Genomic DNA, 142,881 nt, shown 5'->3' with positions numbered 1-142,881 from the left:
TTTTCAATAGGTTTTATACGCATGCCGCCGTCGAAAGAAAATGGGAGCAAAATATACAAAAGAAGCCGGAAGGAAAGGGGGGAGGGGACTGGGAAGCGGAGAGTGGGCGCGCATTGAGGCACCCTAGGACTGGGTGGAATGCAGCGCTCGGAAAAATTAGGCGGTGTTTTGACACCGAACCCTATGCCCGAACTCGAACCCACCGAACCGAACCCTACTATGCCCTGAGTAGAACAGTGTCCGCGCCAGTAGCGCAACATAGAGCTATTGGGCAAATATTTAGGGGAATCCCCCAAGGTAAAGTAGATTTATAATATTTGTAATAAGGGAGTAATTACTCATTGACATCCACCCAAGCTCAGCCATACGGCTACAAAGGAAAGCTAAGCAGCTTGCTTAGAAACTTCGTAGTTAAAGAAAAATTCGTCCTGGTCCGAAGCACATTGTCTTTTACATTCTGTTGTTCAGCGAAGTTACTTCAAGCTGCACCCAGTCTTTCTGCTGTGTGTTACATGTTTTTTTTTTTTATAGACTTCTTTTTTTTTTTTGCTGGTCCTCTGCTTTTTATATTATTACTGCTATTAGGAATATATTAATGAGAATATATCAAGGAATATAATATACAAAAAGAACTCGTTAAGGAAAACATGCTGCTTCCGTCAGCCTATAGCTCATATAAGCCCTTGTGTTCGCGCCCGATATGCTAGCTTGCTTCCATCGGCATTTCTCGTAGATAGGGAGTTTTAGAATAGGGGAACCCAAGGCTTGGGGCCCCCAAGAACGTGGCGCAACGTTCGAGCCGACCGGCGAGTTTTAGAATAGGGTTTTACTATAGTGCCTAGAATATACCAGTATGTTCTAGGCACTATAGTTTTACCGACGCAGCGGAGCGAGGCTTGCGTTTGTCGATTGCAGCGCCCAGACGGTAAACAGTGAAAAGCATATAAATATATAAAACCCAACAATGCTATTTTATTACAAAGAAATTGCTGTCATTGTACAAAGCTATCTTAAAAATACCAGTTATATAAACTCTTTTCTTCAGACAAGACGAAATCGGCCAATCTTTACCAATCCAGGCTGAGCCGGGAAACCTCATTTGAATCTTCCGCGCTCTCCGACGCCTGGTCCCCATGGCAACCAAACGAGGCGAACTCGCTAAGCCTAGCGGCTCGGTAAATCCGGAATCAATCAGAAAATATGGGGCGTTTTATCGCTTAAATTTGGTGGTGCGGGCATCATGAGACATACCACAAGCTTCGTTGGCCTTTCGTTTGCATTGAACGCGTGACACCATGGAGCGGTAACGACGAATGTGTGTCGAGGCGAGCGGCCGCCGCTTGGGCGGACGCCGCCATGTTCCCCGACCCTATCCGGCGATAGGGTCCACGCTATTTCGCCGAGATAGGGTGACCGTCGTCCGCTGACCCAAACACCCAAGGCCCGCTTGGGTTCTGCGCATGCGCACTCGCGCCCCGCTATTACCCTATCCCCCTAACCGATAGGGTCCCCCTATTCTAAAACTCCCTGATATCTTTATTCTAGCTGGTCGGCTAAACGTGCAACCATCCGCTTCTGCATTTTTTTTTTTTTTCGGTTTAACGGGAAGCTCGGAATTATTGACACGATGGCACGAGCCGCAATACAAGGCACTCTTTCCGCTCGGGCTGCCTTATCGACACCAGCGCTAAAAGAACGAACGCCAATGTGCAATAGGAGCTGGTTAACGGCTGGCTTCCCGGTATAGTGTGTGACTCGGCGCACGTGACACCTGGTGAGAGAACAGCACCTTTACCAAGAACACCAATGTCTAAGCAGGTGCGAGCGAAAGAGCACATGTGCGGCTCGCCCTGTACCGATGATTCATGCTGGTGACGCAGAGTACGGGATAGCTTGTCAGCCATGGAGCGATATGGCCGTTGACCTTAGCGGGGGTTGCTCTGTGCCTATAAAAGGTAGCATCTGCTTTCCTGCATCGTTTTCTTGTCGCGGATCAGTTCCCATCGTAAATGACTCGCCGTGCGGCGATGGCGGTCCTCCTCCGGCTGTGGAAACTGCTGGCAACTGGCGTGAATGCTCCTCCCTATTGTGTTGGCACCTGTTATTCGTTAAGTGTTGTCCGCGTAGCTGCCCCTGTTGCACCCCGTACATGCAGGTGTGCCCCATCGGGACTGTCGAAAGATTCGCTTCAGTTCCGTACCAAAGCGTTTCTGATGTACTAATTGTAACGCGAATGAGTATATGCAGACTCGGGGAGGGGCGAGCCGTTAGCCTACATGGCGCCTCGACGCCAACAAACCAGGGCGCCTTGGTAGCGGAATTTCAGAGCGGGTGAATCTAATTTGCGTGCCGCCTTCGCGCCAAGGACTCTGGAATGAGTGCTTCCTCCGCTGTGACCTGCGAGGCGCTGCAAATGTAGGTCCCGAGCGAGTGATGCGCACTTCTTAAGTGATTCGTTGACACAGGACGCGGGACTCCGGCTTAACTTCGGCTGTACTTAATTCGAGGCTTTTTGAGTGTCATTCCGACGGAGCTTGGGATAATTTCGTTTTGTTCGCATATCTCTCGTTTCGCAATGTCGTGTGATTTTGTTTTTTTTTTTTTTGATGCATTGGTATAGGAAGCCCGACCATGAGTTGTATGCACACCGCCCGCCGGCCACGGTTAACGGGGGGCTAAGTGGAGATAAGTAAACACCCCCCTTTACTTGTAGGGGATAAGGGAGGATTGCAACTTAAGAAAATATGAATAAAAATGACAATCGGGACGAATGGCTCAGCATAAAGCATAAAAGAAAATGAGAGGTGGAGCTAAGAAGTATGAGAGAAGCAATCGAAAGCAACGAGATCCAGTGTTGACGCGTTGCCATCGCGTAATCATAATTAAGCTCCCCCGTGGTGACTTGCGGAGATCTTGCTTCTCTGTACTGTCAATTATAATAAACTCTTCACAGCACCGTGCTGTAAACGCTCACCGCTAATTTATGGTCTTCAATGCTATTTTTTTTTTTTTTATTTTTTTATGTGCGCCCACTCTCCTCCGCCAGAAATCGCGGGGGCATTTCAAAAGTAATTTTCTTTTTATGAAGACTTCTTATGCCGTTATTCCCATTCCCATCGCATCTCCGTGAAACAAATTTGTTGGCAGTTTCAGCGCTATGCATGGTGTGGCCGCTAAGTGCCACCGCACTCACTATTATCTGCGATATCGCGCTACAGCACGTGCGCTAATTGCGCCATCGCAATAACGCGACCTATACGCGGACGGACGCTCCTTCAATCGCTCGTGTCCGTTAATTACAGACTCCCTTCGTGGACTTCTTTCTCTGCACTGTCGCGATATCTTCGAGAACAATGAACCGTGTGCATCTTCACGTGCTGCTTGCCCAATGACGCGGAACGCATAGTGTGTGCTCGTAATCCCCCCCTCCCGCCCGGTTTATTAGTTGTTTTTTTGTTTTGTTTTTTCTCTGCCTTTCTCAAGTCATTCTCGCGCCGCATATCTTGCCGTTGTCACAACCTCAAGGAGCGCCGGCGACGGGCAGAGTTGAGGTTAGCGTGCCGTACTGGCTCATTAATGACATAATTTTTGCCTTCGCTGCAGCAAGTCTGGAACTAATGGTATCGTCATAATGATAAAGCCCACATAACTACATATTCCTCTTGAGAATAAAGCTCTCTTCAAAGCTCCTCAAACCTCCCATGAGGCAGTTTTCCTCCCAGTCCCGTGATGTCTTTAGCGAAAAAAAAAAAGAAAAAAAAAATTTAATACCGTCTCAACGCAGTGTCGAAATTAATTTGCGAATAAATTCGTTACTTTTAAGGTGGCTGTGGGTCACAAAATTAACCGTGACAGTAAGTGCTGTCAGTCGAACGTATTTCCGAAATGGCGCCCTTCGGATCTAAAATACTGCGAGCGAGCAAGTCCGAGAGAAATTTATAAATTAAGGTTCTTCAGATGGTATAGCTTTTTCAAACGAATTAAACATGCTGTTCTACCCACATAAGCAATGGGGGCGAGCATGCTGCTTCGCGAAGCCGTTAAAATCTCGAACGACATTGAGCGAACGAAATTAAATCTGTGCGGCCCTGAATTGTATTGTATTTGTCTCTTTGTATAATATCATTTAATATGGCACGGATCTCATTAAGTGTTTTTGAATGTCACTGGTCTGCGACGTATACACCACTGCCTTGGAACACGGGCAAAATTTGGAAGAGCCATCTCAGATTCCTTGTGTTGTTTCTTTTTTTTCTCTCTCTCCAGATCCTCTGCGCTTAATAGCGGGTGGGACGAAGTCGCGTAAGGCCCGGGGGAGGGAAAATGTGCTCGCGACACATTATCATGCCCGGCATATTCTGTCTCGAGGCTGAGACGAATGCCTATGAAATAACGGTGGAGGCAGGAGTGGGCCTCTGGAATCGTTTCCGACGATGCGAATGAAGAATGATGACAGCACAAGAGAACCGAAATTAATGCCTTTTCTTTCTTCCTAATTGCTTCCTGTGGTGCTGGATAAAAGAAGATAATAGAAAGGGAGGGGGAGATGGAGTGTGTAAAGCTCCTTCAGGTAATGGACTGGGAACCATAGAAAATTGAGTTTCTTTTTTCTTTTGTTGTTCCATTTCTTTGGCCCACACGCGCGTACTGCTTCGTATGGCGATGCGGTCATTACCCTTCCGTGCGGCGTGGCGTGTGCCGCATTTACCTCGTTATAGTGGGCATCGCTTCTCTCAGCGGAAACGGTTCCTGTACGTCTTGTGCGCTGCATTCGAAAGGAACGCCGAAGTAACCCTCTACGCACAGTCTGATTTCAGAGAATATAGGTGCTTGATTCTTAGTACAGTCTTACGTATACTGCTGAAGCGAGGTGCATGTTACTCTCTCTCTCCGCGCGTACGTAACAATTCAACCATCGCGTTCTTATAGAAAGAAATGGACGGTTCGGTTATTGCGATTATAAGTCGCTTATCTAAACTGGTCGCGCTCTCTTCATTCAGAGTATTTCATTTCTGCCCGCTGCTCGTCCGTTTTGCGCCATGTCTGGAGAGAAGTTCCTTCCGGTTTAATTTCCGCCCCTTCGCTCCGTTTCGTTTCCGAATTACCCTCACCACTCAGAGCTGCGTTGCGTGCCGGATAAAGCGTCGCTGACCTTCCTAGGAGGTTCTTATTTTATATATTTGTCTTTATTTGTACGTTCCTTCTTCGAGCATGCGGTCTCATGTGTGCCTCCCTTACAGCGCGTATTGGATTCAGTGTCGGGGTTGCTTTTCTTAAATGGAAATATGGTGGCTATACTGCAAATATGTCTTACACTGTGACATAAATGCCAGCAGCGGTTCCCTGTAGTCGCGGGTTTGGCGCTGTAGCCGGCGTTTGGGGAACTCGGTCTGTATGCGTACGCCGAGGGCGAATAAAGCTAGACACTGCGTTATGTTTCTGTATTCCGAGCGCCCATCTCTCGCGCCCATCTCTCGCAGTGCGCCGATTGTGATGGTTATACACATGAAAATATTACCCTACTAACTAGCGTAGAACGGACAAGTCATTGAAGCCTTCTACTGTGTAACAAGGCAACGCTAAGGATGGTATAATTTGCGCAGAGAATGCAAGGGAATGAGTAATCTTACGCAGAAGCCAGTTGTATAGTGGATTGTATTTGAAATGTACGCGCTATTTGGTATGCACAACACAATAAGGCTCGAGACTGTGCTTGTGTTGTGCGTCGTTCTGACCATTATTGTATTGCGTTGTGCATCTAATGTAGCGTGTACACGTCAAAGTTGTACAGGACGATGATTCGTATTATGAAGCGTGAATAGTATCGTTTACCATCCATAACTGCGGTGCATTTGACGGCGCAGCGAGCACACAACAGAGCACAGTGCTATTCACCTGATTACTAATCGGGTAAATAGCAAAGTGAATGTATGTACTCGAACAAGGATCCGCAAGGGGACTTGATAAACTGGATCGTCATTACCGCCGTCACGTCGTAATCTTTTAAGGGCTGAAGTATCAGTAGAATATTTTTTACCCTCCTGACTGGGTAATTTTGTCTCGATCTTCTGACAATGAAGTCTGGTGTGCCCGTTCGTCTTCAGGAAATTACGTCTTGGTGTCGGCCCGTGGTGGCAGTGCCGCGACGAGTGGGATTTCTCCGTTGCACAGCCGCACGGGTTCATTGACTCCGGACGCTGCCATTTCCGTCCTGTTAGTGCGGTGATCTACGTTGCATACGGTATAAAATATTATATATTGTTCTAGATGTGGCCGCCGCCCTGTTTTTCGATCAGGTGTTCGTTAACATTGCTATTATCGTTCTTCACGTGCTGTGCACGGGCTGCAATTTCTGAACTGTCATCGTTCGGTTCCTCTCGATGTGCGTGCGTGCGTGCGTGCGTGCGTGCGTGTGTGTGTGTGTGTGTGTGTGTGTGTGTGTGTGTGTGTGTGTGTGTGTGTGTGTGTGTGTGTGTGTGTGTGTGTGTGTGTGTGTGTGTGTGTGTGTGAGAGGGGGGGGGGTAGGCATAACCTTACCAGAGTCCGTTAAGCGATTCGACCGTCACGGAGTTTTATTAGGAATTTTCGATGGCATGACCTCTTAAAATAGCTAACCCGTGCCCGTGCTTCTGCATCGTTTCCCACGCTGGTGGTTTTGTTTGTTTGTTTTGCTGGTGCCGCCACAATGGCTTGTGCCCCCCCCCCCCCCCCCCCCCTCTCTGGGTGTGTACTCAGAGCGACAGCTGCGTTCACCTCTGCTCTTCGCGCACTGACTATTCACAATGTTTATCGTTACTGCGCACGCCTGTTTTGTCGAGCCAGCGTGCAAGTTCGTAAAGAGTTCCCGTTGTGCCTTTCGCGCGCAATAGTTCCTGGTGCAGCAGCAACCGGAAGGAACTGTTGTAGTAAATGGCCGTGTGGAGTGTGTAGATGAGTAGTCGGTTGTGGCTTAGTAGGTTCTGCTGCCTGCTTGCCTCTCTCTCTCCTAGGTCCTCTTCTCGCGTGTGCTGAGCGCGGAGGGGCTATTTTGTCTACGGCGTTGTGCAAGCCACCACCGAAAGAGCGCGCAGGTTGGCTGGCTTTTCTGCTGCGGTTCCTTGCGTCACACGTTCATCGCGCCGTGGTCGTTGGGCGGAAATCCTTCTTCTCGTATAGAATGCGGTTCACTGGCAAAAAACTTTCCCCTTTGACTTCCTGGGAATGTGCCGCACGCTCCTGCTTCGCGTGGTATTATTTTTTTTTCTTTTTTGTTATTTTCCTTCCTGTCCGCTGGAGCTTTGTCTTCGTCGGCGGCTCAAACGCGGGCGTCGTCTTGTCTGTGTCTGTGCTGCCTCGGCGGACGGGGCCTGGAAGGTGGAGTAGCCTGTGTTCTGGTCTCTTTGTGGTTGTGCGCGCGCGTCCGTTGTTTGACTTCGGCTATAGCATTCCGTGTTTCAAAGACTGCGTCGGTGTTTTTTTTTTTTTATTATTATTATCATTATTTACGCCTCGTTGGATTACACTTGCAACCTCACCGCGGAGAGAAGCTCTTCGTTGTTTGGTCACCGGATGCTTTCGGGTCAGTGCTTTATTGGCCCCCTTCTTGAAGTACGTACTACATTTGTGAACATGCTTGTGTGAGAGGCTGTTTTCTCGGAAATGGTCTTGCAGCTCTGTGTACTTGCGCGCTTTGCATATCGCCCTAAAGTTTCGTAATCACTGTCTTTCGCCTTGACCTAAGTTATTCTGGCCTTTGTTGGAGTCTTGGTTTGCCGAGTTGCCTTAGTACCGTTCTGAAAAATATTTGCTATTTCGGTTACCGGGGCGCTCTTCGTCTTTTCTTTCTTGCCAATACATTTGGAACGGCAATTGTTTTTTTCTTTACTTGTGCCTTTTAAGCTTTTAAGGGGCAATGATGACAAATATTTGAAATTATTTTTCCCGGTAAAAACATCATTCTCTGACTTTCCCAGTACGCACTCAAACTCCCTCGTGTGTTGTGGGGATGTCGCAAAAGTCCTCAGGACGTTTGCGGGATGTCGGCGCTTATTGAGTTTCTGGATGTGTCGGCAATGACCGGCAGTATAATGCGCATTTATGGTTGACAAAATGTATTTTTTCTGCCATCTGGTTCAAGCTTTAGACTTGTACGTCGAAAAGGACTGATTGTAGACGTTTTGAAATGAATTTGGGAGGGGGTTGGGGGGTTGGGGGGGGGGGGGGCACTTATACAAGCTCCAATTTCGGCGAACTTGGTGTCTTTGTCGTTAGAATGTCTTAGGTATAACGGAGCACGTCGACTTCAGTTTCTTCTCATGGTCTCTAATATTTCCTTTCGTGGTCTCTGATCGGAATATAATACTGCTCTATTGCACAGATTGCATTTTACAGCAGACGTTTTGAACTTATAATTACTCCTCTACGCTGTTACTACTTCCCTTCTCTCGCTTTATTCGTACAACTGCGTCAGGCGTGACCATGCCTCGCGACCATGCATAAAATGGCATGTGAGACGATTCATCGTATGATGCGCTGAACTTTTTTTTTTCTTGCCTGAACTTTCTTTTGCGTGCCGGGTACCTGGTTGCATATTTCCCGTTTCGCATGAACGCCATGGCGTCATCACATGGGCTCCGTTAATGCCCTCTAACGCCTATCAAACGATGCGGCATTCCATTGTGTGTTGTCTCGCTTGGTGCGGGTATGCTTCAAGGTCGCAAGTGAGAGGTTTTCGTTGTTTGTTTGTTTTTTCGTTTTTCCTGTAATGAGGCGCGTCTGCGCGTGAAGGCAGCTGACCGTTTCCTCCGTCCATCGTTTGCGCGAGCTCCCCGCATTGCTGGTGCTCAGGCATGCTTTCAGTACCGCGGCGTTAGTTGGAAGCCGACCCTTCTGTTCGCGCCCTTTCTGGTAGAAGCCTTACTATCTTTGATCTCTGCCCCAAACCATAGGTGTCTCCTCAGTGAATTGCCATGTTAATTTGGACTCTTTGCGACGTTATAACGGTGTCTGCTGTTCGCTTAAGTCCCTTCTCTACGAGCTTTTCGTTTACGGCGTCAGCATGCTCACGTGGTCTCGCACGTGGCGGTTAGGCCTAAAGTTTCGGTTTCACTGTTTGATGTTCCTGTCGCAAGATCGCGCGGTTAGGTTTCCTGTCGAGTCTCGATGCCATAGAACGCTGTGGTTAAACTTCCAGAAAACTTCTAGAAAAAAAAAATCTTTCGTATAGGGTATAAGGTTGCTATCATCATCGTCCAGTACACGCTAGATGTTCCTTGCTGCACTAGAAAGAAGTGCCGCTTTCATTAACTTTTTTTTTTCATAGGTTCTCTCATGGTAGAAATGATTGTAAAAACAAAATGTCGCAGCTGTTACAGTGGAGTGCAGATCTGAGCATGAGCGAAGCCGTACAATATACAGAGGTAATGGATTGCTTGAATGTCCCTTTCGAAACAGTATTCTGGGAGGTGCTCTCTAGTTTTTGTTTTTTTCTCTGGAATCTTGCTAATCTGTCTTCATGTTTCGAGTCAAGTGTCGCATAAACGTACACAGCATGCAAGCGTGAGCGCTCTGCACTGTGTTTCGACTGTAATTTTGCGCCGCTGATGCACCACTCACTCTTGTTCGTAGTTACACTATGAGCTTCCCTGATTACTTCCTTAACGGCTAAACTGTACTCTCACTCGCCTCCGCCAGATCTGCAATTCTCTTTTCCTTGTTTATGCTTCCTGGCAGTTGGCTACACGTTTCGTATTTTTTAAACCACGGAATCTCTGGAACACCTGTGAGGGCCTGTCCTGAGGTGTCTAGCGTTGAGAAAAAACCGTGCTTTCCTTTTCTTTCGCACAGGGAAGAGTAAGCAGTAAAGTCCCAGTGCCAGTGACTTTGATATGTACAGATGGATGGATGGAATATAGGAGCGTCCCCTTTGAAACGGGGTGGTTCATGCTCGTTCTTCCCTATGTCTTGAATATTGTTTTAGATCGGTTAACTATACCATCATTCCATTTATTGATTTTTTTATTTCTACATAACTAAGATTATGTCACTTTTCTGCTTTTAAACCATCAATCTTCCAATCGCTTTTTGCTAGCTTCCACAGCAGATTCATTCACCCGACCACTGGTAACTCTAAACCCCAGGGTAGCCACCCAACCCAGGGCCTCAGGAATGTGGCTGCGCTTGCATCGACATCCGGATGGATACCATCCCATCACATTCGACTATTAGAGCGCAGCACTTTGGTGCCTGTTTCGCGTCGTCGTCGCCGTTGTCCCTCGTAATCAGCTCCGCAGCCGGGGTAGCGCGCGTTCCTGCTGCCACCGTTCGCCGCTGCGTGTACCCCCCCCCCCCCCCCTTCATCTTCTTCCGTGGCGGTTACCGCGCGTGTTCTCCGATTGCTGCGCTCCTGCCGCCACCGTTCGCCGCTGCGTGCCCCCCCCCCCCCTTCATCTTCTTCCGTGGCGGTGACCACGCGTGTTCTCCAATTGCCGCGCTCCTGCCGCCACCGTTCGCCGCTGCGTGTACCCCCCCCCCCCCCCCTCATCTTCTTCCGTGGCGGTGACCGCGCGTGTTCTCCGATTGCTGCGCTCCTGCCGCCACCGTTCGCCGCTGCGTGTACCCCCCGCTTCGTGCGTGGGGCTCGGCATCAGTGGAGCACGGTGTGCGCATCCCAAGCCGAAACGCAGAGCCACATTGATTTGACTCGCTAGCGGCGTCAGTGGCATCAGTCAGTCGCTGCTGTCTCTTCGCCGCGCAACATTCCTATGGGCCGACGCGCTGCCTCCCGCGACCTCCCGATAACTTAATTTCTCTGTTAGCTCCTCCTCCAATGCTACCCCTGAGCTGCGACAGAGCGCCGGATCGGTGACGGCGGATCTCAGTATGTACACCGCCCGAGCCGAAACGCATTTCGCATTAGGAAGTAACGTAATCGTCGGTAATTTTTGTTATGGAAAAGCAGTGAAATGCAGCTTCGCGTAGGCGCGGCCACGCGCGGCAATCGCGTGTCGCCTGCCGCACACCTCGCGTGACGGCCCTGCGCAAGTTGATGGTGCTTGTGCTCTCCGGATAACGTTACGCGCAAGTGCGCGTTCGAATGCCCCCGGCGCGCTTCCCGGCAGAGCGGAACGGCGCGTCCTTGGCATAGTGGGCAGGGGAGAGGGCGATGCGTCGACCATTGTTGATGGCCCGGCCTTGATGGGGGGGAGGTGAGGGCACTGCTGGAAGAAGCGTCTGCGCCACACGAGTGCGCGACACCGCACCCTTGCCCGCTGCGACAGCGGCTCGCCCGCCAAGTGGACCACGGCGCGCGCCGCGTTCGCTAATTGGGAGCGGACCGGCTGGAGAAAATGAGCGCGAGGCGCCTTTATTGGCATGCAGGAATGCGCGCCCCCTCTTTGACGTCATCGCAGGTGCGAAAGAAAAATCTGCGCGCCGAGGAATGCGGCGCACGAGACAGCGCACGCTCCTTTGTTTTCCACCTGACCATAAAAACCGCGCGCGTCGATCAAAGCGATGGCTTCATCTATATCCAGTCCAGACGTGGCTGTACGCTTACATGGACGGCATATTTTCCGCGAGCAGATGGCCGTTGCCAGCGTCAGCTTCTAAGCAGTTGTACAGTGTGGGTTGTGCTTATACCTGTTGCATGTAAAATTTACTGCCTCACGTGTGTCAACTAAGCCCTTTGGATATGATAATCTCTATTGCAAAGTTTGATATAAAAAGTTAATTGTGTGCATTAATTCCGTTCATAATTAGAAAAGTGTGCAGGATGAACTTACCGTTATCGTCTATGATGCTTCGAGAGCTAGAGACTTAATTCCCCCCCCCCCCCCCCCACCTGTCTTTTGTACATTTTGCAGCCGACACGCAACAGCTATTGTGCTAGTGAGGAAGGCCAGTCTCAGTCTTCAGACTACGAGGACCAGGAGGAGGCTGAAAAGGTATACAAAAAAACGCTGAAGTTATGGAACTATGCACTGCAGTCCACCCAATTATATAACATTTGTCTTGCCACACGCTTGTTTGCATTTCCACTTCCATGAAATGGTACAGTTAATCCCTTTTCGTTGTGAAGCATCACATTTTAATTATTTGTGTCACCTTCATGCAGATTCTGGCATGTGGGTGTCTCTCAAATTCTTCTTTCCTACCTTTCCTTTTTTTTTTTTTTACCACATTTTAATGGAGGTAAGATGCAAATATGGACTCTGTACTGTGATCCTGGCATGTTTTCAAAAGAATATCTGCTGGTTGGAATAAGTATTAAAAGCCCTGCACTATAGTTTGAGTTGTGGTCTCACAGTATTGTTAGGGCACTTAGTCTTAATTTTTGGTTACCTTTTCCTTTTCTCAGCAGATGGGCGAAGCTCAGAAACCTCAGGATCAACAGCTCAGGAACTCACTGGTAGGACGGGTCAGGCATCTCCACAAGGATGTGAAGAAAAAGATATCTCGGTTCAGGAACAGTCGGAGCTCAGTCGACGGAACAGTAAGCACTCTTTTATATGCGTGGTTCAACATGTGGCACCTTTATGCATGCACAGGTAACATGCTTGTACGATGTTACTGAATTGGAGCCATGTTCTGGTCTGGAATATTTACATGCCCTGTAGCAACTTTGAAAAGCTGTATACTGTCCTTGATACTCTCCTGATGTGAATGGCAAAACCGATGCAATAGTCAGCAACACTCTACGACTCATAATTTGTTTTTGTAACCACATGCCACACTATAAAGCTCTGCCACTTTTTTTATAGCCACGTCATAACGAGATTCCCGTGGAGGCATTAAACACTTAATATTTGTCAACGCTTAGTGCTCTGTGTGGATGTGCATCAATTCACTATAAGTGGGAACCACACGTTGCCCACTAATGCATACATATGCACACAAACGTGTGTGTGTGTGTGTGTGTGTGTGTGTGTGTGTGTGTGTGTGTGTGTGTGTGTGTGTGCATTTTGCAAACTTATATCTGCTTTATCCTCCTGCTTCAGTATTTTTAGATCTAACCTCGGTAAGGTGTAATTTACCCCCAATATTCGGAGGGACCTTTTTTATTAACACATTTTTCATCAATGCACCTCCTACCTTTCCGTGGTAGAAAAATTAAATTACGCGAATTGAGAATAAATAACTTACAATATGGAGCCATCAAGCAATGCTTTTCATGGTAGCTGCAGTAACTTTTTTCACTAGGCTTGCGAGCCGCTAGGAGAAGCCAGCTTTTCAATGATTTTTTTTTTTAGTAAAGCAAGTACCAATGAAGTGCAAAGAAGGTGGTTGTGGAACAGAAGCAGTATGGAATATCGAGAAAGGGAAGAGGCTTAATTATTTGGCTAGATAAGGGAAAGTAAGGAAGGGAAAGCATGCCCAAAACAACACAACTCCAAACAATAGGTGGCACTGTGGTGACGATAACTGCTGCTGCGCGGAAAATTGCATGTCTTACCACTTTTTCATTCAGGTGTGGTGCATGTGTCTGAAGCTTTGCCTTTAAATGACATCACTTTATCCCATGGTTCTGTATTTCAGTGTACGTGCCATCTCTTTTTGAGGTTGGGCCCTACAGGTCTGTAACGACAGTAGTGTAAAATTTTTTATATGGCTGCTAATACACATTGGCACAAAAAAAAAAAAAAAGATTTTTCCACATTTTTTTGTGGAATACTTAAAACTATGGGCCTTGAGCACCAAGATGAACAGGGTTGTTATTGTTGATTGTTTAATTTGGAGCTAAAGTGGATTTGTGGACTTGACTAATTCATGCCTGCATTGGCGTCAGTGATGTGACATCATTTCAGTCTGTTTGCATGTATTGATGCTGACAGAGGCTTTTTTTTTTCACTTAGATGGAGGACAAGGACCTTCAAGATGAAGTGCTCCATCCTGGAAGCTCTATAGAGAGTATTCCCAGTGGATCAGTGGGTTCTCGATCAAGTATGTCTTTTGAATTACAGTTATATCTCACATAGTAAAATTCAGGTATTATTAGAACAGCATGTGCTAAGCTTTGGCTCAGTGCATTCATTTTAGCAGCTTGCATATGCTCCAGAGGTGTAGCTGTAGGCATCACACTGGCAGATTATCTGTGGCTTGCTGGCTGGCCGCAAAAATTAGTTTTACCAGCTCATCACTATCATAAGCCCCATTAATGTGGTGTCATAGTATTAGTCATTTCACCTGCATCTCTAGAAGTGCAAAGTGATATTTACCCATGTTTTCCCAATTAACCAAGACTAAGTCATGAGCCTCGCCGAGTTTATTCCCCCACTTGTGTTTTCAGGCATACACGCCCATACACCCACCAGTAGCAATAGGAGCTCTTCTTCAATTGGCGAAGAAGAGTGCAACCCACAATGCTTTGGTCCCTTTGTTGGTCGGGCAAGGGCTCTCGTGGACTGTGTGCCTTCTCCTTATGACAAGGATGGCCTTGCATTCAAGGTTGGTGTCCGCGTGCATTGTCTTCAGTCGCATCGCAAACCTACCTAGAATAGGGTGTGTCTGCGGCAATATTTTCATTATTACAATAATTTCAGAAATTCAATGTTTTCACAAAAACTATATCACTGTGAGGGTGCTGAATGAACTATGTCTTATCACCTCCCTACGTCAAAGCATAGTATGGTGAGAACAACAAAGCATCATCACACGTAACGATGCAGTATGGAGACTGCACAGTCTTAGAAGCTGCAAGGCATCGCATGGCAAGGGTGAGAGAGGAACATGGAGCCATAACCCCATAACAGTGCAGTAGTCATGTTATGCAGTGCGGCCTCTCTTGCTGTTGTTGGTTGCCGTGAAACGCACCGCGCGGCCAGAGTTGAAACCCAGAGCCACCCTTAATTCGACACTTTAGTTCTATTCGATGTGTAGCGACCTACGGTTCAAAAACTACAGCAGCTGCATTAAAAAATCTCATTACTGCACCACTGCGGTGGCTTAGTAGTTACAGCACTCAGTTGCTGAACCCAAGGACGGAGGATGAAATGCCAGGCATGGTGGCTGCTTTTTGGTGGAGGCAAAAACAAGGCATCCATGTACTATGCAGTGTCAGTGCACGTTCGAAATTTTCGGACTTGTCCACCACGGTGTCTCTCGTAGCCTGAGTTGCTTTGGGACATTAAACCCTAGAAGCCAAATCGAAACTTCCGAGACTACCAGAGTAATTGCGTTCAAAGTGAACTGTGTTACATTTTTAGCAAGATCTTGGAAACTGTCTCATTTTCCCTTCTGTGAAAACAACTCAACACATTGCGATGGACTTTTAACTTGACTGGGTTGCATGGTTTGTTTTATCTGCTGTTCTGCTACAGAAGGGAGATATCATTGACATCCTTTCTAAAAACACAACGGGCACGTGGGTTGGTGTTGCGAACAAGAAAGTGGGCCATTTTAAATTCATCAATGTCGAAGAAATACCGACGGAGACGAAGCCACGGAGACGACGGTTCCCAAGCGTGCCCAAGCTGGAGCAAAGGCCCAAGTCTCTGGAGGAGCTGCTTGGCATTTTCTCACTGCAGGTGAGGCATGCTGATGACTTCGTCTAACTTGAACAACGTGCACTGTTTTCGCAATGCGACATAGTAGGAGTAATGCCTCTTCGCAAAAGAGACCCATTGCGTTTTGAGGATGCCCCACTGCACAATTGCATGCAAAAAGCGGAGCGTATATATTCTGTCACTTTTCAACAGGAATGGCCCCCTCGTGTTAGTGCACTTTCACTATATTGAGATGCTTCACTGCTTCACATCTAGGCTCTGCAGAGAAGCCACCATGGCGGGTGATACGTCGTCAGGGTTGCGTGCTCCCAGTTTGTACCATTCGTATGTTTGCTCGTGTTGCGATCATACGACCAGAATTTTCTGAAATTTTGAGTGTAGTAGCTCGGAAATAGCATTATCTGGGAACATATTAAATGAAAGAAAAAATATGGGACATCATAATGCCTGCAATTTTCACGTTATGAACCGGGAACATATCAAATAAGCATTTACTTATTAAAGCCTTTCGCTTTGCAAGGAAAGGTTATGTGTCTTCTACTATACTGTCTTGCTTGACTTTTTGTATTTTCAACCGAGCAGTTTTCTGTGCCAGGTTGGCATAGTGTGAGGCTTTAGAATGCAGCCACGTTCCCTTTGACATGCTTCTTGAGGTCAGTCAGAGTCACAATCTCCTATTGTCAATTCTTTTCCAGAATTATGTGAATGTTTTAATGCTGCACGGTTACCAAGACCTAGATACCTTCAAGGAGGTCACAAAAGAGGACTTGGAGAGCCTCGGCATCACAAATGGAGACCACCAAATGCAGATTCTCAGGGCTGCAGAGGCACTCCTCGAGCATGATGGTAAGGCCAGGAAAATTATCTTGTTGGCTATGCGATCAAGTTAAGTGCGATGATTGTCTTGGGTTTAGCCAGGTAACCTTGGTTGACATCCTTGGTAAATTGGCAGCTTCAATTGCTTGGTACAATGGCTTTTGCTGATGTTTATATTTTGCAAAACTTGGTGGCAGTTTGCTAGGTAAGATATCGCTATGAAATGGTTGGCTTCATCGGAGCCCAGAAATAAATAAGATTTCTGTCATTGCAAATTAGCTCACACCTGTTGTCGCAATTTCTTTAAGTGACCTGTGGTTATCCTTACTCTAGTTCATGACACTTCTATTGTACGAAAAGTACATATCAAATACCACTTGAAGAATAGTATAATAATAATAAACAGATGCTGCAATAGCTCCTGATGGCCTGTCTTGCTTATGTTTCAGGTGAAATTCTGGGTGAATACATAGAGGAACCAGTCAGCCCTGAGCTACCACCGGTCAAGGAAGGAGGTTCTGATTTAGCATTGGACAGTGTGATCAACGATCTTGACAGTGTTCCCAGTAGCACCTTTCAGAACGACCGCAAACCATTTTCAGTGTCCAGTGATTGCGACTCATCTCTGAATGGAAATAATCTGCTGCGTTTTCAAATGAACATTCCTGTGCCCGAACCAGAGAGCCCGCACACATCTTCACTGAGGTGTGATGACACCAGAGAGAGGTCTTTCAATGGGACCAACACTCCCCCACTCCCTCCTCCCTCAATTGTGAGCGCAGCTGTCGAGCGGTTTGAGCTGCGCCGGGCGTCGGCGGACTGCATTCGAAACCACTTTCCCAAAAGCCTGCAGAACGTGTTTCGCAAGCTCAGCGGCAATGTAGGCGAGGACGACAACCGTTCTGCATCGTTTGACGATGAAGCACTGTCCGAGTCACCTGCCAAGACATCCTACGGCTCCAGCTTTGCTCGCAAAGTGAAAGCGTCAGCCTTCCTTCGGAGGGACTCCCACGACTCCCGCAAGGCCAGTGACAGAAAAGGGAGCCTTCAAAATGCAGAGGAGGCGGCAGCTGCGGCGGCGTTATCCCTGCACATGTGCATTGAGCACAAACTTGCTGCTGAAGGCATCGACCTGTGCCAGGAACCTTACACTGACAAGGCAAGCTTTTCAGTAACATCTCCAAGTGCAACATCTTAAAAGGAGGCGAATATTGTATTTCATCATATCCCAAGCTTACTGTGCCTTCAGAAAAAAAATTTATAGAAATGTATTGCTTCCTACAGCTTTGTTCTACCATGCCTTGCCATATTTAGCATTTTCATTAGGGCTAAGGAGGCCTAATTAACGTCTTTAGTGCCGCTGTGTCGTAGAAGGTGATTTCAATGACCTTCAAAGTGCAGCTTGAAAGACTGGCAGCTTAGCACGTGAAAAAAACTGGGTACCGAGAGTGGTCTAGCGCTGTGGCCAGCAAAGCTAGCCTTTTTCCCTGGGCCCATGTCTGCAACTTACTGGCGGCAAGTTTTTCTTGGAGTGATTGCTCGAAGGTGGTTTCAAAGCGTCACCAACGGAATTCCGCATAGAATGCAGTTTGTAGCTTTTCCGTTTAAAAAAGAGCATTGTACAGAATTATAAATTTACATCAGCATGACTTAGATAGTTGGCAAATAAAAAAAAAAATGCCATGTAAAAGTGAAAGTCACAGTAAGAGCAGAAAGTATGCATCAGATCTTGAAAGGATTTTTCAAGCGCAGCTGATTAACTACACGGGGAGCAGATGACATGCAGTGAGCGGACGTGTAAGCGGGCGTCAGCGCCCCCTGGATCTTCCCCTTCAGAGGGCTTCAGAGTCGGCAGCGCAGTCTGCACACTTTCCCTATTCTAGCCACTGTATCATAACCAACAATTCAGTTCAGAATCACAAGATGGCCCTGTATGCTTTTGCTTTATTGCAAGTAAGGAGCCTTTAAGACTTGAATTTTTCTGTCCTAATGATGCTCTGTTTCACAGCAAGCAAGGTCCTCGCTATCGTCATCCTTGCTTGGGGAACAAAAAATATTTTAGTCTTCACTATTGCCCAAGCCGGCCGCACCGCCGCTCACGCTCCACTACGTTCATTTGTGTGGAGAAATTTCTCCGTTCAGGTTAAACAAAGGCAATTAGCACTCCAGTGTTCATCCTGGCATTTCTTGGCAATCCAAAAAGCACTTTAGAGGATCCCTATCCGTCTTAACACGCAATCTTAGTGCCAGAAAGTGCACAACAAGCTGGAGTCATCATGAGTCAAAAATGACAGTCTTCTTATGACGAGTCTGGCTCGTCCAAGGTTGCCCCCCCCCCCCCCCCCCCCCTTCCTTTCCTTTGGGAGCTGACTAGAACTTCCAGTGCACTTTATGTCTTGTTTTCATTAACTGTAGTACTAGTACATGAGAAAGGCCTCTTGCAGAATTTCACATGAGGTCCAAGCCAGCTTCCAAATGTGACTGGTCTATGTGATAGAAACAGAACGAAGAAAACAAAGAGAACGACTTTGTACTGTTTGATATTTTCTCTATATTTGGATCATTTGTCCAGATAGTGTGTTTTGCTGTAGTGGTACTGTTTGGTTGCTGCATCATAGATCTTTTAGAAGAAATTCCTGAATATGGTTCTTGAATGCGATACGAATTTTGAGACTAAAAGTAAAATATCCAATTTGCATTCGAAACTTTGAATATTTGCTTCACCTTGCTATGTCTACTTAATCACATTCAGCAGTGTCATGGCATCTTGGCAGTTGATAGCGAGGCTAGCAATACCTGGCAATATACGGTTACCCTCCTGTCGCATATTGAAGGAACTACGGTGCCATACCAAAGCTGCTGAGCTTACATAGGTAGTTATACCCATTGAGAAGACATGGAATCCAAAAGTTTTTGTCAGTGCTCTCTTAAGCTGCTCAAAAGTGGTGTAGTGATGTACTAATTGGTTCTGTTTTTGCATGCAGACTGGCTTTTGTGGCATACCACCGGCTCTGGTACAGCGCTACTCTGAAGAACTGCAGAGGGACATAGCTGAGACAGCGGAGGCCCTGGATCAGATTCGCATCACAGAGTTGGACCGCATGGGGAAACAAGGGGTGAGTACTTCCGGTACGCTTTCAGGGTACTTTCGGAATGCTCTGTAGGACATTGCACTTTCATCGCTAGCCGAGTGCATATGCAAAACAGCGTGTCTAGAAAAACGGAAAAAGAAGCATTTATTCTGAGTATACTTAAAAGCATTTTTCTCTGCTTTGGAACAAGGCACACTGGAGGGGACAGAACAAGGAATATTTTTTTTTTAATTGGTTCACAGGCACTATGGACACCTGAACTGCACTATAGGGAAGGTAGGGAGGTTGGAGTGAAAGCGGAGAGAGAGAAAGGGGTGCCATAGTGGAAGGCTCCAGAGTAATTTTGACCACCTGGGGACCTTTCACTGAACAAGGATTAGTTCCAAAAATGCAATTACACTTCTGCTGCAGGCAGTATAATGAAGTACTGGTGTTCATTTGGTAGCAGATTAGGTAGAAATACTACCATTGCCATTGTGGCAGCTGTTTGAGATCCTAATGTCAGTGGACTTTCTCAGTATGTTGATGAGATCAGTTTGTTCAAGTTGTGTGTTTGTTACCATAACATAGAGATGTAAATATGTAAAAAGCGTGTCTCTCAGAAAACTACTTATCTGCCACAACTAACTCTGGTTTTTATTAAGACAGTGTGATAAAATTTTTAAAATAGGGACCATTTGGCTGGGACAAGAGTGAAGAAAAAAAAAAGTGGGATGCTTGAAGCTCTTATTTAGCTTATACAGTCGCCGAGACAGCGTCCAAAAAATCAGGGTGTCCAAAAAAACAAATTCACACAAAAAAAGTCACTTTATTTAGCGAGCGGCTTGAAAAAGTGGTCAATATGTCTCTGCGGGGCGCTACGTTGCTGTACAAGTAAGTCGGATTGCACGTCGGCAAGGGGGACGTTCTCGCTGTACATAGCCAAAAGCACCATCAATGGTCGGATTAGTTCACTGCTAGTTGGCAGCACAGCCTCTGGCTCCTCACTGTCGGAGCCCAAATCGTCACTTTCAAGCACCTGGCAAACAGTTTCATCGTCAGTGAGCTCAGCGCAGAGCTCGATCTCGCTGTCAGCATTAGCAAACTGCTCCAGCATCACTTCCATGGGAATGGCTCCTGCTGCGTGCAATGCTCGATGAGGTCAGCAGATAAAAACTGCTAATTTCCTCACTTCAATTGTTTTGTTGAGGAGACAGATGAGGACGGCGATGTCGGTGCCATCAGTACCTGCCTGTAGTTGACGCAGCGATGGAAACAACACAGCACACCACACGTGAATGGCGGCCGCGGCAACTGACGACTGTGCATGACGGCAGCACGTAAAGCTGGCACTGGCCGAACGGTGCAACAAGCGGCACCTGCTATCGAGGCTATACCGGGTATGCGAGGCTACATGATATGACACGCAGGTTCGAGGTTGCAGAAAACTAAAATGGCAGCGGCCAGAAAAGCAAAATAGCACCAGCGTTTGCGTTTTCGATAGCTCTTGAGTCGCAAATCGAAATAAAAAGTCCAGGAAATCGAACGAGAAGGATTTACAATGTCAGAAATTTTGGTCGGTGTTATACATTGACTATGAAGTGCGTGACTGTGCGATTAAAAGGTCCAGATTTTTAGGCAAGCCTGGAAAATTTGGTGTCAGAAATATCGGTCGGTGTCTGTACTTAGATTGCAGTGAGGGCTGTACCTTATGGTTTAGTTTTTGTAGATCTCTATAGTTATGCTGTAGTAGCCAGACAAATCGCCTCGCATCTCCTGCTCAAACTCATCTGTCACTTCACCAAGTGGCAAAGTGGTTTAGGAGTGGTGGGCCAGTTGGTGGTTGCTACTAGGGCTTGTGCCGCTCACCACTGGTATTTACCATGTCCTCATCATTGGCCAGTTTTATCTGGCGTGAGCTGCATCTGTTAATACTTTTGGGTGGTTTACGTCAGGCGGGTCGGCATTAATGGTTGAGAGGTTTGGGGTGCTATAGTTGCGCCTCGACACTAACGTCATGCACACCTACCCACAGTAGTCAAACACTGCCCTCTATGGGCCAGTTTCACTAAAGCTTTGTGCTAGTTGACCCCTAGCTAATAAATTGTAAAATATGGTGTTCTCACCATAAACCACCAGTATGTGTGGCTGTTGAAGCTGGAATGGTGCCCCAGCGCGAGAAATTGTGCTGCTACAGCTGTTACCGCCCAAGGAAGGAAATGCTTGTTGACCTCGTTTCAGCTTTGACTTCAAAACAAAAGATGTTTTGAAGTTATGGTTCAGATGAAAGGAGCTTGCTGCTTAATAAAATTGAGCTAGTCATTGCTGGTTAAATGCGGAAGAAGGTTGCATAAAATTAGATAAGGTCACATTCTGCAACAGAACTTTGGTGCTGTAAGTGTATTTTGCTTCGTGGTCATGTTGTTGGTGCACATAAGGCAAACGTTATATATAGATAGTGTTTTTCTTTCAAGTGGTCTTTCTAATCTTTTATAATTGCTATTGCTGTCTTCACTGTGCCTTATGCAAAGAGGGATATCAGCACTCTCTTGCATCTTGTAATGCTGAGCATGAAATACGGTTTGAGGTCATGCTGCACTGAATTCATCTGCATGCTTATTGCATATAATTGAATACCTTAATGTGCTTCTAGTTAAATTATTTAATTTAATCAATCAATTAAATTAATTAATGTGTTTTTTGCCACAGGTTCCCAACGACTTCCTTGCCGATTCTTGCCACGGGACGTGCATGGCGGCCGACTACTCAGGCGGCCTCCGAACCTGGCTCGTTTCGCTCGGTCTACCAATGTACGAACCTCTCTTTCAAGAAGCACGGCTCTCCGACCTGGCACGCATTGCTCAGTTGCAGGAGCAGGATCTGCGCACTTTAGGCATCTCCAACGCGCGGCATGTTCGGCACCTGGCAGCCGCCATTGGCGCATTGCAAATGGAACAGAGCCGCTATGGCCTCGAGCTGCGATGACAGCTCCTGCGGCGGTGGTACGCCACCCGTGAGCAAGTGGCACGCACCTGCGAACGACTGCTGTCCACGAGCGGTGGGAACGACACCAGGGCCCTGTGGCGGCGGGCTTCATCGCCATAGACTCAGCGAGAGGGTGGCCGGCACACTTTCTCCCCCTCCATGCGGGGCACTGGATGTTTTGTTCCCTGGCCGGTACTTATTGCTGTCACCGGGAGAGTGCTTCTCAGGTACCACGAGTTTTTGACGGACACTGTAAACAGAGTATGGCATCTAGCAATGTACGGCCAGGGCATATATGAGGGCTTCCTGCATTAGACATGTGTCGCATGAGGTTTTCATGTTTCATCTTTTTCTTATTTCATTCCAGGGAGTCAAAGTGGTTTCGTGGAACCACAAAGATTGCTTTTTTTCTTGTTTTTTCTTTTTTAGTGGCACTGCTTAAAGGGCCCATGACAAGCTATTTGCGAAAAAATGTGCACAAGCAATAGGCATTCCATCAGTCGTCACCTCGACATAACGGTTTTCAAGCTGTCTTTATTAGCACCGAACATATGGGCGATCGAAAATGATTCTCCTCTCCCCCCTCAACTCGGTCCGTTCCGGCGCGCAACATCAAAAAAAGAAGTAAACAAGTTGCGACGGTGCCCCATCACGCCCTGTCTCGCCCACGTAACTTGGGAGTGTCCAATGAGCAGGCGCATCCAGCAAGCGACATCACATAGGAGGTATGCATGCAGTGTGTGTGGGGATGTCGTCCCAACCGGTTGCCAATGAGCACTTTTTTAAAATTATTTGTAAATTATAAGCTGAAGCTTTAAAATTGTACTCGAATACTTGTATGGACGGGGGAACTACAGTCTAACGGAAAACACACACAAGGAAGGCAACAGGACTCGAGTCCTGTTGTCTTCCTTGTGCTTGTTTTTCTGTTAGGTTGTAGCTCTCTCTTTGATATGAACCAACTTGCTCAGATCAAGATCGTCCTTGTATGGATCACCTCCATGGATTTCGTGCATTACAATATTACCACAAGTAAAATAGAATTGAAAACAGCGACCAGCAGTTTGTTCTGCAAGACTGAACATTTCTAGGGGGTAGCAACTTTTCCCAATCGTATGGATCATACAAAGGTGGAAATTAGAAAGATGTATTCTTGTGCAGTTTAACTGTGATCACCAAGATTTAATGGCGAGTATTGACATCAGTATGACATATAAAGTGGTCATTGAAGAATATTAATATGTTGTATTGCTCTGCTTACTTAATTCTAGCATCTGAAAACTTCTCCCCATTTTTGCTTCTCTGTGCTATGGCTCAAAATTGTTCTTACCCTTGCTTGTCAAGCTGAGTGAGCTTCACTTGGAGGGGCACGCCTTCAAGCTTATGATCTAACAGAACAAAATCTGTTGTCTGTCAACTTGGCCGCTTATCACCATCTCAGCTTAAAAAAAAAATAATAATTAAATTAAGGTAGGTACCTGAGGGCTGTTGTGGGCACAGTAGCAGTCTGTAGAGCAAAATTTTAGGCCTGCTCATTGCATGTAATGAGTTTCCTTATTATGACTTAATTACCAGCGTGAGGCGAAATAAAGTAAGTGTAATAGCAAAAGTGTGCAGTATTTCAAAAACATGGAACCTTAAAAGACAGCAGGCATTGCATGTTTATGAAGTTCTGCCCTTGGCTTTTTGAGTTTTGTGCGAGCGCTCTAAATAGCAGAATCATCGAGTAAGTTAAAATGGCAAGTGCAGCAGAAAAGATGGTAACACTGGGAGAAAGATGGCCAAGCTCAGCTTTGGTTGATTCTTTTTTTCAACACACAGGGCCATTTGGCCTTAACATTCATCATTTGAAAACAGTCTTATTCACAGAAAGCATTGTTTTTTGCCAGTCATATTAAAAACAGTGTTCATCTTATTTTGCCACAGCCATTGGAGCAACTGTCAACGTTTCAGTATTTCACACCACTGTTGCCACATGCCATTAAAAGACCTTTTTTACTTTCGACAGTTAACATGATAGGACGATTCGAATTCTCGTTTTTTTTCTTTCTTGTTTTTTGTTTTTGTTTTCCTGAACCAGTGTGAACCATGGCAAAAAACTTCAAAATCTGCCATCAGGTGCTCACCGAAGGTTCTCTTTTTTTTCTATTTCTCTTTGCTGCAGTCAATTTCCTTGCTCCATTCTGCCTTCAAAGCCGTCCATTAGGCTTTAAATGGAAAGAGTGGCTGCCGGGGAAACGTTCCGCTGCAGCTTAACGCTTTCACTGTAACGGCAAGTTTTGGAACTCCAGTTTTTGTGAATCATCACCCACGAATATTGCCTTCATTGAGTATCCATCAGATGGTGATAGCTGTCTTGCAAGCATACTTTTGATGGGCCGTTTGAACTTGCCGAGCTACCCGCAGCTTCATGTGATGCAGCATTCATGGTCGAGCTGCCTATGATATGCCACTGGGCTGGAATGGAATGTGAACAGCACAAGTTCTTTCATTGCCTCTTTTCATCTGCATGATGGGCTGAAGTGGTTCATGTACGAACTCTATTTGCGCTCCATTCCTATTCAGTACGGCACATTTTTATTCCTTTGGTGGTGCAGTGAGGCTTGTGCCATAGAGCACGTGCCTAGCCGCCTCTAAACCGTGCCTGTTACGAGTCAGGGCGCTGTGGCAACAACCACTTTCAGTATTTGCGAGATGCAACACTGTGTGGCTTATGTCTCAAAGGTGTTTCCATTCTGCACTTTATGGAAGTCGCGAAATAGTTGAGTTGTTTCTGCCATCTCGGGAGCAATACTCTATGGAGGGGATGTCAGTGTGTGCATCAGAGATGATCTTTACATTGCTGCGGTCAAAATGTGTCAGTCATAGGTCTCGGAAATAGCAGCGTGTACCGGCACAGCAGTGGATGTGTCGCATGCGAATGATTGTTTCAGTCTGTTTGCTATTGATGCCCTGCTTCTGAATTTGTGTTCCTAAAATTACCAAAGCTAAAGAGCTCTTTGCGGGACAGATTCTCTCCAGTTGTTGCAGGGCGGTGTCTTGGCTCATATTGTAAATAATAATAATAATAATAATAATGCAAAGTGTGCACATGAAGTAATGTGTACGTGTAATGTGTGTATGTGCGTGTGCATGCAAATGTACTTGTGACAATGACAACAATGCGTGCAAAAAAAAAAGGCTATGTTATAAGGCACTAAAAGAATGATCCAAAAACATGTATGATGAATGCCAGTAACGTGCAACCCTTTATCATAGTGCAGTATCATTCAGCCTACCTTCGCAGCCATTGTTTTCATTTGACACAAGTCGGGCTTTGTCTTCTAGAACCCCCTTTCCTCTGTCCCCGAAGAAGTGTTAATCGCATTTTCGAAAAAAAGTTTGTGGAATGATACAGTTCTCAGCCATCAGTAGTAGTACTGCCTTGCGCAATTTCTTTGTCTAGTCAAGCGTAAAGTACTTCTCAAAATACTGCAGCCGTAGACCTGGTCATGCCTGGTGCTTCCTTTGTGCACTCTCAATGCTGACACAGAAATCCACTCACTTCCAACAGGGAATGTAAATAGCGCTGTAAAGAAACCAAGTCATGTCTTTCTGTGCCCTGTACTTTATGAAAAATGCTGAGATAGCTGTTATTGTATGTACAGTAAAGCTCCTGTGAATAAACTATGTTTTTAAGTACAACGAGGCATGTTGTGAATGCATTTGCTAGGCGCATACTGCGCTCTCACTAGGTCAGGGGTGGAGGTGTACTCTCCTGGGGCCTTTCTCACTTCCTCTGGTTTAGACCACTAGTCGCCATTGGGTGCAGCAGTGGAAGGACAATATGGCTCCATTGCTTGCACTGAGGAAGACTGATGAAATGCTCTTGGGCCCTGCCGTGGTGGTGCAGTGGTTAAGGCGCTCGACTACTGTGCTCTAGGATGCAGGATCGAGTCCCGGCCGCGGCAACCGCTTTTCAATGGAGGCGAAAAGCAAGGTGCCCACGTGCTATGTGATGTCAGTGTGGGTTAAAGAACTTCAGGTTGCCAGAATATCTGGAGCCCTCTACTACGAAGCCTCTCATAGCCAGAGTCACTTTGGGATGTTACACACCAAAAACCAAACAAAACCAAATGCTTTCATCTTCTGGTCACATGTAGAGCTAGAGAAACTGCACACATTAGTACATGACTGATGGTAGTGTTATGTGGCTTCGTGCATGTCATGTTTTCTTGAGCACAGAATGCTCTAAAGGCAGTATTAGTAACTCCCTTGGTATGAACTCTATGCATCCGAAATTCTGGCACACCCGCGAAAGCTATAAATTGGTGGAATTGAACTTATGGCTGGCAATTGCAAACTTGCTGAATAATAATCTACAGGAACACAGGTGGTGGAGCATTTTGAACTTGTCAGGAAAGGCGCTAGAAGAAAACCTAAGGCAACGTTGCTTGTTTGCTCTTCATGGCAAAGTAGGGAAATGATACTAGAGGCATTTGTTCATCACATCCAACAACTTTCCTATTGTATTGTAAGGATGGTGAAGTGCACAATGCAGAAGGAGCAGGCACATAGTATAAATAAAACAAAGAAATTGCGTGAATTATAGTGCCTGAAGCATTGAGTAGAGGAACTGTGCACTGGAGGTCTGTATGTAAAAAAAAAAATTGCTTCTGCTACCAAGAAAATTTTCAGCACAGAACACCAATCTAATGGTTCTAAGCAATGTCTGTTGACCACCATTCACAACTACCTCACTGATATTTTGACAGTCTGTATGCTCAACATTGTGGCATTGTGGGCAGTAAAAATTGTCCCATAAGTTGCATTATTTTTCTTCCAGTTAATATGTCCTGGCTATTGCGTTCGAAATTCAGCCACAGTTTCTCAAGCAGTGGCTTCTCTGGAAAAAATAAACCTGCACTAACATCCTCCTGAGACCGGGAATGCATTGGGTGCACAGATTTTTCTTTAACTTTCAGAATAAGTCAGTATGGTTATGAAGGTGAAAAGTATTAAACGTTTTTTCATAGCCCTGATAGTATCGGCTCAGTGCGATGTCCAATATATTGGACATTGGGTTTCTACCCGTTCTTTTTTCACCAATCGCGCATGTATTTACATGCCGCAGGTATTGCTCTCGTGTGCAATTTTTTTTATTAACTTCAAAGGTAAAGTGGTGAAAAAGAACGTAAAAGCGAGCCTTCCTCTGCTCAAAAAAAAAAAAAAAAAAAAAAAAAAAAAAAAAAAACGCTTTTTTACTTTCTGTGGGCAATTTCAAAACATCTGTCCTTTGTGATGAGAAGAGCCGGCATTTAGTACAAAAGAACGTTGTTTTATATGATAGAATTATAAAATTCTAAATTCATAATTTGTGATGTTATAATTTATAAATTGTAATTTTTAATTACAATTATCAATTATAAGATTATAAAATTGCGTCAGCTGTCTCATCAGACACGCGAGGCCGGTCTGCTACACAACAAAGAGAGACGATTTCGTCCGCAAGCCTCTAAATACCAACAATACTCGTCTGCTATTCATAACAAGGCCGTGGCAAAAGCGCGGTCAAGATGACCGGGTTGAGTCTCAGCGTCTAAAACAATGGACACACGAAATCAAAGTATGCATGAATAAAAGTAAGCACTTGAACAGTTTAAATTTCTTATTCTGCGCATTCGCTGTTGTATTACCTTTAATATAAAATCAAGATATGCTCTGAAAGTAGGTAGAAATACGACAAACAGTACTTACTTCGCCGACAGGTGCCATAAAACGCCGCGCCGCTGAATGACGCCCTTTTGAAAAGTTTTGACGGGAATTTGAACGATGCGTTTTTATCTATGTTGCATAGATGGCGCTAGCAGGTGTCCAATATATTGGACTGCAGGGTTTTATGAGGATGAATGCCTTGGCATATGAGTACTGATTACTAATTAGTGTCCAATATATTGGACAAGTCCCCATAGCCGGGTCTCAGGAGGATAAGCGGGTCATAGCAGCAGGGACACTTCTTCACAAAGTCTGAATTCAGACACTGTAGAATGTAACAGTGTGCTTACATACGAGTGGGCTAGGCTTGGGGAAGGTAGCATGTGGGGGAAAATCGCTGCAACAGTCGGCTGCTGCTGTGGCTTTTCCGCAGTTCATTGGTAGAAAGCGGCGAAGCATCAAAAAACGATCCTAGTGCATGTACGCTACTTTCGCCGTCTTCATTAGCGGCCCAGGTGCATTGCAAAGTTTCATCTGCGCTCCGGACAACGACAATGTGGAGTGAATGCTGCTAGCAGTACAGATCGAAGAAGCTGCTCAGACCTCAAATGATGAAATAGTAATAACAATTTTTATGAACTGAAAATCTCCATTTTTCAATACTAAGCTCTCTGAATTGCGTGTTTTCCTAACAATATATGTACCCTCACCCCCGCCCCCCACCCCCCATTTTTTTTTTTTTTTTTCTAGTGGACATACTGCCCCACCGGGGTGGTGCAGTGGTAAGACGCCCGTAGTACCCGGGTTCGAACCCAACCTCGGGGGCTGCGTTTCGTCGGAGGCGTAACGGAATGGCGTCCGTGTGCTGTACGATGTCAGTGCACATTACAGAACCCCAGGTGGTCGAAATTTCCGAAGTCCTCCGCTACGGCGTCTCTCATAGCCTTAGTCGCTTTGGGACGTTAAATCCCACAAACCAAACCAAGCCAGTGAACATATTGCCGCGATTTTAACGTACAGGTGGCATCAATTTCATTTAATTTTGGACAAACCCACTTAGACAAAGTGCCTTGCAACAGTTTATATTTGCAAGAAAGCCAAACAAAGTGCAGTGGATATAGTTGATCCTTTGTTCTAGTAATTACCTTCGTCATCACTTTTATTTGGCCCTCGTACGTGACAAAACGCGGATAGAGTTGTCGGGGTCGCTTGATTTCAGTCTGTCACCCTAATCAGTTGTGAGCACTAGAATATTAGAGAAAGTACCCTGTCAGAAGCCCTTTAAATGCAGGGAGGGGACTCCCATTTCTCTGCTCTACCATATCTCCTAGCCGCGGCAGGTGGTGTTTCGCTCAACTGCTACTATGTATGCACGACACGACTGTGGTGTGTGCTACATCGACTACATCGATGCCGACTATAATGCGCCATCCACGAATGGGTGTTTGAGTTACGCTATCATAGAGACACAAATTAGCTCTTCCCTTACTATGGTTTGGCTGCGCCATCTGGTTTGTACTTGACATTGTATCTTCATTTCCTTGTTTGTATTTTTTTTTATTTTAGAGCGTTAACTTTACTGCATTCTTTTGCGAGTGCCGCGTTATTCCTGGAGACTCTTGACTTCGGATATAGCGAAATGTAACCTGGATTACGGCGAAGATGCACGCATTGACGCATAGCATACCACGCGACTTGATATTACGAACATGTGGTATCGGTTATAATGAAGGTGCATGCATACCACGTGATCTCGGATATAACGAATACGCAACCTCAGTTAACGAATATATGCATGCATACCACGTGATTTCGGATATATACCGACAATATAGACCAATGTAGCAAATCTCCTATGCCTACATACCTATAATGAATTTTTGCTGCACTGGTGTAGGTTAAAAAATATGGCTCTACTAAGGAGGGAGCATGACGTCACGTGGCCAACCTTCGCAAGCCAAGCGCCGAGCGCCAGTCTCGGCGGTATAGTAGATGGGAATGGCGTACCCAAAATTGCGGCCTCGATCGACGCGCACTCCTGACACGAGCACAGCTGAAGAGGTTGCAATAGCGCTCGCTTGCGTTGGCACGCAGGCAAAGCAAAACGGCTGTCTGGAATTTCGGAAAAGGAAGGGTTTCGGAGGAGGCCAAAAAGATCCTCCTTGCTAACCCCATTAATCGAACAATCTCCATCATATGGATACCTGCACATGAATCTGTCCCTGGCTACGAAGCTGCACACTTGCTATACCCGAGATCTCTACCACCGGGCGGCAATGGAACAGTCCGACTGCATGGGAATAAAAGATTGTGACATAACATACAATGAAATCACTGAATTCTACAAATTAAATCGAAAGAGCTACCCATCCCCGGATCGGTCTCTCTCCAACAATGAGGCGTGCATTTGGAGGCGGTTACAAGCCGGAAACTACACCTACCCGTCTGGATCTTCCTGACACAGACCGGGGAGGAAGAAGATTCGAAATGCAAAAATTGCGGCCAAAAAGGCACACTAGATCACCTTATTTGGGAATGCTGCGACTCCCCAGGCGCCGGCATGAACATCAATAGTAGAGAAGCCTGGGAGGTTTGGCTGCTGAGCGGAGACCCCGCCGTTGAGTAGCAGGCCATCCGCCTGGCGACTGAGGCCGTGAAGAACTTTTGTACCTTCTGCGGGGCTCCTCCCGACCTCTTCCCCCCCTTGGCCTGCGCGTGTTGGGGCGGGAAATGGAGGGTCCCTTTTTGGTGGAAAAAAAAAATAGTGCATTAATTCATTCCAAGCACCGAGGAAGCCGATTCCTCCCCCATTTTTTCGCTCTCCGCGTCAGTCCCTATAATTTCGATGTCGGTATGTTTTAGTCGCCCGACTGCTGTGCCGGAGTACCCGGGTTCGAACCGACCTCAGCGGCTGCGTTTCGATGGAGGCCAAAGGAGGAGACGTCCGTGTGCTGTGCGATGTCAGTGCGCGTTAAAGATCCCCAGGTGGGCGAAATTACTCCGTAGCCCTCCACTACGGCTCCTCTTTCTCTCAACTTTCACTCCTACCTTCCTCCTTTCCCTTACGGCGCGGTTGAGGTGTCCATAGAAAACAAGTGAGACAGTTGCCGCGCCTTTCCCTTCCTATGAGTATGTTTTAGAGCGCGCGTCTGCACTGGCAAGGGCATGCGGCTGTCTGCTGCGAACATATACTGTCAACTGCAGGGTGAAGATCACGTACGTGATCTTCACCCTGTATTGTCAATCTGGGCCCGTATTCCAAGATTGCGTCGTTATCGAAAGTGTCGCTATCTCCCCGACCTCGAGTCATCTGATTGGTGGAAACGCCGGAATATCGTGTTGCCACCTCTTCCGGTTCCGTAGTGGCAACACCCGGTTCCGGCGTTTCGACCAATCAGATGCCTCGAGATCACGTGAGATAGCGACACTTCGATAACGACGCAAACTCGGAATACGGGCACAGCTCCCCCTTGCCTTCACACGTTTTTTTTCTTTTTGAACTTTTTTCCTATAGGTATACGCTTTTCCCCGCTTTGATGACTGGGTGGGGAGAGTGGGGAAGTAGACGCATCCTTGCCTACAAGGCTGCACTTGGGCTCCCGCACAGCACGTCTACGGAAAGGTTGCTGGCCCTTGTGGCTCACCACACGCTATCGGAGCTGTGCGAGACACACCTTGTCTCCCAGCTCGGACGACTCACTCGCACGAATGCGGGCAGGTCCATCCTGTACAGACTACACATCTGCGAACAACTTCCAGATAAGGACGCGAAAACACAGTTACCTACACACATTAGGACAGCTCTATTCATTAATCCTCTGTCGGAATATGCATCCCGCACACCACGAAGGCCGATGCGTGGCGAGGGCTCGCGCCCTACATGCCAAGTACGGCCGACACGTCAATGCAGCATACGTGGACGCGGTGGAATATCGGCATACCCGGAGACAAGCGTTCGCACTGGCCGCTGTGAATGGGAACGGTTCCCCGTTGGCGGCCGCATCAATCGCAACGACCTCCTCCGAGTCAGAGACGGCGGGGGAAGCGGCCATGGCCTTTTGCAAACACGTACGCCCGCCGATATTATATTCAGTGATTCTAAAACAGCCATTCGCAATTTCGCGAGGGGCCGCATCACGTCTACCTCCCTCCGCATCCTCCAAAGCACCCTTGCTCCGATTAGGGAAATTGAACCCACTCGTTTAATCCGGGGAACGAGGCGGCTCACGCGCAAGCCCGAGGTTTCGTCGACCGGGCAGTGATCGCGCCCTCCGACCCGAATTTCACGAGGGACAGGTTAATTCCTTTTCATGACATTACCCATCACTTCAGGCTGGAAATTAAGGCGCACATATCCCCCCCCCCCCCACACACGCGCACACACTCACACACATACACAAATCTTTACAAAGGCGCAGGAAGTTACTTGGCGCTGACTACAATCACGCTCCCTCCTAAATCCGGTGGTGCTTGCCCTGATGTACCCAGGCCAGTACAACCCAAACTGCAGTAAATGCGGCGAAAGAGTGACATACGATAACATTCTCTGGAACTGCGCAAATGATCCACCTGCGGTGGAATTAATACAGCTCCCTTCTCCCGAGCAGTGGTCAGCTCGGACCCGAAGATTCAACTACGGTCCATCGAGCGGACTAATGAGGTCGCCGCCAGCCACGAACTAGCGGCCTTCTAGTACGTCTCTCCTTAGACCCGCTTGAGCGACGAAATAAATGTTTTGCAATCTAATGCAATTGCCCTCTGCACGCTTTCCTTTGGTGATTTTGTTTTATTTTTCGCCAATAGCGAGACGGACCAATGGATGTCGTTTTCGACTACGACGTCAGACTTGCGGCTCGTAGAGAACGGGGAAGCTGGTTTCCCGACGAGGAGGATGAGAGAGCTTTGATTTGTATTTTTGCTACTTTGCGGCGCGAGTATCGCTGTAGCATTTTGCACAGACTATCTCCGGCACCTGATCGAAACACTGGGCTCCTTTGCTTAAAAGGTCCTTCCCTGGACAGTGGCCCTTTAAGAGACATCTAAGAGACCCTCTATTTTTTTTCTTTTCTGTCTGCACGATTCAGCGAAGGTGGCTCACCTACAAAGCCAGTAGGGCCGTGCATTTTCTTTTCCTTCTTTCTACAGTCGCAATAACAACAACTGATATCGCACAGTACATGGACGTTTCTCCGTTTCGCCTCCATCGAAACGGAGCCGCCAGCAGGGCGTAAAAAGCGGCGGCATTGCAGCAACAACGAGAGCAGCGGAGACGCCCGAACAGATAGAGGAACGCCTTGCCAAACGGTGGTGCCAAACTGCAAAGCGTAATAGACGGAGCATAACCGCCGAGACGAGGCCTATAAGGAAGAGTTCAAATCAACGCTCAACAGGAACCAACAGAAGAGGATCTGAAGGCACGCCATGTGGCTGATAACTCCATTCGAGTTTCCAAACGTGATCTGCGACCCAGACATTTGAAAGATACTTTCTGAATAATTCGTTCGGACACGTGTAGTGTGTGCGAGACACTGTGGCACCAAATGGACTTGACATCGATGAGTAATCCAATGTATAAGGCTTTGAGTATGGAGGCTCTGATCCAAATACTGTATAGACAAAGTTGAGACCGGTGCATGCTACTTCACAGATCATCGGGCAGTCTTCGTCCCTCTCAAGCAAAATGATTAAAAGATGTGTATACCCAATGTTTCTCATTGCTAAACATGCATGACAACAACAAGCTCAGCCAGGGAAACGTACCTCTCTCTCGCCGTGCACGTATATATATCCTGGCATAGCTGAGCTATAAGTCACTCTCAAATTTTTATTTTTTCTGCATGGCAGCGCCCAAACGCCTTTGAAGTTGAAGTTGTGAAGTGGAACGCTCACAACGCGTGGCAACAACCTCGCAGGAACAGTCGCTCGCAAAAAAAAAAAAGAAAAAAAAAAGATCGTTTCAGTCGATTCTGCTGCCTCTGGAGTAGAATTGCTGGATGCATCAGCAGCGGCGGTTCAGCTAAAGAAGACGATATGTACGTGCATTGCATAGCCCGGAACGACGTCGGCCGCTGTGTGCGCACGCTTCGCTTTCTGCTCCTCTCGTTTGCTTGTTCATTAGAGCTCGTTCACATGTAGAGGTTGCAAATATGCCATGACTGATATTCTGAAGCGATTATCTTTACGTGAGGTGAAGCCAAGCTCACCGTGTACGTGCTTCCGATGACCTTCAAACAGCTTCGAGGTCAAGTCAGAACAATTCAGCCGCAACCACTTTGGGTAGATATAAATGCAGGGCTTAAAGTCAGGGGGTCTTGAGGGGTCTGAGACCCCTCCGCTCTGACATATTGTATAAGGACTGCATGAATACAAAGGAGGCAGTCACCTTTTTTTCTTGTCAGTGGTTGTCAGAAAATTTAATTCATTTTCTTCCTCAGTAAATTTTAAGAGATTAACATAATTTCAAAAACCGGAGGAGAAACTGATTTCTCCCCTTATATTTGTATAAAACGATATGGGAGGCAGGTCACCAACCGCTTTCTCTCTCCACCATTATTTTCCTTTCCACCAGTGCTCGAACCATTAGAGGCCCCCCCTCCGATAGAGCCAGACTTTAAGCACTGTATATATGTTCCCATTGAAGGTTGTTGTGACCGTGCATGGTCCGCGCTTGCGCGCTCTATTGTGCGCCCGTGGGCATGGTATTGATATGTGCTGTTGGTGCAAGGGCTCTAAGTGAGCCTGTTCACATGAATCTTTTTGTGTGAGCATGCTTTGATTTGTCGTGACCCTACAACTGCCAAGTTGGCCCTGTCAAGGGAATGTCAAGAAAAATACAAAGAAACGTCGCCCTGTGAGAAATAGCTGGAAGTGCTTTTGTTCAACTGTTCACACTTCCCGTCGAGAGGCGCTATTGTCAAATGGGGAATGCCTATTGTCCAAAGGAGACGATCGGAGTGACACGTCCGCTGACATACAGGAGAAGAAAGGAGCATGAGGATTACGGCCATTAGAGGATTTCCCGTGAATGCAGGAAAGAGTTGCAATTGCCGAAAAGGGACAATGCTGGGAGCAGTATTCGTGGCGCGCACGTACACTTGGGTTTCTGAGAAGGAAATCCACTTGCCGGAACCAACATCGCGGATCTTTGCAGAAGAATCGAAATTTACCTCCTCGCCGTTCCCAAGCTCTACCCGACAACAAGTGACCACGCCCGACGAAACAATACTGGACCAGTCAGTGCATCAGCCATCAGTGCAGTGATGTGTTCGATTGGTTGCCGATATCTGAGGGGTCCCTGAACTGATTGGTCAGCATCTTCAGAGAGGGGCTGGACATAGGGGATTTAAGGACGTTGCAGAGCACGAAATGACGCTCTGAGCCCTGGGTAAACGGCTCATCCAGACGCTTCTCGCTATGAACTCTTAACGCTTGCCATTTTGCTGATATACCCTCTTTTTATGTAAATATAGGTTTTCTCAAAGTGTCATTAAACCTGCTTGTATATATTTTACCAACTTCGAAGATTCAATCCTTCATCAACCCGGAGTCTCTGCACGCTACCAAGTGAAGGCCGGGTCGACTTAGTCCCAGCGTCACAACTGGTGACCAGCGGTGGGATCTGAATCTACAAGCCACAACATCTGGTGATTGAAGGTGGATCAGAATTTACAAGCCACAACATCTGGTGATCGGAGATGGCATCTGAAGCTACAAGCCACAACATCTGGTGATCGGAGGTGGCATCTCAAGCAACAAGCAAGAGCAACAATCGGCCAACAAGAGAGCAGCTCGGAACATCGATCGCATGTGTGGGTGAGTGCTTGGCTTTTCTTCTGATGTGGGCCAGGTTCTAGAACAGGGTTAGATTTTAGAACTGGTAACGAGTGTTGAAACGCCTTTAGGTTTGGTAGTTTGCACAGTTGTTTTGGAAGTAGCCGACACTCGGAGCGATCATGGACCTACAAAAGCTGCAGAGACCGGCACTGTTGCTATTGTGTGAGGAATTGGGAATTGATACAAGTGGTCTGGCACGAAAACCCTTGATTTTAAAGGCAATCACTGATTTGGGAACCGATGATGAGGAGCTCAGTGAAGCATGGAACCTCATCGGACAAAAAAAAGGAGGAGCAGCTCAGACAGCAGAAAGAGCTGGAAAAAGAGGCGTGAGCGTGAAATTGAGAGAGAAGCATAAAGGCTGGAGCAAGAAATTGAGCTCCGGAAATTAGAAGTAGAGTTGAGCAAGAGGTCGGGCAATCGTCCCCAGCTAGCGGTACCTCTTCTCAACAAGGAGGCAGATTTCAAGATGTCAAAGTACATGCAGCCATATGTGATATCAGGGGATATTGGTCTGTATCTGGCTAACCTTGAGCGAACCTGCGAAAAACTCTTCCAGCGAGACACTTGGTCTCAGAGATTATTGACGGTTCTGCCCTGCGAGGCAGCGGAGGTTGTTGCGCGGCTAAGCAAGGAGGACGCGGACAACTACGAGAAGGACAAGGCTTGCCTTCTGGGAAAGTATAGGCTTAGCGCCGAGGCGTTCAGACAACGTTTTCGGAACGCTACTAAGTCCAGGGACGAGAGTTACCCTGAATTCCTGTACAATTTAAGAGTCAATTTGGGCGAGTGGCTAAAGAGCACTGATTCCTACAGTGATGGGGATGCTGTAGTCGAGCGAATTCTTTTGGAGCAGTTTTATAACTACCTCCCAGAAAAAGAAAGAAATTGGTTACAGGACCGAGGCGACATTAAGTCGGCAACTGAAGCTGCCGAACTCATTGAAGAGTACGCTTCGCGCCGACAATTCAGCTACCCAGCAGTGGATAGGCCCCGCAATTCCAAGTTGAGTGTGAATAACCGTCAGGAAAGACACTTTGCTAGAGTTGCAAACGAAGAAAAGAAGGTTTCGTCAGGCAAACTCCCTAGAAATGACGGCAGTGAGAAAAGTGGGGAAGTTACCAACGCGCAGAACACAAAGAACAAGCTTGAGGCTAGAAAACCGCTCACATGCTTTAGTTGTAATGAGCAGGGTCACGTTGCCGTCAACTGCCGGAAAGAAAAGATTGCTTTCTCGTATGTCAGTGACTGCGATGAAAACATGAAGCTTTTGGAACCCTACATGCATGACCTAGTAGTCAACGGGAAGCCTTGCAAGGTACTGCGCGATTCGGCCGCAACGATGGATGTTGTCCATCCGGCGTATGTGTCGCCTTCCGACTATACAGGACAGTGTGCATGGATCCGCCATGTAGTGGAGGAACAGAGTGTGTGCTTGCCAAATGCGAACGTGGTCATCGAGGACCCTTTCGGCGAGTTAACAACCGAGGCTGCCGTTTCAAGAAAGCTTCCTAAGTGCTATCCGTATTTGTTGTCCAACAAATCGGACATGCTGCTGCGAAAGAGGGGCATCCTTTTCGGAGACAGAGTTGTGCAAGCCTTAACACGTTCACAGGCGCGAGAACTAGCTACACTGCTCATTCCAGAAAATTCCACAGCGGAGGAAACGGCAGTTAAAACAGTGGTTGATGCGGAAGATAGCGGGTCAGAAAACTTTGAGAACGAGGCATCTCAGATAAGTCAACTTGAAAGTGAACTTGATGAGACGCGGAATGAGGACGTTCTTGAGAGTAACCTCTTGCCGCCAGTGTCTAGTAATCTCACGAGACTTAGCTATGGAGCAAGCCAATGATCCCAAGATATAGGAAATGGGTGACAACTTGATTTGCCTCAGCGGAGAAGAAAGCAACGCTCAGGAGTTTCTCAAAAAGACGGAGCAGAGAGAACTAAAGAAATCTCAGCTGTCCGATCTGGGCGAGCTAATAACAGAGTTTGAGGCCTGCTTCGAGGACAGGCCAGGCAGGACTGATTTGACTGAGCACGATATTTAGCTGACTTCAGACGTGCAGTGCGATCAAGGTGCTACCGATTTTCTCCAAGGCAAAGAGAAATTCTGGATAGGGAAGTAACTCGCATGCTGGAATTGGGAGTAATAAAACCCTCAGAAAGCGATTATGCTTCGCCTATGATCTTGGTTGAAGCTAGGTAAAGGCCCTAGGCCTGTGGTAGCTAGACTACCGAAAGCTAAATTCTCTCACCAGGGATCAAGTGTATCCTATTCCGAATATCGAGAAGAGAGTAGAACTGGTCAGTAGAGCGGCCTATGTGTCTACGCTGGACCTTACTCGACGATACTGGCAAGTACCGCTCACTGAACGCGCCAGCAGATACGCGGCTTTCGTCACTCCGACGGGCAGCTACCAGCCAACAATGATGAGTTTCGGGCTCAAAAATGCTCCATTTTGTTTTTCCTGACTCACGGATAGGGTTTTAAAGGGGTGTGAAACATTCGCGGTGCCCTATTTAGATGACATTGCGGTTTTTTCCGACTCATGGGCGGACCATATGGTACATCTAAGAGCTGTACTGACCCTTTTGCGTCAAGCTGGGCTAACCGTAAAGGCCGAGAAATGTTGCCTGGCAAGGGCGACCGTGGACTACTTGGGTCACAATGTAGATCAAGGTTTCAGGAAACCCAGCGAGATTAAGATTTCTGCGGTAGCAGACTACCCGCGGCCGAGCACGAAGACGGAAATTCGGGCATTCTTGGGGCTGACGGGATACTACAATCACTACATCCCTAACTATTCAGCTTTGGCTAGCCCCCTGACCGACGCTCTCCGCAGGACAGAACCGACAAATGTAGTCTGGGACTAACAAAAGGAAGCCTCCTTCTTAAACCTGAAGGCTGTGCTGATTAGCCGTCCGGTATTGCGAGCCCCAGACTATACGACCGAGAATTCACGGTCCAGTGTGATACAAGTGATCGAGGGCTATAGGTGTGGTTCTCTGCCAGAGGGATGACGACGGTAATGAGCACCCCTTGCTCTACCTGAGCAGAAAACTGAGCTCTAGAGAGAGGGCTTATTGCGCGTCAGAGAAAGAGTGCGCTTGCATTGTATGGGCCATTCAAAAATTGCAGTGCTATCTTGGAGGGGCCAAATTCACGTAGAGACGGACCATTCTCCCCTGGCTTGGCTGCAAACTGCGACATCGAAGAACAGTCGCCTTCTGAGGTGGAGCTTGATTTTACAGCAGTGCAATTTTGAAATAAGATACAAAAAGGGGAAGTTAAATGGGAATGCGGACGCGCTTAGCCGCTGTTTCTAAGCGGTCCGAGTTGCTCCTCACCATGTATCCAAATTGATACTCAGGTTCTTTTTTTTTCGTGCGCTTGTATATATGTGACTATGTAAAGCAGCACGTTTTGTTTTCTAGGCATACGTGGGTCCTGAGCGTCTTGAGTGTGGGCTTTCCTCGGAGAACGATGGCAGTTTTATTTTAACATGGTCTTTTCAGACGGGAGCCAAGTGCTTGCTTAGACATGTGGTTGAGTTTCAGAGACAGCTCAAGCAATTAGGCCTACGACATCAATACAACGCGACAAGCGACAGCGAGCTTCAAGCGTTCATGTGCAGGCCATTAAGTCGTCTCTTCATGCAGCAGCTGCGACTGCTGCTCTCCGTGACTTTTCTGGCGGGGGAGGAGGCTGTTGTGACCGTGTATGGTCCGCGCTTGCGCGCGCTATTGTGCGCCTGTGGGCATGGTATTGATATGCGCTGTTGGTGCAAGGGTTCTAAGTGAGCCTGTTCACATGAATCTTTTTGTGTGAGCATGCCTTGCTTTGTCGAGACCCTAAAACTGCTAAGTTGGCCCTGTCAAGGGAATGTCAAGAAAAATACAAAAAAACGTCGCCCTGTGAGAAATAGCTGGAAGTGATTTTGTTCAACGGTTCACACTTCCCGTCGAGAGGCGCTATTGTCAAGTGGGGAATGCCTATTGTCCAAAGGAGACGATCGGAGTGACACGTCCGCTGACATAGAGGAGAAGAAAGGAGCATGAGGATTACGGCCATTAGAGGATTTCCCGTGAATGCAGGAAAGAGTTGCAATTGCCGAAAAGGGGCAATGCTGGGAGCAGTATTCGTGGCGCGCAAGTACACTTGGGTTTCTGAGAAGGAAATCCACTTGCCGGAACCAACGTCGCGGATCTTTGCAAAAGAATCGAAATTTACCTCCTCGCCGTTCCCAAGCCCTACCCGACAACAAGTGACCACGCCCGACGAAACAATACTGGACAAGTCAGTGCATCAGACCATCAGTGCAGTGATGTGTTCGATTGGTTGCCGATATCTGAGGGGTCCCTGAACTGATTGGTCAGCATCTTCAGAGAGGGGCTGGACATAGGGGATTTAAGGACGTTGCAGAGCACGAAATGACGCTCTGAGCCCTGGGTAAACGGCTCATCCAGACGCTTCTCGCTATGAACTCTTAACGCTTGCCATTGTGCTGATATACCCTTTTTTTCATGTAAATAAGTTTTCTCAAAGTGCCATTAAACCTGCTTGTATATATTTTACCAACTTCGAAGATTCAATCCTTCATCAAACCGGAGTCTGCACGCTACCAAGTGAAGGCCGGGTCGACTTAGTCCCAGCGTCACAACAAGGTCAATTGGTGTAGGAAGATAGCTTAGGGCTGCGTAGCGAGACACATGCTCGCGGACATCAATCTCAAGTATATGCTTCAGCCATCGCTTCACACTAGCTAAACCACAGCCGTTGTTGTTGTGGCTGCGGGAAGAATAAAAAGAAAATGCACGGGTCTGATACTGGCTCCGTAGCTGAGCCACCTCCGCTGCCTCGCGCGGACAGAAGTAAAGGAAGAAAAAGAAGAGGGACAGAAAGACGCGCGCCGCAACAGCCGTCGTCCACCACCTAAGCGGTGGCGTGCGCGATGACGGCCTAGAACAGATAAAGGTTCGGTGGCGGGCTAGCCCCCGCCGCAAGTGGCGTTGACCTACCAGTCCCAGCCCCGTAGGGCCAGGAACAGCCACCCTACCGTGCCCCACAGCCGTTTTTTTTTCCTTATTTGTACTGCCTGAGCAACATATATGGGGTGACGTCCTTCCGCCATCAGCGTCCCAAAACGATTCGCCAAATTCGCGGTCTTCTTCAAACATTCTTTTTTTCACGGCGGAAGTTCTAAATGCCGTATGCCTAGCTAACGTAACAAGTACGCATTTAGAGTTTAAAAAAAATTGGCAGTGGCTTAGCTCAGCTATATCAGGATATACGTAGGTTGTTGTGGTCATTCATGTTTGCGGCTGGCTGTGGCTGTAGGAAGAAGGAAAAGAAAATGCGCGGGCCTACTACTGGCTCTGTAGCTGAGCCACCTTGATTGATTGATTGATTAATTTATAGGAAGGGAAGGGCGCGGTAACTGCCTCACTTGTTTTTCTGTAGACACCTCAACCGCGCCATAAGGGAAGGGAGGAAGGCGGGAGTGAAAGTGGAAAGAGGAGCCATAGTGGAGAGCTACGGAGCAATTTCGACCACCTGGGGATCTTTAACGTGCGCAGACATCGCACAGCACACGGACGCCTCTTCGTTTCGCCTCCATCGAAACGCAACCGCCGAAGTCGGGTTCGAACCTGGGTACTCCGGCACAGTGGTCGGGCATCTTATCACTGCACCACCCCGGCGGGGCACCTCCGCTGCCTGATTTTATTTTATAGTGAGGGAAAGGCGCGGTAACTGTCTCACTTGTTTTCTGTGGACACCGCAACCGCGTCGTAAGGGAATGTAGGAAGATGGGAGTGAAAGTGGAAAGAGGAGCCGTAGTGGAGGGCTACGAAGTGATTTCGACCACCTGGGGATCTTTAACGTGCGCTGACATCGCACAGCACACGGACGCCTCTTCGTTTCACCTCCATCGAAACGCAGCCGCCGAGGTCGGGTTCGAGCCCGGGTATTCCAGCACATTAGTCGGGCGTCTTACCACTGCACCACCCCGGCGAGGCCATCTCCGCTGCCTCGTGCGGACAGAAGAGACTGGTTGATTTATAGGAAGGGAAAGGCGCGGTGACTGTCTTGTTTTCTGTGGACACCTCAACCGCGCCATAAGGGAATGGAGGAAGGTCGGAGTGAAAGTGGAAAGAGAGAAAGAGGAGCCGTAGTGGAGGGCTACGGAGTAATTTCGACCACCTGGGGATCTTTAACGTGCGCTACGGAGTAATTTCGACCACCTGGGGACAGAAGAGAAAATAGAGAAGAAAAATAAGAGGGAGAGAAAGACGCGCGTCGCAATAGCCGTCGTGCACTCAGAACAGCAACTTTGTTGTTGTTGTGGCTGTAGGAAGGAAAAGAAAATGCACGGCTACTGGCTCTGTAGCTGAGCCACCTCCGCTGCCTCGTGCGGACAGAAAATAAAATAAAGAAGACAGAAAAATAAGAGGGAGAGAAAGACGCGCGTCGCAACAGCCGTCTTCTACTCAGAACAGCAATAACTTTCTTGTTGTGGCTGTAGGAAGAAGAAAAAGAAAATGCACAGGCCTGCTACTGGCTCTGTAGCTGAGCCACCTCCGCTGCCTCGTGCGGACAGAAGAGAAAATAAAGAAAAATAAGAGGGAAAGAAAGACTCGCGTCGCAACAGGCGTCGTCCACTCAGAACAGCAACTTTGTTGTTAATGTGGCTGTAGGAAGAAGGAAAAGAAAATGCACGGCTACTGGCTCTGTAGCTGAGCCACCTCCGCTGCCTCGTGCGGACAGAAGAAAAAATAGAGAATAAAGGAAAAATAAGAGGAAGAGAAAGACGAGCGCCGCAACAACAGCCGTCGTCCACCACCGAAGCAATGACGGCCTACAACAGAAAATTCGGTGGATGGCTAGCCTCCGCCGCAAGCGGCGTTGACCCACCGTCCCAGCTGACTTTAGTCCCAGCCCCATAGGGCCAGGAACTGCCACCCTTTTTCTTTTTTTAGCGAGCTTATATCCCCTACACGATGACACCCTGTTTTAAAGCCAGTGACACTCGCAAGTTCAGAGAAGATATTTCAATCATTTTTGCGCTTGAAATGTCAAAAATAAAAAATACAAGAGTGTATGAGCATGTTTGCTAATATTTGTTATTTTAAATGTCCGCTCTGCCGTCTTGGTGCTAGCCTTGTCCACATTATTTTACAAATTTCTGTTCACCTTTTTAGTCCTAGTAACCGCTGCTAGTTCAGTTCTAGTAACTATAGTAATCGCTGCTGCATGAACTACCTTGGTTAGTAATGGCAGTTACTACCTGCATTGTGTTTGGGCTAGTAAACAATTATAGTAGCATGCTAGCAATAGTCGCGGAAACGTAGTAATGACTGTGGTTTCTAGATTCTTTAGTAACTCGCACGAGTTTATTCTTAAGAGTTTACACCACTGATGTTGTTCTCCAGATGTATGTAGAAGCGGTGGACCACCACTAGTCCACCGCCATAGCGAAACTGCGGCCAATGTAGCTCTCGCTACAAAATTCGGTCTCCTGGAGCATGTCGGAACATGCTCCATAGGAATAGAATAATATGAACACGTGAACTTTCGGACATTATTCGCCGCCTTTTGAAGATGCTTCACCGTAAGGATGTAAGGGCTATGCAGTGAAGCATCCTCATAAGGCGGTGATTCGTCGAATCGAAGCAGCAGTAAGATTCTTTCGCGTCTAGTACTGAAGCTCGCGCGTTCGCCCTCAACATGCCGATGGCAGAATAGCCTTTGAACGCCGATTGCTCCCTGTCATTTATGTAAACATTAGGCGGCATAATGGCCAAACATCAGGATGGGCACGAAAACCTTTCCTCTGCCACGGTATAGTAATCTGAAGTTATAAGTTATCTTTTTCTGCAAAATTTGACTTTTCGGACTGCCCGATTTTATGCCTCGACTGCCTGGAATTGTCTCGTGGCATGCAATGCAAGTTTTTTTTTTTTTCCCTTCAAGAAACGCTTGAAACTATATGCATGCTTTGTGTATAGGCTTCATCGAATTTTGCTTTTATAATTTCCACTCGAGTTCATCATACGAGGTGTGACACAAAAAAACAAAAAAAGAAACAAAACGAGACTGGTCCAATAAATTACTGTACTTACAGAATCAGTTCTCTGGGACATCATCACCTTCAAAGCAGTCGCCTATAGCATTTACACACTTCTGAATTCGGTGCTGCCATTGCTGGTAACAGCTCTGGAACAAAGTTTTTGGAAGGCCTTCAGGAGATCTTCCGTTTTCACGTGAACCTCTTAAACTGAGGTAAAATGGGTTCCCTTTAAGTAACTTTTAGCTTTAGGAAATAAAAAAAGTCGCATGGAGCCAAATCAGGAGAATAAGAAGGATGCTCCACCACGTAATGTTTTTTGCTGGTCAGAAACTGTTTGACAGATAGGGACGTGTGAGCAGGTGCATTGTCCCAATGCAACAGCCATCCATCACTCCACAACTGCGACCTTTTTTTCCTTTTTTCACAAATTTTTTAAAGATTAATGTAGTAGGGGTGATTAATAGTCTGACTACTGGGAACTGTCTATCATTACACTTCTACTATTTTTTGAAGCTACACACTTAGTCCTGTTTATTTTGTGTCACACCTCGTATATATGTCAGCCAGATGCCAATGTTATCGATGTGCCAAGCGTGTTTCCTCTGTGTTGTGCTACTGACATATCCCTCGAAATTCTTGCGACGCTCAATAAATTAGTTTGTACCTCATCAATGAGTGTCCGCTCACATATGTTATGGCAGCTATATTTTATGTTGCTGTAATATATTTCAGTACTTTCAAAAAGCGATCTTGGTTTAAAGTACTACCAAGCTTGAGTAAAAAAAAAAAAAAAAGTCCTAATTGTTTTTCTCAAAGAGTGAAATTTATATCAAATCAAAGTCTACAATTAGCCTTTTTTCAGGTAGCATGAGAAAAAAAATTCCTACCTCAAAACGCATTCCAGATATAATTTTAAGATTTTGTTCGAAAGTTTCAAGAAAAATTTAAAGCAACGTGTATGTTCTATATTTTTGTTGTACTATTTTCCTTTAAGAATTTTTTTTTGTGAATCCAAATTTTTTATTGTCAAACTTGTGTTTACTGGATTTTTATTTCAATAGTGACACTGAGTATTCGTGATAAATGTTTCTGGAATGTGCATTCTATTTCCATCATTGTGCTGCATTTTATTTTTTGTCTTGCATATAACCAGCAGCAAAAAAAGGTTTGCCAAACACATATCAAAAACAGCCATTTTCTCCTTGGAAGAGGCAAGATATTAGTGCTAAAGGGAGTAGCGAAGTGTGTGTGAACAAACTATCTGCAATGGGAACCAGCAAACAGGAGCCATTCATGTTGAGCCATAAAAACTGAGCTTGTACCCAATTTTTTATAATTACTGTGGTTACTTTTCTTGTCTATTAATGTCAAATAATGCAAGCAGAGGCCTTTCACAGACTTTGATATGTTTATTTACAGACCAAAAGCAGAAAAAGAACAACAACATTGCAGTGCTTTCTATATTAAATCTACTACCATGAGGTGGGAGCATTTATGATCCTGACTCTTATTTATGCAGTTGCTTTTTTTTTTTTTTTTTTTACCACACACTTGCAGGTTGCACGTGCAGTATATGACAGAAAAAAAAAATCAAGAAGCTTGAATAGTGCCGATCAATTTCGACAAATACTCTTTCTTAAACAGTTGAAACGATGTCACAATTTTTTTGTTATTCTGACACCTCATTCATTTTGCTTTTCAGGTCTCTCTCAAATACTTTCTTCACGTCACAAAAGCCCTTGCGAGTCTTGCCAAATGAATTGGGCCCAGCGGAAGTTGGAGTGTCCCTGCAGTAAAAAAAGTCAGTGTCAGCTGTTGTGTTTTTGTTCGAAAGTTTGGTTATTACCTGCCAATGTTTCGCATACGCATTTTTGCCTCTGGTGGCATCTCTTCTTCCTGCGAGGATAAAAAACAATTGTACTCAGCTTTCACATTCTAGCGGTCAAGCTTGAACACAGCAAGTGCTGGCAAATAAAGACGCACTTACATCACTACTCTGGTTGAAGGCCTCAGCAACAGATAAGCTTGAACTCTTCTTCACCGTGGATTGATCCTTGAATTTCTGAATTCAGTAATGGCAAAAAAAAACAAAAAAAAAATAAAAACAAACAACAATTAGCGACTGCTCCACCAAAGAACCGAACTGGATGCATAAAACTGATCTACAATTCCCCGAATACATATCTCCCAACCCTAAAATGTTCAAAGAAGCCAAGCTTGCCGCTGGGCTAGCATGTGCTCTAACCTGTAGAACATACAGGGCTAGAAACATGACCAAGAGAGCTCACCAATAAGAAAATAGCTCAAAACATGAAGGACTGTCAATAAAAACCCATGAATGATCAATCCACTGTAGATCGACACATACGTGGCCTTTCTTGTTTCGTCTATGTTTTGCCCATTGCGCACCCCAAATTTGTCAAAAATGAAAAAGTATACCAAGAACAACATGCAAAAAGTTCTTACCACATCAGAGGTAATGTTTTTATACTGATGTACCTTTACTAATAACAGGATCCCTAAAATCAAATTTTTGAAAAAGAACCAAGGGAACGATGAGGATCCTACTGCTTTAGCCATCCTTACAGCGTCGTAAGTGAAGACTGCCGATGGCACTAGTACTAAGGCTGGTGCCCCTTGATGTCATCTAGCTGCAGCTATCAGTTTTTTTTTTCTTTTTTTCTTTTTCTACGTGAAAGAATGAAACAGAGCAGGCCTTGTCTCCGTTGGCAGAAGTTTTCTCACATGTAGCTTTGCTCTGCCTAACAGTTTTAAAGGATCATAGCCTTTAAGAGTACCACAAATGTGCCAAAGGCTGTAAATTAATAGACCATCACATGTATTTATCAGCTTGACCGTTTTAGCCAGGAGTTGTTTTGAAACATAGAAAAAAAAAACAAAAAAACTTGTCAATGCCGACATAAGAGAGTGAATCTGATACATATGGCTTTCAGAAGGTTGCTACTATTTCACATAAGACTGGTCTTTCCTCAAAAGGAATGCAAAGGGAAAAAAAAAGCCATAATATTGTAGGCGACATTACAGCAACTGGAAATAAACCCCATAATTGGGAAGTTTACAATGAAATCAAAAGGAATGCAATGCCTCAACATGCATCCACATGTCAGAGAGAAGACAATGGTGGCCAGTCATGAATGCGTCGCCTAGTTGTACAAAGGCCATAGCATCCTAGTACCAAAAACTACAGCTGTTAGCAATGCTGCATGCCGTTTCCTAAGTTATGGTGAGCCACTGATAATCTCCAAAGCAAGAGGAGTTAATAATGAGTGAACAATGGTTGCTATTGCCACAAAAACTGGGATGACCAAATTGTATTTGCATGCAAGAATAGAGAATCAGTATGTACACAAGCATACTATAATTGTATTACACATGGAAAGTGCTACAATTTTTTTTCTACTTTGATGTTTCATTAGCTGTAACTACAGCAGTCAGGGCACGAGCCAACCAACAGAGTCACCACAGAGTTAGTCCAAAGTTAAGGGGAATCCCCAAGGTTGAGTAGAATTTGTAATAAGGGAGTGATTACTCATTGGTAAGCACAGTCATATGGCTACAAAGGAAAGCTACACAGCTTTCTAACACATTTCCTATTTTGAGTTACTGATCAATTCGCTTTCGCCCTGCATCTGCTAGCCTTCTTGATTAGCTCGGTTGGTAGAGCGACTGCCCTGGAAAGGTTGTGGCTCCGGGTTTGAACGCTGAGCCAGCATGAATTACTTTAACTACGAAGTTTCTGAGAAAGCTGCATAGCTTTTCTTTGCAGCAGTGTGGCTGTGCTTAACAGGATGCCAGTTGAGTAGTCACTCCCTTATTATTCACCACTGGGTTACACATCAGTTACCCAGGCTCAATTCAACACTCACTTTCTTATACTTTCTACGCACTGCAAAATTGTTACAGCTTTCTAACACATTCATCACTTTGAGTTAAGATCAAACTGCTCTAATCTACCTTTTGCTTTAGCCACATACATTGTGCTGATGATATGCCCAGTTGGGGCATAAATTTCTTATGGCTGCACTTAGGCGGATGCCAGAGGGTAATCACTCTTATTACTCGCCAATGAGTTACACATCAGTTATTCAGGGTTAAGTGAACACTCACTTTCTCATAGTTTCTACCTACCGCCAAACCATTACAACCATGCCACATATGTCGTGCCGATGCCATGTCCAGTTGGGGCATTAATTTTTTTAGCAGAAAATGTGCAGTCTCCACACTGACTGTGACTATATTTTAAAGCTGGTTCTGTTCAAATTAACTTGGCGCCGAGCATAATACTGCTTAAACAAAAAGACAGTTTCTTAACACGTACAAATTATGACATCGCAAAGCGTTTTCAGAATGAAAGTTACGAACAGGGGTGGTAGGAACTACCAATGAATATTTTAACCGCATATAATTGGAAATTTACCGGCGCCCCAAACTTGATGGAAATGGGTGCTGGTCCCGGTTTCTTGTGGTCCTGTGCCTTGGCACTGCTGAATGTCCGAGAGAACCCCATGGCGATCTTTGGTTTCTTGACTGCATCGTCCCTGTCGTCTCCACCCGCAAGCTTTCGCTTCTCGGCGTCAACGGTAGTTGGCGACTGCCGGTCCTCATCGTCGCTCTGGCTGTCTGACGCTACCTCAGTAGTGCCAGCGCCTAGGTCAACGGCAAACACACTGGCAGGTTTAAAGCAACGGCTCAATTAATCAACTGTCCGCAAGCCACGTTGAAAAAAATGCACTGAAGCATGCAGATTGCAAGATGAACATTACCATTACCACCTACTACTATTTGCAGAGGCTCTAAACATTATTAGTATTTCATGCGAAAGAATCGAGATGAACGGCTGAAAACCAGTCCGCAATCTAGCCCTAAGACTGAGCTCCGTGACAATACCCAAGACGCGAACAAAATTAAGTGCTTAAAGTTTCCCATTTCGTACTATTTGACATGATTAGAACTAAGCCAGCAAAAATAGATAGGTGCTCTTTACCTAAATTCGCCGTTCCTCTATCGTCCCAACGACTCCTTCCTGTAGAGCTCGCCATTTTGTATACAGATTGTTTGGATTGTTATTAGACGATTAGTCGACTGCAGCGACATACTTCGCACTAGCGCCAAATACTTGGCACTACTCTTGGATTGTTTCACGCATTTAAAGAATTGTTTACAAGTTTTACTTGTTTTATGTTTCAGTTGTAGTAAAATAATGGTATTATGACAGAAGGTGCTTGAAAAAGTCACGTGTTTAGATGTTTATTAGGGAAGTCGACGCGAGTTGTATCTGAGTTCGCGATTCAATCGCCGCGTCGCTCTAGTCGCGCTTGCAGCTAGCATGGCGGCGGTGATAAAGGTGAGTGAGTTTAGATACCATAGCTTTTTCAAGCTACCGTGTTCGACTGACGGCATATTTGAACTATGTTTGATGACCATTTTGTTTGGACATAGGCCGAGCTTACCGTTGAGCTGAAGTGCTTTGACGCTGCAGATTAAGTGCGCCCAACGCCGGTCACATTAGGTTTAAATGGCAAGTAAATACACAACGGCAGCTGACTGTTGGAAACAAGCTACAAACTACAGACGTCTCATCTCGGCAGTGGTAGCAGGGTCGCTGAGATAACGTTGCTGGAGAAAAAAAAAAAAAAAAAATCTACCGAGCAAATGCTTGCTTTCATTCGACCGTGCTAGTTGTCACTGCCCTTGTTTGATGCTAGCGTCTCATCCAATGCTCTCAGAACCGCGCATCACGTCGTGAGATGCGTTTTTGGTCTGTCGCAAGACCGCCTCTTTAGAAATAGTGATCTTGGAATTGTCCGCGGCGATAGCGTCTATTCTTGGTCTGTTGCGTTGCGCTTTTCTGACAGTGAATGCTCTTAGTTCAACTGCTTGTTCTGATAACCTTTGATGCAGTCGACTGTCCTGCTGTTTAACTCGACCACATTTCTTTTGCGCGCATATAGGTGACTCAACGACTGGATTTATCACATCTAATGTTTTGTTAGCTTGTGCCAACAAACTCTCCGTACGCACCTTCTTGAGGAGTGGCCGAAAGTTATAGTGTCACGCACCCTCGTAGCGCAATCATATCGTAGCTGGTGAAACTCTCGCAGGAAAAATCTCAGCTGCAGTTTGACGAGCGGTGGCCCAAAATGCGGCCGACCATACTGAAGCTGCTTCACCAGGATCCCATCACAAGGGACGAGTGGCAAGGACTGTTCTGGTGAGTGTTTCCTGATAGACGCATGTGCGGCTCTGTGCTGACTAGTACGAAAGTGGTGTATTCCAAGCAGACTTCCGCTATACTGCATTGATGCGCCATTTTCCGGCTGCGCCGCTGTCGATATGGGAGTCGAAATCACCGTTTCAGTTTACAGATATGCCAGTTTGCTTGTTTCAATTTATGGTGTTCTTGCGTGGTGAATGCACTGAATGGCGTCACGGGGCACGCCAATTCAAAACTGGAACGAAAAAAGAAAAAAAACGTCCGGGTTTTACTCACCAAGACACTTTAAATGAGCCCAGCAAGAAAGCTCCAAGTGCGGCTGATTTAAATGGCATTTGAAGCTGATACTATGTGACAGTGACGCATCATAACCTCCCTTGGGTTTCTGAGGTACAATACATTCAACGACAACTGAAGTTTAATGGTCACGAAGTTGTTTTGTGAAGGTAGTTTCATTGCGAAGCAGGCTATCTTTTCAGTGAGTGTTGAATAGATTCTGTAAGAGGAACAATTGGGAGTCAAGTGAGAATCGGTTGCTATAAACAATTGAAAACATGCGAATGGTGGTTATTGTCAGTCATGTTCCATGCTCGGCTTTAAAATATATAGCAAAGGGTATCGTATGGGTTCTGATTAATAGGGAATTGGGGAAAGGGGTGGGGGGGGGGGGGGGGGGGGCAAATTGTAGGCAGCAAATTCGTTGGCGGCTGGCAAGGCGCGCAGCCGCAGTAGATGTAGAAACTTCGCTGTCCTCGTCTTCGATCTCGACTAAAGGGTGGCCTCTTAGCGCATTTGGCGGTGAAGGGTTGTTTCTGTGGCTTTGCCTAAACACCATGCCATCTGATCCTCCTGCATATGTCTCATTTTACCAAGCTGCGTTAGCCCATTGATAGCGTGATAGCTCATTGTTCGGAACCATCATGACCAGCAACGTTCGCGGATAGAATTGCGTGTTAAGGGGGAAAACTATTTCGGCGTTCAGGCCTCTTTGTAGCGCGCGGCGACGACTAGGCACATCTATGATGATGTCATCAATAGAGGTGATGCATTTGCAATGCCTACACATTTCCACGGAGGGAGAAAATCAATGGCAATGAAGGTAAAGGCCACACGGCGTTGTTTGGCAACATCAGGCGACTATCAGATGGGATTGGGTGAAAGCGGTTCACATTTGAAACATCGCCGATGATGGTATCATCATCCAGTTTCTCTGCTGCGGTGACTTGAGGAGAAGCCCGAAGGTTGTTGCAATTTTAATAGTCAGTTACATCATGTATCTTCGAATGGCAACGTAAAACCTCTAGATGAGCTTAATTTAAAAGTTTCATATTATTATTATGATGCGTTTATCTCATGAAATTTCTCTAAAAAGCATTTCAGCTTTTAATTCAGGTCGTAATTTGATGGCAGTGAGGCTAAACAGGAACAGCTGGTGTCTAAAAAAAAAATTAGATGTGGGTGTTAAGCCTGGAGTTATGCGACAGCAATCTGCGTTGTTACGCTTAGGTTCGGCTTGAAAGTAAAGACATGGCTTTTGCACATAGTAGTTTACTCTGTGGTTTCAGGTTTATTTATGTTTATGCCATAGGGGAATCATTTCACGTACCCCTGCCTCTCGTCGTTGACCATTCTCATTTGGGTGTAAAAGAGTTCTATTGGTATGACATCGTCTCCATGTCGAACTTCGGGGCACACCGCTGTCACAACGTTCGAACGAACCGTCTGTCCTAGCAACTCGCTATTGTCGTTCGCCTCTACCAACTACTGAGTTATCTGGCTTCTTCTTCCTCTCCTCCTTTTTCTTCTTCTCACGGACAGGCATGGCGAAATGGCAAGACTGTGGCCAATGTAGCTCTTGCTACAAAGCTCCAGCCTCAAAACTATCATTCTTCGTTGACCTAGCCACTATAAGGCTAGTCATGGACTTCACTTGCATAAATGACAGCACCTGCTAAACATGCTCAGGGCGAAATTTTTCGTAGAGCGGGAAACTGAAACTTCACTGCTAATGAGAAGCCTAGAATTTGTGAGGTGGCCTCCCTTCTTCCCTGCACATTTGAAAAGGAGGGGTCATAGGACACTATTACATTTCTTGCTTGACAGAAATGGACTTCTAGCTGTTTGCATTGCTGAAGTCATGTGGCACAGGAATCAACTGCGAATGCTCTGTGTGTGTAATGAGGTTTCAGAAAGTGTGAGAGCCTTTTGTAGCTCGCTGCTTGAACGCTGGCACATTGCTTTCTAGGGACATTCATGCAGTGTGCCTATGGGATGAACGTGGACCTTCGAAACTGTATGCCGCACTCCAGGAAGACATCCTCGAATTTATCAGCGTTGCTCAGAAAGTGAGTATTGCCAGTCCATCTGCTACCATCCTCTTCGGAGTGTTTCTTGTGAGCATGGTTCTCGGCTCTAATCTGTTAGAAAAACCCTGCTGCACTTTGTATGGGCAAGAACAATAAAGACGGGAAGAAGAAAGTGAAATTCTCAGTTACAGAGTTACCCAATTATTAAATATTAAATAAAAAGTTACTTAACTGGGCACAGGGAAATTCCACATGCGGACATGACTTTGGTAATGTTCTACACGTCATTACAAAAAGAGAAAACACGACGTTTGTTGTCCGTGCCCATTCAGAACTGGCATATATGGTATCTTTGCTAGTTATTTCTTACGTCCTTTTTGTTTCATCCTATGTTGCTTCTGGGAAACCGTGATGGAACTTTCTTTGAACTTCCTCATATTAGAAGCATGAGGCTTGTTCTCAGTGGATGAAACAGGCAAACCACGGACATTGACAATGTCCACAGTTTCTATTTGATAACTTTGAGGCCGTTATTAGTGCTAAAATAAAGCCATACTTCTTAACTCATCATCGGTAACATCTCTTATGATCATGCCACAAAGAAAGTCGTTCCCTGTACTCCGTAGACTCTACAGAACCCTTCTGATAAGTCTGATTCCAATGCCTCTTGACGCGATAGATTAAATAGGTGAGGATAGCGTGTACTCACCATGGCTCATCATTCATATTGCTTTTCTGATATTAAACATGTGTTCTCTATTGGAGTACTTTTCATTCAGTTTCATGCTTTGTAACCCCCCCCCTTCCTTTTAACACTGGCGTTTGCTATTGGCCTCATGATTGAAATTATTCATTTGTTGCTCACTTCCACGAAGGCCGTCATGTCATAAAGGCTTCCCATTCACACATTCGCATTCTTCTTTATAGTTTGGTTTGACCTCTGTCGAAAATAACATCGAAAGTGACTTTGTTAATATATTATATGTCTAACATTTGGATCGTCTAAACTCGTATCAGACCCTATTAGCCAAACTGGCCAATCTTCCATTATTCTCGGCCCCATCCGGACTTCCCATCCTAGTAATGTTTTACTGCCACGTCATTTGTATGGACTTAGTGATCACTCTGTAATCCAAAATACATCGTGCCAGCTACCATGCCTCAAAAGAGCAAAACCCGCTGCGATGGCGCATTGGTTAGGGCGCTCAAACTACTGTGCCCATCCCGGCCGCGGCGGCCACTTTCCGATAGAGGCGAAAAGCAAGACGCCCATGTGCTGTGTGATGTCAGTGCATGCTAATGAACCCCATTTGGCCGAAATTTACGGAGTCCTCCACTACGGCATCTTTCATGGCCCGAGTCGCTTTGGGACGTTAAACTGCATAAACCAAACCAATGAAAAGAGCAAGAAAAATACACTAGCTCTTTATGACAAACACAGTTACGCCGCCACCGTAAGCTTTCCGATTTTTGTGCACGATTCACCATAGATTTTCCAAACCATTCATATGTAAGTAATCGGTCTCTTTTCAAGCTCAAAATGTGTGAATTAATAAAAATACATTATCACCAAAAAGACATCGTCACCGCTGTGGTTTAACAAGGAACTGAAGTTCCTCAGCAACAAAAAGAAAATACTTTTTTGATCAGTGAAGTGCCTGAACACCACTTGCATGTGGAAAAAATATTATTTTGCCGAAAACGCCGCCCTATCCTTAGTGTGTAAAGCCAGACGTTCCTTTTTTTACCTCAGTGTTTCCACCTATGCTGCTTACCAACCCGAAAAAGCTTTGAAGACTTACACACTTCACACTATATACCTCTAGCAATACTTGATGACAGTATGTAACCCCATTCCAGAACATTAAATGTTTGTAGACAGCTTTACTTCTTTTTTTTTTTTTCCTATGCCCTGCGTGTTTTCCCTCACGACTCCAAGGCTTCCGTAAAGTAGGCTTCTCCTGAATTTTGCGAAGTCTGGTGGTAAAGCCACATTAAAGAACACTCGGTGTTATTTTTTTGTTTTCAAGTACAAAAAATCTTTGCCTCGCGATTCTAGTAGTGCGTGAGCGGCGATGTCATATCGTGGGAGTTGTCGCCGCGGCCAGGTGCACTTTACTATAACCGATTTTTACCAAAAATGTCTTTACTATAAAGGGGGGAAAATAGTTGTCTATGGAAGATGAACTGGGACTTCAGTTTCACTTTACTATATCAGAGTTTACTGTAGCAGGTTTTACTGTAGCAGCACTTTTAATACCTCTTCCTGCTCAGTTTTCGCTAAAGAACTCAGCACTGTATTATCAAACTTCCCTTTATTCGACCACCTAGCTATGCTAGACATTTTGTACGGTGCTAGTGGAATGACAAAATTAATCAGGTTGGTGAAAGTCTCAGCTTTTTCTAGTATTGATAGCTTGAACTCCGAAGTTCTAAAAAACACCTAGTGCACCATTAGGATCATTTTGTGCCATATTTTTCAACAGCTTTTTTATCAGGTGTGCTTCCACAAGACTGGAAAACCTTTAGGATTGTCCCAGTCTCCAAAAAGGTTTCATCTTCATATTATTGCCCTATTTCTCTCACAAGCTGCTCAAAATTAATGGATCTTGTTATTTCTTCACTCATCGTATTTCTTGTTAATTTCAACCTAACCAGCATGGCTTCCTGAAAGGGCTTTCTGGTGACACCAAACTAACCCTTTTAATTAATGACATTAGTTCTCATCTTTACCTTAACACTCCTGTTGCCACAATTTTACTATAAGACTTGGAGATGGCATTCGATAAAGTACTGTTTGATAGATTACAGTAGAACTTCACTGATACGTTCCCAGTGATTTTGTGTTTTATATGCTCAAAATTGCGAGCTGTAAAATGTCTCCTGTAGAGTTACACCGTTCTTCTTCCAGATAACACAATTTCTTGGTTATGTTCAAAATTTCGACAGATTGGGGTCATATAATACGTTTTGCAATCAGCTGGACACATGCTAATGAGCACTTGCGACATGAAAAACTGATCAGCAGCGCTCACTTGCCGTAGTTGCTTTCCTGCAGTGCCTTAGTGCAAAGCGGCGAAGCATCAAAGACATCCGACATACGAGGTGCCATTCGCGCAGAAACATGAGCTCATGAGGACAAACGTGGTGGCTTTGTGGTGCCTTAGGTGCAGGGGGGTGAACCATTTGATAACTGCAACTGTTCGCTTGCATATGAGCGGTTGGGGTCTGGGGGACGCAGCATGAGCAAAAAAGCGACTGTAAGCTATTGCAATGGCTTCTCCTCATGTCATTGGTGTAAAGGGGCATAGCATCCGTAAACTACCAAGGAAGCAATCTCGGCTCATCAATGCCTTCTACGAACCGGATTTGTTACTAAATCTCTTCCACACTTAGAACAATGCAAATACAGACTGAATTATGCGAGAGCTAAGCGAAGCAGCTGTGCATACCAGTTCAATTTTTCAAAATAAGGCGGTTCAGATCATGTGTTTTCCTGGATATGTTTTTTCCCGCATTTCTAAAAAATGCATCAATGAGGTTTTACTGTACTCCTAAACCTTTTGCACTGAAACCTTAACGTTTTGGGGGCTCGAATGGCTCCCAAACTTTTTAACTAACAGATAATTTATCAATGCTAACAATTACTTGTGCTCTCATTCTGCGGTTACCTCAGGTGTTCATCAAGGTACATGCCTCGAACCTTTGCTTTTTTTCATTTGCATCAATAACCTTCCATCTAACATTACCTGTAACATCCATTTATTTGCTGACAATTGTGTAATTTACCATCCCATTTCTAACAGTGTTGATGCCCACATCCTTCAAAATGATCTTATATAAACCAAAACCTGATGCAAAGGTTAGTTGATGTCTTTGAGTCTTACTAAACATGCTTGATTTCTTTTCCTCGCTAACAATCCCACACTCCTCGTAAATATGTTTTTTTGATCCTCTAGTGTCTTCCGTCCCTACCTGTAAGTATTCGGGCATTACCCTTATGCATTTCCTAACATGGTCTTCACATATAACGTATGTGGCTAGTAATATTAGTCAAACTTCTTGTTTCTACGTCAAAATCTTCATTTTGCTGCTCCTTCCATCAATTTGTCAGCATACCTAAGTTTTGACCTAAATTAGAACTTGCTTAAGCACAGGACCCTCATCTATCTAACCTTTCTCCAATCTTTAAAATAAAAAAATAAAAATCACGCTACCTGCTTCATTTATTCTGATTATTCATATTGGACCAGTACGTATGCTTTAAAGTCATGAGAATCATGACGGAAAGTGTTTCGGTTCTGTCTTTTTCATAAGTTCTGTGATTCATATTTAGGAGCGTCAATGATATCACCTTCCCATCGCCTTTTGAGTAGAATTGATTTGCAGGAGAAAGTCTACCCTCCCCCTTGTAAGGAATTCTGCTCATCTCAGATTTTTTTTTTTGTCAAAATGTCTAGGGACTGTAATAATCCCCCAGCTGAAGCTGTGCACCATGTCAGCACCATCCAGTTCAAGAAAAAAGATAAAGGCCATCATCTTTTAACTGACGTGCCCATCTCATACGTAATGGCCTATTCCAGAGGTCTTTGTGGTGCAATAAATAAATAAAATCAGAAGCCGTAGCCCCGATGAAAGATGTTTGGGGCATTGAAATGATACAGCATGTGCTTTGTATTCCACATGGCAGTGGTCCTCAAATAAGAACCCAGGGACCACGTGAGATTGTTAACGTCTATAGGATTTTCAGGGTATTTGCATTTCATTGGAACATTCTGCCGATTTTTGTCTTGAACATGAGAGGCGGCAGAGCTGTGCTTGTGTTTTGAGGATCAGCACAGAGCTTGAATGAAGAAGAAAACATTCAGAGTATGTACCTTTGCAGTGTAATGGCTTGGTGTATCTACGAACCAGCAAAGCAGAAAGAAAAAAAAAAAATACATGCACGAGCTGTAATCCTTTGGCAGCGCTTCTACCCACCCCTCTGGGCTTTGAAGTGGACATCGTTGGTGCACTGTGGGCACTTGGTTACAACTGACGATTGAAAAGTGTTGCTACATATGACAAGGAAAGCAGCTGATGCAAAGTGACGCTGCGCTTTCCGTGACTGTGCAGCGTGTGCTAGAGCATCAGGAGGACCAGGCCCTGCTGAATGCCTACATCAAGGAGTGGCGCAAGTTCTTTGTCCAGTGCAGCTACCTGCCCATGCCCTTTGGACAGCTGGAGACCGTGCTGGCGGGCAAGAGCCTCAAGAAGACCGAGGAAGGTCTCGTGCGGAAACTCATGCTCGACACCTGGAACCAGAGCATCTTCTCGACCATCAAGGTGAGGGCTTCCCCCCTCCATCAGATGTAGAAGTGCCAAAGACAACAACCAAAGGGCGATCCAATGTGCCACATCTTGTGGATGGTGATGGGTGGCAACTGATAAGGGTACAACGGAAATAACTAAGAGAATAAGATTGGGATGGAGCGCATTTGGCAAGCACTCACAGGTTATGACTAGCAGCTTACTGGTATTGCTCAAAAGGAAAGTATACAGCTGTTGCATCTTACCTGTACCTGTGGGGCTGAAAGGTGGAGGCTGACGAAAAAGGTTCTGCGTAAGTTGAGGACAATGCAGAGGGCTGTGGAGCGGAAAATGGTTGGTGTAACATTAAGAGATGGAAAGTGTATGAAGTGGGTCAGAGAAATAACTCGAGTTAATGACATTCTAGTGGAAATCAAGAAAAAATGGGCATGGGCATTGCATGTAGCGCAAAGACAAGATAATCAATGTATGGTAGCAAATTGGATTCCAAGGGAAGGGAAGTGCAGCAGGGGCAGCAGAAAGTATGGTGGGTGGATGAAGTTAAGAATGTTGCAGGGGTAAAGCGGATGCTGCTAGCACAGGACCGGATTAATTGGAGGAATATGGGAGAGGCCTTCACCCCGCAGTGGGTATAGTCTTGCTGATGATGATGATAAAAAAAGGGTACAAGTTGGCCCAACTAAGCTTAAAGAGCACCAGACTCTGACATGAAATGAACTGTGCAGGCAGGGGCGGTTACTAATGGGGATTATGTGATCATAGGTGAGGTTCACGGGATGTACAAAATTCTTGTATATTGTGCCAGAATTGACGGATTTGCATAGTGTCATCGAAGTGCTGTGGCTTATCACATTAGTGCCCAAAGAATCGTGGAACTAGTAAAAGGTGCATAATTGCAAAACCAAAAAAAAAAAGAAAAAAAAAAAGACGATATTGATGTGTGTACTGGTGGCAAAATGATGTTTGCACAAAAAGTGTACGATGTGCTACTACTGCTCACTGTTCCATGAAATATTGTTTACTATGGGGGGTGTTCACTGTCGGAGCAAAAAAATAAAAAATAAAAATGCAGTTTGTGACACGGAGGCTTGGGAAATTCAGCTGAAACAAAGAAATCACTGCTATAGGTACAGCACGTTCCCAGAAAAAAAAACGAGCTCGGTTTGCCCACAGTTGTGTACACAGCTTGTCAAAAGGTTAACAAATTGTCATACTAATAACAAACTGTAATGGGCATACACTTTTTGTTAATAAAGGCTGTACACCCACTCATAAATGCAGCAGTGACACTGCGGGCAGACTCGCAGGTGTTTAACTCTTTTAAGGTGGAAGCCTTTAATGCCTCATCGTTGCAAGCAGGAGTTGTCGACAGAAATGTCACGCGTTTCAATTGGTCGAAATGGTCGTGACGTCACAGTGTGCGAATTTCAAATGGGACCAATTGTATTTTGACTAGTAAGCATGCAACCAATTAAAGAGATGGTATAGTGATGCTCCAGGTAAGTGGGACTGAGTTTAGTTAATTAATCAATTAGCCTAATTTAGTTAATCAATCATTAATTAGTTTCCTAAATGTGCACATCAAGCGAGGGCATACTTACAATTGAGTGAAGTGATAGTCAATTACACTAATTAGCATAGTAGTGCTAATTATGCAGTTAGCACAAGTTTGCACTTGCTGAACAGGAACTAAGGTTTACTGATAAGTATGCTTTGTACTGGTAATTGACTGAAGTAGGCAATTGGTTATAGGCAATTAGTGACAGTTTACGCTTATAGAATTGGGACTTTGGGTTGCAGGTAATTACGTCATCCATCTCTAATTACAGCTTTTGCCTTGAAGCAGTTTAGTGAGCCAAAGTGCCCCTGAATTTTTAACGCTTGCCTCTGCATAGCGACCAGTAATCAATGAAGCCGCGCTCTCTTGCTGTGGCTGTACCGTAACTGGCAAAAGTGTGAAAGTTAACTCTTAGACCTCATGCATTGTATGCTTATGCCTACCTAATTTTATGGGTTTTATTTTATATATATATATATTTTTTGGTCCAGAGTCGTCTCCAAGCAAGTGCCATGAAGCTGGTCCATGCTGAGCGAATGGGCGAGGCCATCGACTCGCAGCTGGTCGTGGGTGTGCGGGAGTCTTACGTGAACCTCTGTTCCAATCCAGAGGACAAGCTGCAAATCTATCGGGAGAACTTTGAGCGGGCCTACATTGACGCAACGCGGCAGTTCTACCGAGCACAGGCGCCCCAATACCTGGAAGAGAATGGTGTCCAGAACTACATGAAGTAAGTCACGTGTCGTTTATTTAGGTCTGCGTGGATAAAATGACACTTATCGAAAATAGCAGCAGCAGGAAAATAGTTTGTGTTCATTCTTTCTACTACAGGCTGTTTGTATATGTGAGACAGAAAAACTGAGGAAACTAAATTGGGCCCATTTTAGTAAGTTTCTAAAAGGTGTGTGCATTATGTGTTAAAATAGGCCACACTCATGGCTCCTTTCTTTTTTATTTTTTGTGCACAGATGGAGTGAATGTACAGAACTGCTCCTTGTCATGATAGCCTGGCATTTCGCTCGTATTCATGAGTTCACTGTGTATTCTCCCATTTATATCATTTTTCATAGCATTTTTCGAGGTTAATGCGGATATCTCGAAATTTTGACCGGAAGAACCAAAGGCAAAAATCATTACCGAAAGGTGATAGGGGCTCCGAGCAAGCATTTTGTTCCTATACTGAGTGCCGAACGCGGTCACGCTCGAAGAGCGAATACAAAATTCCTGCGGACGCAGCCGTTTTTCGCCTTGTGAGCAGTCATGTGAGTGCCGCTCACGCGCGCAGGGGCTGATGGTTATTATCGGGCATTCAGTTCAGCCAGTTAAGCGTGGTTCGGGCAGTTGCCCTTCGCACGTGCATAGCGGCAAGAGCGATTTATTGATTGTGTGGTTCTGTTTTGTGGCGCTATGCGCACAAAGCGTTGATTGATTTTTATTGTGTATGTGGGGTCCGCAACGCTTGCTCCACAACAAAGTTGAATGCAACAGTGGTGACCAACGGCTTATGCGATGCGTTCAGCAGCTCGAGTACGCTTTTGTCGGGCCGAATGCCAACGCGAAGCAGGCAAGCATTACTTCCAAAATCATAAAATTCAGTTTTTTCTGAGAATTCTTTTGCGTTTATTACAAAAGCTGCCCTTGTGCAGTGGAGCGTCGACGGGCGCGACAGGCCGAGGGCCACCAAAACATTTTCGCTAGTCGCTGTTGCGCTTGGGTTTTTAGAAAATTTTGTGTCTGACTCGGAAACAGCTCGCGAGGCAGCCAATCGCACAAGGCTTTGGGCTACTCAATTTCTGTCCTGGCTGTAGTTTTTATTTTTTGCGAGCGAAGTTTGTTTTTCTAGTCCGGTTTGAGCGAAGAACCTGCAGACGCTCACTTCGTCTGATCCGTGCATATGTGGACACATTGAGACGATTCAGTAAAAGGTTGGTAGGGTAGTAAAGGAAAATAAAAAGGCTAGTGTGGCTAGATATTAATTTTCGAAAGGAGCAGGAGAAAGCCACTGCTTGCAATGCAAGTATGCATCTGTAGCAGCACACCGTTGCGCTGCGACCTTCTTTATTTTTTTTTTTAATGAGATGCGTAAAAAAATTTTTCAGTGTTATTGTATTTCAAGCTGTGCAGTGTTAGAAATGGGATACAGTTGAATCCCGCTATAACGAAATTCACGGTGCACGAAAAAAAATTCGTTCTCGCGGAACTTCGTTATCGCAAAAATTTGACGTGAAACGCAGAAAGAATTGCCCAAGCAGCAGCAAAGGCGTTTAATGCCAAAAATCTGTAAGCTTGGTTTGCTTACGCTTCACGGCGAGCAACGCCGTCACGCGATTTTCGCACTCGGTCAGCAAACCCATTGCAACATCGTCGTCTCGGACAGCAACGAAATTCCTGATGACATCAAAAGCGTCCATCACCTGTACGGCGGTTGCCGCAGCCGGCGCTTCCTGTACGTCGTCGTCTTCTTCATCGGAAGAGTCCTTATCATTCCGGGCAGCTTTTATGATCTGCTCATCACTCACATCTTCGTGAACAACAACACAAGCGTCAGCGCCGATGTATTCGTCGAGCTCGAGATTAGGCGGCACGGTTCCTATTTCTCCCAGCGTTTTCCAGGCGGCCGCGATCCCCGGAGCCGGTGACGCCTCTTCGTCGTCGTCTGTAACGCCTGGTGTTAGGCCAGCAGAGTGTACGGGTCGACCTTCGGCAAATCCGGCGTGTCTGAAACAGTTCACAATTACTGAGCGCCCCAGTGTGCTCCAGGCAGCAGACATAATCTGCAGTGCCACGTACAAGTCCACCTTCGTGTCTCGGCCGGTTTCAGTGTTAAAAAGCAGCCGCTGAATTAACCTCCCGCGGTAAGCGCGCTTCAGGCTAACAATCACGCCCTGATCGAGAGGCTGTAAGACAGACGTGCAATTGGGAGGGAAAAACCTCAGCTCCGTGTTAGTGAGCTTGACTTCGTCGGAGTGATGCGCTGAACAATTGTTCAAAAGCAAGCAAACTTTACGGCCCTGCCGCTTCATGTCGCGGTCGAATGCCATCATCCACTCGGTGAAAATAGCGCGGGTCATCCATGACTTGTTGTTCGCCTTGTACTGCACAGGTAGGCTACGAGTTCCCTTAAAACAGCGCGGCTTGGCACTTTTGCCTATGACTAACGGCGGACGCTTGTCCGAGCCATCCATGTTTGTGCAAAGCAGCACTGTGATGCGTTTTTTGCTGTGTTTGCCGCCGTGACAGCGCTGCCCCTTGAAGTCGAGCGTCCTAGCCGGCAACATCTCGTAGAATAGCCCGGTCTCGTCGGCGTTGTAAATGTCTGCAGGCGCGAAGTTGCTTAAAATTCCGGCCATGTTACTCGCCTTCCAAGCAGCTGCTCCGTCCACGTCTGCTGACATTGACTCGCCGCACAACACTTTTCCAACGATGTTATGGCGGGCCTTGAAACGGTTTAGCCAGCCAATGCTGGCTTTAAAATCATCAATGCCAAGTAGGCATGCATAGTTCAAGGCTTTCTGCTGGACGATGCTTCCGGACAAGGGGACGTTGCTGGCTCGTGCTTCCACAAACCACGCATGCACTGCTTTGTCCAACTCTTCATGGAGGGGCCGCGTCACCTTTTTGTGCTTCGAGGATGTGCCTGAAGCAAGTGCCATTCTCACGCTGTCCTTATTGCCTAGAATCGTTGACAGCGAACTTGCAGGAATTCCGAAGTCTTCAGCAATTGCCGCTTTCTTCCTTCCGCTTTCTGCTTGGGCGATTATTTGAGCTTTTTGCTCAAGGGAAAGAGTTTTGCGTTTTTTCACTTGCGTTGCCATCGTGTCCTGCGGATGAAAACTCGTCGTTGTCGAAGAGAAAGGCAGCGAGTGAACAACGCGACCACGACACAAAGCCAAAATGGCGGAACTGCAATCACGTGATTTCATGCTTAATGTGGCTTTGGATTTGACTTGGACTTCTCGCCAATAAAACTAGTTTCGGTTTCGATTTTGAACGCGAAAATTTCGTTGAAGCGGAAACGCTCTGCAAAAATGGTTCGTTGTGCAGAGAAATTTAGGCCATTAATTCTTATAGGATACTCGCGGGGAATAAAAAATTATTCGTTGTCGCGGAAATTTCGTTGTGGCGGTATTCGTTGTGGCGGGATTATAGCATAACTGTACTCTCCGTGACCGAACGACAACGGGGCGATAACAAAGCCACGCTGAAAACGTGCCTCTGTCGAAGAGTCCCGTAGCTCCGTGCTGTGTTCACCAGCGCCAACGACAGGCGCTGGTGGTGGCGGTGCACGATGGATCGCTAGTGGTTGTCGCCAGAAATTTTCGGCATTTTGCTTAAAGGAGTATAGACACGTACATTTTCTGTTCCGGTATTTTTGCTTTAATCGATCCACAGTGGTCCAAAACAGAGGGACTGCGACCCAAAAAGCCCCAGCACAGATCAATTAATTTGTTATCAGTGCATTTATCAGGGCCAGTTTCGGTTTCGATCTCTCCGGACACGAGCGCGCGATGACGTCAAAGATACAAGAACGCCACACGAGCGCCCCCTACTGGCAAGGTAGGCGATCGCGTAAGCACAAAATCTGATGACGCATTCGGGTCGCGTTTTTCGTCTGCTTGCTGTCGCATGTGCAAGAAAATATCGTCGTCGAGCAGCGCTTCAGCGTAGCATAATTAGTACTGTGACGTTGTTTCGCCCAATAGCGTGGATGTTACTAACATTGCCGGGCACTTTAATCCCGACCCGCTCGCCTGCGACTCAAGCGACGAAGCAGGAATCAGCAGCAGCCACGAAAGCTTGGTGGGTTGACGCGCAGGAAATGTCAATTGGTAGGAATGTTGAACAGAGGAACCGTGAAGATGCTGCTTTATCAGTCCGGTTGGCCAACACTGTGAGCCAAGCTGTTCTAAAAAAATGTTTTAGTAATGACGCGATCAGCCACCGTAACCGTAAGCTCTCCCTATGGCTCCCGTGCTCACGTCTGTTCATGCGCTGATTGGTCCCGACGCGGCAGGCCTGCGTGCCACCGTCCAAGCATGTGGCGTCATCTGGCGCAGTCAAGGCAATCTGGGTGCGTAAAGCCGTGGCCGCCGCGCTCGACTCCGAAGTCATAACTGCCTCATAGCATCCGCTATCGGTAATCTAGCTATCGCAGATTGCTGTTCATTCGCTTACATAGCTATTTGTACAAAGGACTATCAGTCACGATTAAATTGCAAGGATTATTCAGCCAATACGGAGGTACTGGTAGAAATAATTACAGTGATACAAGCGAACTTTTTTTTTCCTACAGCTGCTGCCCGGTGCGACTTTAGGTGCGACGCACCTGATGTCTGCTAGCTCCGCTGCTGAAGGCATCGCGCAAAGCAAGAAATTATTTTACGAGATGGGCTTGCCAGTAAAGCGGCGATAAACTCCGACGTTTATTACAGCGTTAGCCCGTTCCGAAGCGCCTTTCGCTGGCGCTTCGATGTGAAACCAGCTAGGGCTAGCGATGTCTAGGATAGGTGGGGAGCGCCGCAGTATGTTCCCGGCACGCCATCGAGAGGCACCGTTGCCGTAAGCCCTGCACTTGTGCAGGCATGCTGTTGGGGCCTGAGTTTAGCAAGCAGTCTCCATACGTACACCGGTGAGGTAATTGTAACATGCACCAACAAAGAAGCCATCGAGTAAAGCGAGCAGAAGCGGAGTTCTTTTTCAGGGCACGGCCGGAAGCGGCGGCGGCGCTGTTCGAGTCCGGCCATGTGTCGTCACTGCTCTTTGCTTTGCCGACTCCACGTCACAGTTGTTTGATGACGTCATGTTGTTTACCTATGTACACATTTTCGTCACAGAGATGTCGATGCCAATGGGTTTTGAAAAACGCAGTACTTGCCTGGCTTGTTTTTAAAATCAAATTAAAATATCTTCGTGGAAACGTGCGAGGTTGGGATTGCTTGGGGAGCATCTCTGTATAACCAGGAAAGCAGTCTTATTCCTTCCGACGCTTCAAAAAATGGTGTCTATACTCCTTTAACTCGAAACTCCGCTTATCTCGCAATTTTTCCCGGATTTTACAACTTCGAGTTAACAAGTTTACTGTATTCTAAAGAAAAAACAAATTAAAAGTGGATTCCCACGGAGTGCTTCAAGTAAGCCGCTCAGTTTTTATAGGCTTTAGATTTTTTTTTATATAGGAGCTGTTCTTTTGTCACTAAAGAATGTGTGCTCATTTCTTGTTGTTTGAGAGGTTGTAAGGGAGGAGGAGGAAGATGAGGAGGAAAGGCAGGGAGGTTAACTGGTAAAAGAAACCGGTTTGCTACCCTGCACAGATATCTTGTAAATATATCTGCATGGACAAACCAGTTGAATTCAGCTTTAGTGACACTGTAAGGGTGTGTTGACGGCAGTGCTTAATTTTATCGATTAGTCTAAACCAGACTTTTCATTTCTTTTTGCATTGACTATGCAGTATTTCTTGTGCCCAAGGATGCGGGATCAAAGCTCAGCTGTGGCAGCCACTCTTCAATGGTGGCAAAGAGCTAGGCGCCCGTGTGCTGTGCGATGTCGGTGTATTTTAAAGAACCCCAGGTGGTCGAAATTTCCGGAACCCTCCACTATGGCGTCTCTCATAGCTTGAGTCGCTTCTGGACGTTAAACCCCAGAAACCAAACCAGAACTCAAAATTCTTGTTTAACTTGTCAGAGAATTCTAGATAATACGATTTACCTTAAAGTTTGCTCTAGCTGCACACCCTTTGGCCATGGTTTCTTTGGTTCATCATGGCTGCAGCCTTCTCTGCCTGGCAAAGGTGCCACGAGAAAAATGAGTTTTATTTTCCTTTGGCAAATAGGTATGCCGAGCAGAAGCTAAAAGAGGAGGAGCAGCGTGCAGCCAAGTATCTGGAGTCGCAATCGGGCTCGGTACCTGCCCTGACAGAGTGTTGTGTGAGCGTCCTGGTGACGGCCTTCCGGGAGCCCATTCTGGCCGAGTGCCCTGGCATGATCCGTGCGGGCGAGACCCTCCGGCTGCAGCTCATGTTTGGCTTGATGGACCGCGTGCCGGATGGCGTGCTGCCCATGTTGCACGACCTTGAGCAGCATGTGCTCTCCCAGGGCTTGGCCGACATGCTAGCCTCGGCTGACATCATCACCCAGGTGAGCGCACATCCTTCCTAGTTGGTTTTGCTTGAATTTGCTGGCAGCGAAATCTCATATGGCAGTGACCATGACCACTGGATTTATTGATATGATAAGCACTTTCGTAATAAATGTACTTCCCGCATTATAGTCGTTAAAGTTTGTTCTTCCCTTATAATAAATGTACAGGGTCATCCACTTTTAGCCATAACACTGCTTCTGCTGCTTTCAAAGTAACACTGTTTCCGACGCAGGTACCTATCGTAGGAAAGCTATATAAGCACAGAAGGACCCGGAGGTTGTACTTCACAAGGTCTGATACTTAGCTTTATCGCATGGCTGGGTCGCGTGCAAGGGCACTTTGAAAGCAGTGACCGTGTTGTAGCTAGAAGTGGACGACTCTGTACCCCTCAAACTCATGCATAAGGTTTTTGGCATAGTATGTTCGTTATGTTTGAGCTGGGCAGGAAATAGCTGGAAATGTGGACTTGTGTAATGACAAAGGCAGCTCGAAGCAGAAATGGAAATGAAAATGCCAGAGGCCAGTAAGCCAGAGGCAGAATAAAGACTAAAAAAGAAATTTGGCAGAGACACTTAAGACTGCTTACATGTTTGATTGCAAAATTATTATAGTTTTGTACGTGAAATGTTTCTGAGATCTTTTTACCAGTTCTTTCTGCTGGTATAGTACTCGGTGAATACATTTGCTTATTCAATATACCCTGTTATACTTCATGCGGTGTCTGGGAGCCGGAATCGCTGAAACCTCGGTTTGAAGGCAAGTTGTACAAGTGGAGGTACATATGTCGTCAGTTCAAATCTTTTTCGCAAGCTAGCCTTCAATTTGACTAGCAGATGTACGCTATGTGCAATGAAAGATCATCTGACACCACCTGGAAATGTGTACGTCGGTTGGCTGCATCACAGTATTCATAAAAATGTTTGGGGTGACTGCCACCACATGGGGGACTGCCAGTGGTGACACACAGCATGTTCATGCAGCACTAAATATGAACCGCAAAAATGCTTTTCTCCAATCAACTGCTCATTTATGTGCGCTTAAATTAGTGTGTAGATGACATCGTTTTTAGTTTTAAGTACACACCTGAATGTCCGACTTGCCTGGTTCAACCAGAATAATTAGAAACCCGCGTCATCTGAAGTATTGGTGACCCAAAACAAGCAGGTCTCGCATACCTGAATATCCGGAATGTCTGCGGAAAAATTACCATCATTTAATTCAGCAGGCATGATCAAAACTTTATGAACCATTGAAGTAGCTTGTGGGAACAGCGTTTTCTTTAGTCAGTACAATTAAACCTAATTATATGACCCGCCGGGGTGGCGCAGTGGTTACGGCGCTCGACTACTGTTCCCAAGGACGCGGGATCGAATCCCGGCCTCGGCGGCCGCTTTTTGATAGAGGCAAAAAGCTAGGCGCCCGTGTGCTGTGCGATGTCAGTACACATTAAAGAACCTCAGGTTGTCGAAATTTCCGGAGTCCTCCACTACGGCGTCTCTCATAGCCTGAGTCACTTTGAGACGTTAAGCCCCACAAACCAAACCAAACCTAAACCTAATTATGTAACGAAATTGTAAAATGTCCGTGATTTCACGTTACACCTAGGCTTTCGTTACGTCCAGTTTTTACATGAAGAGCCAAAAGAACAGGTGCAGAGCGAAAACGAGGTTAAGATTTTGTTATAAAGGAAACCACCTTGAAAGTGTGCAGTAAATCAGAGATATTCGAAGTTATAGAAGTGGTGAAACATTATGCGATCGCACTGAGAGAGAGCGTGGCACAACTGCAGCGGCCATGCATCGCAGATGCCTCAACTATCCTCTACCTCTACCGTGGCTCGCACAACGTGTCTAGGAGGGAGTGGGGAGAGGACATTGGAAGAGGAATCGGAATCTGTCTGAGAGAGACTGCGCACGTTCTTGCCCGCGTCTTCACGCATGTTTCCGCTCGCCCACCACCGTTGCCCTATGAAATTGACTCTGCCTCGTGTCGCGGCGCGCTCTGCTGTTCCCGCTACCGATGGGAGCCCGCGTAACCGCATGGCAGGGATGGGCGCACACTGCTTGACCCATGTCTTTTTCTTTGTTCTGTTATTTTTCACTGGTTTTGAGCATGAGCTACTGTAGTGCTACATACCGATAGTGATAGCAGTGGAGACTGCTGCATTTTCCACGTAAATGTGCCGTCGGCTCTGAAATGCAGCGCGTTGTATCAACTGTGGTTGCTTGTTGCTATCATAGACGTTCCTCTCACGTCAGTTCATGCTTTGTCGCCCTGAAACTTGCAGGGTTCTGCCAAATTTTCAGTAATTCAGCACTAGCTAAGAGACATATATTATGTTGAGGCATGAAAAGGAAAGAAAAATAAAGAGCCTCTGCCCATTCAGTCAGCACCGACAGTTTGTTACATCAGGGTCAACTGCCGCGAAATGTTCGTTACATGGTTTTGAAATATGCGCACTTGAATGGGGGCGACGTTGCGGAACTAAAGAACTTCGTAATATTGAGGAAATTGCTACATGGAGGTTCGTTACATCAAGTTTAACTGTATTGTTAAAGCAGCCGAAAAAGCATCTTCGAATTAGATGCTCAAGAACGGTGGCTCATTCTCCCACTAATCATTGCAGCTTCAATGTGAAATAGTCATTTCACAGGTCAGTTAAACCTCAATATGACGAAGTCGGTAGAGTGTGCCGTTTACTTCGTTAAATTGAAATTTAGCAACATCGACATTTGTGATTTGACATGCACAGAACCCACCAGAAAATTTCACAGACCATTCAGAGAGAAAACCTTGAAATGCGGTGGAACTATCCATTATGTGCGGGGTGGAGACGACGCGGACATATATTTTTGGTTGCTCCATCATTGCCGCCCAACTAAACTTCAAGTTCCCGATCTCATAGCCGATTCGACGCCGCATTCGACCGCCGCCGCTGCAGCCATGTGTGAGCCAAAGAAATGAAGGCCAGCGGCGGACCATTCTGGCATTTTCGCATTGCTTTCTCCAAGTCAGTGACGGCAAAAACGGTGCCCTCCCTCTCACCTGATGAACTGAAACCAATTTCAGGATGATTGTTGCTTTGCGAGCATGCGCGTCCTTGTCCGTGTGTGCGCATAGTGTCCAGGTGGAAAGTCAGGTTGTCAGGCGGAGAGGTGTGCCTGCCCTTCCATTTTTTGTTCCGAGTTTTCGCACTTGTGGCACAATTTTTCCAGTGGTTCGTTTCGAGGCAGCAGTGAAATTTTGCTACGTTGAAAGTGCAATAAAATTTTCTTTGTTATACTGAGGCTAAAAATACGATGTGTTCTATAGACCCAAAGTTGTGAAGAGCAAAATGCTTCATTACTTCGAGGATTTCGTTGCAATAAAAGTTCGTCACATCAAGGTTTATCTGTACACACTTGATGGTGCCTCTAGCATCGGCTGTGCAAAAGCTGCTTATTTTGGGTCACTGATGCTGCAGATGACTTGGCTTTCTGATTTATTCTCACATCAGTCAGACGAATGCATCATCCAAACTTGTTAGAAATTGTAGGCTGTCATGCCATCTGCACCAGATTTCTGTGTAAATAAACGAGCAATTTAATCAAGAGAATTGTTTTGTGATTTGCGTTTAGTGTTGCAACTGTTACTATAGCATTGTCTGAAGTGTTGGTAGCATCAGCCACGGATTGGTCTGTCACAAGGTTATGACATCATAGCTTTTCGGATGTTAGAGTTGCTCCGTGACATATTTTTATGACCACTAGTTGGGTACGAACGCCCCTGCTCGTCTTTTAATGGGACATGTAATGCTTTCGCTTTAAAAAATATTTGCACCGCAGGATTTTTTTTGTCCCTGTCCTTTAGTACTGCTTTACTTGCTTTGATGCAAACCAACTAGCTCATTGCACTGCACAACCGGTGTTTGACTTTAAGAGCCTAAAATTGGGGCCTGTCTACCTGTAGACTGATACACTGATGGTGATGCAATCTCTACTGGAATCTTTTTTAAGCCTCATCTTTCTCTCTCCCATGTTCTGGTAGTCAGCCCTGTCGTGATTGATCCTGTTCAGTTATTTTTCTAACTTGAGGCTCCGTGATGCTAAAGTGTGGTGGGCGTATTGTTCCAAGAATTCTTTGCATGGTAAGAAACAGTGGCTAAAGTTAATTAGTAGCCCTCTATGCGGGGTGGCACCTAGTCCCCCCGCATTGGCACATTGGCATTGGCAACTTTGGCACATTGAGATTTGTTAACTTTAGTAGGGCCTGGGGTTTGCAATTATATTGGCTCTGTTTGAACTGTCTACCTTATGTACATATCTCTGTTCATTGAACTGATGCTACGTAATGACTGGTTTGGCTTATTCAGCTTAGAATGTGTTCTCTTCTAGCATTAGGAGCACTAGCTGCATCTGCAGGTCACGCAGAATTTTCATTACAGTGAGTGGAAATTGTTTTTTTTTTTTTTTTTTTTTTTTTAAAGCTATTTTGTGTAGTTGGAGACAGTGGAATTGATGGGGGGGCGACTGGTTGCTTGTGAAAGTTCTTCTTTAGCAAACTTGCTTCACCTTGGGAGCACATTTCGGCCTCTTTATTTTGCAGGACTCGGAAAAGTATGTGGAACAGCTTTTGGACTTATTCCAAAGGTTCAGCAAGCTAGTCAAGGAAGCATTCAACGATGATCCCAGGTTTTTGACTGCGCGAGACAAAGTAAGTCCTCCGGTGTACGTATGTGTGTAGCTCTGTATTTCGTGATGCTATTTTTTTAAAGTTCATCGAACAGTTTTTTTCTTTGCCTACTGTCTGAACAGGCTGCGCATGTAAAGTAAACGCATAGTTAAACTAACTTCGTTCATGTATTGCTAGTATATTACTTGCCTTTAACACACATGTTCAACAACATTTCTTTCCAGGCATTCAAGCAGGTTGTGAATGACACCTCGGTGTTCCGGCTTGAGCTTCCATCTAAGCAGAAAGGGTGGGTGTATTTCACATGCGTTTGATTCTGTGTTCGGTTGCTTATTATTAGGTGTGTGTCAAATAGTAGCAATCTTGTGTATATGAATACAGTGTACTTTCTATGCCATACATATAGATTGGACAAATCAGTGTGCGAGAAATTTGGAATATTCAAAAATCTTGAAATATTCGACAGTAAGTGAATACTGCCCTGACGTTTGTAAATATAACTGTGGCAAAGCCATGTTACCTCGACAGCTTATTCAAAGAAAGAGTTTAAAGTACAAGGAAAACAGTACGCAGGCATCCTGTTTGCTTTCTTGTCCATTATTTATCATGCATTGTGTCCCTCATAGCCTGAGAGTCGCTTTGGGATGTTAAACCGCATAGACCATGTTTATCGTGCGGACTAGTCACATTCTGATGCTGCTTAGGCTTGAGCGTCGTGCAGAATTCCTCAAGTGGGCACTTCCACTTATCAGTTGATGAGGACGAAACAATCTCAACAGGCACTTGTCAGCGGCGGTCTGCGGTAAAGTCCACACATGACAGCTGTCACCTGTAGGGCAACCGATTGAGTTAACGTGCCACAGACCACCGTTTTTCAGTTTTAACCGACTCCGTAAATTTTTTTTACTAGTGGGTGTATATTGTTGTTTTTGTGTTAAAACTGAAAAGTACACATCCTAATTGTAGTCAGTTTTTTTCTTTAAATGAGACTTTACTGTAAATCCTTGAATAAGATGGAACGCACAAATAAGGTGGAACGTTTTTCTTGTGTCCGTATTTTGCTACATTTTTTGTTTTGAATTTGAAGGCCTGGATATGAGTGAGAGGTTGGCATTTAATAAAAAGCTTGTTGCCCAAACCAGAAAAACAAAGAAATGCTTGCAGAACAAAAAACTTGTGAACTGCGGAAAAAAACCAAGACTGGTTCATTCATAAGCAGTGTTGCTTGATTGTGACAGCAGGGCACGCTGGAGGGCGAAGTTTCGTGGCACATATTTATGGCTATTGGGGGTTTCTCGAGGCAAAAATGTTAGAGAACCGCAGGGACGTTAGTTATTTGATTGATTGAGTCACTCTATGAATAACCAGCCTGTCAGTCAACTTATTAAAAGGCCCCTTAAATTCTACTTGCGGTAACCTTCTAATGCAAGGAATCCATAGAGGGGGGCCTTTTATTCGAGTGAGATTTAAAAGCTTTGTGTGGAGCGTATAATTTACGAATAGTTTTTAGAAAGTGCTCCTAGCGACCGCTCGCAACTGATCTGGGCAATACATCTCTGCGCGTAAACCTCCCCACTGTTGTCATTGTGGCTTGCCACTCACTCATAGGACGCTGCCAAATTACTTGGATAGAAAGGGGCGTGATGGAGTGTCATTGTGGCTTTTTTTCTTTTTTTTTTTTTCCCTGTGCACTGCCTTGGGCAGGGTTGAGGAGGCAGAGAAAGAATATAATTTTCGATTACCCATATGTTCGGCTCTGCGTTTTCTAGTTTCAGTAAATACTAGCTTTTCATGGACCCTTTGATGCGAGAGCATTTCATATATCGTGAGAAACCTGTCGGTTTCGGGATCTTATTGTGATGCATTTGTTGCGATAACCTTTGTTGTACCGTATATAGATGTAGTGGTACATTTGTAGCGGTAGCAGACATTTGCAGAGCATAATTTTTTCTTAAAGGGTCTGTCGGAGACGAGAATAAAAATATTGTCATATTTTGGTATGTGTCACCACATGGTAACAACGAATAGAGGACTCGCAGTGTAGGCAAGGATTTTTACTTTAGAACTGGACAAGAAAGTCAGGCCTGAGCGTATGGTAGCGCCATGCCATGTTTTCTTATTGTGGCTAACCTTGTAAACACTTGGAGCCTCAGAAGTGAATATACTACATTCCATGTGCCACTGCACCATACAGGCATTTATTTTTGTTCATATTAACTTAGGACTGCCTACTTTTCTCTCTTTCAATAGATAACACTGACTGTTATCATATAATCTTGCTTCATCCTTTTTTAAAATGCACAACTATTGCCCCCTTTATTACTTGTAACGGCGCTAACACCAGAAAAAAAAAGCACAGTTGTTGATGTCTGTGACAGATATTGCAAGTTTTATCTTATTTTTTCAGTTGATATCCTCCGATGTCATAGCTTGTAGACGCTGTCTACCAGCAGTAAAACGGAGACTACCGTATGGAAAATGGTAGTCTCACCCCAGGCATTTGTTAATTTGGGAAAGGAGCTTTTTGTTGATGCAAGAAAAAAGAAAATATCAGTAGACTTTTCTTTTTAGTTTTGTTATCGGTTTGATTTGCCATTCTTTTTAACACCCAGGGTGGCAAACAAGACGCAGCCCGAGTCCAGATGTCCTGAGCTTTTGGCTAACTACTGTGACATGTTGCTGCGAAAGACTCCGCTGAGCAAGAAGCTCACATCTGACCAGATTGAAGCTAAACTAAAAGAAGTGGTGAGTTCTTGGTGCAGGATTTTTAGCAAAGAAGCTTTAAGATCATATCTCAAACCGTGGTGGCCGCTTTTCGATGGAGGGAAAAATTAAGGCGCCCATGCACTGTACGAAATTGGTGCACTTTAAAGAACCCCAGCTGGTGGAAATTGCCGGAGCCCTCGACTAGTCTCCTGTACTAGCAATAGTTAACGGCACAATGGTGCTACTACATAATGTGCTTCTGTCATCAACACCTGTTTATTTGGGTACTGTCACTAATTAAATACAGTTAAATCTCGTTACAAGAGACACTGTTATGAGAGACACTCGGTTATAAGACACACTTGAAAATGGTTTGGTTGGCTTTCCTATGTCTGCCATGTTAACAACGTTGCATGCAAGAGACATGGTTACAAGAGGCACTTGGTTACTAAGGACAACTTTTTCAGGTTTCTGAAATAAATTTTTCACTATTTAGAAGAGACACAACCCAGGTGTGCTCACGCAATGCAGCTGAAGCGTACCAATTCATAAATGATGCACTTCAGATTCCCTTAGCTAAATTCTGTTTCATTTCAGCATAGTTTTTGTTGTATATGTCAGGAACTGAGAAGGAGTGCTTCCCCATTATTGGGAAGTCTAAACGACCTCATTGTTTCAGCCACTGGCATTGCATTACTGTCACCTTCGAAGCAAATCAAAATGCATGAATGACATCCAGCATATTTAACTCCTCGCTGTTAAAATTTGATCACAAGATGAAAGCTCGGAATCCCGATGCCTTTCTCTTTTTGGACAATGCTTCTTGCAGCACCAAAGTTATCGTGCTCAAAGCCACCGAAGTAATTTTTTCCCTCCAAACTCCACACCCTACTTTTAACCAATAGACAAAAGCATTATGCATTCTGTCAAGTTGCTCTACAAAACAAGGTTGGTAGAACGCCTGTTACTCGACAGGCAGCAAGGCTGTACAATAGTAATTGATGAAAGTTTGCTGTTCAGGTGATTTCAGGTGTCCAGATTGGCCTGAGAAGTGAAGCTGTGACAAACCGTTTCATACAAGCAGGCTTTAAATGTAATGACATAATGTAAGAGTGCCCATATATGAATACTGTGGAAAGCTTCCTTTAAGATGAAGCTTGGGCGAGCATCCAAGAGACTGCTGAGGTACCAGAATCTATTGAGGAATTCGTATCTGCAGATGCAGATCTTTTGTGCTTCCGATGAGCTTACAGACTGCAATTATCGCGCAGGTAACTGGCACATGTGCCATAGAGGATGACTACGAGGACACTTCAGAGGAAAAGTGTCAACATCTCAGGGTGACGAGCATGTAAGAGTGCTTCAAAGGTATTAGAGCAACAGGAAGGCTTGCAAAGTGAAGTGCTTTACTACCAGAATTTGGGAAAAAATACACTCTGCACTCACAAAAATACATACTAGTATGAATAACTTCTTTAAGCTTTCCTGAACAATTCGCTGGTAATGCTTGTGAATGCATTTATATGCTGATGTGCAGTAAACTGATCAACACAGTGCTCTTAGAATTTTTGGTTAAAGATGTCTCTTGCTTACAAGAGACATCTTTTTCGGGTCCCTTGAGTGTCTCTTGTAACGAGACACTCAACATATACTAGGTCAGAGATTACAAACCTGACTAACATACACCTTGGTATGTACTATTCGTATGGTGTTAAATGTCCCGCAACATTTGTGCGCATTGTGCTTTGTGATTAATTGCATCTGTTTTATTTAAGCTTGTTGAATTGTTAGGGAGCGGCAAGCCACTCAAAACAGGAGCACAGGGAACAGAAAGATGTTCGATGACCGTGAGATGACGTTTAATGAAGTGTTAGCGGGCCTTCCGCGAGCGCTCCTGCCCGTGCCACTGCCCGCTTCTTCCTCCTTCCTCATCCGTAATGATATACTCAATAGTTTAGAATATCATACCTGCCAGGTCTCCCGAATCTTGATGCTTTTGTACGATTGTACGACCAAAACAGAAATCTCCCGGAAATGCTCCCACGTTTGGCCAAATCCTTTTTGTAGTCTGGCCACATAGCTCTAAGGCTATCTACCGCTTGACACCGACTGACATCATGATCAGTGAAAAGTCTAAAAAGCATAGTCGGCCAAGTGCAGTAGTTAAAACTGCCAGAACTACTTTCACCTTGCTGTTTAAGACTGTAGCGTCGCCAACGCTTGGGGCGGTTCAGGCGTGCCGCTAAGGTCGGGTTTTGTCTAAAGTTCCAGTGGCTTAATTTCTGCCTATAATGTTTCTACACTTAACACTGGTTTTTGCTTATGCAACTTCTGTGTTTGCTTGTGTTCTTTATTACCTTCGGCAGCTCAGTTGCATGGTCTAGTGCAGTTTCCAAGAGGCGTGCGTTGTGTGTTGTTTAGTGCCGCGTTAATGTAGTCTTCGGCCATGGCGCTAAGCAAAGAGCGCAAGAAATATCTTCAGGTCTTCCTAAGGCAGTATACTGCTGAGTTTGGATGTATTGTGCATTCTCGGAAAGGTGAGCATCACGTGTTTTGCACAGTTTGCAATTGTGACATCAGCATCTCGCACGGCGGCAGAACAGACTTGGCTACGCACATTTCGTCGAAGAAGCATTCAAGCAGCCTTCAGTGCCAAGGCAAGCAACAGCGTCTCCAAGATTTCTACGGTGCACAAAACAGCGATGTCATTCGTGCGGAGTGCTTGTTTACCGATTTCTTGTTGGAACATAACGTCCCGCTGAGCGCCTCTGAGCATGTGGGACCTCTGTTGCGCAAAATGTTCCTAAAGTCTGACGTTGCGAAGCGCTATGCATGTTCTAGAACCAAGACAACGGCTATTGTCGGTGAAATGGTGTGTCACGCACAAGAGAGCACGATGAGTGCCCTGAAAAAGTGTGTGTTTTCAGTTGCCGTGGATGGCAGTATAGACAGCCAAGTGCAGCTGTACCCGATCGTGGTTACGATAGCAAACTTCTTGCGCTGAGCACCCTAGAGGGCCAGTCAACTGGGCGCAATGTCGCCAGATTGCTGATAGACAATCTGAATGCCTTGGACATACCATTGTCTAACTGCATAGCTTTTGGCTCTGACAACGCCAACGTCATGCTGGGAAAGAAAAACGGCGTAGCGGCAGTGCTGACATGAAAACGTTATTATAATTGGCTGTCAGTGCCATTTAATCAACATTGCAGCAGAAAAATCGGCGTGTTGTCTCCCAGCGAAGGTGGACAAAGTCCTCGTAGATATTTTTTTTTATTTGAAAAAAAGTGCAAAAAGAAAAGCTGCCCTTAAGCATTTCCAAAAAATGCATAACGTTGAGTACCAAAAAATTCTGAAGCACGCACGAACCCGATGGCTGTCACTTGGGAAATGCCTGGAAAGGTTAATGAATCAGTGGGGACCTCTGTTGAGTTTTTTCCCTAATGAGGTGAAAAAAGAAGCCGCAAAGGTGCAATTTCTGTCATACTACCAAATTCCAAAGACTCCAGTGGTGTCGGCGCAAAGTACAGAATTGGAACACATGCCGTGCAAATTGAAGAGAAAAGGCAGCAGGTGCTGCACCAGTGGAAGTGAAAAAGGCTAAGGCCACTGATATGGTGGACCAGAGTAGGCCACCATGCATAACACGTGAAGAGAGGCTGTTTCAGTTTTTTAGCTTGGACCTCAAAAAAGCGGGCTGTCCTTTTTTGAATAACACCATTTCTGTCTTTGAGGCACTGAACTGTTGGCTGCAGTCTCAAGCTCCTCAAATACACGCATTGCAATCTTTACTTTTTGGGCTTCTTGAAGACCTCCTTTCAAGGTTTGTGCAGCCACACCTTCTAAAGCAACACAAGGACCTACTTACAGTTGATTACCATGACAAAGATGGACAGAAGGATGATGAAGACATTGTAGTGGGACTGGAAGCCAAACGTATTGTTCAGAAACTCAAGCCAAGTGAGCAAGAACAATTTTATGAAGCTTCGCGATTTGCATGAAGCTGGGATGAAACTTGACGGTTCAACAACAGAAGACGATGTGTTTGTCCCTTTCTTCCTCTGGCCTTGTGCCGTTGCGCTGCTTCACTAGATATGTCAGACCAACTCGCCCACCAGTTCTTGTTGTACAACTTTATTTCTTGTACAAGGGGCTCTATTTATGAAGCTGTTCGGGGGTACATGATCGCTGCCTGCGATTATATTCGCCTCAAATTCCCTTTGGCTGACAATGCAGTAATTCTAGAGTCACAGATCTGAAATCCATCGATACTATGTCCTTTCAGAATGTGCTTTTCTTTGTGGAGCGGTTTCCGGTCTTACTGCCACTAAAGCAGCAAGAGTCGAAAGACCAAGCTTTGAATTCTCTGGAAATGGAATTTGTCAAACTTCAGGCATTTGACATTCCCCAAAATGTGCTGCAAAAGGAACGTTCTGACAGGCAGTGGAGCGCCATCTCCCAGCTGAAGGGCGCTGATGGGCAAAAGAAATTTAGCCGTATCTTAGCAGTAATGTTTGGAAACCTTTGTATACCACACAGCAATGCTGAATGTGAGAGGCAGTTCAGTATTGTAAAAAAAAATCGCACCCAGTTCAGATCATCCATGTCCGACACAACCCTCAGTCACATTCTTTTGGCTAAATGTCGCAGGGGCGAACACTGTTACTCTCGGCAGTACTCAAAGGAATTTCTGAAAAGGGCAGCATCTGCCACATCGAAGATTCCACAACAGTGAGCAGTGATGTGGCACGTCAATGGTTTTCAAACAAAAACCACCCAATTCCCGCTCTTTTGAACCAAATAAAAACAACTCATTCAATATAAATGCCTAGTAACTCCTTCATTCCCCACCCCTCCCCGGTTCGATGAGATCTCCCTAATGCCTTTTCTGTGAACCTGGCAGGTATTGAATATGCACGAAAGTAATAACGATTTATTGTTTGATTCTATCTAGTATTTATTTATTTATTTATTTATTTATTTATTTATTTATTTCAAATACTTTCCAGGCCCGAAGGCATTACAGAAAGGAGTGGTACAGATAAAAACAAAATATACAGTGCATAGCTATACAATAATGAAATTATATGATGGTGGAAAATACAGTTTTCTTGAAATTTGCAACATCAGTAATGGCAGCGATGGAGGGAGGAAGGTCGTTCCTACGCTAGTTTTAGGAATAAAAGAATAATGACACATTTTTGTTCTCGAAAATGGAACACCAACTTTAAATACATGATCGGAACGGGATGAAATGTAAGAGGGGCTCGCAAAAAGATGATTCTTTAACAGAGGGTTATGATGATACATTCTCTGGAAAATACACAGTCGAAAACACTTTCGGCGTGAAGAAAGGTCGGGTAAGGCAAGTGTGTTTTTCATGGAAGTAATGCTAGCGTGACGAGAAAAGTTAAATAAGATGAAACGTGCCGCACGATTTTGAATGGATTCAAGTGTGTTTATCAGTGTGATTATATTAGGATCCCAAACTGCAGATGCGTATTCTAACTTTGGTCGCACTAATGTTTTATAAAGGGTTAGTTTTATCGGCAGAGGTGCGGTAGAGAAATTTCGACGCAAGTATCCAAGAGTCCTGTTGGCGTTATTGGTGACATGTTCGACGTGTCGATGCCATGACAAGTTACGTGAGATATGAACACCTAGGTATTTGTAAGAGTTAACAGATTCAAGGCGAATGTCGTGAAGAACATAAGTACGCTTGTTGTCAGTGATGCTAGTGCAACGTGATACATGCATTGTTTTACATTTATTAATGTTTAGTCGCATGAGCCATTTATCACACCAGTTAGATATGCTTGTGAGATCATGCTGAAGATAAATAGAATCAGTCTGGTTAGATATTTTGCGATAGATGACGCAGTCGTCTGCGAAAAGCCTAATAGAAGAATGAGAAATGCATTCAGGAAGGTCGTTAATGTATATTAGAAAGAGAAGAGGACCCAGTACCGATCCTTGTGGTACACCAGATGTTACGGAAGTGCGAGAGGAGGAGCAGCCGTTAGCAGAGACATATTGGGTACGATTTGATAAGAAACTTTTAATCCAGTTGAGTATGTTAGGGTCAATGTTAAGCATGCTAAGTTTAAGAATTAGGAGATCATGGGAAACAGTATCAAAAGCTTTCGCAAAATCCAAAAAAACACAGTCTACGCCAATGTTCAAGTCAGTGTGGGCAAATAGGTCATCAGTAAAACATATGAGTTGTGTTTCACATGAAAATGTCTTCCTGAAACCGTGTTGTTGCGCTGAAAAGAAGGAATTCGACTCAAGGAAATCAATCAGATGAGAATATATAATATGCTCCAAAATTTTACATGGTATACTTGTGAGTGATATAGGACGATAGTTATCGGGGGAATGAGCGCTACCTGGTTTAGGTACTGGAACAACCTTGCCAACCCTCCAATCGCTTGGAAGTACTGAGGAACCTAGAGACTGGGAAAAGAGCATCGAAAGCAAAATGGAAGAATATGGGTCAGTGATTTTCAGCATTTTAGAGTTGATTGCATCTTCACCTGACGAAGAAGATATTTTCAAATTTCCAACCAGCTTTTGTATGCCAACCCAGTCTATACTGATAGAGTTCATTGGTAAAAAAGAAAAATTAGTTACAGACGGTACAATATTAGGAACACTTTTCTGGAAAATGGAAGCAAATACATCATTTAAAACGGAACAACACTGGTTCGGAGGAATCGCGACATTATCAGAACGGGCTAGTTGAATTACCTTGTCTTCTTTGCCCCCAACAACATTCCAGAATTTATGCGGATTAGATTGCAGAAGTGATGGGAGGATGTTATCAAAAAAATTCTTTTTTGCATCTTTAACAGCCATTAGATATTCTGCATGAATGCGATGATATGCTGCCCAGCGTTCAGGAAGGTTGGATGCTTTGGCGCGACGAAAGATACGCTTCTTTTTGTTGCATAAGCGGCGTAGGGTTTTAGTAAACCATGGTGAGGTAGGATATGAGACAATCCTAATTTTAGGTACGTAACGATCTATTAGTTCTAGCAGTTTATTTTTGTACAATAACCAGTTTGCTTCAACGGTACGTTCGGAAAAGTTTAGAGTATAGTCGGATGTGAAAGATTCTAGTTCAGCTGTGATGGACGCGGTGTCGGCGGCATTATAATCACATATAGTCTTAATAACTTTCTTGGGACGGACATTCTTCTTAATTGTCAAGTGAAGCAGTGAGTGGTCACTCACTCCTTCTAGGTATGTTGGCGGAGAGACCAAATCGGGAGCTGTTGTAAAAAAGAGGTCTAAAATATTAGACGAAGTGCTGGTGGTGCGTGTGGGTTTATTAATTAGCTGGGTTAGATTAAAATCGGTGCAGGTGTCTAAAAAATTACAGCACTCGGAGGATGGTTGCTTAAGGGAGGGAATACCATTTTGCCACACTATATTTGGGAAATTGAAGTCACCCAGTAAGAATAAATGTGATTTTAGGTATCGAACAACCAATTTATTAAGTGCATCATGAAGGTCAGTGCAGAAAGTAGTAGGTGAGGATGGGGACCTATAACACGCGCAAAGGATAAGGTCACCAGTTGGAAATGTAACGTGAGTGCAAACTATTTCTAATGGGGAATCAATAGAGATAGTAAAGGAATTGATAGCAGAGTTCACGGCAATCAGTACACCTCCGCCTGATCGGAAATCACGGTCGTATCTGTAAAAGTTGTATGTTTTTTCGCAATCTAGTATTTCATTATTCTTGATTTTTGCCGAGAGCCAAGTTTCAGTGAGCACAACTATATCAGCCGAGCATGCATCGATATGGGACGATAGTGATGTACGTTTGTTAATGACACTTCGAACATTAGTGAAAAGAATTGATATGAAGTTTGTTTGCTTTCGATCTTGAGATAGTTATGCTGAGCTTGAATGTGCGGAGGGTGAACCCGGTGGTTGTACGTCTCTTCTTGGGGTAATCGCGCTCCTACTTGGTCCGATATCGCATACTTCGTCTGTAGCTGCGCAATAGACGTAGCACCTTTTACCTATGATCAATTTGTTGTGCCGCAAAGAATAGAACTGACCGCTAGCCTTGCCAAAATCGTTAAGGGCTTTCCGCGATTTACGGGTGGCTTTGCAAAAATCTTCGCCGATAGAAACGCCATTGCTTTTTGCGAAAGTATATATTCTCTCATTTTATAGGACGCCAACTTAGCAACAACAGGTCGTGTTTTGCCATTTGCAAAGCTGCATAATCTATGAGCCCTATGAATTGTGACTTCCGAGGAATTCAAATCGAGACACTTGGAAAGGAAATGATGTATCTGAGCTTCGGATTGCGCCCACGTTTCAGATGAATTGTCAGAGATGCCATAAAATATTAAGTTGTCGCGTCTTGACTGGTCCTCCAGCTCGTCCAGTCTGGACGCGAGCGCAGTGCTCTCATTTGAAACTGCCTCTTGGACTGCTGTAGTAAGATCGCTAATAGAAGGCGTGTTTTCGAGACACTCTACTGCGGTTTCCACAGCAGTCATCCTATTAGAAAGGTCTGAAACCGTATCAGATAGCGCTTCTTGGTTAACCTTAAGTTCAGCTATGGCATTCATCATTTCTTCATGTCGTGTATCAAACTTGGATGATAAAGCAGCTATCGCGGCCATAACTTCGCTATGCTGACTGTCCACTTCCTTGTTAGGACCAGAATTTTGTTCTATATCTCCGGAAAGTAAGAGTAACATTGCAGTAGATACACAATCATTCAACGTGGCAGCAAGCACTTGTGGGCAAGGGAAGAGCAGCAAACATACATTGTTTGTACGCTTGCAAAATAGCGATTCAGATTGACTAACCTGCACAAGAAAGCAGAATGGGGAACTTAGCGACCGCATGGTAGCCGCTCTGCCATGCCCACTGGAAGCGCCTTGTAGATGCCAGTTGTTTAAATAGGCGCGGCGCAGTGCTGCTGCTGACGGATGTGTAGATGTTCCACGAAACACGGGCGTGAAGGTGACGTTTCCCGCGCTGAGATAAGGCCTCTTGTCCGCTGTTGGTAGGCGTAGATCCAGCTTGAAGTCCCATGCAGATGTAGACGCATAACACGTGTCAGTCGGTGAGAGCCAGAAGCCATAAACAGCAAACTGCACAAGAAAGCAGAATGGGGAACTTAGCGACCGCATGGTAGCCGCTCTCCCATGCCCACTGGAAGCGCCTTGTAGATGCCAGTTGTTTAAATAGGCGCGGCGCAGTGCTGCCGCTGACGGATGTGTAGATGTTCCACGAAACACGGGCGTGAAGGTGACGTTTCCCGCGCTGAGATAAGGCCTCTTGTCCGCTGTTGGTAGGCGTAGATTTATTTGGCGTAGGCATAGATTTGGTAGGCGTATTTGAGACCTTGTTGGAAGTTCGCTAGACTCCCATTAAGAGGAACTTAAAGGGACCAGGAAGTTTGTTTAGCTTGACAAATTACTACCATAAAAAGTATGCGAGTATCCTAGATGTGTGCAAATAGGGTTCAGTTTTTTTTTGTTTTTTAGAGAGAGTCGCACTGACGCTTCATGAGTACCATCGCTTGCAGTCAGCATGAAAGTAGATTTTCTATGGAGAGTCCTATGGGAAACAAAGGAAATTGTGCACATTGTCCCTCATGCTCAATAATTAGTTGTCCTATCAGAAGTCTGCATTCATGATGAAGAATAAATACCATTACACCTGGAATGCTTGCTGTGAGATTGATTATCTATCGCCTTTTGGTTATGCTACTGTCTGTAACTATCGATATTAGGTCTGGTAAACATCATTTTCTGTGCTAAGAGGTGCTGTAAAATTTTACAGTCTGTGTGTCAATCTTTGGTGCATTCCTTTTGGTAGGCAACATGCTTGTGGCCAGGAAAAAGAGTGCTTTCGAAAGTGCTTAATTGCTTTGTGCAACCTCTCTATAATCACCCTAAAATATTTGAAATTCCTGCCTTGAAATTATTCAAAAGAAACTATAGCTAGCTTCAGGATTTTTTTCGCGCCGGAGAACACCTGTTTGCAAGCGCTGCCGTCATTATTGTGTGCTCATTTGTTTTGTTTTGATTTGTATTTACAGTTACTAGTGCTGCGATATGTACAAAACAAGGATGTATTTATGCGATACCACAAAGCACACCTGACGCGAAGGCTCATCTTGGACTCGTCAGCTGATAGCGAAAAAGAAGAGAACATGGTCGAATGGCTCCGGGTCAGTGTTCTGCATGGCTTCCTTTGCTGTGAATTTAAGGCCTCGGGGCTTGACGATTTTTTTCTTCTCTTCAGGATGTTGGCATGCCAGCTGACTACGTCAACAAACTAGCAAGAATGTTTCAGGACATCAAAGTTAGCGAAGACTTGAACCAGCAATTCAAGGATGCCCATAGAAACAGCAATGAGTTGCTAGCTGGTTCGTACTGTTCTTTCTCTCTCTCTCACTCATTTTTCCTATCTATAACAGAGGCTGTCACTGTGGCTCAGTGGCTGAAGGCACCTAGTATGTACTGTGCAATATCGCTGCATATTAAAGAACCTCAGGTGACCAAAGTTAATCTGAAGCACTCCACTGTGGTATCGGCCATTGAGCACATGCAGCTTCAGTGTGTTATACTTCACGTGCCACTTGTTCAGAATACTGTAAGAGAACAGTTCCTCCTTCTGAAACAACAGAAATGATGAATATGTCAGGTAATTAGAGGTAACACATCAGATTCCAGAACGACACAGTCGAGCGCAAAATGTTGTTGGGAAAAGTTGTTTTTGTCCCCGGGAGAATTGGATTTCAAAATTCTCGCAAGTCTATAGACCGTTTTACCGAGAGCGAGCAGGAGAGGAGGAAAGTACTTTCTAACCAGATTTGTTGCGCCTGCCCATTGTTGTCAGTACCGAGTGGGCTGTGCATTCGCGCGCTCCTGCATCGCAGAGCGGCCTTGCACCTTGGTATATTGTCGTTTGAGATACCTAATACCTTTATTAGTGCCCCTTTTAGGGGTAATGTCATCGGGGCAGCAATGCGTGTTCGTGGACTGCACAAATAATCAAAGAAATCATATGATTATTGCTGACAGCGTATGCGGGATGAGTCGACAGTCTGAGTGTGGCTGTGATATATGTTTCTGCTTCACCGCTTTCCAGTCCATCCTGGTTTAATTCGCCTATGAACGTTTTGTGTAAGCCAGACAGACTTAATACCAATGACGGATTCGCGAATATGATGCCCATTTTACTTCCTCTGCCGTAGTAAACACGCACACCGGGTAGGCCGTGCCTCCCGCAAGCCCTCCGCGCCAACGATACGGTGGATCTCTTCCGCCAGCGCCAGAAGAGCATGCTAAAATCTGTTCTTCACTTAAACAATAAGCCGACAGCTAAAGAAAAAAAAAAAGGGGGGGGGGGGATATCTGACCCATACTTTGTTGCTGATAATTGCAATACGAACAAGTTTCTCAACACAGCCGGCTGCCGTTGGTGCGGCGCGCGGCTCATCATCTGTACGCTGGCTTCGCTGCTAAGGCAGTATCGACATTTACATCTTTCTTTTTCTGATACAATGAGATCGGCAGTAAGGCAGTTTCACGAAAGACCACTTGCTCTAGCGCTGAGCAATTACAAAACGCCGCCGTATTTGCCTTCGATGCGAAACAATTTAGGCCTAGCGATGACTAGGCAGTAGCGCTCTGCGAGAGTGCCGTCGTTTGCCGCGCCTGCGGGCGGCGACGCGTTCGTAAGCGCTGCTGTATGTGCTGCGAACTTGTCGTCTTCGTTCATGGTGCAGCTGAGAGGCCCATTTTTCAATGTTTTGCTTAACAATACGTCGTGCGAATGGTGCTGCTACGACGGGGTGGGGATACGATCTTGCTGCGCAGCCGGACGTACACCAAGGCTGCATAAAAACGTTGACGGATGGTACTTTAGATACTTTTTTTATGTGCTGTTCTTGAACCTTGGTTTAACTTGAAAGTATACATTGTTGAAGCAGGACAGCTCCATTGTATGCTTTCTGCCCTAGGATGCCGGCGCATTATACATGCATTCGCCAAGCTCGGTATGCGATAGCAGCAGTTAGCGGCGTAACTGCGGTAAACGCTGCCCGTGAATGTGAAATGAAAGCAGCGTGACGACGAATATAAATATGCACTGTCGAGAAGAAATACACGACATGAAATGGGTCGCACTTCACACTAAATTATGCGGCGATGACTGGAAATAATTTTTCGTAGTATCTGTATTCCGCATTCGGTAGCTGCTTATACGGTTCATTCGCTGCGTGTTTGTGTTTACAGTTACCATTGCGATTACAAAATATAGTTGAAAATGCATGTATCGTGAAAGGTACAACAGATATATCCTCACAGTTAACTCTGACAAGTTCGGCCTGCGGAAGCGGAGCGCAGTCCTTCGCAATCGCCCCGGCCGATAGTGCTGTTTCCAACTCTGCCACCATGCCAAACGAATGGTACACGGTTTGCTGGCGCGCTCAAACAAAACGCAAAATGCCACCAAGGTGTTGGATACATTTCATGAGCACCGCGAAACAGCACTTTTACACTGCCGCATCGCAGCATCAACGTACACCACACAGCCCAAGATGGCGTCAAGCGCAGCCGGAGCGGACTTTTCCAAATTGGCTCATACGGGGCACCACCATCAAACTAAAATGGCTGCGCCCAGGCATCTAAACTAAAATCGTCTATTCAAACTTGTGAAATTCTGTACCGAGACCCCATTTTGCTACCATTTTGAAGGGAATGTTGGCTTAACATACAATCTGGGATCCGTTCTAAAGGTTGGTGCCGAATTGGACGACGGCATCTCTATTTCATTTTTTGGTCTTCTCTCCCTTAGTTGCAGGGAGGGCAAAAAGGGTTTACTACTCAGCGCTTTTTTGTATCTAGGGTCTAATGCAGCAGCGTGCTGTGACCTGTTCATTAAAAGATCTATGAAAAGCTCGTGTTCTCGGAGTAAGTGGTCTTCCTGTGATTCAGGCGATAAGTGCTGGCCTCTATTCACCCTCAGGGTCACTTTAACTCCTCGCACCTAGCAGTGGCCATTGTCACCATCGTGCTGCCATAGCTTGCTGTTTCATGGTGCCTGTCCTGCACCTTCTCACCACATTTTTTTTTTTCTGTCTCTACTGCGCTCAACTCTCTCGGTGCCTTCTTATTGTCAGCGGTCCGTGCACAACATTTTTTTCATGTATTTTGCCACCCTCTCTTTTTCACTTGCATGCCGGGCATTCATGTGGGGCATATTGGTTTCAGCCTTAGTATGCTGATTAGTAATGTCCTTGGCATTAGTGCCATGGAACTTTTAGCTGCAGCCTTACTAGTCATCAACCGTAACAGAGAAGTCCAGCTCAGTAACTTTTTTTTCAGTTACCTTTAACCCTTTCACTGTCGGCTGTTTCTGACTGGGACGCACCCCCAGTGTCGGCTTGGTTTCAGAGAACGAGCATATCAGGGAACGAGCATAAAGATTTATTTTGCATCATGATGGGTATACAAATAAATTAGTCAATGCAATTTGCACATTTCAGTGTTCTGCAGGTGTTTAAATAAACATCATCATCATCAGTCTGACTATAAATGATATATGATAAAATAAAAAAAAAACACGCTCAATACTTCTTCAGAGTGTGGTGGATCCTGAGTCCGAATCCGAGCTTGGCTGGTAATCAGAACCCGAAGAGCCATCGCTCCAGTCAGCCGTCGAAGGTCCCGCGCGGTCCGCCATCCGAAAGTAAGCGCGCGCGGAGGGCGCACATTCAGTGGCCAGCACAAGGGAGAGAAACGGCGCGTAGTGAAGTCGAAAGAGAAAAAGATGGAAAGGGGCTAAAACACTCGTGTGCTGCTGCTGCTAACGGCAAGCTGTCCTCAAGCGAGGGCGCGTGGAGAGGGCGAATGCAGCAATCGAGTCATATGTCAGTCGGAGAGAGGCAAACGCGTGCGACCCTGAACTTGCCACGCCGTAGCGGAAGCGCGACAAAGAATAAAAATAAAAACCTCCAAACCTGCCGCAGATGGCAGAACAAACTTTGAACCCATAAACGCACGCGCGCGCCGAAGGATCGCTCGCTCGAGAGAGTAGTGTCACGGAGCGACCACGCCCCCTCCCACGAGCAAAGAACGGGCGGGCGCGGTTGCACCATACTCTTCCATATATTTGTCTTATCGGCGCGGGGCGAGCATATCAGCTTGTAGAAAGTTTCAACAGATGGCGGAGCAAGTCCAAGCGCGGCAGCTTTACGGTGAGGCGCGAAGATTTGAACGCAAGATAGAATACGTACGGGTACGTTATTGACACTACGGGGAGGAAACGCGAATACGTACCGGTACGTTCGTGACAGTGAAAGGGTTAAGAATGTTTAGGTTCAGAGTACTGTTAACTAGAGCACTGCACGGGCCTGATATTGCGGCCTGTGCCCGGCCTATCACTTGAAGCCTGAGCCCAGCCCGGGCCCAATGCTCCAAGCCCGGGCCCGCATTGACATGAAGCAGGCCCGAAGCGGGCCCGCGCTACAAAGTCTCGGCCCGGCCTAGGCCTGGCAGTCAATCTGCAGTCAGTCTGTAATTAAGTTAAAATGCTTTTTTATTCCATCATAAAACCATCATCATAAACATTAGTCCTGATTGACATGCAACAATATATAACAGAGTCCACATCCCGAATAACGTGGAACGAAAATTCCAAACACATAGAAGGAAAAAGATTTACAAAAGACTGCATGAAGTATCGAAAGAGCGCGAGACTGCACTGCCAAGGCTCTTATTTAGGCTTTTTGGTTGCTAGAGCTGGATGTAGTGGCTATCGCACGAGGAACTGTCCACCTACCTTCTGTATGTGTCTTACACGTGTGCTAGCCACTATGTTTGAAGGTAGATTGCAATAAACTTACTAATAATATTGTATGCTAAGAGACATGAGTAATTCTCTCTGTTGTCTCAATTGCTGGAATAGCGATGATAGGTATGCTGTTCAGACTTTTTTTTTCTTTGGTCATGACCATATCTTATGTGTAGTGTTTTAGTTTACTACTACATATTAGTGTACTTTTGATCTAAGCAACATACTCCTGTCTTAGCTCTGAATAGGACCGATAGTATTGTCAAATTAAATTATTTATGCTGCTTAAATGGTATATAATAACAAATAAGGTGGGAGAAAAATGTGACAAAATATTCTTCTGAGCAGAGGAGGGCACTGTTAAATTACTGGCAGAAGCAAGTGCTTGGTCAAGAAATTTCTGGCATGTTATTTTAGTTAAAGGTGTTGTGCTCATGCACGTTTAAAAGCTATTTATTACAGGGGTTTTAAATATGGCTCTTTATTATCAATTAACTCTTGAGGCAAGTTGTTTGCTCAATCACATACAAAGAGACTGTCCACGGCAACTAGGCCATGGGAACCTGTGTGATCAAGGACAGGAAAAGAAAAAAATAAACACATTCTTGTGCAACAATTTTCTATCGAAGAACTCATGACCGCTTTCCGCATGTTTTTGGAGACGGAAAAGAAAATGCCTGCTTATTGTGCATAAGTATGTGTTTGAATACCCGAAGATTTCTAATGCCATACACTCTTATTTTGTGATGTTTCTCGCAGCGTAGAGATGCTTTTTTTGGGGGGGGGAGGGGAGGGGGGAGGGGGAGTCATGGTGATGAGGGCTCATGAGAGATGTGCTCGCCCAAAGTTACTTGGACATAATAAGTGCAGCTCGCTCTACAACTGCGGTTTGATTCTCTATTCGGCATTAACAAATCTACTAATTAGCGGTTCATTTGTAAACCACTTGAATGATTTTAGCGACGGGATTTCTTCATTTCTGAAAGTAGCCGTACACAGTTAGCCCCAGCCCGGCCTGGGCCCGCCACATCAAGCCCGTGCCCGGCCCAGGCCTGCAGCTTCAAGCCCGAGCCTGGCCCGGGCCCGGCAAAACGGCAATGGTCAGGTCTGGCATGGCCTGCGGGCCGGGCTGGGCTTGGGCTTTCGGGCCGGCCCGAGCCCGTGCAGTGCTCTGCTGTTAATACGTTGAAATAAATTAGGAGAATATTTGAGTTACAAAAATTGCTTTAAAAAAATAATGTGCTTTTAAATGTTTTGTTTTTGATTGTGCATGTATTAAAGAAACTTCTCATCTAGTTTGGTTGTCATCTGCGCAGTTGCAAAATTAAAATAAATTTTTTTGCGAGATGAGGGGCACTAACCACTGTAAGCACCTGTGAACTGATTTCAAGACGTAGCCTCATAGCAGGCAAGAAACTGAACACCAAGTTTATCCCCAATTTAGAATGCTTATTTTCAGCGCTGCAAAAATGCTGGTTGTCGCGAGAACAGCAGATAGCTAAAAATGAAAAACTGAAAGAAAAGGCAAATTTCGGGCCATGGCAACAGCGGATATACTGGCAAACCGAAATAGAAGTTTGGATTGCTTAAAATGCAGAACGTAACCTTCGAATGCTGTTTTCGCACCACTGGGAGTCTGGCTAACCAAAGTGCTCCACAAGCTATGTGGAGCCCAGACAAAGAGGCACGTCCAGCAAGCAACCAAGGAGAGCATTTCACGAGCACAGACAAGGGTGGTGGAAAGCTGTAGAACTGAAAAAAGAATAAGCAACTCGAAGGAATCGCCACAGAGCAGTATCGTGTTGAAGAGGACTGTTCAACGTATGCACCAGGCCACTTTGATTTATTAATTTAGGCCCTAAATTTGAATAGCATGCTCTGAAATGTGTGAACTTGTTTTTCTCAGTTTGTGCTTTTTGCAAGGGCATGACCGTCCAGAAAACTATCATTTCCAAACTCTTTTGCCAAAGGTTGCTTTCAAGGTGATTTCAGGACTGAAATTTTGTTGGGAGGTTTCTCGTCTATTTCTTTGTTGCTCTCAGATTCAAGATTATGGCCAAGTCATGTGATCATAGCTACAGCATTGTATATAATCTCTTACCATCGTTAGAATGGAGTTACCAGCGAGTCCACTATGTTTGACATCATGGTTCCCCAAAGCCACATGATCGAGGCTTCCCCTCACCACCGCTGCATTACAGACTTATCCTATCGACCGGCCTTATATACTCCCCCTGGGAATGGGTGTGTGTGTCACCACTTACGATCATCATTGGTGGTAAAATTGGGGTCCACCTGTTCTGAGGGTTCTGACAGGTGGACCCCAGGGTTCTGAGTGGTGTCACCCCCAGGGATGCAGGGTTCTGAGTGGTGTCAAACGAATCGGCACCATATGATGCACAGAATTATTTTTCCGGCTGACTCCTAGCGTTTGCAAAGCATTTGCACAGAAGACCTTTGGTCCTTGAAACCATTGCGGTGCGACCTTGGGGGGGGGGGGCTATGGCGGGTCAACGAATGACAACATAAAAAATTTGCTTCGTTATTAAAGTGCTTGGATTTTTATAAAAATTGGCCTTGTCCCGTACGATGAATTACTCAGAAGTTGTCTAAGCACGAGCGGTTAGTAGATCTTCATGATTTTTAAAATGATAGTTTTCCTAAGCTGACACACTTAATTGCTCATTATGACAACGTTCTTTATATTTGTGCTAATGTGATGAAACTTGGAACATAATCTAATAAGATGAAGAGAAGCCATCCCTAAAAGTTTTATCAAAATTGGTGGAACAGTTCAAAAGTTGACCGTTTAGCCCTGCATCCCCCCTTAATTGGATGAATAGGTTATAATAAAAGGTACATCAAATATTTTAAAGTATAAAAAAATGGTAGTTTGTTAAAAACAGTTATATGTTTTTACACTGGCTACAGTGCTTCAGGACACACCAGGATAATGCTGTGCTCAGTTTCTTGCTTTCTTGGCATCCTTCCTGAAGCCTTTACTAAGGTTTGTCTCTGTTAGTCTAATTTTGGAGGAACTCTGCCGGTCAACACTCCCCTTATCAAGCTGGTTGTGCGCAGTGGTGCAGGGTGCACTCCGTGTGATGCCATGTATTTAATAATAATAGTAATGATAATAATAATAATAATGATAATAATAATTGGTTCACAGGAAGGAAAAGCACAGCATCTGTGGACTCCTGAACCCTGCTGTAAGGGAAGGGAGGAAGGTGGGAGTGAAAGGGGAAAGAGAGAATGAGGAGCCATAGGGGAGGGCTACGGAGTAATTTCGTCCACTTGGGGATCTCCCTTCGAGGGTCAAATTTTTTTGAAAAAAGCTTTCCCAGATGGTCAAATTACTTGATTGCGGATTTTGAAAGTTCAGTAAGAGTGAAGTCAAGGAAAAGTTGAAAAATATTGCGAACCATATTTTGGTGTCAACGTTGCTCCACACTGCAAACTCGGGAACCTCAGGAAACCACAAGCAGAGCAGGAATACCTCGTGAGTGTCGATGATAAACAAGCTAACAGCAGCCCCAATAAAGATGGAAATCGATTTCTGTGGACCCTGCAATGGGGGGGGTAAGGGGCATGTAAAACCATGCAGGGGCGTTGCCGCAGACTGGGCTACAAGCTACAACTAGGTATCAGTTCTGTTTATCCCCTGCACAGAAGCGCGCATAAAGATAGAATTCAAGTTTCGCGCCTCCATTGCGATAATGTGGTGGAACCAAAACCGCGATAGGGCGGCGGCATTGTCGCAGACCAGGCGACACACTGCAGGTAGGAATCACGTCTGTTTATTTTTGCAAGAAGGCAGCGTAATAAATTTCAAGTGCTTCTTGTAAGTCCTAGGAAGTGGCAGCACCTTCCAGTGAGCATGCATCGTCATTAGGGCACGAAATTTCAAACGGAGGATTGAAACCGTGCCGGTACGGCAAAGACCTTTCGGGACGAAAAACCACAGCCATACATTTACGGCAAAAACTCTCAAAGGGTTAACGTGCACTGACATCGCACAGCACACGGATGCCACTTCATTTCGCCTTCATCGAAATGTAGCTGCCACAGTCGGAATCGAACCCAGATACTTCGGGCACAGTAGTCGGGCGTCTTACCATGCACGGGGCAGTCATGTATTTTCAAAATAGCATTTTGTGCTTCTTTTTCATTATTGTAATAAGATCATTACAAGTGGTAGCCTTAATTGGTGTTAGGCCCCAACTAATGTTTTGGGGCAACGCCGCCAGACAGCTGGTTCAGTGACTGATTGGCGTTCTTTGTCATGCTTGCCCAGAAGGAGTGGCAGTAACAGAGCCTGAAACAAAATTATAGCCGATTTAGCCTAGTTGGCCAAATGCAAAGTATGTATGCTAGCATGTCGAATTTCACTTTGCTTTTGGCCCAAGGCTGGTGTTTCAAGGTCAGGTTTCAGTTAAAAATCGGCAAAATCGTGATTGGGGGCCTTAGTGGTAGCGCGCTATATTAAAATTTGGGAAGTAGCTTAACGCATATATAGAGGGCAGTGCGATGTGGCATGTTTATGCACCACGCCAAATTTTTCAATAAACACACGCACGTACACAAAAAAATGTGTGTTGGATCGTCACTGATTTACACATCTAGTCATCTACCATAGCGTTTCAATTTTTGTTCCTCGTGAATACCTCTTTCAGGCTGTCGTTTCTCATAACTCGTAACTTACTTCTTTTAGCACACTGTCAGCAGGGTGAAATGAACTTCCCGTTTTCTTCATTTCCATGCCCTTTCTTTTCCTTCTGTTTAAGTAAATAATGATGTGGTTCTTGTCCCAGTGAAGAGCTTCTCTCCCCCTTTCCCACGTTGATCAAAAGTGCAGCACTTCGCAGCTCACTCTTATGTGTGGTTTTTATTGTTGCAGACTCGATCAACATCAAAATCCTGAATGCGGGTGCGTGGGCACGGGGGAGTGAGCGTGTCCAGGTGTCTCTTCCGCTAGAGCTGGAGGACTTCATCCCCGAAGTGGAGGAATTCTACCGGCGGAAACACAGTGGACGGAAGCTGCAGTGGTATCACCATATGTCCAACGGAACGGTACCTGCGCCATACTTTTTCCTCCTACGTTGCCTTTTTTTTTTTTGTCATGATTACTCCTGGGTTTCTTGCATTCATTTCTATGTTGACGTTCATGCATGAAACATATATTGGTTTTGAATGATGCATGGTTCAGCATCCACCTGATATTTTTAATAGAGCCTTCGCTCGTTACACACGATCTTTTCCGTTGGTACATACATGCATGCTAAGAATTCATTCATACACAGCATCTCGCAGCGTAGTACAGTGAACTAAAATATATAGTGTAGCAGACAGGGACCTCTGTGTGTTACTAAAAAAGAACCTCTCGTTTCAGACCAATTTCAAGTTAGCGTGATTGTTACGCCGTCAGAAAACATGGTTTACAATGCCATTTTAGCAGTTGCTGTTTTGCTCTCATAACACTGTTGGAGGGCTGGATGCTTAGCCAAAATCTAATATGTTGTTGTTTTATCCACCAGGCACGTGGCACAATACCAGTTAATGATTGTTTGCAGATGACCTTAGAATCGTTAGAGCAACGATGTTCAGAAGTAGCTGATACGTGTGCCACCTCTGCATTCCCCATTTTCCGAGGACAAGCGCCCCATTGAAGATCAGAGCTCTTTAATACTACCAGTCGTGAAACTTTCCAAACTTTCCATAGGGCCCATATATAAAGAAACGGCAGTTTTGAATGGTTAAAATTTGTGTGTATGCGAATAGTGGTGTCGTCCGTGGCCATTGAAGGGAACTGCGTCTAAGTTGCATACTTTCAAAATTCTTAGAGATAACAGCCATAGAGTTAATTAAGATAAAAAAGAAAAAAGCGATTTCTAAAAGGCAACAATGGCACTAGCAGAAAGTTGCTACTGACCGCTTCTAGATCACGCGACAATTCATAGGCACCCAAAAAATGCATACAAAAACTAGTCACTTTTTGAAGCAGAGTTTCCCAACCAGTATGATCCAAAAGCTCTGATTGGAGATCACTCTCGTCTGCTTCACTGTACATTCTAGTTCATTGCATTGCAGGGTAGAACTTTCTTTTAATACTACCCTCATTCTTGCAGTCTGCCAGAGTGAAAGGAACTCTTCTCCAGTGGGTTTCAAACCCAGGCCCAGACAGCTAGATCAGCTTCGCAGGGCACTGCGTTAGACTTAATATGCTATCTCAGCAGCGGATTTCTTCGCATACTAAGCTGCCAGTCTTTCACACTGTGCTTTGGATTTCGTTGCCTTCATCATCTTTTATCTCCTCTGTCAAGCTTGCACTAATGACTTTAATTAAACCTCCTCCTTCCTTAGCCTAATTTATCCGTTCAATGGCTAAGTAAAGCGGAATGAAGCAAAAATTTAGCTTCTGCATGTATATTTGTTCTTAACCAACCTGAATTGCTGCCTAACTTTTTTCGTTTGAAGTAAAGCCAAAGTTTTCTGTCCAAACGCACTAGCAGACACGCTTATTTTAAACACTGGAGGTTGTGTGGCGATGCACGCCAGCATTTCGGCAAATGCTTGGCTCCATGACTTTGGCTTTTGTTTAGCAATTACAGCATGCACTCAGTGAAGAGCTGCTCGCCCACCTTGGCACCCAAATATGAAAAAAAAAGTCAACTTAAAAGCAATTTAATTTCAGAATTGTATAATTTTCCTTGCATGGCGTGCTTTGTGGCGAGCTACCAAATGCACAGCTGCATATTAAAATGGAACCGTGATTCACTCTAACGGCACGTCTGGTAGCAAAGCGAGCAGGAAAGCAGCTCAAGTGAGAGGTGTGTCTTAGCGAATGCCATGGGTATTGCGCATGAAGAGCTACGTTTTGAAAAATTTTGATTGGATCAAGTACTTAATTGCATCGCTATCCACACGTAGTATCTATACCTTAATTCTTGTTTGAAATAACTACAGGCAGACGTGACGTTTGCCAATAGAATGATAGGCTTGGCTGTTTTATTGCAAGCGATTCATGCAGACTTGACCAATCTGATTTCACCTAGACAGCTATTTTGTTATCTGTAAAAGGGTTAGAGTGTTGTTGCACGTGCTGGTTTGAAAATACTATGATCATTGAAGAAAAAAAAAGAAAAGGGAACCATAACCTGGGCTCTAGAGTACTAGGGGGAATATAGTATAGTAAAATGCTGCCTTTCATGTAAGGGCCATACCGCGTTGGCACCTTCGAAGAAAAAGTGTGCTTCTTATAGTATGAGTGTATATGCTATCTAATAAATCACTCAACTCATCACATAGTACCTCATCAGTGCTACTGCATTTCTTGTAGCGGTAGCGACAGACATCTGGCTGGTCTTTTCTTTTTTCTTCATTTTCTTTTAAGTGGGGTGACTGCAATTTTCAGCAGCATAGTACAGTTAACAATCCATAGTATGCATACTAACAATTTGCTCATAACAGTTAATGCATGGTTACAGCTTGACTCGTTACTGTGCAGCCCCGCCATGGTGGTGCAGTGGTTAAGGCACTCGACTTAAGTGTTCAAAGATGCGGGGGCCTCAGCGGCCGCTTTTCGCTGGAGGCGAAAAGCAAGGCGCCCGTGTGCTGTACGATGTCAGTGCATGTTTTGAAGAACTCCAGGTGGCTGAAATATCCGGAGCCCTCCATCGCAGCGTTTCTCATAGCCCGAGTTGCTTGAGGACTTTAAACCCGAGAAAACAAAACAAGCAAGCAAATGTGACTGCTGTGAAACTTATGATGGTCAGCATTAATGCACTGTCTGCTTAGTTGACTAAATGGGTTTCTGCGATGTGAAATTGGCATATGCATTGCAGTTCTTATAGTGAAAAGAAAACAGCATTCCTAGTGTGACACAAAGCATTGGGCAGACCACCTGAAGGCTTTTCTGCGAAATTCCAGTGGGAAGTTGGATAGCAAGCGTGCTGCATTTATTTACTCCTCACCGCACTTTACCGACTGAGCTGGAAGACTAAATATGCATTTTGATACCCCCCCTCCCGTAGAAGATTGATACTTACACTAGTTTCTAAACATTAGGAGAGGAAGGGGGTAACAGTAATCAAGAGGGAAGGAAACTGGCCTGTTTACTTTAAAAAAGGTGCAGTGCCCTTTTTGCAAGTGAAGCTAAATCATGATTTTGCAAGCAAGGAAGCTGGAGATCATGTAACTTTCTTTACGCACAGACTATAATGAGGGAGAGATATTCAATGTGGCTATTTTTTTGTCTCGGCTTTCAGGCTGGTAATCATAAAAATATTAGCATCAACGTGAATGGGAAAAAGGAGTAAAGTTTTTGTTCTCTATATATATATTTTCTTTTTCCCTGTTTCTTTTCGCAGATCACATTTTGTAACCAAGCGGGCAAATTTGACCTAGATGTGACGACGTTCCAAATGGCTGTCATGTTTGCCTGGAACCAACGGCCGTACGACCACATCTCTTTTGAAAACCTCCGGCTAGCCACAGAACTTCCCGATGCTGAGCTTCGGCGGACACTCTGGGTGCGTTGTACTGAATTGCCATGGGCAGGCAATATTCTTGGCATGAGTACGCATGAGCGGCATTGATATCAGTGGTTTGTATCTTTAACAAGTTGACAGGGTTCCTTAAAGGCTTTGGGGCTCAGCTCATGGTGTCCAGTACTGATATGAATCATTTAGTTATTTTATTGTGTGCAGGACAGTGCTTAGTTGCGGTGATTTAACTTTGTCCTTTTTAAATTTAAACCATTGTCCCTCATTTAAAAAGAATACTCAAAAAATTCACTTCATAATTTTTCTTGTCACTGCCTCGTTGGAATAGTGTATATGATCCTTTGTTTCTTACCATTTGTTGTTGCAGTCGCTGGTCGCATTTCCCAAGCTAAAACGGCAAGTCCTTTTGTGCGGGTTCGAAGCAAAATCGCCCAAGGACTTTGAAGATGGTACTCAGTTTTGGGTAAATCAAGAATTTGCAGCCATGTGAGCCATATTTTTGCCTTTTTTGTGTTGCATGTAAAATTTTTTAGTGCTCGCAGCACTTTAATTCCTTTCATTCATTTTTTGTTTTCCTTTTTTTCTTCATTTGCAGAAAGAATGGCAAAGTACAGAAACGGGGCAAAGTTAACTTGATTGGAAGACTTCAGCTTTCTACGGAAAAGAGCAAAGAGGAGGACAATGACAGCATAGTTCAGCTTAGAATTTTGAGAACGCAAGTATGTTTTTCTTCGGCTGCTTTTAATTTTTTTGTCCATGGTGCCTAATGGTTGCTTTTTATGAAGCAGTATGCTTCCACATTTGCAGAGGTGGCTGACTGTATGCCTTGTTACGCAGTAATTGAAATAGTCATGCGTTGTCCTTCAAAATAGCTCGGTAAAAGTATCATTTCAAGATATTACAGCTTCATTTCTGTGTCTGGAAGGCTGAGCAAGGTTGCAAATTTCGCAATTTAACACTTTGTGTGGTCTTGGTTAAAGTAGGCCCCCGTGGGCGGAGTAATTGGCTTTAATAATCTCACTGAAAATGGAGTCAGAAAGGTCATTGCTGCCATTGGTTTTTGCGAGCAAATTGCAGTCGCATCGAGATGGTTCTTTCGCGCACGTGTTCCGGAGGTTAAGCTACACCACCTTTATTTCTAAGCATTTACCGCGGAGTACCATAAAGACCTGCGTATGATGCGAACCTGCATGTAGTATGAGGCCAACAGTTCTAAAACCAGTAGGCCGCTTCTAGCTCGGACTCAGAATGGGAGCGCACGGTCTGCCAGCTATCATGTGCCTCGCCCGCGCCTGTTCGCATCTAACATCGCGCCCAGGCATGTGGCATGTTCGCCCAGGAAGTGTTCAGATTCGGGGTTTTCGCAATCGTCGTCTGGTATGTGTACAGTCTGCTGAGAATCCCTTTGCATTTATAACATTTTTCGATGCGTCTAAATGAATTCGGTAACCCGCATTTCTCGAAAGCACGACCGACGCACTCCTTGTGGAATTCTGGTCAAACGTCTGCTATTTTGCTGTAGGGCATGGCCAACTTGGCTGGAGAGGCCCTTGAGAGACCCGTGTGAGGTGTGCTCAACATGCTTCCAGTCGTGTGTGCATTGCGGGCACTGTGTTTGCGGTCAGGGTGGTGAAACCGAAACCATTGGAACAGTCGGCCAACGCCACACATAGAAAGTGCCTCCTCTCACTGGAAGCCTGATGCTGATAACTCTGATTAATAACGAGGCCGGAACTGCAAATTTGTTATCCGCATATAGTATGAGACGAAAATCTGACATGATGTAATTGGGGAAAAAAAAACTCGTATTATACTGTGGATTTTACGGTACTTTTCGGCCCTGTCAAGACCAGTTTTAATGGAATGGTAGCGTTGCGGGGGGAGGGGAATGCATTTATCAGTTTAGTTTCTCTACAGTTGTATAAGTATCCTATGCTGCCGGACATGTGTCAATGTAAGCATATAGAGCCAAGCAGTTGAGGACAACAGCCAATTGAGGAACACAAGAGCTCTGTATAAGACAATCAAAGATATCAAAGGAAGCTTCTGTGCTTAGCTGGGCGTGATAAAGGACAAACAAGGCAAGGACCTCACTGAAACCTCAGAGATAAAGAAGAGGTGGCAGGAATACACAGAAGAACTGTACAAGAAGGACCCAGATGTGCATACCCAACATAAGACGGTTGTGATTACTGATCTCGAGCCTGGCATCCTGAAGAGTGAAGTTGAATGGGCCTTAGCCAGCCTTGCTAAGAACAAAGCTAGCGGAATTGATGGCATTCCAGCTGAGTTGCTTCAAAACCTCAACCAACAAAGTGCCGTACCTTGTTGTTCATAGTGCACTCCACATCAGAGGACATTTAAGGCTGAGTGCGCTCTAGAATTTCTTTCTTGAGAAAATACTTGAAAGTATGGATCTTTTTACAATTTGTGCGAGTTTGAATGTGATTTCCTCCTGCTAGCGAGGCTTCAGTGTCCATGACACTCGTGTCGTTCTTCACAGAGAAGCAGACGGGTCAGCCCATATTGTTCTTTCTTGCAAGGAACATGGAAACCGTAGTCTGGAAGCTACTCGCAAATTTTCTGAAGTGCTCAGTCTTGTCTTCAGCAAAAGAAGTCCATGGTCTGGTGACGACGGACATTACAAAAGCATGGAGGACCACACTGCACTTCAAAAAGTGGATGCAGGCCATGCCACTGAGCAGACTGTCAGAAACACAGTAGGATGTGTTCCAGTTCTGCATGGAATGCAAATACTTCTTGATCAGTGTGACGAAGAAGGTGCTCGAAAGAAACCCACTAAGGCTTCCAGTCATTAGGAGTTTGTCCTCTCTGGGCCCATGAAAAATAGGCCCCGGGTCAGATGAGTGCCCGGCTGGCTTCAGAAGAGTGTTCGACACCCTCATTACAATGGGCAGAATGTCGGAGCATGGACGAGACACTGTACTTGGAGAGTACGGAGATTTCCTGCACGAAGAGAAGCATAACCTGCAAATGTTTCAGAGGAGCGTAAAACAGGTTGGACGACTCCTTGTCTGAGCTGATGAAGCTTAATTAATCGTGTAGGGAACTCTTGGAAGTCGCTTAGCTTTCACTTGGGCTCAGCTATGGACAGGCCACTGTGGAGCGAGGGTTTAGTTTCAACCGCCAGGTAGCTATGGAAACCTGAAGGACTTGTACGTTTCACAGTGCATCGTATACAACACTGTGAACAATGCGAGGGGGCATTATTAACGCCCCTTTTTACGAAAGAGCTGAGGGCTGCTGTATCAGCTGCCAGGAAGCAGTATGGTCAGCAGTATGGTGCATATCTGGAAAAAAAAAAAAATTAAAAAAAGAGCAACATGATGGTATCAGGGAATCAGAGGCGCTGCATTGGCGAAGCGATCGACATCGACACGGCAACGATAGCCGACCTCCAGATTTCATTGGATATGTACGTTGAGAAAGCAGAAGCAGTTAATGGTCTTAGGTGCGTTGTCAAGTCTAATAACCTGAGCAAGACTGCATGAAGCAAGATTGAGGAATTGCATAGCCTTGACCAGAAGATTCGGGAAAAGTGGCTGGAGGTCCTCTGAAGTTGTCACTAGCAGTTCTGCAGAATGGGCTGCTGTTTGACATTAGTACAATGCACAGTTTTTCAAGACTCACTATGCATTCTGTTGACTTAGTGCAATACATATTGTTCCTTGTGAAGTTTTTTTGTTTTCCCCAAAAATGGTACCCGATTCATTATTGGCTACGGTATTGCGTTGAAAACTGCTGCATGTAGTATCGTGCTGAGACCTTTGAACATCAACAAGTCCTTGAAATCTCTTGAATGTCCTAGAATTTCCCCCACTTGAGTGGTTCATACAGACTAGAACTGCGACAGGAGGCTGCAGGATGGGGAGTCCGATAGAGCTGTAACAGTGTGGGGCCAGGTATAACACAGTTGTATCATATTGTTGTGATCTGGCCCTTTACAAGTTTCATGCTTACTCTTTGTGACAAAACAAAGAGGCCATACTTAGTAACATTTTCCTTTCTTTCGGAGATCTGTCACTAGTCATGGCAGCTTTGGGGTGACTGAGGCCGTGGTTGGCTACGTTGTGCTTATGTTTGACCAAGCACGTCCATGCTGCATTTTATATTGTATTTGCATAAGCATCTGTTGCTGCTATATTATAGTATGTGGTTATCATACTCACAATGAGTTCTCGTGGCTGACGACGGTAAGTTTACCTACAAGAAAGAAAACTGCAGTGCCATTCAGGTTGTAGGCAGTAACTATGGCAGAGGTCCATTTGTGGGTGCTGGCAAACTGATGTGATCGTTGCTAAATGAGTGGGCATGATGATGCAAATATAAATTGTAGCACGCCCCCTGCAGTTGGTTATTTATTTTCTCACCTCTTTGCTTTTGTATGACTTTCGTTGCAACCAAATAAAACGGAAAGCTAAATGAAGCATTACGAGACTTGAGCCTAACTATTGATTTCTTGTGAACATTTGTCATCTGAAAATTTGTTCTGCAACTGAAAAGGTGTAGTTTAGCTCCCTGCAGTTATTTTCCTCTTTTTTTTTTTTCTCTGCCTCCAGGAAGCCATCGTGAAGATCATGAAGATGCGCAAACGGATCACCAATGCTCAGCTCCAGACAGAGCTTGTGGAAATACTGAAGAACATGTTTCTGCCTTCCAAGAAGTTGATCAAAGAACAGATTGAGTGGCTTATAGAGCACAAGTACATGCGTAGGGACGAGGATAACATCAATGAGTTCATCTACATGGCCTGATCCAGCCACATGCGCTGGCGCTGTGGTTATGCTAATGTGTACGCACATGTGACTGGTTGTGTGCTGCGGAGGTTGCCCCGGTTTTATTTGAATGCCCATGCACTGGCTCACCTTGAAGCCAGGTTATGATAGGCAACAGTCAACTTGGCCAAGAAGAAAGGCTGTGCATTGTTCCTTGTAGGAAAGTTGCTTTTGCCCGAAGGTGCTTAGGAATGCTGATCAGCTCGGTGTGATGTGCCATTCATTTATGAGGAGATTTATGCTGAAAACAGATCAGTCAGTCTGCCCTGTTTTGTTAAAAAGTGTGATCAAATCTTCCCGGTAGAACATGAAAAAAGCCATGTTTTCCTTCCTACATTAACTCTCCATTTGGGTTTCCCGGTGTATTTGAAATGTTGCGTATGCTGCAATTTTGGGGGGCACTTAATTTGCTGAATTTTTTTTTTCTTTTGACACTAAAATATGTAGCATACAAATGTTGAATTGTATTGCTAAATTTCGGTGTGGCAGTAGAATTTTTTTTTTTTTTTTATCCATAACACCTCCTTAAAAGGTTCAAATTTTAAGCATGTCTAACAGGTGCAGTCAATTCCAATAGCACAGATGGCAAATAATGCACATGGTTTGTTACAGCTGATAAGGTGCAGAAATCTGCAGGCTTGCGTTGCAAAGCAACATAAGGCACTCGGTGAAAGCTTGTCTGCAAATGGCATTGCCACTGCGATTGTGAACATGAAATGTCTTTCAAATGTAGGCTGAACCAGTACAGTGCAGGTTCTTTTTTCGTCATCCCAAGAACTGATGGGTCCGTCTAATCGGCCAAACAAAGTAAACTGTGAAACAGTGTAGCATTCGCAGGCATTTAGATGTTGAAAAACAGGTTTAAAAACGAAATACTGCTGCATGCTGTCGCGTAGCAAGCGAATGAATTAACGGGGTTCTTAAATTCTGGCCATTGTTTTGCCAAACCTGTGTAATTAAAAAAACAGTACATAATGCCCAAGCAAATGCAAGATATACGGAACATAGCTTTTGTACATATCTATTTATTACAACTACTAGGCCTTCATCGACAGAGACGTAACTTATTTTATCTGACCGTGTTCAAACAGTAGGCCCGCAGTGAGTGGAGAGAACAGCAATTTAGTGGGCGCCTTTGTAAATATGTTTTACATGTGAATAAACAAACTTTGGAACAACACAACCAACGCCTTTTCGTGACCTGACTGTACAGCACCCGACGATGTGAGTCTACAGCAGACAATAAAAGGCGTTTCGTGCGAAGGTGATGTTAACGCAGGAGTCCTTGCAACACGCATCCGCCATTCAAGTCGACGACTGCCTGTAGTTCTTCGTCTCCAGGATCTTCTTTCCGCACATTGCACAAATTCCTTTCTTGTAGGCACATCCTTGGCAGTAGTTGGACCCAACCTGGTGTACCTTTTGGCGACAGATGCGGCATTCGGCGAACTTCCCGTACGGCGTGAATCTAGCCTTCTTGGCTGTCAGGGCCTTGTTTTCATTGATGATCCTACCGCCGCCTTCAGTTGTGTTTCGAGCTCCAGCTTTCCATGGGTCGGGAGTGATGACTTTACCGAGCTTTTTCTCGCATTTTTCGCACACCATTTTTTCAAGCTGAGAAGAACGTAACGTCTTTAAAGCTGCGTTACAGCTGCGTCGAATACACTACACGCAAAAATAAACAGCAGCTGCGACACAGCTTGGATTGCCTTGGCTTGGCTCCTCTCCGCCAACTTAATTTCGTTTGCCTGTTGGCTAACTTTCAAGTGATATCGACTTTTGAGTTATGCATACAATAATTTATAATTATAAGAGCTCAAATATTTTACTGTACAGTTTTACGTAGCAGTCGTGACAGTATCTCCTACTGAGGGTTTTATTACCCGCATGGTATGCGTAAAGCCGGCTAGGCGGCGAAGCGTTTTGTCTTGGTTTTGTTGCGGGAACTCGCGGTTGGCGCGCTTTGTGGATTTTGCGCACATTTACATGTTAGTTCGTCGGTGCTTCTTAAGGTATGTTTAACTTGCCAGTAAATTGCTTGAATAAGTGAATACTTATTACTTAGTTCATATTTACTGCTGCTAATCAACGTGGATTCCGCAAAACGGCTGTGAGGAATGTAGACTGTATTTGGTTAATCAGACCGTCCGGTGACCACAGATCGGGTTCTGGCGGGTGTAGAATGAATTGTAGATATAGTTGTGCCTCAGAATGCTGTTTTTCAGAATAAATTTCTTATATTGTTTTAGGAATGAAGTGCCATGTACCAGAAATATCTTGGCACAACCGAGATCCCATCTTAAGCATCGACTTCCAGCCGTCAAATGACAAAAGTAGGAGGCTGGCGACCTGCGGTACGGACACGCATATCTTGGTACGTTTCCGTTTATTTGTCACCCCTTATTTTTTATCTTCTTCACGCGGCGCCAGAAGCAGTGATATCGCTTGGGATAGTTCTGGAGCATTTAGTTTCTTTTTTCCTTCCTGCATGTTACGAGGACCCGCCTTCGTACGTCCGCGACCAGAAATTATTTGGTAACATGAATGGCAGTAAATGCTAATGTCAGTGGTAGTTTTCTAGATGGTATATGGTATATCTGGCCCAGCAATATTCGTTTTATTCGTTTTATAGTGTCATGTATTGACCTCACGTAACGGTTTCGTTTGCTCAAAGGTTGAAACAGTCTGCTATTTTGTTATTAGATCACTTTGTGTTCGTCACTGATGCAGGTTCCCGCTGGTGTTCTGTTAACGTTGGCTGTTCGTTATCGGCCGTGGTGACGTTTATTACTCCTCTTTCCGTCCTGTTTAGATATGGTTTGTAATAGTGCACCACAATGGAGAAACCAGCCTTGAATTTCGTGCAGACTTAAATAGGCACACCAAGACTGTCAACACTGTACGATTCTCGCATAACGGTAAGCAGTACATCTTCGTTCCTCACTTTGGCAACAATTGCTAGCATGACTGGAAGTGTGTAAAGAAGTCTTTCATTTTCACTATGCTGTTTCCTCCTCCTTCAGGCGAATTGCTCGCATCAGGAGATGATGGTGAGTCTATAGCTTTTTATCTGTTATCCATAGAGTTTCTTTATATGGCATCATCTCTGGCTGATGTGTGTTGCAGGCTCTGGAGAGATAGATAGATAGAGCAGGTTGTGAGCCTCCAAAAGGCAAGCTTTCTTAGTGTTATTGCCAGTGCTAGTCTGTGGCAGCTCCTGTAACTAAACAGTTACTCATTGCTACTGCCAAATCTCAAAAGACAAGTTAACCCCGTCACCCCACTGTCTTACTATCTTCACCGTTTTCTTGTTGAGTAAAATGTATTCTCCCGCAACTAATTTCTAACACAATTTATAGGCGTAACCTGCTTCCTGAGGGAAATATTTGCAGTATTTACTGAGGTTGTGCATGCCGCATCAAGTCTCACATATTCAGCTACCAAACCGCCTAAATGCATGCCATTGCAGATGCGAATGTAATAATTTGGAAACAAGTGGAGAAGAGTCGTGGTGTAGAAGAAACTTCTGGTGACCTGTATGATGAATGCATTGAAAACAAGGAGCACTGGATTGCTCACAAAGTACTGAGGTGAGTGAGGCACACCAACAAGGAAGGATATTGCAGTTAAGTTTTCTCACACATTCTTATCTTCAACTATGCCAGGGGCCACATCGATGACGTCTGTGACATCTGCTGGTCTCCCGACAATACCTTGCTTTTATCCGGATCAGTGGACAATTCCGCCATCGTCTGGAATGTTGAAAAAGGTTTGCCTGTCTGCTACCTGTTGAGCAATTCTTTTTTCTTCTAAGGGTATCTGCCACTCTGCTTGCAACAAATATAAACAAAGGCTGTAACAAAAATTGAACTGTTCTCTAAAGCACATTATTTGAGTGAAATCAAATGCGTGGGTATAGAACAGCAGTCCAAAACAAGCAACAAAACTTCAAAGGTAACAGCCAAACTTTTCCAGAAGAAACATCAGCTGGCTAGGTTGTTTTTCATTGTTGATTGAATCAACTGGATGACTGCTGTGGTTAGGAGGACAGAGGTATCTAGGTTTATTAATAGAAAATGGGACTGTTTCACTGTTGTAATGTCGAATTTAATTGTGTAATTTTGTCTAATTTGAGGGTGTATGTACTGTCGACAGCAAAAGCGGTATACAATGCCCAGCCGGGGGCAGAGCTCGCAAAAAAAGCATCCAACATTATCTCCTGACCACAATTGTGTTGAGACAGCTGATAGTATACCCCCGTTACCTGCAGACATATCACTTGGTTCCTTTTTGATGTGTCACACTTCTTTTCAGTGAATTGTACAATGGTGCTGCAGCCCTGCCTAACATGTGGCGCTAGCAATATCTATGTCCACCGAGTGCTTGTTGCTACATCATGTCTCAGTCACACAATGAGAAAAAAAATATATAATGCTGCCCGCGGGACTGTTATCATAGTATAAGTGAAAAGGAGTGCTATTCATCAAACTGGCCTAGCTGACATGCTTGTTGATGAAAAAGGGCCCCAAACTGACTGTCTCACTCCCAGATGCTGCCGCTAGATGTCAGTGCAGTGAAGCTTTTCTGAACCTGCGGTGGAAGCTAGCAAAAACAATTGGAAGATTGGTGGCTTAAAAGCAGAAAAGTGACATAATGTTAGTATTGTAGAAACAAAAATTCAATAAATAGAATGATGGTATACATAACCAATCTAAAACAATAATTAAGATATAGGGTGAAAAATGAGCATGATAGCAACTGCTACCACCCCGTTTCAAAGGGAACACTCCTATATTCCATCCATCCATCTGAGCTGTGCTGGTCACTGGACATCATGTACCACTCTTGCTCACAGTAGTACTCAGTACTGTGAATGGTTAAGTTCATGTAGTTTTATTTCTTCAATAAATAGTTAGAAAAAATGAGAGCTGAAATAATATTAAGAGAGACATGAAGGACATGCTACTCTGTGGTATTAAGTGTGCCGTGCTTGTGTTTTTGTGGGCCACTGCAGTGTAATCTTTTAACATTGTCCACAGCGAAAAAGGTATCCCTGCTGAACGAAAACAAGGGGTTTGTTCAAGGAGTTGCTTGGGACCCAAGGGATTCTTACTTTGCCACCCTCAGCTCAGACAGGTACATGTCCCGCAACTCATTCATTTTTGTTTATTTTACTTGTAGGGTAGGCTAACTTGCGAGTTGTAGTTTAGCAAACAAACATGTCTTTGAAATTGTCAGCATGCATAATATGAGCAAAGGCAAAGGAACTAATCTCCTGTTGAACATTAGCAATATATCGCACGTAAATCAAAATATGTAACATTAATTAACCTTTTGTATCAAAAGACTAAAAGTGCACGTAGATCTTGCAAAAAGGAAATAAATACCGATATTATTTCGCTCAATACAAAATAAAATGTAAAAAAAAAAATAAGAAGCACACATAGTGAAGGTAGCAGAATTTCATACAACTGTAATAAAAACTGCATGAGTAGGAACAGTTGCATAAATATTTCCGTAGTTAGGAACAGAATTAGGAGCTCTTAGTCATAGCCTGCATTAAAAAGAAATGTATAGTGTCTGGAGTAACCAGCAGAGAATGACAAATTGCACTATTTCTTTACTTCTAGGTCATTGCGTGTATTCAAAGTGAGCAACAAGAAAGTTGCCTACAAGGTCCTCAAAGCACTCATCCCACATGAAGGGTTGGGTGACAAGGCAAGCTTTCAGTTTCATTGCTATGATACCTAAGCAAGGGAAAGTCTTAAAAAAAAAAAGCGTAAATTATGGGGCTGAGCGTATGCTTTAGACCACCTGGGGTTGAATTACACAGCCATCACATTGAGGAAACTGTCGGAAACTTGCGGCATGTCAACCAATAGGAGCGGGGCTAATTGACAAGTTTTTGACAATTTTTGTGATGTGATTGTGGCATAATTTCGTCCTTGGAATTCTTTAACATGCACCAACATTGCAGAGCACGCAGGTATTTTTGTATTTTGCTTCCATCGAAATACGGCTGTAGGTGGCTGGGATTGAACGGAGGTCAACTGGTTAGGTAGCTAAATGCCGTAACCACTGAGCCACCACATTGAATAGTAGCAACTCGTGCATTCACAAAACTTTAATCTGCTAATGCATGGAATGAAGGGCTAATTCATTTAGTGCTATGTTTGATATCAACGGCAGTTGGCTTATCGGGAATTGTGGTAGCTGATTAGGGGGGCTCTAAATGCCTTTCATTGGCAACTTATTAAGGTGAAAGCTTTACTGGCATCATGAATGGCTTGAGCAGGAAGCGATACCAAAAGTGTCGTGTGAGTTTATGTAAAAATTAAGACGCAACCATTCCTCGTTTATTGTTCAGTTTGGTCTCATACTACTTCACCTAACATACAGCATCCATCTGCTTGTCAAATTGAAGATTAGTGTCCGATGGCGATGCGAGCTAATGACGTATGTGCCTTTTTGTATATATGTATGCCTTTAATTGTATTGTATACATAGGTGTCCACCAGGAATTTAGACGGATACTGCGCCTTTCTTTTCCCTAAAAAAACCAGACCAACTAAAGACATTTAACACTTTGTCAAACTCTGTGCCAATTTCTTAATCCAAAGCCGCCGAGCAAATCGATGCCAAACCACCTCGCCGAGGTGGCGCAGTGGTCAAAATGCCCGACTACTGTGCTGGAGTACCCGGGTTCAAACCTGACCGCCAGCAGCTGCGTTTCGATAGAGGTGATATGGAGAAGCATCCGTGTGTTGTGCAATGTTAGTACATGTAAAAGAACCCCAGGTGGTTGAAATTTCCGGAGCCCTCCACTTCGATGTCTCTCATAGCCTGAGTCGCTTTGGGACGTTAAACCCCATAATTCAAACCAAACCATTCCAGTTCATGCTTTTACATGTCTTAATAGGTTTAAGCAGTGTTAAACCTAGGCTAATTTTTGTTTTTGCATTGTCGTGTGAAGCTTCAGTAGTCAAGGCTGTATAAGATTTTTGGTTTTAAAAACTTTGTTGAACTCAGTGAACCCGCGCTCACAAGTAAGACGGGGTGTGAAGGAAAGCAGTGGTGTAAAAAAAGGCACTGTTGGAGTTGTCTCTATTCTCCAGTCTGTCTTCCTGTGCTGTAAGGCTCCACAAAATATCATCTGCCCATTAAAACATGCGACCACAAGTTGCGTGGCCAGGGAGATATTGTGCAATCGAAAGAATGCACTTTACGATAATAAATTGACTGGTTAAATGTAGGTTCTAAAGTAGCTGCTAACCTGAAAATGTCTAATAAATGGCCATATCCAAATATGTATTGCTTAAACTAGGCGCAGAGTAAATGCTGTCACAATTGGGTTAAGTCCTGTTATTTGCATAGAAGCTCTCACCACCTTTAAATTAGGCAGTAAACCTGTTTCTGCTTTCAAATGGTTTCCTCTGTATCGTAAATATTCATATCACAAATCACATAATATTCACTTTTGCACCGGAATCCTGGAATTGTACTAATGGTAGTACAGTGGCGAGCACACTTTCATTCAGTATGATGTAGCAGGAAAGAATGGCAAGCCGTTGTCATCGCGTAGGCAATGCTTCTGCATTTGGGACTCCAGCCCATGAGCATTGACCAAAATGGACGTGTTCATTTAATGGATACTACTAAAATACGTTCCTACAGAAGGTGCACTCATGAGTGCTCGGGACTGGACAGACTTATTCTCCTTGTTCGTGTTTTCATTCGTTGATTTTTCTTTATAGGACAAAGCAACTAGGCTCTTTTATGATGACACGCTAAAATCATACTGTCGGCGGTTGGCATTCTCCCCTGATGGTGAACTGTTGGTCACACCCTGTGGTATTATCGAACAAGACAGCGGCCGGGTGGTCAACACAGTCTACATCTTTGCTCGCAGTGACCTCTCCGAGTGAGTTTCGGTTCACTTAAACTTTACAAAGCAGTCCACACTTTACATGTGCATGTGAAATGTGTGAATGTATACTGTAAAAATCTTGTTAATTCGGCCCTCAAGTAACCAAGAAAAATGTTCAGATTATAAAATGGTCCTAACAAACTACCGAAAACTGTTTGCGTCCTGGTAATTTTATCTGGTCAACATATGGAATATGGTTGCCTGACATTTGATATGAAAACTAAGCGGCAGCGGCACAATTTTTCATAGTTTTGTCAAGAGCATGTCGAATTTCTTCAAAATCATAAGCACTTCCGCAGCCGCTTTTCGCTGTGTGACGCTGTAGCAGGGGTGCGTCTTCACAAATGGCTCTATCACGTTTTGAGGACTACTTGCACGACGAAGCATTATCAGACTGCTATAGTTGAGCGTACTCGAAAAGTAGATGAAGTACATGCATGCAAGAGAGAGAAATATGCGTAGGCATCTCTGTAAAATACCGAGCAAGTGCCCTCATCTCGTGAAGAGATAAATGAAGCAAAATATTGGGAGGGGGCCCTTCCTCAATTTCACAGGCATGTTCAAGGTGATGATTAAAGAAAACGGTGGCCACTGAAAGTATGCAGCATAGCTTCCATGGATTTCGCAAAACTGCATTACGAAGACCACTTCGCTGCAACCTTCATCTTTTTTATTGCTGTGAAACCCGTCAAAGCATACCTCGAAACCTGATCCAAAAACAAAGTTAACACATTCGTTCTTCAGCTCGTCCCAGTCATCGGGAACTTGGCGCCAATCTCATCGAGCCAGTTGTGCAGTTCACCGCCCTCAGTCCAACGACTGCGCGTGGCTTTGTGCTTCTAGTCCCGTTCATAGACTTCTGATCCAGCTCAAACTTGCGATACATTCGATGCTCGTTCTTGCCACTCAGCCTGTGCTGTTGGACGACATCTGTCTTCTAGTGCGCGTGTAAGAATGGATAACTGCACTCAAAATGACAACTTACATCGACGCTGTCGAGCAGTAGGGTGCCAGGTTGGTAGTGTGGGCAAGAACGCACTCACGTTGGCTTTGATGCGCTTGTATGCTCGGAGACATTTTAAGAGTAACTTTTCATTTTTTCAGGAGCTGCAATGGGAAAAGTGAGTGGGAAATGTGAGAGATTCACAGAAAAAGGGAATGGTTGCAGACAAGAGGAAGCAATTGCGTGGTATTTAACGGTAGAATGACATGACGCCATCTCAAAATAATACCAAGAACAATGACATGCAATGACAGTGTGCCTGATGGCAGTGACGGGATGGTGTGAATTTAAACGAAGCAAAACTGAAACTTGATTGCAGGGCTTATTCCTGCAATGAAGGGCTTTCGATCATTTACAATTGCATTTACATTTATAATTTCACAAAATTGTGTGTAACTGTACATGTTTATGGTAAAAGTAAACCAATCCAGTCCAATTATTGCGCCTGCCATAGTGCATCGGCTTCAGCTTCGCAGGCAGCACCGTTCCATGCAATTCTAATTTGGGGAGGTCTCTGTACCTTGACGTGGCCTTTCCATCCAAATTAACCTTATGTGAACCCATCCACGTCTGAATTAACGAGTGTCCGACACTATAAAGTTACATGGGCGTCGGCCGCGTACATGTTTCTCATTTGAATAATCTGAACTTCTTAATTAATGAGGGTCGAACCAATGAGATTTGCTCTATTTCAATTTTGTATATTGTATGCTTTTATGGGGAGGCTCTTACTGTCACACTTTGCTCATCAGACTGCATCATAGTTTTGTGGACTCACTGTAATGCTAGTAACTACAGGAGGTAGAGAGGGTACTTTTAATTTGTGCACCTAATGTAATTATGGCAATCCTGGCCTCTGGTTGTTGCAGTTAGTCTGCTAGTTGCTGGAAGACCGAAGTAGGGTTGAAGTGCTTTGTTCAATAGGATGACACTTCTCCCTTACTAAGATACTTTGTTGGGCAAGTTGGTAAACATCCATTGTTAATAAAAACAGCGCGAACAGGAAGACACAAGACAAGATAAAAGGAAGCTACAGGACTAGCGCTGACTCCCAACTCAGCCTCAGCTTTTACTCCAAGGCCCAGACAAAAACAAATGTGACGAAAACGAAGCTTTCGCGTGAAACACCCCTGGGTTCATCTGCTAAACAAAAAAAACTACAACAAGAGAACTGGTTGAAGCATATTTTTTTTTAAGGGACATTAAGCGCGTCAGCACTCTTGCTCTTTCAAGCAAAGAGATTTCTTTTTTGAGTGACTTTTTGTTTAGCAAATGAACCTAGGGGTGTTTCACGTGAAAGCTTTGTTTTCGTCTGGGCCTTGGATTAAAGGCTGAGGCTGAGTTGCGAGTCAGCGCTTGTCCTGTAGCTTCCTTTTATCTTGTCTTGTGTCTCCCTGTTCGCGCTGTTTTTATTAACAATGAACTTCTCCCTTAACTGCAGCGAAGCTCAGAGTATAAAACACCAACATTTTTTAATTATTGGCTGTATCGAACTCACAGATTATCCCGCGTAAAATCCTTTTCAAAGTTTAGGAAAGTTGGGCAGTGTATTGAACCACGTGGCACCCCTACAAATTGGGCTTTCCTAACAGAACTTTTCACTTAGCTTTGCACGTGAAAACAGGCCTTGTGCTCTTGCTTGCAGTGGTAGCACTGCAGAATCATGTTTCGAGGTGGTTGGGTCTACGGTTGAGTGTGATGTTCAGTCCCTAGTTTATTCATTTTTACGGATGTGCGAATGTTGAAATTTTGAAATGTGAATTGACTACGAATACAGAAAAAAAGTGCCATGAGTGAAAAAAAAGAAGGAAATTAAAAAAGAATTGTAATTCTTGTTTGCCTTGTTTATTTCAGAGTGCACTCGGTATTTGTAAACAAAATTAAATTAGAATTGCACAGAAGTGTGTACCCTAGTGAAAAAATTTATTGTCGCTGCCATGTGATGAATCCAACCTAACAAGCACAAGGCCTTGTTCGGCCACTTGCCTGGAATTCTTTGCTGCCAGTAGCATTGCCGAAACTTGCTGCACCTAATTTTAATCAGCTAGTATTGTGTATAAAGGTATTGGTAACAGAATTAGACATCTTATAAGTATGTGTTGCGGGCTTGAAAGAACTGTTCGTTACTGTTTTGACGCGATGCAAGTTACGCTGACATCTTGCCACCACTGCCTTGGCAGCATGTTGAGGACAGCACGTCACTGCAAAAACTACGTAACTAGCAATGTATTCTTGGTTCTAGGCTACAGATAAGCCTACATTGTGCTGTTTTTTACACTTCAAATTATCGATATATCAAGCCATTTTCTAATCTCCTTTAAGTTCGATCTAGCTGTGTTTGACTATAATTTCTCAGATGTTTTCTACTACACTGTGTTCACAAAATGTTTGTGTCAATATTTCTTTAACTTGGTCAGCATACAAATGGCACTTTTGTCCAAACTTTGCCTATTAGTATATATATCTCATCAAGGAGGGGGATTGGAATATTCAGTATATAGAGATCGCTTGTGCATATATTTTTGTTGTTGTTGAACTGACAACAGTTGTATGCAGCAAAACTCCTCATGATTTGAAAACAGTAGTAATATAAGCTGTGAATGAAGCTAATCATATATCAATGGCACACGGCTGAGTCACTGTTAGTTATAGTTCCATTTGATACTGGCTGTTCAAAGTGAAATTACCACCTCAGCGGCACATTGTAATACTTCAAAAAATATATCTTGCAGGCCAGCTTACTACTTGCCCATTGGTGAAAAACCAAGCTCAGTGATACGCTTCTGCCCGCTTTTCTTCAAGCTGCGGACATCGGCTACAGACGACGGCAAGAAACATTGTTGTGATTTCATTTATTGTGGAGTGGCAGCAGGCTGCAGAAATAATCTTATCTTGACTTGCGCTACCATACACCTGGTTCATACCAGATTAAGTTGTTTTCTAGTTTAGTGAGCACAGCGAGTTTCATGTGACCTAATATGATTTTTACAGATGGCAGTAACAATTTTAAAGCATAAAATATTTTTGAAGCTACCTTACAACACTTACCTGTATAAGAACTTTGCTGAACCTTTATTCTAAAACCATCAAAACATTTTCAGCCATCTGCAAAAACAGCCTGCAGTCAGGCCTGCAGTGAAAACATTCTATCTTCACTTTTCTTGATGGATTGTATACTGCGATGGCTCCAGTTAACTGAAGCGTCATTGAATTGTTTAAGACCTAGTAGCGTAATCGTCTTGTGCCATATACCATTGCTTTGCTAATGCAAACTTTGCTTTGGTTTACAGATCAGGCCAGCATAGAAGACATTGAAGAGCCCGTGGTCAGGTAACATAGCTTGGCTTGTCTCTCCCTGCACTGTGCTATCTCTCTTCGCCTTTTGCCTATCATTTTTTGACAGTTGTCTCTTTCTTTTTTCCTTCCAGCTTACCGTACAGGATGGTGTTTGCTGTGGCCACACAGAAGTCCATTTTGTTGTATGATACTCAGCATGGCGCCCCTTTTGCTCACGTCTCCAACATTCATTACGCCAGGCTCAGCGATCTGACTTGGTATGCCAGGCTCCTATGAAGCACACTGTTTTTTAGCTTGCATGCGTGAGGGTGGAAAGGCTAGTAAACAACACTTGGATGAGTGTTGCGTGAATGATGATTGAACGGTGACTGAAAGTTATTGTGTTAGGCACAAATCAATTTGTGGATTTTGATCCTGTATGCTTACATTATTCATGTGAAGCGACATACTGTAAAATAACTAGGGTTGTGAATATATTAATTTCGAATAGTTTTCAAATGGTATTTGCTGTTTGATTCGATTTTCCCCGCACTTTCATTATTCGATACTCCTAAACGTTTTGAAAGTACGCATTTTCAAGTTCATTTGAACTGGCGGTGAATGCCAGAAGCAGTACAGTGAACTCTCGTTTATTTTCCCTTTAAGGGACCAGGAAAAAGGCTAGAATTAACCAAAAGCTTGAATTATTGAATACGCCTGTAAAAAAAAGGTCTCCAAAACCGTTTGCAACGCAGTAATTTTATCTAATGAACACCTGTGGGATAAGGCTTTCTTCATTTGAAATTAAACCCAGGTGAGAATGACTTCTGCATACTGGAAGCAGCATATGGATGCATGCATGCATGCGAGGAATATGTGCATAGGAATTAGAGCAGCGTGACGCCATCCCAAAATAAAAATAAAATGACTGACGTGCCAAGGAGCGTCGGAATTGGCGCGACTGGCCGACACGCGTGCTTGGTTGCTGCTGCGGTTTGTCGTGAAGTTAAAGAAAGCGAAACCGAACGATCTAACTGAGATATATTTCGGAAATAGGCAGCTTTTGATTATTGTCGTGGCTGCCGTAGTGCACACTTCGATGATGGTGGTCTGCACGGTTCACACCTTGACGCAATCTCCCATCTGAATTAGCCGGAGCAGTGTCACCCATTGTTCAAATTAACAAGCATCCGGCACCATAGACCACGCTTGTTCAAGCTTCCCAATTAAAGAGGGGTCGAAATAACAGGATTTTACTGTATTTTGCACTTATTGCATGAGTTAACTTAGTTCTTTCAAATAGAAGTGACTGCCAGCTGGCAGCAAAAACCTGTGAGTGATAATGTGCTGACAGCCCTTGAGAATCTCTGCTGTGCGGCCGCTATGCGCTGACGAGTCGGGAAATGAAGTGCAACACTATGCAGCACATTAGTAAGGCCCTTTTTTAACCTACATCAGCTACACCAGTTTAGTAAAACTCCAATACCGCCAATGGATTTTCGCTACACTATTGTAGCTAGTGTAGGTTAAAAAAAATGGCCCTAGTATGTCTAGTCACAGTGCTCTAGATGACTGGCTAGCAGCGGTCCTCTCATTTTAGATCACTATACATGTGTGCATGAAGGCAGCCTGGCTTGTAGAGAGTTGCGGATGGGGTGTGGTTGCGGCCTGCGGGCTGCTGCAGTTGTTTTGCGCTGAACGCTTTTGGCATTTTCAATTTTTTGTCAGTTAGTACCTAGAAGCTGTACACCTTAGAGGGGTCATGACAACAATTGTACTAGAATGTAAACTGTTTATTGCATCTTATTCCCGATGTTCCAAGCAACTTAACCTCAAATTTTCAGCTTCATCGGAGCTGCAGATATCTTTAAATTTAGTGTTTTAGTTTCTTCGTGAGCAATTTGCTGATCTGCCAACCGGCGTAGCTTGTGTTGACATAAACTGACGTTGCGTCATCTGCTGCATAGTCCATGCATGACCAGCGTCAATCGCGGTTACGTGAAGCTGATGTGGCAGACCAAACAGCAGTCATGCCACTAACTGCGGTTACCGCAAAAGATGAGCTTTTCAATTTCTGTTAGCGCTTTTAACCGAAGCAACAGCAACGTCTGTGTGCGGGATTCAGGATCACGTCGGTGTCCGAGTACAAAAGGCACATCAGCTGGCCCGCTCGAACAACGTAGACACTGTACACTGAAACACGCCTCAAAAGAAACACATAAAATATGCGCAGAGTGCCATCCGACGGTGCTTTTGCACAACCTTGAAGTACCACCCAACAGCGGTGCGGCACAGTATACCGAGGTACCCAACACCCTGTCCAGTCTTAGCAGCATCGTTTGCACTGCTCCTTGTCAAGCCCAAGCCTAGTCGCATCGAAAGTAGACAATAAGCTCAGGAGGCTTACAGCACCAGATGCTGCAAGCTTATAGCAACGGTGCTGCCCGCAAGCGTGGTGGACCACTGCGCTCTGGCAGTCTGTTTCTCCTAATCGTCGCTAGGCCTGCATTGCTTCGCATCGGAGCCACAGCAGATGGCACTTTGTAATAGATCAGCGAGGCATTTTACGAAAAGATCCACTCGATCATGAAACTTCCTCTCAACCCCATTGTTTTGTAGTGAAGGAAATTATTTTTGGTGACGGCTTAGCAGCAGAGCTAGCATGCAAGAACATAGACACCGCACTGGCGGAAGCTGCTATGCGGCTGTGAGCAAAAACTACCATCATATGGGTCAGCATTCCTCAAAAATGCATTCATTCCTGAAATTTCTTTTTTCCGGGGACTAATATTATTACGAGAAAAACAAATTTTAGCATGCTTTTCTGACACAGGCACAAGGGATGTGCTGCATCGCTGACGCAGAATGCTTGTGGAAGGCGCGAAGGGCACGGCCGGCGCGGCGGTGTTTATGGTGGGGGGGGCAGTGCTGCCATGGGCGATGTTGCCATTGGCTGTGCTATCATGGGCATGAGAGAGAGAGACAGAGCAATCTTTATTTTTGTCTGATAGGGCTCAAAGAATTGGTTTTGGTTCAAAGTGGCTTTCAGAGCATCTGCGAAGTATGTTTAGGAGATTAAGACACACACATCAGACTTATATACTGGCTTTTGTTTCAGGTCTCCTGACGGCAGGATCTTGGCTGCATCATCAACCGATGGCTATTGCTCTTTGATTACATTTGCTGATAAGGAACTTGGTGAAGTTTACGATGGTCCCTTTCCATTCAAGGATATTGTTGAAAATGTCAGGTATGTATACTGCGTCGTACGCTTTTTCTAGCGCTTTTTATTGAGTGTTCTTTGCTGCATGTTTCATTATTATTTTTTTTTTACTATTTGTAACCTACTCAGTCTAATAAGACATGCTTTGTAGTGCAATTTCTTTGTAGTTTGCACAACTACTAAACCACATGAAGGAGCAGCTGCTATGCTGCCACGTATTAGATATGTGTCATTGCTGTGGAAGTACAGTAAAAGCTCATTAATTTGAACTTGCAGGAGACTGTAAAATTGTTTGAATTAAGTGGAGTTTGAATTAACGAGGGGGCGGTAAAAAAAGTGGCCATCTCATCCCACTGCTAGGGCCAAAGCCAAAACAGCCATATCTGGTATCGTTATCGCGGAATACGCATTACTATACATTTGCGGTGGGCGATTGCGGGTATCAAAATCATGTGAGTCCAAAAATCAAAGGAAATAAAAATAGCCAATCAGTTTACGCGCCTGGAACTAATGAGAAATGTACCCGCATGAGTGTCAAGCTGAATGATGAAACATGACACATTTATGCTTTGGAAACAGGTTTATTAACAATTGAATGTCGATTGAAGCATATCAAAATAAAAAATAATCAGTGGTTTGCATCTGCTTGCGCTTTCTTTGCCTCGACTCATTGTCTGCAACTTACCCAATATCTCCAGCGCAGCATCTGAATTCTTATATGTGGAGAAATAGCGCACAGCCATATCGAGTGCCGATGCTGCTTCACAATGCGCTCGAGAGTGGCAACGAATCGTCCTCTTTGTCGGAGTCGCCGATGCTGTCAGACGTGCTCGCCTTGCGCGAGTCATGCTGCTGACTGCATGCAGCCTCGGTAATCTCAGCGTCACTTAAAGGCCCCTATGTCTCCACGCTGTTGTCTACGTCCACAAAGGACGCAGACAAGGATGTCTCGAAGTCAATACCCTCCAATAAAACAGCTTAGGCAGGGTCCAGATTTGACGGAGTCATTACCATGGACCACTTGAATATCAGTCTGCTGTGTTGCAGGCTTCTGTGGTTTTACTGACGCCGCACTTGCGGAAACAGTTTGCAATGGTGTCTGCCTTGATGGCTTTCCACGATGTTGCCAGCATGTGGTAAACTCCGAGCAGGTTGACATCGTACGGCTTCCCACCTTTCTTGCACGCAAGAATCTTGAGATATTTAGTAATCCTGAAGTCCGCAGGCTGCACTACAGCAGTTGTGTTTTTTGGCAAAAATGCCAGATTGATCGCCTTCAATCCATTGACGTCACGAAGTGCCAAACAGTTGTTGATGAAGAAAAGAACATTCCTTTTCTATGCCTCGGGAGAAAGAGAAAACTTTATTTGTCAGTGATTTAGGTTGTCTTGGTCTCGGGTTGCACTCAGCTGCTCTAGGTGGCCGGCAGTTTAAGTCTGTCAGCGACCTTTTGCGCTCTTGCCGAGGCTTGGGACTGGACGTCCGGGTCCCAGCTGGCGAGAACAGCTTCCCATTGTTCCAACCAGGGAGATGGTCCTAGATCTGCCGGAGGCGGATCCTCCACACAGTCCCAGATTATATGGTCTAAGGTGGCCGGCTCGCCGCGCAGTTGGCAGTACAAATTTACTATGGCGGGAAAGATTTTGGCATACGTCCAGGGGTTTGGCTGCGACTTCATTTGTAGCCGCCATGTGGTAGCCTGCTCTCGGCTGAGCGAAGCGTGCGGAGGAGGCAGGCTCGCTCTCAGCTTCTTTTAGTACCTAAGTGGTAATGGCCTGACACGTATCCAGTGCCTCACCCCGTCGGGCACCCGCGTCAGACATCCCCTCACCAGCTCGGCTGACAAAACCTCGAGAATATTGGTGAGTGGCCTCGTTTCCCGGGACTCCCGAGTGAGCTGGGACCCATACGAGATCCACTACGTTCCTATTTTTTGGCAACACGCTTAGAACTTTGAATGCAGTGGTGGAGATGCGACCCCTGGCGAAGTTGCGAAGGGCCGTTTTGGAATCACTGAGAATGGTGCTGGTTCCATCCATTTTGAACAATTCCTAAGGCTATTGCGGCCTTTTCTGCCTCTTGTACTCAGCCCATGACCACCGTAGCTGCTACCCTGCAGGAGATGCTCACCGCGCTCACAGCAAAAGCGTCCTTTCCTGTAACATTATATTTTTCCGCATCAACGTACATGGCACTGTCATCCCCTTGATACTTTTTGCCTAACATATTTGCCGTGGCCCTCGTCCGACTTTCATGACGATCCGCTTGCATTTTCTTGGGGAGTGGATTGACCCGAATGTGTTCCCGCATCTCTACCGGCAAGATCACCTGGTTTGAAGGGTCCTTGAAGGTAGGGGGTGGCATACACGAGTCGACTGAGAACTAAAGCCTGAATGAGCTTCTCCCATACCTTGTTGCCTAGTCGCCACGCACTTAATTAGCCGTATGGTCTGCTGGGTCGAGGTCGGCAACTTTTCCAGCGTTACCTTGTTGCGTCTGTTGGGTTGTATAAACATCCCAAGCACTCGTATCGCCTCTAGGATTTCGTTTCCCTGGATTTCTAGCTGTATCTTGTTCGGCTTTGTTTTGCAAGCCCTTCCGTTATTACGGATGACCAACAGTTCCGACTTCTGTAGGGAGCATTCCAGTCCTGCCCAACGGTCGTGGGCGTCTATGTCTGCCGCCTCTTGTAGGGCTTCCTCGATTTGCCCGTCTGATCCCTGACTCGTCCAAATCGTTACATCATCAGCGTATGGGGTGTGTCTAATACTTTTTATGGCATCATGCTTTTTAGGGAGTGTGATCAGCGCGGCATTGAATAAAAAAGGGAATAACATCAACCCCTGCGGCGTGCCTCTGTTTCCCAGCGGTACGCGTTCTCACTTGAGTTCCCCTATGGTAAGCTCCGCAGTCCTGTTGGACAAAAAGTCTCTTATATACTCATAGGTATGTTGCCCTACGCTTAGTTCCGAGAGGTTAGACAGTATAGTCTCGTGGGAGACGTTATCGAACGCTTTCTTCAAATCCAACCCCATGTGGCCCACATACCGTGGCCGTTCCCCAGGTCTATAATTTCTCTAGAGAGTTGAAGCATTAGTCCGGCGTGGACAGATATGGCCTAAATCCGAACTTTCTGTCTAGTGTGCGCAGCCAGTCCGTGAAGATTGCTCGCGTCATCCACGACTTTTTGTTCCAAATGTACTCAACAGGGAGAGTCTTCAGGCCTTTAAAGCAACGAGGCTTCGCTGCTTTGCCTATCACTAGCAAGCAGCACCGTTCCGTGCTCGTCACATTTATGCACACCAGCACGGTAACTGTTTCTTGCTTCACTTCCCGCCTGAGCACATATCGCCTTTATAACTCAGTCTTGTTTGGTAGCAACTTAAAATAAAGCGCGGTTTCATCAGCATTGAAGACTTCACTGAGTGAGTAATCAGAAAGATACTCCTTTATTCACCCAAGATCCAATTTTCACAGGTTTCTTTGTCGACTGCGGCTGCCTCTCCACAGACATTCGTCAGCCTGTGACCGACCTTGAAACGAGATAACCAGCCTTTCGATGCGTTAGAGTCACTGATGCCCATTTGGCCAGCAAAGTACACTGCCTTTGCAGCAATTATGTAATTATGGTTCAACATAATGGTATACAGTCGAACCTGGTTATATCGAACCCGGATATATCGAATTTTGGTTATATTGAACTCACGAAATATCCTCTTGAAAATCCCATGTAAAAGTATAGGAAAGCCGCGTCATATATCGAACTACATTTCACCAGTCGTTCGATATATCGAACTCAGCACCACGCACTGGAAAGTGTGCCTTCCCCAAAGACGATCGCATTACCCTTGGCCGTTTGCCGCGTGACGTTTTCAAGCCACACGCGGAAGGAATGAGAGGGGACAGTTCGGCGACGGCTGGTCTGGGCAGCGCCGCGCCCATTTCCCAAAGGCGCGCGCATCTCATCTGCAGTTGTCGTTTCCCGCACGCCAACACATGACGTTTGCAAGCCATGTGCGTGGGTGTGCCCATTCTTTTGCTGAGCTATCTCTCTCCTTCAGCACGCGCAACGCATGCGCCAAGCCAGCTCAGCCCGTTTTCAGACAGACGTCGGACGCTTTAGCGTGTGTTGCGAACCCCCTGCACGCGGCGGCTGACGTGGCTCTCTCTCTTTTTTTTGCGAGAGTCATTCATTTTTATCGGTGTGCTGTACGCGCGGCGTAGCGTAAGATATGGCGGCTGCAGACGTTAAGAAGCGACAGGGCTTTTTTTTTGGCGGGAGTCGTTTATCCTTGCATGTATGAATCGGCGAAAGCACGCGGTCAGCTGCTGCGATCATGACGCCCGCCCCAAGCGCGGTGCGATAAATCGAACCAGGCTTGCGCAATCAAGCCTTCACGGGCACTCTGCCAAGTTCGCTTCCCCGCCACCGCAGGAGCTATCAAGAGATAAACGCGCCCCGACGTTATCGCTGTGCAGCATCTTGGCACGCTGCCAAGAAATGAGCTGTGGATGAGACGACCGAAACGGAGTGACGCGTGCCATCGACATGCAAGCGAAAACGCTCGCGATTTCTGGATTTCTGCCTCCGCGACACAGAAACCTTGTTTTGAGCTGCCGCGTTGGCTCGAGAGGCGAGAGGGACGCAGTTCCAACAAGTTTGAAAATTTTCGCTCTGTCACTGCCACTCGTCGCTGAGATCGCTCAGTCGCTTGCATGTGAGCGAGCTGGCCTTGACGCTTTTTTTTTTTTTTTTCAAATTCTCGGGTGCAAAAGTGGAGGGTGGGTTCATTATGTGAGTGGGTTGATTACGCGACAAGTATGGTATCGTTTTTTCGCATCGTAAGTACCGTCACAAGCCGATTTCTGTATATCGAATTATCGATATATCGAACTATTTCGCGATCCCCTTCGAGTTCGATATATCCGGGTTCAACTGTATTCCTGCTGCGAACATCCTCTATGTAATGACAGCAGTCTCCATCTCAGGGTAAGCCGACGTCCGTAGTCTTCTGCGAGGGTTCAATCACCTTTTGGTTGGCACCGATGATAGAGTCCTTGTTCTTGATCTAGGTAGACAACATGCTTTTTTTGATGGCATACTTCTCGGCAATTGCTGCCTTTGTTAAGAGACCACGTTCGGCCGCCTGCAATATTTCCACTTTTGTCTCTAAATCCTTTGCCGAGTACTTTCCATGGCTCGCCATGACTGGCACAGTCGATCAGTCGTCACCGGCGAGGCACCTAACCAACGAGCAAGCTCATGCGACATGCAGCAACAAGATACTATTCATGGTGGTGCGTCCCACCGATCACAGCCGCCACAGCGCAACGAAGCACTGCAACGGCTTGCGCCGGAGCATTGGTGGCGGCCGCGCGTCAGCGAAAGCCTGCTATGGCATGCGCCGGAGGCTCCAGTCACAAAATTTACGTCTCGCCTTGTGTATGCCAAAATGCACACGTCTTTCTCATCGTTCTGCATATTTAAAGAAAAAGAATTAATGCATTGTACTCGTTACAAGGCGACTCCTGTTTATGAGAAGAAATGTCAGCCATTGGCTCCTAGTTCCAATTAACCGATGTAGATGCTGGCATGCTTGAATTATCGGGAGCTTTGGCCCATTGATATACATAGGGCTTTGCAAGGAATCGCACATCAGTTCGAATTAAGCGATTTTGAATTAACGAGCTTTTACTGTATTACTCCAAACGGCTTGCTGAGCGAAGATTAAGGGAAAAAGAGATGTTGAAATGCACTTGGAAGTCGCTATGCCCAAGATCTATAATAATACTGATGCCTTGAGCTATCAACTACAGTAAAACTTCTAATTGGGACTGCTAGTAATACCTGAATTAGGCGAGTCTTAAAATTATGTGCCAAAATTTCAACATCGCGAAAAAAAAAACAGCCACCAACTGCAAATGGTGCAGGGCATGTCTCGTGCGGCATGCTGCAAATTTTTACAGTGACTGGGTTCTAGGGGGACCACCAGTACCTTAACCACAGGGCCTGTGCACTGACTGAGTAGTTAGGGGGTTTTGCTACTCAAATCCTTCCTTGGAACATTCATCTTGCGAGCATCTTATATGTGCAGAGGAGTATTGCAGCTTGTTCACCCCAGATAAATCTTTTCTTTAATTCCTATCCCTGCACTTCAAAGGAATCATAATGCCAGTTTTTGTTATCTGTGTAGATTTAAGTGAAGGGTCAGATAAAGTGAAAAGAACTTAGTGTATAGCATAGTACTAGTTTGTATTTGCTCATGATATAATAGTTTGTGTTGTGCCTGCCGGGGTAGCGCAGTAGTTATGGTGCTGTGCCCTAGGATGCGCCGCCTTTAAATGGAGTCGAAAAGCAAGGCGCCCATATGCTGTGCAATGTCAGTACACGTTAAAGAACCCCAGGTGGTCGAAATTTCCAGAGTCCTCCACTGCGGCGTCTCTCACAGCCTAAGTTGCTTTGGGATTTAAACTCCACAAACCACCACAATAGTTTGTGTTGTACTATACCTGTATGATACTGGGTTATTGTTGAACGTCAGTGCGATCACTATTTTGAAAAGCACACACCGCCTTACACCCACCGCTCGGGTGCCACACAAAGTATGGCTCCCAAGTGCCACACAAAGTATGTAAATTTTACAGTGGGATGCATTATTCTCCACATACCTTATGTCAGAATTAAAGGTGGCTGCCAAAATCAGGACCAGGGAACCTCTTCCTGCCTTCAAAGCTGTGTGGCTGCCTCTAGCAAAAAGTGGCAAACCAGCTAGCTAGCAATGTAGTTGATCCCAGGTACATTGAACTATTGCTTGTATTGAACAGTCAGAACATCATCCCCTTGGAAATCCGATGCTACAGTCATGCATCGTTAATATGACCCCTTTATTAATTTAGACAATATTCAAGAACCCAAATATTTTCAGTGTATTTACACCTCGTTATTATGGAAACTTGCTCTCTGAACAGTGGACAGGGTGAAAGTGCAGAGAACCCATCGAGGCCCATGTGTTTTTGTCATGTTAATGAGGACAGTGATAAGAGCAAAATGTCTACTAACACAACTTGATGTTTTATTTCCTGCATTTAAATTGCAGGACGCCGGAGGAATGCAACAGAAAAGGGCATGATGACTCTCCTTGGTTGGGTTAATTATTTTAGTATATATAGGCTACTGGTAACAGCAATAGACCCAGTATTTGCAGGCCAAGCTGTGTTCAGTGTGCACTGCTCTGTTTTTTTTTTTCCCGGCGATCACTTCCATCCTTCACATTTTTCTCTACTAAAACCTAGAAACTCCTTATGTTTGGCCATAGATGGCAAGAAGTAAGTTGAGCTGTAAGAGAAACATAAACCCAACATTAAGCCAGCCATCGCAACCGCGCAGTGCACACAGCTTGGCCTGTGCATAGGAGAAAACGAAACAGTGCTAATTGCACGACGTTTCTTTTTCGTGCCCCCGATTTTCAACAGTGTTTAGGCCCATCAAAAGGCCTGCAGTATAATGAAATCAATACATAACGGGTAAGCGGACTACATATCATTGCTAGTGCTGCGTTTAGAGCTACGTTACGCAGCTAATGCGGATAATGCGTATTAGGCCTTGCAGTAGACAGTTAGTGGCTAGTTTCAAACACGTCGCTGCACTTTGCAAATGGTGCACGGTCAGAACGTCGGCAGGTGCGATACTGCAAGAAGCGTGTCCCTGGCGCGGGTGCAGTGTAGTCTTGCTTTTGTATTACAGATAATCTTATCTACTACCATTTTTTATATATATTGAATTATTGATATATATATATAGAACTATTGCGCGATCTCTCAAGTTCATTATATCTGGGATTGACTGTGCGCCAAAGCCAAAAACTACAAAACAGAAAAATACCCTGGATATATGATGTCATAAGGCCAACTAATAAATTTTTTTTTCTTTTTTTTTCTTTTTTAGTGTCTCTTTGCGCAGATGTCATTCTGCACTCGTTCACAAACTCTCAAAATTCACCAGCAGCTGTAGGGTGAAGTTTTAGCCACAGTTTTTGCTAACACTGGCCATGGGATTCTTGCTGATACAGGGGGCAAAAACTGACTGCATATTGAATTGTTTATTTGTTCCATTCACATGTACACGAAACGGGCCTCGGACGAAAAGCTGCAGAGGTGGCTTGAAAGGTGCCCGAGGTCCAGTAAAAGCCGAGCACAACCAAAGAAAAGTACAGAAAGATAAAAATATTTGCGCTCATGAAGCAAGCAAATTATAATAATGAGGACAGTAGTTAATGGTCAACAACTGTCTAACAGCATGCCAGCAGCATGGCTTTAAATTTAACGAAAAGTGAGTACTCATGATAATACTCACCTAGGTAAAAAACAAAGACTGAGCAGCACTGGTGAGATATAACTTAAAGTTCTTAATGAGGCGGTAAAGATATTTGGGTTGTTAATGGTATGAGCATAGAGTGTGTACGCTAAAATAAAATGAAGGCTGTAGTTGCCATATAACCTCCTTGTTCGAGGAACGTCCAATATTTGTTTGCTTATGGTGTGGAAGCGTTTTTGATAAGGCTCAAGGCCAACGAGAATCTTTGTGGTGATAATCTCAGGCATACAGCAAGCAATACTCAAACATGGCATGCATACGAAGAATCCTATGCTGCGGAAATTAACTTTACTCTGGCCAGTCTAACACGCACCAGTGATTAGTTGAATTGTCTTCTTTTGGAGACTGAGTATGATGTTTAGATTTGTTTTGGATGTTTTGCTCTAAACGAGGTAACAGTAGTTTGTGTACGTTGTGAACAAGAAGCTTATGTTTTGAGGAAAATTCATTCCGAAGTCTCGAGGGGAATATGCGAAAGGTTGCATTCCTTTTAAGGGGTGCTGTAAATTTATTCTGGTTCTGAAGTTTCTCATAATTGGCCTATCTACAGGCTAAGAACAAATATTACAATTTCACCGAATAACACTGACCACGCCTTTTGCTTGACCCAACTAAACAGATTTATAACTAGGAGGAGGAGTATAGGAGTTTTGTGGAACTATGTAATAATTATTTTGTATATCTGTGAACTAGTATTTATGGCAATTTTCTTGAAGAAGTGGAGAAGTGTGAAAAGTACTGCATCTTTCCTATCCTATACACTAATTTGCAATTTACGCAGAGTTTGCAAGGCAGTACTGTGGCTGTCAGTGCACATTAAAGAACCACAGCCAGTCCATTATAGTATTGCCCGAGTCACTCTTCGACATTAAACCCTATAAACTAAGCTGACTAAACGAAAGGTTTTTTTTCTAGGGGAAAGAAAAGCAATGTCTGCTTTGGTCTTCAGTTGACACCTACATGAAGCGGACATACAAACTTGCTAGGCTTTGAACCTTCAGATCAGTGGCACTAAAAAGAAAAAGAAAATGAGTGTTGCACAGCTGTTTTTGGCTGCAGCCTGGGTGATTGCTATTATTGGCAAAACAATTTCGAAAGTATTAAAGGTCCACGGAAACGGCCCCCAAGAAACCACTGATAAACGTGTTCAGTGTGTAGAACACATCCTTTTGAGCATTAACGCAAAGTATAACTCCTTGGAACAAAGCCAGCGATTTATTATTAATTTTTAAAAACAGCGTTTTTTGAAATTCGCGGGCAGAGGGAATGTCGCTTGGCGGTGTCGCATGGAACTATTTCCTAATCCCGTGACGTCACGGGTCGGTTGACTGGCAAGGCTTGCTAGAAGCTGCCATTCGCTGCGTTCACTGCAACCATGACGTCACGAACACACTTCCGGTAGCTGCGAAAGTCGTCTGCTCGTGCGCTGCTCGAACTCTGTGCGGGCTGTTACAGCTCGCCGCCCTTATCGGTTAGGTGGCCATTGCCCATTAAGTGCAACAACCGAAGCGACGCAGGGATCGGCAGAACGAAGCTGCATTTACAAATATCTTATTTATATAACGTGGTTTCAGGAGTATCGGAGTGTCATCCGACGAGGAGTCAACAGCACGGTCAAGCACCGCACGATGGCAGCACCTCCTTGACCGCCGTAAACATCGCCGCTGTGGCCCCTCCTCCTGCATACCGTTCGCGAACGACACGGCGGATCGTTAGCACCGATGTCCGAAATAAAGCGTGCTAAAATTTGTTGGCGTCTGGAATATTGAGCCGAATATCAAGTATGAAGCCCTCGTGAGGATCACTGACCAGCAGCAAATTGCTGGTAAGAGCGATAGTCGTGATACAAGCTAGTTTCTGCTCAAGCCAGCTGCCGCTGGTGCATTTAGGCTGATCCGATCTGCTCGTACTAGCTCTGCGATTAATGCGTCGGCAGAGTTAATCCTTATTTTACTATGGCAGGATAGGAATCACTATAAGGCAGTTTCATAAGTAGACGATTTACGACAGCGTTGATCATGTTCCAAAGCGTCGAACGCCACGGCTTCGAAGCGAAACAATAGGCCTAGCGACGACTAGGGACGGTCACGCACGGCGCCGGCGTTCGCCGCGCTCGCACGTTCCACCCCCGCGGTAATTGTGTAACGTACCTCAGCCTGCTCGCGGCATCCCGTGCTGCAAGCGTTGCAAACTCGTGTACTTTCATAGCTAAGGCCGCATATTTTTTGGCGTTCTGCTCAGCAACAAGCCGTTCAAACGATACTGTAGGCACGACAAGGCTTCAGTACGCAGTCGCTGCGCTGTCGGCCGTAATCGAAGACGTCGGGCGGCACCATAATCTATACATCGATCTTTAAACGTGATACAGTGGGCAAAGGAATAACTTTGTGAAGCAGACCCGCTCGTACGTTTCGCGCACTCGGGCGCCGACGAGTAGCTTCCGTCAACAGACGCCGTCATAACCTCGGTTAACAACGCAAACCGAGGTCGTCAAGCTCTGTTTGCGGTAACCGCGGTTAGTGGTGCAACCATGGTTTGGTCCGCCATGTAACATAGGATAACCACGGGTTCGCGGTTACACTAACCGTCGCTGCGCGAACTGGCGAACTCCTCAGGCGTGTGCAAGCGAGGACGGGTTGGCGCGAGTACGCCAGCGAGCGAGCGCGCGGCAACCGGAAGTTCGTCGAAGTGACGTATGTTTGGGCGGAGCTTTGAACTTGCTTGTACTCTTTGTTTTTTTATGGCTCCCTTTGGCGTACGAGTTGAGAGGAAAAATTGGAAGGGTCATTTTTAATCGCCGATATCTCTGGTGTTGCAGAAGCTAGATCAAAATTTTTGCGGGAGAATGATGGGTGGTTCAATAACTATCAGTGTTATGGCGTTGTTTACCCTTCTTTGTGACCCCTTTCAGTGGACCTTTAAGTGAAGGTGGCACTAGGACAAATGAAAAGCTGGAGTAACTGCTTTTGCATTTAAAGCGGTCAAATGAGTATGCTGCATACAATATAAGCAATGCCAGTTCTAAGATATCATGCAGCAATGTTTTAGGCTTAAAATGCACTCCTAAACTAATCCCACTCTCACCTTTAATTACAGTGACTCTCCATCTGGGTCCAAGAGCAACTCTCCATCAGAAACGAAAAGTAATACGACGAAGAAGCGGGAGAATAACATATTTAAGTGCGGCAAAAAGAAAAGGAATATCCTGAAAGCTACAGGAGCTGGAAAACTTGGTGCCAGTCCATCCGGCAGCAAAGTGAAAAATGAAGTTATTGTCATTGATGATGATGAAAATGGATTGGCTGACAAAGCAACCCCAGAACAATTCCACGGGAACGGCGATACAGAGCTACAAGGCCAGAAATGCAATGGGGCATGTAACACTGAACGAAGTGTTACAGTTTCCGAAAGACCAGAGACATGCAAGACTCAAAGTAGCCACACTGGTAGTGAAACACAGATGCGTGTCGAAGATGGACCGGTGGATACAACTCCTCAGTTCTTACGTGCCTTAGACCTAAAAGTGGGCGGTCCTAGCAAGAAACAGTCAAGCAAAGTTCCGCAGTGTGACAAAGTTCTCGAAGCGAAAAGTGAAATGAAGTGTGAGGATGTACACAGTCTTGCAAGCAGTCAGGATCATGAAATGGTAGTGTGCGACAAGGAGGAAGACCAAAAGTCAGCAACATCAAGTAATGTAAACCTAGAGCCCGGCAAGCAAACTGACCGTCCAAAGAAGGCACCTAAAAGGGTTCAGTTGGTTACACTGAGTACAAAAGTTGTAACCAAGTAGCTTGCTATCTAAAGTGAAATTGCAAATGGAAGCTGAATATGGGAAAGGTAATCTGCAGAAACGTTATTAGCATCAAGTGAAGAGAACCCATTCCCAAATCACTTTCATTTGCAATCTCTTGTACATGACTCTGTAACTTAAAATTTTAGCAACATCATGTAGTATGCCACTTATTGGTTCGCATTTTAAGCAGTCATTGCAATTTTCTTGTAATAAAATGTGCATTTTGAACATTTGATAAGATTTTGGCATACAAGCATTTATTACATGCCTCTTTTGCATCTGGACTGCACTTTCCAGGAAACCACGTGTGGTCGTGACAAAAATGTCGGTATACTTGGGCGAAAGCCTCAATTCTCGTCCTCTGTAGTTGTCAGTTTTTTGTCTACAGCCTTCTGCAGGCTGTCAAAACTAGTCTTGAACTCCTGATAATCTTTCATATCTTCCTTGATCACGTCCACAGTTTTTCTTATCTCGTCATAACGCTTCATTTTTTCACGCAGTGATGTGGACGATTGTTGCAGGGTCTGCATACTCGCTTTGAGTTCTTTCACATCTTTAACTACATTATCGAGACTTTCCTTTTGAGCTGTGTTTTTTTCTGATAATGATTCTTTCAGTTCATTTAACAGCTGGACATCTTTCTTGACTTCTGTAAGAGCGGCTTGCAAATCTGCCAACTCTTTAGGTTTTTTTGAACCTTCAATCTTTTCTGATATAGTGGCTTCAAAGCTGGCCTGCAGTTCTTCTGTCTTGCGATTGAAACGTTTGTTCAGCGTCTGCAAACTGACTTGCAGCCTGCGAATGTCATCATTTGTGCTTTGGAGGTTGGATAACTGAGTAGTTATGTCATCCATTTTCTTGTCATTGTCACCACTCCTTGTTTCACTTTTCTCTAACTCGAGCATCTTTTCACGGACCTTGTTAAGGTCTTCCGACAGAACATCGATACGATTGTTTGCATCCTTAGTTAACTGAAGTGACTCTCTCACAAGATCATAGTCTTCAAGTTTCGCTTTTAGGCCAGAAACTTCAGCAGTTAGCTTAGTAAATTCATTTTGATCTTTTGTGTCTTCCATGGAAGTCTTCAGTTGGGCTATGGTGCTATCAGTTTTTTGCACTGTTTCTTTTAGAACTTTTATTTCTGCCTCACATTTTTCAAGGTCTGTGCGGTATTGTTCAACACGTGCATTATCGCCTTTGGCTAAATTACCAGCATCCTCCACTACTTCTTTCATGCTACCCAAATCAGACACTATCCCTTCAACTTTGTCATGAAGAACACTGTATTTCTCCAGGTCATGTTTGATGGTTGTCAGGTCATTAACAACCTGCTCCATGTCCTTGTGTTTTACAGTGGACTTCAGCTCATCAATTACCTCCACACACTTCTTTAGCATCTCGACTTGTTGAGTAAATGCTTTCTTCTTGTCGCCAGAACTGCCAGTTATATCCCCAAGTAATGTTTCTTCAAAGTCATTGACAAACTCCATAACATGCTTCATATCCTGGATAGCTACAATTGAGCTCTTCAGCTCAGCCACTGTGGTGCTCAGCATTGTGTACCCTTCCATGCTATCTTTCAGTGATTCCACATTCATGACGATGTCTCCGATCCTCTGATCTATGGTATCCTTCAGTGTTGCCAAGTCCTCGATGCTGGCCCCATAGATTCTCATATCATCCTTAATTGCCTCAAACTCCTCTGTCACATCTGCCATGTCAGCCTTCATCTGGCTCCGCAACCCTGAAATGGCATTGACTAGTACACTGTGGTCGCCCTTCTCGTTCCTCAACTTCTGCACGTCCTTCTTGATGACCTCTAGGTCCCGAGCAGTCTCATCTTTCATCGCTTGCATTTTAGCCGCCATCTTGCGCACTTCTTCAGACATCTTGTTCACTTTCTGCTGAAGCATAGCGACCTCTTCAAAGCGCGCTCCTTGCTGCATGACTGGTGGCTGCTGTGCCGCCGCCGCCTGGATATGCGGAGCCATCATCTGGTGCTGCGCCATGGGCACTGGTTGCATGAGCATTTGCGGAGGCATCCCTGGCGACGATGCAGTAGATAACGTTTGGTTCTGCATCGCTCCCATGGCCATTGGCTGGTCGCCAGCGGGCTTCTGAAGGGTGGCAGTGGCGCGCGCCGGCGATCCTGGTCGAGCAGCGGGCGCTGCGACCCGCTTGCTGCCGTCACCTTTGGGAATGCGGGAACAATCTTTGCGCGCATGACCGGGCACCTCGTGCAGCTTGATCTTCTTGCCGCACATCTGGCACTGGACAGCCTGGAACTCGCACTGCTTCAAGTGTTCCTTCATGCCCCGCAAGGTGTCCAGGAACCGACAGCCGTTGCGGCGGTTCACGCACGCCACACGAAGCGACATCAGCAGGTCCTTGTTATTGCGCTCGAACTTGGCCTTACTGGTCGCTGTCTCCACCTGCGTGCAAGAAACAGCCGCAATCATGTGCGCTATAGCCATCACAGGCTGGGTGAGTGTTCGTATTGAGACAGGTACCGCGCCCATTTTAACGCAGAAATGCATTAAACCGCCACGATGGCTCGTTTTTACGCGCTTTTTTTTTTATCGTGCACGAACACTGTGTAAGAGCTTATAAAGCTCGTTCGATCGAAAAGCCGTCGCCGTAACCCAATTTCGGCTCGGGTTTTGTCTGCAGTGTTCGGAATGTGGTAGGAAAAAAATCCGCGGTTTAACTCTGCTTGACCGATTAAGGCATGCGAAAGCACTGTTTTGAATTGTTTTGGTTGGCAGTTTACCACAGAGAAACTGGCCTAGCGATGTCAGTGCAGGTAAAGTCCCTGTAGGGGGCTGGAAATTATTCCGTAGACTGCTAGCTCCGGTAACTTTTTCCCTCCCGCCTTGCCTTCCCATAAAGGGCGGCTCAAGGATCCAGCATGAAGTGCGACAGATACTGAAAATTTCCTTTCCTGTACACCAATTTGCATTACGCATTGTTCCCAAGGTGCCTGTGTGGTCGAAGTTTCAGGAGCCCTCCACTATGACGCCTCAAAGCCTGCGCGGTCGAAGTTTCAGGAGCCCTCCACTATGACGCCTCAAAGCCTGCGCGGTCGAAGTTTCAGGAGCCCTCCACTATGACGCCTCAAAGCCTGCGCGGTCGAAGTTTCAGGAGCCCTCCACTATGACTCCTCAAAGCCTGCGTCGCTTTGGGACGCTTAACTTCATGAACTACGTCTACCTGGTTTGTTTTGGGGGAAAGGGAAAAGTTTTATCTGCCCCACTCCTCAGTGACACCTACATCAACCGGACATACAAACTTTAGACGATTCAGGTGGTCCAAATTACTCCGGAGCCCTCGACTACAGCACCCCTTTCGCTTTCACTCCCACCTTTTGTAGCGAGAGCTACACTACGCCAGCCACTTCGCCGTGATCGCACTTTCGTCGTGGTCGCACTGACCTTGAGCCGTTGCCTAGCAACCGCTAGAATAGTTGGGAACTCGGGCCTTTTCTTCTATACGGGAGGGTGATACCACAATCAGCCTGCCAAAACCTTTGCATTCACGTTATTCCTAGGCCACGCAGACACGTTCATACGGTTCGGTTAAAGCAGTTTATGCTATCGCGTCATCACAAAGGTGGTAGTGAGAACAGAAGAGGTGCCGTTGTGGAGGGCTTCGAACCACAGACGCTTTTGCCTCGTCGCACTTTAGTGATTAAAAGTTCCCCCTATGGCGTAAATAAATCTGAAACCATAGAGTAAACCATTATGTGCAAAAGCCATGTCTACTTTCAAGCCGAACCTAAGCGTAGCCATGCAGATAGCTCTCGCGTAACTCCAGGTTTAACTACAAGCTAAACCATAGCTAATTTGTGACGCGAAAGCTTCATTGGCCGCGATGCAGCGATTTCGCCGTGGCACCAATTTCTACCGCGGCCGCACCGTTCTTTCCACTTTCACTCAAACTTTCATCCCTTCCCTCACGGCGCGGTTCAGGTGTCCACAGAGCAAGTGTACAGGTACTACGCCTTTCCTATGAATAAAACGGAGAGGCAGCCATGGGTTGTGCGGTGTCACCTTGAACAACCTTGACGGTCAAAGCCACATATTACGCCTTCCCTTTCTTATAAACCACTGTACAATATACATGAAAAATATGAAAACATGATTAAGTGTAGACAGATACCGCGCCTTTTCTTATAAACCAATGTACAATATACAAGACAAAATGAACCTGGTTAGGTGTAGGTGCCCACGACTCCGCGGAGTCCACTCAAATAAATAAGGCTCCTCCCTTCCCCAAAACCTAACTTAAATAAAAATTATGAAAAAACCGCGGATTGAAAAGTGGGTGTTAAACAGGCTGTCGCTGCAACACTCTGCTTTCGCTTATCACTAGGTTCAAGCCATGCTTAAACTTCCATAATTTCCCCTTCCATTACGGCGCGGTTCAGGTGTCCACAGAACAACTGTGACAGATACTGCGCCTTTCCTTTTCTGTGAACCAATTATTATTGAAAGGCCCTAAGCTTCCGGATTAGTATTTTTCGCATTAAACCCCGCCGGGGTGGCGCAGTGGTTACGGCGCTCGACTACTGTTCCCAAGGACGCGGAATCGAATCCCGGCCTCGGCGGCCGCTTTTCGATGGAGGCGAAAAGCAAGGCGCCCGTGTGCTGTGCGATGGCAGTGCACGTTAAAGAGCCCCAGGTGGTGGAAATTTCCGGAGTCCTCCACTACGGCGTCTCTCATAGCCTGAGTCGCTTTGGGACGTTGAACCCCCCAAACCAAACCTATTTTCGCATTAAAATGGCTTGGAGTTTAGGGAGTGTGCCAGCACATATTCAGGTGTCCACATAGGTCTATACATGAACCGAGCCTAAGGCAAGGGGGAAGATGGGAGTGAAGTTGGAAAGAGAAAGTAGCCGTACTGGAGGACTTCGAATTTCGACTACCTAAGGGTTATTTAACGTGCACTGACATCGCACAGCACGTGGACACCTCTCCATTCCGCCTCTATCGAAACGCAGCCGCCGTCGGCCGGGATCGAACCAGGGTACTCAGGCACAGTAGCCGGGCATCTTAAACACTGCGCCACCGCGGCGGGGCGACTTTCCTAAAAAAAAAGCATTTACAAATTAAGTGTAGGTGTCTACCGAAAAGTAAGATATGGCGCCTTCCTTTTCCCGAGCTCCTACTTAAACGAGGAATTTGGTTCGGTTTTGGGGTTTAACGTCCCAAAGCGACTCTGGCTATGAGAGACGCCGTAGTGGAGGACTCCGGCAATTTCGACCACCTGGGGTTCTTTAACGTGCACTGACATCGCACAGCACACGGGCGCCTGCTTTTCGCCTTCAACGAGGGGCGGCCGCCGAGGCCGGGATTCGATCCCGCGTCCTCGGGCACAGTAGTCGAGCGCCCTAATCACTGCGCTACTCCGGCGGGGCTAAACGAAGAATTTAAGAATTCGCGTATTGAGTAGGCGGTGTTTAAAGGCGCTATCGCATTTACTTTTACAGGGAAGCTCGAGCGTCCTCTAATTTTCTTTTTTATGGTCGTGGCCCCTTAATATGTGTATGGAAGTGCAAGACGAAGTGCAGCCAGATAAAGTCGCCGGAGTAGTGGTGTCTGGGGTTGTTATAACTCTGAAACCGGGTTTTTGAACTTGCAATGAAATCGCGCTACAGAAAAGTCGCGCGCTTCAGTGGCTAGAATCAAGTATTATAGTCGCAAGCTGTAGCTTCGTCTGGATTTAAACGTGCCTCACGACCGCAAGTCCTCTGGATCAGCTGTCGAAGGCTCTAGCCATTGAGCCTTCTTAGCGGGCGGCCATCCGCGTTCATGCAGCATGATCATTAGCAAAACATTTAAAACGAAGAACATGGCGCCTGAGCTGCCATTAGTACAGCGCGCCGCACCTTGTCCAAGGGACAGACGATGGTGGGGCCCTCCTCCTGTTGGCGGAAGCAGAAGCTGCAGAGGACATGCTTGCAGGCCACGCTCGCCGTAGTGGGCGAGACGACGCCGCACAGCGAGCACAGCTTGATCTCCCGCGAGAAGGTGAGGAACTCGACGGGGGTCCAGTCCGGTATGCCCAGATCGTCGAAGCCGACCAGCATGCGCTTTTCGCTGACGCTCGCCATGGACGGCTCCGACCAGGCGTAGCGGGGACGTAGGCCCACCTTTTTCGCGGTCAGCGTGGCGGTCGATCGATCGGCAGCGGCCCGAAGCAGCGAGACGTTCCCGGGATCAAGGCGGCGGCGGCTGCGGCGCGAGGAGCCTGCTGCTGCTGCTGCAGACGAACGCGCATCGGAGCGCGCGCTCGTGGCTGCTGGCGTGGCTGCCGCCGCTCGAGGCACTGGGCCATGCTTCTCGCATTCGCGGGCAAACCCATAATTATTAACAATCTACGGCCCATCTCTCTCACCTCCTGCGTAGGGAAAGTCGTGGAGTAGGCGGTACCTGGCTCACCCGATATCTTGAAGAAAATGAATTGTACGCACACACCATGTTCGGATTCCGGCCCGGCCTATCCACCCAAGGTATACTCCTCCAGCTTAAGGAAGAAGTCATACCCCCGTTAGAATTTATGTCGTTCGTTCCTTTTCGGAAGGTTCTTTAAACCCTTCCTGTTATGTAGTTCGGCGTAGAGAAGACCAGGAGGCGTACTTGAAGGTGAGGATGGTAGAGCATATATTTACAGCATGACATATATATATACAGAGAGTAAAACTGGAAGTTCAAATGAATTTACAAAAAACAACACTGCGCTACTTTACTCTTCGACCTAACTAGTTAAAGCCTAAGCAGAACAGCCGCGTTACATGCCTACGCATGGAGCCCCAGCTCAGACTGGACTGAACTCTCTTGGATCACGTCTTATTTTACACCTTCACACAACAAAGAAATAGGGGCGGTCATTTTCAGAGGCCAGGCGCACACATCAACTGTCCAATAAGGAAATATGCTAGATGGGCACAGCCCCATGTGTTGGCCTTAGCCTTTAACCCAGGGCCCCACTAGCAATACAAATTACAATAAACAAAGCACAGCGAAACTTTTCCCAGTGAGGGTGTCGAACCCTCTCCTCTCGGGAGACTCTTCCCACTTGTCTCCCGCACTACGCCGCCCCATCCACGCTGCCGCTGCTGGCTGAATCCTTTCCACAGTGCATTGCAATGCGCCACCCGTGTTTACCACTACGAGCAACGACATGGAAAGTGAAAGATCAACCAGCCGCCATTCTGCAGGCCTGGCGCCGGATTAAAGGGGAGCTTCTAGCTTACGCGCTCTGAGCACAATACCCGAGTCAACTCCTGAATGCTTCTTCGGGCGCTCTTTTGTCGCATCTGCAGATAGTATAAACTTCCTTTCGCACTGCTCAAAGTCGCAGTGTAAAAAAAGGCCGAAGGGTCATTTGGGTGCTCGCTACCGGTCAGTACGAAGGGTGCCATACATGCGAGCACCCGGCAGCACGTTCCGCTACGCATGTTCCCATGAATGACCTTCGGGCTAAAACGGTCCCGCAAATCCGGCGCCGACGGTCCGATCGGCTCTCCCCACCCGCGGCGCGCTTGTAGAAGGGGGACCGCTTCTACAATACCAGAAGCAGACAGGTGGGTGGCGGCGTCGTGCAGAGACGCGCATCTGCAAGTGATTATCCTCGGGCGCGGCCCTACAACCCCCCTCCCCCTAACAAGCCTTTCTTCAGGACAATTCTCGCTCTCGACCTCAAGGGGGCGTTTGATAACGTAAAGCACCACTCTATTTTGGAAAATATGAGCCACATCAATTGCGCTGCAAGAACCTATGCATATGTAAAACATTTCCTTCACTGTCGTGCCGTCTACGCCGGCCTCGGTCTGGCACAAGCCAGCCAAAAGGCACACGCGGCACGCCGCAGGGTGCTGTTCTATCACCCTTTTCAATATTACTTTAATCAAACTCCCAGCCCAGCTAAATCAGGTATTACATCTGCGGTACGCCTTCTACGCGGATGACATCACTATTTGAACCACGGCCTATTCTACCATAGAAATCGAAGACCGCCTTGAAGAGGCCGTAACCATCGTGCAAGCCTATACGCGGCTAACTGCGGCCTTACTTGCTCCCCCGAAAAGTCGGAGTTGCTGGTACTACACAGCTCCCGCCAACGTAGATCCACTGTTGAAGTCAATCTCAATGGAGACCCAATACCACAGTAGGACACCATCAGGGTTCTAGGCTTTTATATCAACGACAAGGGCAGAAATCGGTGCGCCCTCACTCGGCTCAAAAAACACGTCTGTAGGTTGCGCGTATGATAGCCAGCTATAACAGGGGTATGCTCGAACAAGACCCCCTGCGCCTGGTTCAAGCACTGATCATTAACAGAACTGTGTATTCGACAACCTATTTGCACCTCAAAACGGGAGACTATTAGAAAATTGACGTCTTTATACGAAACGCAGTTAAAAAGGCGCTGGGCCTGCCCCAAAACACTTCCACAGAACGCCTTTTGCAATTAGGTGTGCACAATACAGCCGAAGAACTCCTTGCCGCCCAACGCGCCACCAAGATTGATCGACTAGCAGCAACCCGCACGGGCCAGACCGTTCTTATGGACTTTGACCTGGCTAGCCCACAAGGTCTCGTACAAAAACAGGCTATACCGCCCGGGTGGTCAAACTCGTTCATAGCCAATCCTCTACCCCGCAATATGTATCCTCTGTTCCACTGAGGGCACCGGAAGGCGCGGGCCAAATACACACAGGAAAAGTACGGGACGGACACTGAATTCTGCTACGTAGACGCAGCAAGTCAGAAGCGGGTACACGGCAGCGGTTGTGATTTACCAACAACATTTGGTTGATGCCATCACCGTTTGCGATTACAATATAGAAGTGGCGAAGGAGGTGGCCATTGCTTTAGCCACCACGCATACCACCTGCGCCTATATAATCACAGACTCTATGGCTGCCTACCGTAACTACATCAAAGGACGAATATGTCCCCAGCCTGCCAGAATACTGAAAAATCATGGGCACCCCGAACAAGACAAATGCCTCGTCTGAACACTGGGAATGCCCAGCTTTCCGGCACACGGGTTTTTAGTTCGGCAAACTGGCAGCACGCGGCATATCACAGTGAGCTCCTCATTTCCCTTTTCTGCTGCCCTTCCCTCTCTCGCACCGGCCAGAGCTGCCGGGCTCAGCGGTGGGGCTTTTTTACGGTTGCTCCGTAGACGGGAGGGTGGGGAGAATAGGAGACTCTGCACCACACACTTCTTTTTCTTTGTTTTTCGCGTCCCCTTTTTTGAAGCTGGATCACCGACCACCACAGGGGAGGAGGTGGTAAGGGGAGGGGGCGCGGGGAGACGAAGCTCACGCGCGGGCACTAAAGCCCCAGGGGCTTTAGCGGGCACCAGTCCCTCGCTTTCTCACCACTCGCATCGTCGCGCGGTTGCTCGCCGCAGCTGTCTCCGCTGTCCAAGCGGAGCAGCGAGGAAGTCAAGTCGACAAGAAGGCTGGCGCAACGATGACCGCGTCAGCGCAGCACTGGCGCACTGTATGTACAGTCCAAGCCATAATAATACGGAACATGCCTCGGTGATAAAAACTCTCGCAACGCGTAACCTAGCGAATATTTGGAAGTCATCATCATCATCATCATAATCAGCCTGACTATACCCACTGCAGGGCGAAGGCCTCTCCCATATTTCTCCACTTAATCCGGTTCTGTGCTAGCTGCATCCACTTGACCCCTGCGAACTTCTTAACCTCATCCGCCCGCCTAACTTTCTGCCGCCCCCTGCTACGCTTTCCTTCCCTTGGAATCCAGTTTGTTACCCTAAGCTACCGTCGTGTCCGACGAAGAGTCGGACACGACTGAACGCCTGAACTGAACTGAACCATCGGTTATCCCCTATTCGCACTACATGTCCTGCCCATGCCCATTCCTTCTTAATTTCCATTAGAATGTCAGTAACTTGAGTTATTTCTCTGACCCACTCTGCACGCTTCCTATCTCTTAGTGTTACCCCTACCATTTTTCTTTCCATAGCCCTCTGAGTTGTCCTCAACTTAAGTAGAACCCTCTTGGTTAGCCTCCACGTTTCAGTCTTAAAAATAGATAAAGAAGCGGCAGCAAACATGGCCGTTATTGCCTCTGTTACTTGGGCTTCTTGGAACTGCGCGTTGCATTTCAGTCGCTATAGCAAACTAGTCAGACATGGACTGGCTAGTCCCATTGTGAAATCCCTTTTATGTTGACTGGAAGCAAATGAACACAACATTACAGAGTTAAGTTTAAGACACGTCGCCTCGCTCGGGTTAGAGCCGCAGCGAACAAATAGCTCCCGTTATTTTGGATGCAGTGACGCTGCACCCAAAGGAATGATAGAACTCTTCGTATCCGGACATGAAGACGTTCACATCTTGCCCGAAGGTCGGATATCGGCGGTGAGGTGCCTGGCACATCACGTAGCGGACGAGCATCATGTAAAACAGTTGGCCGCGCGTCGCATTTCGAACCTCACCAGTGTCGACAGCGGACTCCCAGTCCGTGTCCTTGCTAGCCTCGAAGCTGGTCTGTACGCCCAGCCACAGTAATCTGGAGGGCCACTCGATCAAGGACCGGCTGTTTTTCAATAGGCAGACCCGGTATGCCTGCAACGCTGCATTGGTTGTGGCGCTCCAGTTTCTAGCGAACACGAACTCCCACAGGGAGTCAGCCATGTAGACGCCGACTGTGGACATCAGGAGCATTGTATCAGAAATTTCACTGAGAGGGATGAGGCTATAGACAGAAGTAGGAATCGTCATTACTGTGCCAGCAGTGGTCACATAGTTCTTTTGAAGGTCCTCTAAGGAATCATTCGAGATAGTTCGGGTAAACATCTGATGTCTTCGGGCGTGTAACATGTACGCGCGGGTCACTAGTTCTGCGTGGGTATATATGGATGTCATGATAGGAATGGTCAAGCCTGAAGGAACGACCTGGGATGGTAACAACAGACTCATTTCCCTGAGTATTTTTTCAAGCTCCTGGAAGTCATTGGCCTCCATACCGCTGCGAGCTTTTCGTAGTACGGCACTCGCGACGATATTATATGCTGTCTTGATAGCCTTGTCTTGGGGGTCAGTTGGTAGGCCCTGTATCTGGTCCAGTATCCAAAGAGGTCGAAGGTCTTGGGATCGAATCCGGCACGTCTCTATCTTCTTTTCGTTACTGTTGGTTTCTATGAGCACGGCTGATGCGAGTTTCACTGACGCTCCCACGAGTACCGAAACAACAGCAATCGGCCGTCTCGTGGGACTGAAGAAAGAGCGGAAAAATTCCTTTACCGTTGACATCGGAATACTGAAAACAGTGTCACGGTCAGAAACGTTGTACTTGCCCATGAGATCTTTCCACTCCTCTAACGAGACATCATGAGTTAATTCGCCCATTGAATCAAGCGTGTATTTTTCAATTAGCTCTTGTTTCAATATCATATGATCTCTAAACATCGCTTCGACTTCCTCCAGAGTTACTCTAAGCGACAAGGCTTCATTCACAGTTGCAAGCGCATCGATCTTCCACGTGTCTAGCGGAATGTGTAACGGGTTCACCGCAGGGTCGATGAGTGGAGTCGGCGATATAGTCAGGTAGGTTTCAAAATTCGATGTGACGCTAATGCCGAACTCGATTACGGAGGGTAATCCATACTTGAGCGAAAGGTCGACGATAAGCGCTAGCAGACCATGAGAAGAGATGGGTACGCTCTTAGGAGGATTGACAACGGCACTGATGACCGTCGCAGAGGATCGTCCAAAGGAAATGCTATTCTCTGACGAGAAAGCACATGCGCGATAGTAGGCAGCTATTGCCCTTCCTGCCTCGGTTTTGGGAAAGCCGTCGATAGGGTGTGTGTTGAGGTTGGCCGGCGCTGGCATGTCGTCCCTCGTTGTCACCAAGGCGTAGCAGGTGTGACCGAAGATGCTGCGGCAAGGGTCGATGGTCGAATTCACTGCGCTGAAGAGCTCGTGAAGGACATCCGGACAGCAAAAGGGTGCAGACCTGACGCGCGGTGGCGGTTGCTTCTCGTAGATGGAAAGCAGCACCATGATGGCCACCATGGCTCCGAACGCGGTGGCTCCGGTGAACGCGAATGCAAAGGGACCTGGCGCTCGCTCACTGATCTTCGGTGACTTTTCGACCTGGTGTTCTTCGGCCATGATTCAATCGGCACGTTTGCGACGCCTCTGTGCTTTGCGGTTCGCACTGCTGATGCTGAAAGAGAAGTCGTTGCGATCGATGTCTAACCCCTTCTTCTTCTTTCATTGCAGCAACGCAGTGCTTGAGTCAGCCGATATGCTATATGAAAACCAGTAATTATTTAAAGTTATTTACGAATGTCACGACTTGAATTGATAGCCCCTTTAAATCAGCGCCAGTTACTGCAAATAACACACATTAGAAAAACAGACTCCGCATGTAATTTTTAAGTTTCTAGATGCTATTAATGTAAGAAGCATAGCAGCTGGCGCAGAGTAAAAAAAAAAATATAGAGGGGTTCAACGCTGCTGAATCGAATGTGGAGCGAAAGCTTTGGCTGCGGGCGACCGAGCGTTGCATCCTACGTAACCAGCCTTCCGTTGAACGCATCAAAAGTTCACCGGCGCTTTCCTTCTCCACTCGGTCAGGTGGTCTCCGCGGCGGCGCGCGCATGCGCAGTGCGGAAAATACCCTTGTCCTCTCCGCGCCGGCTCGCACATCTGCTGGGATACCGCTATCCTCCTCCTTCTCCCCTGTAGTGAACGCAGCCAACGGCGGAACACGCGGCGCATCTGTGGCAAAAACTGGTCTTGGAGTGCGCGCATCTGTGGCAAAAACTGGTCTTGGCGTATGCGCACTGATGGAGGCGAAACGAAGTGGCGTCCGTGTGCTGTGCGATGTCAGCGCACGTTAAAGATCCCCAGGTGGTCGAAATTACTCCGTAGCCCTCCACTACGGCCCCCCCCTTTCTCTCTATCCACTTTCACTCCCACCTTCATCCCTTCCCTTACGGCGCTGTTCAGGTGTCCACAGAGCAAGTGTGACAGATACTGCGCCTTTCCCTTCCTATGAACCAACCAACCAACTGGTCTTGGCGTATGCGCACTGCCTCTCTTTTTCGCATGAGAAGGTGCTAACAAAAGCTGCTTCGCAGGTACTTTGGTCCCTATAAAGTAATCTGCCAATTCGGAGAAGTAAACTACGAAGTTATTCCGTAAGGAACTGTTCGTCCCTCTAGAAAAACCAGTGGTTCTCAGGCATGGATGTGTCGTGGACCC

General features: G+C 45.6%; 6 protein-coding genes across 8 annotated transcripts in view; 3 read left to right on the top strand and 3 right to left on the bottom strand.

Moving 5' to 3' along the window:
* Positions 1-26,038, top strand: part of LOC146208651 (uncharacterized) — a 295,550-nt gene extending 269,512 nt beyond the window's left edge. Inside the window, exons 12-20 of one of the 2 annotated variants that reach the window (XM_084595733.1) lie at positions 11,844-11,924; positions 12,341-12,472; positions 13,833-13,920; positions 14,267-14,424; positions 15,297-15,503; positions 16,178-16,328; positions 16,748-17,457; positions 19,283-19,414; positions 22,079-26,038. In XM_084595733.1, coding sequence (XP_084451859.1) covers positions 11,844-11,924; positions 12,341-12,472; positions 13,833-13,920; positions 14,267-14,424; positions 15,297-15,503; positions 16,178-16,328; positions 16,748-17,457; positions 19,283-19,414; positions 22,079-22,354 — 1,935 coding nt within the window. In that variant the 3' untranslated portion in view covers positions 22,355-26,038. Of the gene's footprint in view, positions 1-11,843; positions 11,925-12,337; positions 12,473-13,832; positions 13,921-14,266; positions 14,425-15,296; positions 15,504-16,177; positions 16,329-16,747; positions 17,458-19,282; positions 19,415-22,078 lie in introns of both variants that reach the window. The other variant, XM_084595723.1, reaches the window with a different exon arrangement.
* A 19,301-nt stretch (positions 26,039-45,339) lies between these two features.
* On the bottom strand, positions 45,340-49,101 carry LOC146208650 (uncharacterized). Its single transcript, XM_084595697.1, has 5 exons — positions 48,959-49,101; positions 48,392-48,621; positions 45,941-46,015; positions 45,800-45,849; positions 45,340-45,740 (listed from the first exon to the last, which is right to left on the bottom strand). Exons 1-5 carry the CDS (start codon positions 49,011-49,013, stop codon positions 45,623-45,625), a joined length of 528 nt encoding a protein of 175 aa, XP_084451823.1. The 5' UTR covers positions 49,014-49,101; the 3' UTR covers positions 45,340-45,622.
* An 88-nt stretch (positions 49,102-49,189) lies between these two features.
* Positions 49,190-102,532, top strand: Cul5 (cullin 5). Of its 2 annotated transcripts, none has more exons than XM_084595672.1 (16): positions 49,190-49,318; positions 50,076-50,185; positions 52,434-52,533; positions 57,610-57,819; positions 59,854-60,092; positions 66,195-66,498; positions 71,087-71,194; positions 71,398-71,462; positions 73,786-73,918; positions 83,958-84,089; positions 84,164-84,287; positions 93,621-93,793; positions 97,090-97,251; positions 97,592-97,710; positions 97,820-97,943; positions 101,805-102,532. In XM_084595672.1, exons 1-16 carry the CDS (start codon positions 49,301-49,303, stop codon positions 101,997-101,999), a joined length of 2,316 nt encoding a protein of 771 aa, XP_084451798.1. In that variant the 5' UTR covers positions 49,190-49,300; the 3' UTR covers positions 102,000-102,532. The 2 variants fall into 2 exon arrangements, with proteins under 2 accessions (XP_084451798.1, XP_084451803.1); XM_084595677.1 differs by lacking the exon at positions 49,190-49,318 and adding an exon at positions 49,349-49,492.
* A 493-nt stretch (positions 102,533-103,025) lies between these two features.
* On the bottom strand, positions 103,026-103,739 carry LOC146208648 (cysteine-rich PDZ-binding protein). Its single transcript, XM_084595709.1, has one exon. The coding sequence runs from the start codon at positions 103,623-103,625 to the stop codon at positions 103,326-103,328; it is 300 nt and encodes a 99-aa protein (XP_084451835.1). The 5' UTR covers positions 103,626-103,739; the 3' UTR covers positions 103,026-103,325.
* Positions 103,740-103,878: 139 nt separating this feature from the next.
* Positions 103,879-129,854, top strand: Caf1-105 (chromatin assembly factor 1, p105 subunit). The gene is made up of 14 exons (XM_084595687.1): positions 103,879-104,032; positions 104,270-104,394; positions 104,833-104,938; positions 105,044-105,070; positions 105,490-105,610; positions 105,686-105,789; positions 107,060-107,156; positions 107,651-107,738; positions 109,775-109,941; positions 113,683-113,777; positions 114,241-114,280; positions 114,379-114,504; positions 117,345-117,476; positions 128,920-129,854. Exons 2-14 carry the CDS (start codon positions 104,272-104,274, stop codon positions 129,611-129,613), a joined length of 1,920 nt encoding a protein of 639 aa, XP_084451813.1. The 5' UTR covers positions 103,879-104,032; positions 104,270-104,271; the 3' UTR covers positions 129,614-129,854.
* Positions 129,855-129,963: 109 nt separating this feature from the next.
* LOC146208646 (uncharacterized) lies at positions 129,964-135,729 on the bottom strand. Its single transcript, XM_084579017.1, has 2 exons — positions 135,505-135,729; positions 129,964-132,048 (listed from the first exon to the last, which is right to left on the bottom strand). Exons 1-2 carry the CDS (start codon positions 135,727-135,729, stop codon positions 129,964-129,966), a joined length of 2,310 nt encoding a protein of 769 aa, XP_084435143.1.
* Positions 135,730-142,881: the final 7,152 nt, after the last annotated feature.

This window comes from Amblyomma maculatum, chromosome 1 (genome assembly GCF_055883805.1).
Source record: "Amblyomma maculatum isolate TAMU_Amacu chromosome 1, ASM5588380v1, whole genome shotgun sequence".
Taxonomy (NCBI): domain Eukaryota; kingdom Metazoa; phylum Arthropoda; class Arachnida; order Ixodida; family Ixodidae; genus Amblyomma; species Amblyomma maculatum.
This window is presented reverse-complemented; position numbering and strand designations above follow the sequence as displayed.

Excerpts from the sequence above, each read along its gene's own strand:
- LOC146208650 (XM_084595697.1), bottom strand. The coding sequence starts at position 49,013 with ATGGCGAGCTCTACAGGAAGGAGTCGTTGGGACGATAGAGGAACGGCG. Across the intron at positions 48,622-48,958 it reads TAGAGGAACGGCGAATTTAG|GCGCTGGCACTACTGAGGTA; the intron begins GTAAAGAGCACC and ends CCGTTGACCTAG. Across the intron at positions 46,016-48,391 it reads CCATCAAGTTTGGGGCGCCG|AAATTCAAGGATCAATCCAC; the intron begins GTAAATTTCCAA and ends TACTGAATTCAG.
- Cul5 (XM_084595672.1), top strand. Across the intron at positions 84,090-84,163 it reads ACATGGTCGAATGGCTCCGG|GATGTTGGCATGCCAGCTGA; the intron begins GTCAGTGTTCTG and ends TCTTCTCTTCAG. Across the intron at positions 93,794-97,089 it reads ACCATATGTCCAACGGAACG|ATCACATTTTGTAACCAAGC; the intron begins GTACCTGCGCCA and ends TTCTTTTCGCAG.
- LOC146208648 (XM_084595709.1), bottom strand. The coding sequence starts at position 103,625 with ATGGTGTGCGAAAAATGCGAGAAAAAGCTCGGTAAAGTCATCACTCCC.
- Caf1-105 (XM_084595687.1), top strand. The coding sequence starts at position 104,272 with ATGAAGTGCCATGTACCAGAAATATCTTGGCACAACCGAGATCCCATC. Across the intron at positions 104,939-105,043 it reads TGTACGATTCTCGCATAACG|GCGAATTGCTCGCATCAGGA; the intron begins GTAAGCAGTACA and ends CTCCTCCTTCAG. Across the intron at positions 105,071-105,489 it reads GCTCGCATCAGGAGATGATG|ATGCGAATGTAATAATTTGG; the intron begins GTGAGTCTATAG and ends ATGCCATTGCAG.
- LOC146208646 (XM_084579017.1), bottom strand. The coding sequence starts at position 135,729 with ATGGCGAGCGTCAGCGAAAAGCGCATGCTGGTCGGCTTCGACGATCTG. Across the intron at positions 132,049-135,504 it reads TCGTCTGTCCCTTGGACAAG|GTGGAGACAGCGACCAGTAA; the intron begins GTGCGGCGCGCT and ends TCTTGCACGCAG.